The sequence below is a fragment of the Ascaphus truei genome, chromosome 6 (genome assembly GCF_040206685.1).
Source record: "Ascaphus truei isolate aAscTru1 chromosome 6, aAscTru1.hap1, whole genome shotgun sequence".
In the NCBI taxonomy this organism is placed as follows: Eukaryota; Metazoa; Chordata; class Amphibia; order Anura; family Ascaphidae; genus Ascaphus; species Ascaphus truei.
Window position 1 is genome coordinate 99025261 of NC_134488.1, and position 144179 is coordinate 99169439.

At 44.1% G+C, this 144179-nt stretch overlaps 3 protein-coding genes across 8 annotated transcripts in view; all 3 read left to right on the top strand.

Moving 5' to 3' along the window:
- Nucleotides 1-28387: 28387 nt before the first annotated feature.
- On the top strand, nt 28388-57983 carry LOC142497484 (sulfotransferase 2A1-like). Of its 2 annotated transcripts, XM_075605329.1 has the most exons (8): nt 28419-28528; nt 32375-32461; nt 33856-33998; nt 41699-41907; nt 46306-46432; nt 48824-48918; nt 55448-55622; nt 57635-57983. In XM_075605329.1, exons 2-8 carry the CDS (start codon nt 32391-32393, stop codon nt 57748-57750), a joined length of 936 nt encoding a protein of 311 aa, XP_075461444.1. In that variant the 5' UTR covers nt 28419-28528; nt 32375-32390; the 3' UTR covers nt 57751-57983. The 2 variants fall into 2 exon arrangements, with proteins under 2 accessions (XP_075461445.1, XP_075461444.1); XM_075605330.1 differs by lacking the exon at nt 32375-32461 and having other exon boundaries at nt 28388-28528.
- A 6155-nt stretch (nt 57984-64138) lies between these two features.
- LOC142497485 (sulfotransferase 2B1-like) lies at nt 64139-102689 on the top strand. 3 transcript variants are annotated; one of them, XM_075605332.1, is made up of 7 exons: nt 64139-64295; nt 80944-81086; nt 87246-87454; nt 95194-95320; nt 98437-98531; nt 101189-101369; nt 102496-102689. In XM_075605332.1, the coding sequence occupies exons 2-7, from the start codon at nt 80951-80953 to the stop codon at nt 102606-102608; spliced, it is 861 nt and encodes a 286-aa protein (XP_075461447.1). In that variant the 5' UTR covers nt 64139-64295; nt 80944-80950; the 3' UTR covers nt 102609-102689. The 3 variants fall into 3 exon arrangements, with proteins under 3 accessions (XP_075461447.1, XP_075461446.1, XP_075461448.1); XM_075605331.1 differs by lacking the exon at nt 64139-64295 and adding an exon at nt 79618-79730; XM_075605333.1 differs by lacking the exon at nt 64139-64295 and adding an exon at nt 79968-80100.
- Nucleotides 102690-121296: 18607 nt separating this feature from the next.
- Nucleotides 121297-144179, top strand: part of LOC142497487 (sulfotransferase 2B1-like) — a 23086-nt gene continuing 203 nt past the window's right edge. Inside the window, exons 1-6 of one of the 3 annotated variants that reach the window (XM_075605334.1) lie at nt 121349-121450; nt 122653-122795; nt 126263-126471; nt 136289-136415; nt 140668-140762; nt 142596-142776. In XM_075605334.1, coding sequence (XP_075461449.1) covers nt 122660-122795; nt 126263-126471; nt 136289-136415; nt 140668-140762; nt 142596-142776 — 748 coding nt within the window. In that variant the 5' untranslated portion in view covers nt 121349-121450; nt 122653-122659. Of the gene's footprint in view, nt 121451-121799; nt 121821-122652; nt 122796-126262; nt 126472-136288; nt 136416-140667; nt 140763-142595; nt 142777-144179 lie in introns of those variants that run through there. The other 2 variants (XM_075605335.1, XM_075605336.1) reach the window with 2 other exon arrangements.

Genomic DNA, 144179 nt, shown 5'->3' on the forward strand with positions numbered 1-144179 from the left:
CACACAAATAAATATACACACACACACACACACAAATAAATACACACACACACAAATAAATACACACACACACAAATAAATACACACACACACACACAAATAAATACACACACACACACACACAAATAAATACACACACACACAAATAAATACACACACACACACACACACACACACACAAATAAATACACACACACACACACACACACACAAATAAATACACACACACACAAATAAATATACACACACACACAAATAAATACACACAGACACACAGACACACAGACACACACACACACACACACACACACACACACACAAATAAATACACACAAATAAATACACACAAATAAATACACACACACACACACACATAAATACACACATAAATACACACACGCAAATAAATACACACACACGCAAATAAATACACACACACACACACACACACACACACACACACACACACACACACACACACACACACACACACACACACGTAAAAAACAAAGGTGTATATACATACCTAACAGTTGGTGTCTCTCTCAGACACTCTCACACACTCTCACTCTCTTTGACCTCACTCTCTCTCTCAGACCTCTCTCTCTCTCAGACCTCACTCTCAGACCTCTCTCTCTCTCTCTCAGACCTCACTCTCAGACCTCTCTCTCTCTCAGACCTCACTCTCTCTCAGACCTCACTCTCTCTCTCTCTCTCAGACCTCACTCTCTCTCTCTCTCTCAGACCTCACTCTCAGACCTCTCTCTCTCAGACCTCACTCTCTCTCAGACCTCACTCTCTCTCTCTCTCTCAGACCTCTCTCTCTCAGACCTCTCTCTCTCAGACCTCTCTCTCTCAGACCTCTCTCTCTCAGACCTCTCTCTCTCTCAGACCTCACTCTCTCTCTCAGACCTCACTCTCTCTCTCTCTCAGACCTCACTCTCTCTCTCTCTCTCTCAGACCTCACTCTCTCTCTCTCTCTCAGACCTCACTCTCTCTCTCTGACCTCACTCTCAGACCTCACTCTCTCTCTCTGACCTCACTCTCAGACCTCACTCTCTCTCTCTGACCTCACTCTCAGACCTCACTCTCTCTCTCTGACCTCACTCTCAGACCTCACTCTCTCTCTCTGACCTCACTCTCAGACCTCACTCTCTCTCTCTGACCTCACTCTCAGACCTCACTCTCTCTCTCACTCTCAGACCTCACTCTCTCTCAGACCTCACTCTCTCTCTCTCTCTCTCTCTCAGACCTCACTCTCTCTCTCTCTCTCAGACCTCACTCTCTCTCTCTCTCTCAGACCTCACTCTCTCTCTCTCTCTCTCTCAGACCTCACTCTCTCTCTCTCTCTCTCTCTCTCTCTCAGACCTCACTCTCTCTCTCTCAGACCTCACTCTCTCTCTCTCTGACCTCACTCTCTCTCTCTCTCTCTGACCTCACTCTCTCTCTCTCTCTCTGACCTCACTCTCTCTCTCTCTCTCTGACCTCACTCTCTCTCTCTCTCTCTGACCTCACTCTCTCTCTCTCTCTCTGACCTCACTCTCTCTCTCTCTCTCTCTGACCTCACTCTCTCTCTCTCTCTCTGACCTCACTCTCTCTCTCTCTCTGACCTCACTCTCTCTCTCTCTCTCTGACCTCACTCTCTCTCTCTCTCTCTGACCTCACTCTCTCTCTCTCTCTCTCTGACCTCACTCTCTCTCTCTCTGACCTCACTCTCTCTCTCTCTCTCTCTGACCTCACTCTCTCTCTCTCTCTCTCTCTCTGACCTCACTCTCTCTCTCTCTCTCTCTGACCTCACTCTCTCTCTCTCTCTCTCTGACCTCACTCTCTCTCTCTCTCTCTCTGACCTCACTCTCTCTCTCTCTCTCTCTCTCTCTGACCTCACTCTCTCTCTCTCTCTCTCTCTGACCTCACTCTCTCTTTCTCTCTCTCTGACCTCACTCTCTCTCTCTCTCTCTCTCTGACCTCACTCTCTCTCTCTCTCTCTCTCTGACCTCACTCTCTCTCTCTCTCTCTCTCTGACCTCACTCTCTCTCTCTCTCTCTCTGACCTCACTCTCTCTCTCTCTGACCTCACTCTCTCTCTCTCTCTCTCTCTGACCTCACTCTCTCTCTCCCTCAGACCACACTCCCTCAGACCACACTCCCTCAGACCACACTCCCTCAGACCACACTCCCTCAGACCACACTCCCTCAGACCACACTCCCTCAGACCACACTCCCTCAGACCACACTCCCTCAGACCACACTCCCTCAGACCACACTCCCTCAGACCACACTCCCTCAGACCACACTCCCTCAGACCACACTCCCTCAGACCACACTCCCTCAGACCACACACACACACACCCTCAGACCACACACACACACACACACAAATAAATATATACACACACACACACACACACACACAGATGCAGATGCACGCAGTGGAGAGCAGAGGCAGCGACGGATGTGAGTGACTGGGAGGGAGGAAAGGCATGCGATCCGTGCAGGCAGCTCCCTGCACACAGTCACTGGACAGGCAAATGTACACCTCTCTCTCCCTCCCCCCCACCTTCTCCATCACCCCCCCACCTTCTCCTATCACCCCCTACCTTCTCCTATCACCCCCTACCTTCTCCTATCACCCGGGGCAGAAAGGGACGGGACACCGCACCGCCACAGGAGCCAGAAGCAGGAAGGCAGACACACATACTCACCGTGTGCTCTGCACAAAGCGGAAGCCCCGCCCCCGGCTTCCTCTGACCTGCAGCCAATCCCCTGCGGCCCGGCCGGCATGAAGGAGGGATGGTGGGGAGGGATAATCGGAGTGATGGTGGGGAGGCTAATCGTGGCGCCCCTCTAGGCAAGCCACGGCGCACCAGGCACCAGGGTGCCGCGCGCACAGATTGGGAAACACTGAGCTACATTGTAAGTAGCCACTTTTCTTACGCTTTATTTATATGATAAAACATATTTCACCAAATTGGCATTTTTCTCTTTTCTAGATCATATTTCGTCCTGGATTCTTATAAGGATATTCTACGTATTTATCCTACAGTGTTAGACATTTAACCACCTGTTGTCTCTGATTTGCGCCTTTTTGTATTTTGTCTTTTTGTATATTATTGGTGTTGTGTACATCATTACATTACGGCAGCATTGGACAATTTATTGTTGATCTTTATTGTACTAATATTCTCTATATGTGCACACTAATAAAGGGGTGCGCAAACTGGGGGGCACGCGAGATTTTCTGGGGGTCGCGGGCTTTTGCAGAGGCCCATGCGCTCTTCCCCCAGGCATTTAAATAAATGCCGGGGGATCGCGTGAGGCCTCTGCAATGCTATACTTACCTTGATTCAGACGCTCCGTGACGCGTCGCCATGGCAACGCGGCATCAAATGACGTCATGTGACCCAGAGCGTCATTTGATGCAGCTCTAAGGTAGGGAGGGGAAGGGGCGCAGCTGGAAAAGTTTGCGCTCCCCTGCACTAATCACTGCCACCTATTACGCCGGTGCTGCCCGCAGACCAGACCCCGTCCCGTCCCCTGAGCTGAAGGGGGAAGTGGTAATACACGCACCCGCAGCAAAGGGAGCGTGTCCGGAGTGTGGTATGAAGCGTTGCCAGGCCAGGTGTAGTAAGGTAGACAATACTTGCTGGTACCGGTTGTAGAGATAGAGTGAATGATGCCTTGCCGAAGTCAGGGAGTGGAGAGTGGAGATAGGTCGTAGTCCAAGCCGTGTTCAAGGGGGGTTACCAGAGTGAGCGTTGTCCAAGGAGTGCCGAGATCGAGAGCCAGAGGGGGTAGTCGTACAAGCCGTGTCAGAACCTGTGGAAAACACTGAGAGAATCCAGAAGTACTTCCATACAGAGACTATGTCGAGCAAAGACTGAGAGCAGAGAGGAGCTAGATAAAGCAGGAAGGTCCAATTAGGACCGGAGGCGGGACAGGAAGAGCTACAGGGAGACACTGCAGATTGGTGCAGGCATAACAGGCCAGGTGAGTCTTGTTAGTATAAAATACAAAACGTTGCACACCGCTCACTTTTTATAATTTTATAATGCTTAGGACAAGTGTCTAAGATTGACACTAATGAGTGCTACCAATGTACAAAATCACAGAGTAGGACTAGTAGAAAGAGCCCGTGATATAGTCACGAGTGCCTTCAAAAGGGTACATTTTTGGTGCACATCACAATAACAATTTTTGTAGTTTTATATACAGTGAAAAATCAAGGTGAATCTAAATCTACAGTGATAATAAAATATTAAAATACACACGCGGTGCTGTCTGCTGTTGTCCACTAGTATGTGCCTATGGTAATGACTATTACAACATTGTGGGATATGTTATTTAGCAATTGTTAATGTTGTCCTCCTGCTATATGCAATAAAGTTGCTATTACCACACAATAAATCTGTTGTAGTCACTCTTACAATGATATGAAATTGCCAGTGAGTATATTGCAATGTGGATGTAATTGACGCTATCTAGGTCATAGAATCACAAGCAGAATAGTCCGCATACAGCATAATGAAGTGTGAAACTACACAAGACCACCATGGGAGTCCCTCAGCTAATCTACTAACATATGAACGCTGCTTGCTAACAGACAGCACAGCTCCAACATCGCTGTCAACTTGTACTGGGAGTCCCTGTAGCTAATGACAGAGCGTTAGCATACAGTAATAATCAACCAGTATAGTGCTATTTAACATGCAATGAATGTGCAGACAGTCTAATACCCAATGCTGTTAGTGCGTATATATTGTGCCAAACCACACCACAGAAATTGAACCAGCTGTCTCCCAGTCATATAGAAGACATATAAACACAGAGTGTGGAATCTGGTATCTAATGACCAATAAACAGCACTAATTGATTGGAGGAGGATGCATGGAATAACGTGGGGGTCCCTAAGCTGTTAGGCTAACATATAAATGCTGTTTGCTAGCAAACAACGCAGCTCCAACATCGCTGCCAACTTGTACTGGGAGTCCCTAAGTCTAGTGATAGACGATAGTAAGGTATTCAACTATATTGCCACCTCCTCGCACTAAAGAGCCGAATTAAATGTGTAGTACTTAGCTTTAATGATCAGGACTGCTTGGCTGCCTGCAGACATCTCCGGTCAGACCCACGATTACTCAACTGGCTTGGACGTGATCAGCTGCACCGCGTGTGAGTGACGTCACCACGTCACTGAGCCCACGCCCTACGCGTTTCTCTCCAGGCGGAGCTTCGTCAGGGGCAGGTGGATACCGGAACTACATCACTCACTAGTTTATATAGGCAATCCTATAATCATGACAGAGTGCAAGCAATTATTATTGATTGCATATAACGATTGTAATCTGTCTATAGCGTTAGCAATGTTGTGATTACCACGTGAGTGTTGTAGCTACCAGTATAGAAGATAAAACACTATATAAATTTAAATGTTTATCATAATAAAGGTTAGTCATGTTCAGAGAATCCAATTATCAACCCAGCACTTTTGCAAGGTAGCAGTATAATACTGCGACTGTGTCTATCCTGAACCATTACGTGGTTCACCATGGAGGAAAACGAAGCTGAATCCAGTCTATCAGCATTGTTGTTGCTAATGCAACAATATAGAGAGATACAAAAAAAATGTAAATGTCTTAAAATACATTCTGATGGGGTTTCACATTTACCCCCTTCATTTAGGTCATTCAATGTTACCCCTGACCTTAAATTCCAATCATGACAATAGTTGTTGTACTATAGTTTGTCACTCAGACACTCTACACTATCTTCTATTCCCCATCAGAATGTATTTTAAGACATTTACATTTTTTTTGTATCTCTCTATATTGTTGCATTAGCAACAACAATGCTGATAGACTGGATTCAGCTTCGTTTTCCTCCATGGTGAACCACGTAATGGTTCAGGATAGACACAGTCGCAGTATTATACTGCTACCTTGCAAAAGTGCTGGGTTGATAATTGGATTCTCTGAACATGACTAACCTTTATTATGATAAACATTAAAATTTATATCGTGTTTTATCTTCTATACTGGTAGCTACAACACTCACGTGGTAATCACAACATTGCTAACGCTATAGACAGATTACAATCGTTATATGCAATCAATAATAATTGCTTGCACTCTGTCATGATTATAGGATTGCCTATATAAACTAGTGAGTGATGTAGTTCCGGTATCCACCTGCCCTTGACGAAGCTCCGCCTGGAGAGAAACGCGTAGGGCGTGGGCTCAGTGACGTGGTGACGTCACTCACACGCGGTGCAGCTGATCACGTCCAAGCCGGTTGAGTAATCGTGGGTCTGACCGGAGATGTCTGCAGGCAGCCAAGCAGTCCTGATCATTAAAGCTAAGTACTACACATTTAATTCGGCTCTTTAGTGCGAGGAGGTGGCAATATAGTTGAATACCTTACTATCGTCTATCACTAGACTTAGGGACTCCCAGTACAAGTTGGCAGCAATGTTGGAGCTGCGTTGTTTGCTAGCAAACAGCATATATATGTTAGCCTAACAGCTTAGGGACCCCCACGTTATTCCATGCATCCTCCTCCAATCAATTAGTGCTGTGTATTGGTCATTAGATACCAGATTCCACACTCTGTGGTTATATGTCTTCTATATGACTGGGAGACAGCTGGTTCAATTTCTGTGGTGTGGTTTGGCACAATATATACGCACTAACAGCATTGGGTATTAGGTTAACACAGATACCCAGCAAGCTCAAACTCCCCCACCCACCACAAAGTGAATATATATATTTATGTCAACCAGAGAGCTACTGAGCGTGGCAATTGTATATAACAAGAGACAGGGGGTGCCCAATGCTGCATCCAATTGACAAAACATATAAAGTAAAATACTTCAATAATAATAATTGGTTATTTAGTTAACCCTTTGGCCAAAGGCGTCATAAGCCTGCATACCAACGTCAAGGTACAACCAAAATAATGCAGGTCCTACACTACACTGTGAAACCTTTCCTTTTACCTCTGTGAGAGGGGAAAAAACCATAATGGGTCTTGTTCCTGCAGCAAGTGAAATGACCCTCCAAGTTAAAAGGGTGAAGGAGGAGGAGTGAGCTCTGGGGGGAGGTGCCACAGCCTCCAAAGAGACATAGGTTAACACAGATACCCAGGAAGCTCAAACTCCCCCACCCACCACAAAGTGAATATATATGTAGCCAGGTCACCCTTTGCCCCCTGCGACCCCCTCGGGAGCCTCCGTGGGCACAAGCGATGCCGGGTACTGCCGGAGGCCAGCGGCAGACCCGACGGCCATCCCAAGGGTGGGGGCCGTTGCAGGGAGCGGTGCGCTGTCTCCGCGAGCAGGCCGGTTGCCGGGGACGCGATCGGGCCGTTGCTAAGGCCGCGGTCGCGTCTCTAAGGTCCCGGCGGCCGGCGAGGAGAGCGCCGCCATTAATTAGCCATTCGCACATGCGCAGTGATCGCGCATGCGCAGTTAGAGCCCCAGAGGCAGTGAAAGTCGCGCGAGGGCCAGAACAGAGTAGGGAAAGGTTGAGGAAGCTCCCTATAGCTCGCGCATGCGCAGGAAAGGCGCGCACGCGGCCCCAATGCCAGGATAGGCTCTATGGGACTACAACTCCCATGGAGCATAGCGAGGGAGGCACCAGGTGCCTCATAGGAGCCAATAGGGCTGCAGGACTGCCCTGGAGGAAAGGATACATTTCGCGGGCTTGCACCACGCTAGTCAGTCAGCGAAGGGACCCTGTGAGGGAAGGAGGTAGGGTACAGGAGAGAGGGACTCCCCTGTATTAGGCCAGCACCCCCTTTGGTCCAGGATAGCCCAGCTCCCCAGTAAGGTGAGTGTTGCCAGAGGCAGCCCTCAGGTTAGGGACCCTGCCACTTATATTAGTGGGAGCTGAGAGAAGGAAGTCTGCAGTTAGAGAGTTGGAGTCAGGGAGCTGTTAGGGAAGAAGGGTGTAGGGAGCGAGTGCAGCTTCTGCCCCATATAGGTACCTACACTCCAGGTAGACCCCAACTCCCCACTAGTTGGGTGGGTAACTGTTCAGAAGGTGATAGAGAGTTGGAGCTAGGGAGCTGTGAGGGAAGAAGGGTGCGGGGAGTGAGAGCAGCTCCTGCACCCCATAGGTACCCACACCCCAGGTAGGCCCCAACCCCCCGCTAGCGTAGTGGGTTAAGTACTGAGGGAGGCCCAAGATAGGGACGCTGCCCTTAGTGTTGTTAGAGTGCTGCATTGTCAGGGTCACAGCGAGCAGTGCTGTGAGGTCTGATAGGCAGGCACCTTGTTGCGCAGCACGTTGGCTGCAGCCTCCAGTGAGTTACAGCTTGCTGCGGTAGGCGCTGGGACTAGTCAGAGAGTAGTGGGTCTGGAGAAGGGCTATAGCTGTTCTAGTCACCTTGAGGTAGCGCTAGGGGTAGGATGCCTGAAGGGATAGCCTGTTAACGAGGTCAGGAATTCTGGAGAGGATCTGCACTAGGCTAGCCAACAGTAGGTAGACGCCCAAGTACTGCATGGAAGAGTACTCTAGTCCATTCCAGATCACTTACCGAAGGGACTTGGGTAGTTGGGGGAGTGGGACAGGTCATTACCCCCTGCAGGCCCTAGGAGTTCCCCAAGCCACTACAGGTTGCTGTACTACAGGGACAGGCCCTAGGTTAGGGTTCCTGTCACGTTAGTACCACTTATATAGATAGGGACACAGCGGCTGCTGCTGTTCCTGTGGAAGCGGTTGGACCCACGTTGGGGTCCACAGAGACGATTCCAGAGTGGGACCACCCTAGTGGTCCGCACGTGCAAGGAGTTCGGTTGGAGGATCAGACGGACTCATCACACGTCTGACCCTTTGAGAAGTTTGTTGCTGACCCGAGCACCGGAGTGCTCGGCAGGTATTATACCATCACATGTGCACCAACAGGCCTAGAGGTTCTTAGTGACTGCGCAGTCACCCATTGACTATCTCTGTAGGAGTACGGGACATTGGGTGGGGTTCTTGGGACACTGGGTGGGATCACCTAGTGTTTGGGAATCGTCCTGCGAGACGTCACTGTTAGTGTCTCACCGTGAGAGAGACACAGGTTATCATTATTATTCGTTAGTAAAGTCCTTAGTTATATAATCACTGACTGTGTGTGTGGTTTCTAATTGGGTTCCTATGTAGGGTCATTCTACATGTCCATAGAATCCTACATAGGTGGAGGCGCTGTAAACGAAGATCCGTTCCAGAGGATTCACCCCAGGCTCTCATTAGCGGAGGCTCAGACCTCCTGTGAGCCTGCAGGTATACGCACCACACCGGTAACACCGCATGTTCTACTCACCCACACTATATATGAGATTGGGTGGGGTGGAATACCCGTTACATTTCGGGAAGGTGGGGAACACCGCGAATTCGTATAAGAATCGACGAGGACAGGGCGCTGCTGAGATACACCTGGGGTGCCCTGTCCATTTTTTCCAAATTGTCCCGTCCCTATTTTTGTCACCATGTTTGTGAAGTCCGGAGACGAGGTCCTAGCCTGGGCTTTGAGGCAATATCTAGACCCTGGACAGATAGTGGCGGTAGGAGGCATTCCCGTAACTATACCCAAAATGAAGGTCCGGGAGTATATGTGTAAAATTCCTGAGTGGCCGTGGACATGTGTCTTAGATGAGGAACAAGATCCCACGTCCACATGGAAAACCATTCTTTTTGTAGTAACCCACATTGAGAATATATGCCTGGCAAAGGCACCGTCTGCACTGTTCATACCCGAGGGGGCCCCTCAGAAGGGTACCCCCTAGTCTACGCAGACCAAGCAGGATGGCGTTTCCCGCCAAATAAGGAGAGCGCACGTGCTGCTGACTGCCAACCTGCACAGCAAGATGTTGCAACAATCTGTCCGGGATTGGCGCGAAAATCAGAGCCCCTCCCCAGTGATGTGAGTGACTCAGAGCAGAGCCAGAACTACTCCCTTGTAGAAAGTGCCCTTCCTACAGATTCCACCAGGGGGAGCAAACACTGTAATCTGCAACCATACGTTGACGCCGTGCTAGACTGTTTGATTTCTGAAGAGGTGTATTCCGATGTTGCGGACCCTGCTGTGGGCCCGTGTGCCCTTCGATGGTCAGTCAGACCTACTGCAGAGGTACCATCGGTCCTAGGCTTGGGACCAGTACCTACAGACGACAAGGGTGAGTCGACTGCCCCAGGGGTGTTGGGGGTGAGCCTCCAGGTGACCGCGGAGCACGATGGCTCCTTAAGTCTGGTCGCCCGGGTGAAGGGCTCCCCTTTGCATCGCGTCCTGGCGGAGGTGTCCTCATTAGAAGATAGCTGTCCAGTGGTGCGAGTGGACCAGTGCCCACTGCCTATCGTGCCAGAAGAAGAGAAACCCATCGCAAGTCAGCCGAGTGGTAAGGAACCCCCTTGCCCCCCACAGGCTCCGATGGAGGTGGCCGTGAAGAAGGCCAGAGTTGCGGCTTCTGAGCGGAGTGTGAGCCCGTGTGCTCCGACACAAGTGGTCCCAGGACTGGGATCCAACGCTCCCGAAGTTCGAGTCAGTGAGTGGACTGTCCCAGAAGAGTTGGGGACAGGTCCCGATACCACCAAGGTGGGAACTGACAGCGTCCCCGAGGACCTGTTGGACACCGTGAATCACCGCAGTGGTAAGGTATCTACCCTTTACCCCCTGCCAGGTGAAACAGAGACTTTGCTGAAAGAGAAGCGGCACATCCGCCAAGTAGTGGACCGTGGGAAAGGTCTTGGCCGCCTGGCCTGCTGTTTCCAAGGCGTGGATGACCAGGTAAAGACCGGGTTGAAAGACACTGTGCTATTCCTTCCACCAGGGGGAGGAAGTAGTACTGAACCAGTGACTGTCACCCCAGAGTGTGCTCTTCAAGAGAATTTTCTGGGAGAGGCTCACGGACGCAAAAGTGAGGTACCCCCACCTGATCAGTTAGGGGCACCCCACAAATGGTCTCAGCTAGCCTCGGGAATTATGGGGTGTGATGTGACATGTGTTGGTGAGGTTAAAGCCGATCTGTTAAGTGTACGGGGTATGCCATGCCATTTGTCAGTGTGTGAAATTGTGCCCTGTTATGTCGTTCCCCAAGCGAGGGCGTTGGGTGTTTCACCAGGGGGAGAGTGTAGCCAGGTCACCCTTTGCCCCCTGCGACCCTCTCGGGAGCCTCCGTGGGCACAAGCGATGCCGGGTACTGCCGGAGGCCAGCGGCAGACCCGACGGCCATCCCAAGGGTGGGGGCCGTTGCAGGGAGCGGTGCGCTGTCTCCGCGAGCAGGCCGGTTGCCGGGGACGCGATCGGGCCGTTGCTAAGGCCGCGGTCGCGTCTCTAAGGTCCCGGCGGCCGGCGAGGAGAGCGCCGCCATTAATTAGCCATTCGCACATGCGCAGTGATCGCGCATGCGCAGTTAGAGCCCCAGAGGCAGTGAAAGTCGCGCGAGGGCCAGAACAGAGTAGGGAAAGGTTGAGGAAGCTCCCTATAGCTCGCGCATGCGCAGGAAAGGCGCGCACGCGGCCCCAATGCCAGGATAGGCTCTATGGGACTACAACTCCCATGGAGCATAGCGAGGGAGGCACCAGGTGCCTCATAGGAGCCAATAGGGCTGCAGGACTGCCCTGGAGGAAAGGATACATTTCGCGGGCTTGCACCACGCTAGTCAGTCAGCGAAGGGACCCTGTGAGGGAAGGAGGTAGGGTACAGGAGAGAGGGACTCCCCTGTATTAGGCCAGCACCCCCTTTGGTCCAGGATAGCCCAGCTCCCCAGTAAGGTGAGTGTTGCCAGAGGCAGCCCTCAGGTTAGGGACCCTGCCACTTATATTAGTGGGAGCTGAGAGAAGGAAGTCTGCAGTTAGAGAGTTGGAGTCAGGGAGCTGTTAGGGAAGAAGGGTGTAGGGAGCGAGTGCAGCTTCTGCCCCATATAGGTACCTACACTCCAGGTAGACCCCAACTCCCCACTAGTTGGGTGGGTAACTGTTCAGAAGGTGATAGAGAGTTGGAGCTAGGGAGCTGTGAGGGAAGAAGGGTGCGGGGAGTGAGAGCAGCTCCTGCACCCCATAGGTACCCACACCCCAGGTAGGCCCCAACCCCCCGCTAGCGTAGTGGGTTAAGTACTGAGGGAGGCCCAAGATAGGGACGCTGCCCTTAGTGTTGTTAGAGTGCTGCATTGTCAGGGTCACAGCGAGCAGTGCTGTGAGGTCTGATAGGCAGGCACCTTGTTGCGCAGCACGTTGGCTGCAGCCTCCAGTGAGTTACAGCTTGCTGCGGTAGGCGCTGGGACTAGTCAGAGAGTAGTGGGTCTGGAGAAGGGCTATAGCTGTTCTAGTCACCTTGAGGTAGCGCTAGGGTAGGATGCCTGAAGGGATAGCCTGTTAACGAGGTCAGGAATTCTGGAGAGGATCTGCACTAGGCTAGCCAACAGTAGGTAGACGCCCAAGTACTGCATGGAAGAGTACTCTAGTCCATTCCAGATCACTTACCGAAGGGACTTGGGTAGTTGGGGGAGTGGGACAGGTCATTACCCCCTGCAGGCCCTAGGAGTTCCCCAAGCCACTACAGGTTGCTGTACTACAGGGACAGGCCCTAGGTTAGGGTTCCTGTCACGTTAGTACCACTTATATAGATAGGGACACAGCGGCTGCTGCTGTTCCTGTGGAAGCGGTTGGACCCACGTTGGGGTCCACAGAGACGATTCCAGAGTGGGACCGCCCTAGTGGTCCGCACGTGCAAGGAGTTCGGTTGGAGGATCAGACGGACTCATCACACGTCTGACCCTTTGAGAAGTTTGTTGCTGACCCGAGCACCGGAGTGCTCGGCAGGTATTATACCATCACATGTGCACCAACAGGCCTAGAGGTTCTTAGTGACTGCGCAGTCACCCATTGACTATCTCTGTAGGAGTACGGGACATTGGGTGGGGTTCTTGGGACACTGGGTGGGATCACCTAGTGTTTGGGAATCGTCCTGCGAGACGTCACTGTTAGTGTCTCACCGTGAGAGAGACACAGGTTATCATTATTATTCGTTAGTAAAGTCCTTAGTTATATAATCACTGACTGTGTGTGTGGTTTCTAATTGGGTTCCTATGTAGGGTCATTCTACACGTCCATAGAATCCTACATAGGTGGAGGCGCTGTAAACGAAGATCCGTTCCAGAGGATTCACCCCAGGCTCTCATTAGCGGAGGCTCAGACCTCCTGTGAGCCTGCAGGTATACGCACCACACCGGTAACACCGCATGTTCTACTCACCCACACTATATATGAGATTGGGTGGGGTGGAATACCCGTTACATATATATTTATGTCAACCAGAGAGCTACTGAGCGTGGCAATTGTATATAACAAGAGACAGGGGGTGCCCAATGCTGCATCCAATTGACAAAACATATAAAGTAAAATACTTCAATAATAATAATTGGTTATTTAGTTAACCCTTTGGCCAAAGGCGTCATAAGCCTGCATACCAACGTCAAGGTACAACCAAAATAATGCAGGTCCTACACTACACTGTGAAACCTTTCCTTTTACCTCTGTGAGAGGGGAAAAAACCATAATGGGTCTTGTTCCTGCAGCAAGCATTGGGTATTAGACTGTGTGCACATTCATTGCATGTTAAATAGCACTATACTGGTTGATTATTATGCTAACGCTCTGTCATTAGCTACAGGGACTCCCAGTACAAGTTGACAGCGATGTTGGAGCTGTGCTGTTTGTTAGCAAGCAGCGTTCATATGTTAGTAGATTAGCTGAGGGACTCCCATGGTGGTCTTGTGTAGTTTCACACTTCATTATGCTGTATGCGGACTATTCTGCTTGTGATTCTATGACCTAGATAGCGTCAATTACATCCACATTGCAATATACTCACTGGCAATTTCATATCATTGTAAGAGTGACTACAACAGATTTATTGTGTGGTAATAGCTACTTTATTGCATATAGCAGGAGGACAACATTAACAATTGCTAAATAACATATCCCACAATGTTGTAATAGTCATTACCATAGGCACATACTAGTGGACAACAGCAGACAGCACCGCATGTGTATTTTAATATTTTATTATCACTGTAGATTTAGATTCACCTTGATTTTTCACTGTATATAAAACTACAAAAATTGTTATTGTGATGTGCACCAAAAATGTACCCTTTTGAAGGCACTCGTGACTATATCACGGGCTCTTTCTACTAGTCCTACTCTGAGTCTTGTTAGTAACCTGAGTATGCCCGTGCAGTGTGCGGCTTGTTAGTAACCTGAGTATGCCCGTGCAGTGTGCGGGGGCGGAGCCTGAGGTCCGGGGGACGGGAATAAGAGTGTGCAGACTGAGCGTGCTCCGTAACTCGTGTACGCGTGTGAACCGAGCCAGTGGGTGGTGCAGGTGTGCGTGCAGGAGGGCGTGGGCGCGCCCGGCGCTGAGCAGAGGAATCGCCGAGGGGAGTGATCCCGCGACGGCAGCAGGGGCGAGGAGCCGTGGAGGCCGATAAGGCAGGATTGTTTTGTGTGTCCAGGGGCTCCCTGCGGGGAGGGAGTGCTCTGTGTGGGGAGCGAGGAGAACGCCGATTCCTGACAGTACCCCCCTCTTCAGGAACGGCCTCAGGACGGTCCAAGAACGGTTTCTCTGGAAACTTTTTCCTGAAGGACTTAAGAAGGGCCGGGGCATGAATGTCCTTTGAAGGTACCCAGGATCTCTCTTCAGGGCCAAAGCCCTTCCACTGCACCAAGATATGGAGCTGATCCCTGGATAGGCGAGAATCCAAAAGAGATTGAACTTCGTATTTCTCGTTATTTTGTACAGTAATGGGATCCGGTTTACGAGTCTGATAAATGGTTTTAAGAGGGACACATGAAAGACATTGGGAATCTTCATACTGGGTGGTAGTTGGAGCCGGAATGCCACGGTATTGATTTGTTCACAAATAGGGAAGGGACCCAGGAACTTAGGTGCCAGTTTAGGAGATGGTGCCTTGAGGTGGATATTCCTAGAGGATAGCCATACCAAATCCCCTGGTTTGTAACTGGGCGCCGAACGACGACGACGATCGGCCTGTAGTTTCGATCTGCGGGAGGAGTTGAGAAGGGTAGACTGAATCCTGGACCATGCGGTTTGGAGGGAAGAAATGCGTTCATCTACGGCTGGTACTCCAGAAGGGATGTTGGGGATGGGAAGACAGGGAGGGTGGAACCCATAATTTATAAAGAGGGGTTACTCCCGGGTGGACTCGTTTTTTGCAGAATTGACGGCATACTCTGCCCAAGAGAGGAGTTGAGCCCAATCATCCTGGAAATCGGATATAAAACATCTCAGGTACTTCTCCAGGGATTGATTGATTCTCTCCATTTGTCCATTGGACTGAGGATGATAGGCGGAAGAGAAAGAAGAAGAGATGCCCAATCTCTTCTTGAAAGCTCTTCAAAATTTGGATATGAACTGAGAACCTCTGTCAGAAACAATGGACGAAGGGATCCCATGAATCTGGAAAATCTGCTCCGTAAAGATATCAGCAAGGGCGGAAGAGGTGGGTAATCCTTTAAGTGGAATGAAATGGGACATCTTCGAGAACCTGTCCACGACCACCAAGATAGTGTTCATTCCTCTGGACCTGGGTAACTCCACGATGAAGTCCATAGAAATGTGGGACCAGGGGCAGTCGGGAACTGGAAGGGGTAACAGAAAACCCTGAGGCTTTTGACGGAGAGTCTTGCTTTGAGCGCACGTGGTGCATGCGTGGGTAAACTCCAGAATATCTTGAGACATCCTTGGCCACCAGAAATTCCGACGAATGAGATCAGTAGTCTTCTTAAAACCTGAATGACCTGCAGATTTAGAGGAGTGACCCCAAGACAGGACCTCTGGAACAAATTTGGATGGTACAAAGAGTTTGTTGTCGGGAATGACCAAGTCCTTGGGAATGCGTCTCTGGGAGTGCAAAATCTTGTCTTCTTGAAAGAAGACGTGGCGAGAATCCTCTCATGTGGAAGGATAGTCTCCAAAGATTCCTCTGGCCTCTCTTCAGAAGAATGTATTCGGGAGAGTGCGTCTGCCTTTACGTTCTTGGTCCCGGGGAAAGGTGAAAATCGAATCGAGAAAAAAAAGAGCCCAACGAGCCTGTCGTGGACCAAGGCGTCGAGCGTTCTCTATGTAAAGAAGGTTCTTGTGGTCCGTGAGAATAGTAAACGGCTCTTTCGACCCCTCTAGCAGGTGTCTCCACTCTTGAAGAGCCATCTTCACGGCCAGAAGTTCCCTGTTACCCACGTCATATTTCCTCTCGGCAGTTGAGAATTTCTTGGAAAAATATGCACAGGGATGTAACTTATCTTGGGGTGTGGGTCTCTGAGAATGTTACGCCGATGCTCGCCACAAACCGGGACCGGACCGCGGGGCTGAGGTGGGGTTATATAATCACCGACCTGAGTCCACGCAGACTGATCCGGAGTGCGCAGTTCGTAGTCGTACATCGCAGGGTCAGGATTGGAGAAGGCAGCATCGTCGTTATGGAAGCAGGAGTTCGGCAACAGGTAGTCAGGATTTCCCCGCTTCAGCTTAGGAGCGTGAGCGCGGGGGTGGCTTCTGCGCGAGGAGCGGCCTCGGCCCATGACGCCGATCTCAGCAGGAGGAGACAGCAGGCTGGCCGAAGTTCACCGCAGGGCAGCGTCGGGTAGAACCAACGCTTCAGCGCAGAAGTCCAAGGCAGGTCACTGCAAGAGGATCGCAGCAAGCCGCAGGAAAGGAAGGGTAGCCACTGCTAGGAGGGAATGCAGCAGGTACCGGTGCTGGCAACACGCTTCAGCACAGACGTCCCGGGTAGGCCACTGCAGGAGAATAGCAGCAGGCCAGTGCTGGCATCAACGCTTCAGCACAGACGTCCAGGATAGACCACTACAGGAGAATAGCGGCAGGCCACAGGACAGGAAGGGTAGCTACTGCTAGGAGGGAATGCAGCAGTACCAGTGCTGGCATCAACGCTTCAGCACAGACGTCCAGGGTAGGCCACTGCAAGGAGATAGCAGCAGGCCAGTGCTGGCAACAACGCTTCAGCACAGACGTCCAGGACCAGGCCTCTGGATACTCAGGAACTTGGAAGGTAAGAACGCTAGGAGAGAGGCCTGGGGTGGTTTGTGGCAGAGTCAGTAACATAGAGATATGAATAGTTATGCTCGGCGCTGGTTCAGAGCCAACGCCTAGAATATAAAGGGCGGAGATCCAATCACAGGAGGAGGGTGTGTGAGAATTCCTCCAATGAAGTAGCACAGGGCAAAAGCTGCAATGAGAGGCAGCACCTGTGCCATAGATTGCCAGAGGAAGCCTGCAACTGCACAGGTCTGCAAGGCAAAAGTCAAAGCCAGTAGTGGATTCCTTACAGTACCCCCCCCTTCAGGTGAGACCTCCGGACGAACAAGATCCATCACAGATTTGGGGGACATGGAATTGTTCCTAAACCTCCTTAGGCGAGAGGTGGCGTTGAAAGCCCATAGTTTGTTGGGATTCCTTACAGTACCCCCACCACTGGGTGAGAAGCCTGGGTGAACAGGACCATTCATAGGTCTGGGAGACATTGAGTTGTTCCTGAAGTGTCTCCGGCGAGAATTAGGTCCACAATCCAGATGTACATTGGCGAGTGCCATGAAAGACAGCGGTGGTACTGCAGTTCTTGGTACATGGACAATGGGACCTGAGGGCTCCGGAATGGGAATATCGGAAGGACAGTAGCCAGGTGTCCGGTGCATAGTAATAGTCCAAGAGTACGGGACACAGGACACAGATTGTCGGACAAAAATGGCAGAGGGACCTTCAGAGAAGGCAATGTCTTTGGTGAAATCAGCACGGAGGAAGTTGCGAGAGTCTTTAGCTTCCAAGGAATTCCGGGTGGTGGTTAGCAAGGGAATGGGGCGGGAGGGTTCACTACACACTATTGCAGCTGTACTTTTGATACCAAGCAGGGTTGCTATCCCAAGCAATTTGCGAGAGTCTGTAGCAGTGTGTATGCAACTCTTGGTCATGTTACTGGCAGTTGAAGAAGCATCCGCTTCCTTTGGTTTGTGATCTTTAGAGAGAATGAAATCTGAATTTGTGGCTTTGGCGAAGGACATAATAAGCATGTCTATACCCATAGTGGAACCATAGAGAACAGGAACGGACGCTTCAGGTAAAGCGACGAGGTCCAGTAAGGGTGTCTTCGTCTTAGGGAGAGGCCAATTGCCATACAGAACGGGCACTTTGGGCACCGCACAGAGACCTGCGAGTAAGGAGTCTGTTTGAAAGGTGAGAAAACAGATTTTATCCAAAAAACAAGGCAGGCGGTTACGCGGTGCATCAACCTTAGGGAAAAAAGTCTTGGGGTTAAAGCTGGGTGCCTCCAACACAGAGAAAGAAGACAGAGAACTAGAGCTTGGCTTCGGAGTGGAGGTCCCAGGTACCCAGGTCTCACATGATACTGTGGGAGAAGCAATGCAAATTGTTACTGTTTTAAACATAGGGTCTTTAACATCGGTAGCTCCAGGCACCTTTTTGAGAGGTAACCCTAGTTTTGGGACAGGACAGTCAATAGCAAGTACCCCAAGTATTGTGGAAGACACAGAGAAAAATAAGTCCATTTTAAAGACGGGATCTTCTGAAAAAAGGGAACGTTCCAAATGCGATACCCCTGAGTTCGTGGTAGTAGACATACAGTCAGTAGTGGATACCCCGAATACTGTGGGCGAATCAGCGTAAAACAGTATTATTACAGGAATGGGCATCATTTTTAATCATCCCGGAGGCTGTGGCATGATCCGTGAGAGAAACTGGGGTAAACTCTCCAACAGACACAAGGGATATCTTGCTTGTTACAGAATTGGGTCCCTGAGAATCCCTAGTGAGGGCATCAGACTCCATGGGAGACTTAGTGACAGGGGTTTTGGAACTGATTAAAGGAATTGCAGGTATCACAGATTTAATAGGAGAAATACCTTGCAAAACAGAAATTTTAGTAAAGGTGATAGGCATCACAGATAGGATAGACAGAAGTAAGCTAGGCAAGGTTGCTTCTATAACAGAAGATTTGGCAGCGGCAAAGCTTAACTCAGCGGCTGCTGGAGAACTTTTAACTACAGTGAGAAGGGACTGCAGATTTACAAAGTCAGGGATAAAGGGAGTCTCAAACTTGAAAGCCTGATCCTTCAAAAAGAAGGGCCCTAACTTTAATGGTACTGAGGGAGCAACAGCAGATACGCTGATCTCAGTAGGGGTCACTTGGAAAGGAGCATAATATGTACTGTTCGCTTTAAACCCTAGGATTTGAGAAGAGGAGAACTCAGACAGTGCAAGTGGGGTAACCACGCCTGTGCTGGTCTCTGAAGTGGGTATTTGGGAAGGAGTGTCTGGGACATCAGAAACGACAACAGATTCCACGAAAAGGGGTCTATGCTCAGAAGCAGGGGTCTCAGCTCTCTGAGTGACAGACGGGGTGAGTGAAATACCTAGGAGTAGGGATTCTGCGAACAGGTTTAGAGAAACAAACGGCTCCAGAGTACTTTTTACTGGAGCCAGTATTATTGCCGAAAGTTCAGGGGGCATAACCCCGAGAATTTTAGCCGAGTCAGAGGACAAAAGGGGTTGATCCTCTGAGGCTAAGGAGGTATCCCTGACTGACGAACTAAAGGGATCTACCAAGGAAGATTCACAGGGCTGACCTGCAGGGGTTAACATAGGAAAAACCCCAAGGGTTAAATTACTCTGTACCTGAGAATCAGAGAAATAGAAGCTAGTCTCCGAGAGTGGGGTCATAAGGGGTTCTGCCTCTTGCCCTAGGGACCTATCATTAGACTGCGGAATACTAGGGTTAACAGTAGGAACCTCACAGAGCAGACTAGCAGGGGTTAATACAGAAAAAACCTCGGAAACAGAGCTTAGAATTTTTGGTTTAGGAAAAGAGGGCAAACAGGACTCATTCTCTGGTGCTAGGGAAGACACACTGACCTGGGGACTGCAGGGATTTACAGTGGGGAACGCATAAGCCTGACTAGCAGGGGTTAAGACCGAAATAACCTCAGGGACAGAACTTAGGGAGGTTAACTCAGGATTAGGGAGCGTGGCAGCTTCTTCCTTAGCGGGCAGCGACAGAGAAATGGTTTGACCATTCTTAGGAGAGAGAGGTAACCCCACAGGTTTAGTAACAGGACTGGTAGCACAGAGAATCTGCCAAGCAGCAGCATAGCTGGCAAGGAGGGGATCCTGTTCTATTATGTGAGTGTCTAGTGTTGAGGAAAATACATGGAGTGTATCTTGAGACTGAGCCAACATGAGGAGGGCGCTCTGTTCTACTAGATGAATGTCCAGTGATGAGGCCAGGGCATAGATTGCCTCTTGGGCGTCGGCCAGTTCCAAAGGGTACATGTTATCCCAGGTTAAAGGGGAATCAGGAGAGCGAATACAAGCGGCTAGAGACTGTTTTAAGTTCAGGATGCAGTAAGCCTTAATAAAGAGATCACAACGGCATTGTCTTTGCAAAGGGGTTAAACCTTCATACGTCCACAGTTCATCAACCAGGGGTAGTACTTCACACAAATACTGGCCTTCATAGTGGGACTGATACGCAGGACGGGACATAACTTCAGTTGGAAAATTGCCATCCCCCGCCACGGCGCGGTCCGGTTTTAACGGGCCGAGCATACTGTTACGCCGATGCTCGCCACAAACCGGGACCGGACCGCGGGGCTGAGGTGGGGTTATATAATCACCGACCTGAGTCCACGCAGACTGATCCGGAGTGCGCAGTTCGTAGTCGTACATCGCAGGGTCAGGATTGGAGAAGGCAGCATCGTCGTTATGGAAGCAGGAGTTCGGCAACAGGTAGTCAGGATTTCCCCGCTTCAGCTTAGGAGCGTGAGCGCGGGGGTGGCTTCTGCGCGAAGAGCGGCCTCGGCCCATGACGCCGATCTCAGCAGGAGGAGACAGCAGGCTGGCCGAAGTTCACCGCAGGGCAGCGTCGGGTAGAACCAACGCTTCAGCGCAGAAGTCCAAGGCAGGTCACTGCAAGAGGATCGCAGCAAGCCGCAGGAAAGGAAGGGTAGCCACTGCTAGGAGGGAATGCAGCAGGTACCGGTGCTGGCAACACGCTTCAGCACAGACGTCCCGGGTAGGCCACTGCAGGAGAATAGCAGCAGGCCAGTGCTGGCATCAACGCTTCAGCACAGACGTCCAGGATAGACCACTACAGGAGAATAGCGGCAGGCCACAGGACAGGAAGGGTAGCTACTGCTAGGAGGGAATGCAGCAGTACCAGTGCTGGCATCAACGCTTCAGCACAGACGTCCAGGGTAGGCCACTGCAAGGAGATAGCAGCAGGCCAGTGCTGGCAACAACGCTTCAGCACAGACGTCCAGGACCAGGCCTCTGGATACTCAGGAACTTGGAAGGTAAGAACGCTAGGAGAGAGGCCTGGGGTGGTTTGTGGCAGAGTCAGTAACATAGAGATATGAATAGTTATGCTCAGCGCTGGTTCAGAGCCAACGCCTAGAATATAAAGGGCGGAGATCCAATCACAGGAGGAGGGTGTGTGAGAATTCCTCCAATGAAGTAGCACAGGGCAAAAGCTGCAATGAGAGGCAGCACCTGTGCCATAGATTGCCAGAGGAAGCCTGCAACTGCACAGGTCTGCAAGGCAAAAGTCAAAGCCAGTAGTGGATTCCTTACAGAGAAAGAACGGCACCAGCGCCGCAATCAGAAGCGTCGACCTCCAGGACGAAGGTAAGTTTGACGTTGGGATGACGGAGAATAGGTGCGGATATAAAGGCTTCCTTGAGTGTCTCGAAGGCGGAGATGGCCTCGGATGACCAAGCAGAAGGATCAGCTCCTTTTTTGGTGAGCGCAGTGAGGGGTGCCACAATGGTGGAAAAACTCCGTATAAACTTACGATAGTAATTAGCGAACCCTAAAAAACGTTGTATGGCCTTGAGAGAGTTGGGTCTTGGCCATTCAGTGACTGCTTGAAGTTTACCGGAGTCCATCATAAACCCCTCATCGGAAATGATATACCCCAGGAACGGAGTAGAGGTCTGATGAAAGGTGCACTTCTCCAGTTTGGCGTACAAATGGTGTTCACGGAGACGGGAAAGGACGTAGGAGGTGTGGCGTATATGGTCCTGGAGATCTTTGGAAAAAATCAGGATATCATCCAAGTATACAATAACAAAAATATTGAGTACCTTACGAAAGACGTCGTTGATGAAATCCTGGAAGACAGCGGGAGCATTACATAAGCCAAAAGGCATTACCAGATATTCGTAGTGTCCACTACGCGTGTTGAAGGCCGTCTTCCATTCATCCCCCTTCCTGATGCGCACCAGGTTAAGCACCACGTAAAGTCAACTTGGAAAAAATCTTGGCCCCCTGTAATTTATCGAACAGTTCGGTAATAAGGGGAAGGGGGTAACGATTTTTAAAAGTGATGTGGTTTAAACCCCTGTAGTCGATGCAAGGCCTCAACGACCCGTCCTTTTTCTTGACGAAGAAAAACCCAGCCCCTGCTGGGGAATTGGAGTGACGAATAAAGCCTTTCTTGAGATTCTCCTGGATATATTCATCCATAGTGTGAGATTCTGGTAACGACAAGGGGTAGGTCTTGGACTTGGGTAGGGAGTAACCTGGAACTAGATCGATCGGACAATCGTAAGTCCTGTGTGGCGGCAAGAGGTCTGACTGTACCTTATTGAAAACGTCCCGGAATTGATGGTAAACGGAAGGTAGAATAACTTCGAGAACAGAGGTATTGGCCAGCAGTTGATGAGTCTCGTCTGACCTCGGCCTCCAGGAAATGGGAGCAGAGGAAGTCCAGTCAATGAGAGGATTGTTAAGCTGTAGCCAAGGAAGACCAAGGGTGATGGGTATCCCAGGAGTGTGAATGGCATCGAGAACTAAGATCTCCTTGTGCAGATGTGAGGACAGAAGCAAGGGAGCCGTCTCTAAGGAGATGTGGGCCGGGGTAAGAGGACGTCCATCGATACCGCCGAGTGCGATGGGAACCTTCTTTCTCACGAGTGGTATGCGGTTTAACCTGGCGAATTCAAGATCCACGAAGTTTCCTCCAGCTCCTGAGTCAATGAAAGCGGCGGTAGAAGTCTTGAACTTATCGCCTGAAAGGAAGACTGGAAATGTAAGTTTCTTAGGGAGTTCACTTTTAGAAAGTGGACGTGGAGACATTACACCCAGAGAGTGGAGACATTACACCCAGAGAGAGCCCCTCTGTACTCACTGGGTGTTCCCATTTCCCGGACGCAGTGGACACTCCCGAACCAGATGTTCCATGGATCCGCAGTAGAAACACAATCCCCAGGCGTGGCGGAACTGCTGTATCGGTGTGCGGATGCGTTGTACCCCCAATTGCATTGGCTCTGGCAACTCCAGTGCAGGACGAAGAGGTATGGTAGCACTTGGGGGAGCAGGAGTGTTGCTGGGAGTACTGGAGAACGGAACTTGAAAGTTATGGACGCGAGTGCGCTGACGCTCAGAGCGGCGTACCTGGATACATTGATCCACTCGGACAGCCAAATCAATGAGGACCTCCAATTGATCCGGCCTGGATTGGCGAGAGAGTTCATCCTTAATGGGATCTGCCAGGCCTTGCCAGAACATGGAGACGAGAGCCTCTTGTCCCCAGTTAGTCTCGGCTGCTAGAGTCCGGAATTCCACAGCATACTGCGTCACCATTCGCCGTCCCTGAGTGATCTGGAGGAGAGAAACAGATGCCATCTCCCGACGAGCGGGAGAATCGAATACTTGTTGAAACTCGGCTTTAAATGCCCGGTAATCTTGGGTAAGGTCAGAACGTCGCTCCCAAACCGGGGAAGCCCAAGCCAGGGCGCTGCCAGTGAGGAGGTTATAAATGTAGGCTACCTTCTTGCGATCAGTATTGTAGAGATGGGGGGCCATTTCAAACTGCACTTCACACTGGTTTAGGAAACCCCTACAATCTTGCGGTTCACCTGCATAAGGCTTGGGGGGAGGAATCCTTACATCTGAGCTGCTAACTGTGCTTGCGGAGTGGGGGCTTACATCTGGCGGGGTCGCGGTCGGTACCCTGTCTGAGAGTACTGCGACCTGACGTGTAAGTGCCTCAATTTGATCCGCCATGGCCTGGTTTTGCTGAAGCAGATTGGAGAGAAACTGTTGAAGTTCGGTCTGGTCTGCGTCTTGTGGGTTCGACATAATGTTACGCCGGTGCTGCCCGCAGACCAGACCCGTCCCCTGAGCTGAAGGGGGAAGTGGTAATACACGCACCCGCAGTAAAGAGAGCGTGTCCGGAGTGTGGTATGAAGCGTTGCCAGGCCAGGTGTAGTAAGGTAGACAATACTTGCTGGAACCGGTTGTAGAGATAGAGTGAATGATGCCTTGCCGAAGTCAGGGAGTGGAGAGTGGAGATAGGTCGTAGTCCAAGCCGTGTTCAAGGGGTTACCAGAGTGAGCGTTGTCCAAGGAGTGCCGAGATCGAGAGCCAGAGGGGGTAGTCGTACAAGCCGCGTCAGAACCTGGGAAAACACTGAGAGAATCCAGAAGTACTTCCATACAGAGACTATGTCGAGCAAAGACTGAGAGCAGAGAGGAGCTAGATAAAGCAGGAAGGTCCAATTAGGAACGGAGGTGGGACAGGAAGAGCTACAGGGAGACACTGCAGATTGGTGAAGGCATAACAGGCCAGGTGAGTCTTGTTAGTAACCTGAGTATGCCCGTGCAGTGTGCGGGGGCGGAGCCTGAGGTCCGGGGGACGGGAATAAGAGTGTGCAGACTGAGCGTGCTCCGTAACTCGTGTATGCGTGTGAACCGAGCCAGTGGATGGTGCAGGTGTGCGTGCAGGAGGGCGTGGGTGCGCCCGGCGCTGAGCAGAGGAATCGCCGAGGGGAGTGATCCCGCGACGGCGGCAGGGGCGAGGAGCCGTGGAGGCCGGTAAGGCAGGATTGTTTTGTGTGTCTAGGGGCTCCCTGCGGGGAGGGAGTGCTCTGTGTGGGGAGCGAGGAGAACGCCGATTCCTGACACCACCATAATTATCACCACAGTATAACCAGCGCTTTTACACTAATACCCATCCATTTAATTTCTCTTTCTGCTGTTTTCTAAAGTTCTTTAAGATGACTCATTCTGTACCTTTGAAAATGTTTATTTTTTTCCTTTTTGTCCCGGGCGTAAGTAATCCAAATAGGTTTCCCATTTCCTGAAGAATTTTGTTGCCCCCTTTTCTATATCTTAATATGTGTATTTTTTGTAAAAATACATTAACGTCAATAGTTATCTTTGTATGTCTGATATTTTCGATACAGTTTCTTTTAACCAATCTCTTAAAATACACTTCTTGCCTATGGTAGTAATTATAATGATCAATTTTGGAACTCCACTTTTTGTTTCTCACCTATGATTTCGAAGTTTCCCAATAATAATCCTTCGGGCTTCATTGCTAGATCAAGTTTGAAACCGTTTCATATAAATTATACCACACACACACACACACACACACACACACACACACACACACACACACACACACACACACACACACACACACACACACACACACACACACACACACACACACACACACACCAGCTCAACACAAACACACACACACACACACACACAGCAGCTCAACACAAACACACACACACACACACACACAGCAGCTCAACACAAACACACACACACCACAGCAGCTCTACACAAACACACACACACACACACACACACACCACAGCAGCTCTACAAACGCAAACACCACAGCAGCTCTACAAACGCAAACACCACAGCAGCTCTACACACACACAGCAGCTCTACACACACAGCAGCTCTACACACACACAAACACACAGCAGCTCTACATACACACACACACACACACACACACACAGCAGCAGCTCCACACACACACACACACACACACACACACACACACACACACACACACACACACACACACACACACACACACACACACACACACACACACACACACACACACACACACACGCTCAACACAAACACACACACACACACCACAGCAGCTCTACACAAACACACACACACACACACACCACAGCAGCTCTACAAACACAAACACCACAGCAGCTCTACAAACGCAAACACCACAGCAGCTCTACACACACACAGCAGCTCTACACACACACAAACACACAGCAGCTCTACACACACACACACACACACACACACACAGCAGCAGCTCCACACACACACACACACACACACACACGCACGCACACCAGCTACACACACACACACACACACACACACACACACACACACACACACACACACACACACACACACACACACACACACACACACACTACACACACAACACTTACACACAACACCCCTACACACAGCTTCACTACTTCACATCTCCCACTCACATAGACAATGAGACCTTCTAATTCCTTCACGATCTGCACCACTATTGCTCTGTTGTCCACCCAAAGCCCGATCATTAGGATGGCGAATTGGACGACTACCGAATCAGCACTTCCTCTGTGGGACCTCCCTCACATCACCTTTGGTGGCCCGAATCTGCTGCAATCTTTCCACTGAGAATTCTCTCCTCTACGAGGATCTCATGGAACAGATACAGGGTCAGGAGGTCATTCTCAGTTCCAAACACCTGGAAGACTCGTGACTTGTCACAGAAACGTCCCTTCTAGGCAAGGACCCTATAAGTATGAAGTCGATTCTCGATCCAAGCCACCCTCCTTTAAGTCAAACCGTCAGGGAGAACGTCCCCTGCGTACAAAGCTCCACTGACCTCCAGTGACGTCATTGCTACAGCTGTGGTTGAAAGGGACATTTTTCCAAGAAATGCCCAGAGAAAGATGAAAATAAAACTCCAATTAGGACGAACTATTCACAATCCATGAACTGCAAGTACAGACAGCAGAAAACCGCTTCCCCACCCTCCGAAACCCCTCCTGAGTCAGCTCCACCAATGGAACCCCACCATTGGACACTTACAGTCGGTAGGACCCACCGCCCTCATTGTGGACACCGCTCACAAGTGTACCGATGGTTCTACAATCAATACTCTCCAAAATCGTCCATTGCAATCGGCCGAGCAATAAGGAGGGGGCTCAGCCCATTGACGGATAAACCCATAGTTTATAGCTCATTATGATGAGCTACCCCAGTTGAAATACCGAAAACCGCATATTATGATGTGGAGGTACTGCCCAATCTCACGAGCACACCAAGCCCCGGAATACATAAGCCCCCACACCTAGAAAAGCCGATATACTGCCGCCATGGAGAAGCGGCCAGAATCCCCAGCCCTTACATCAATTACTGCTGGAGCGTACCTCACGTGTCTGCCCAGAGACCTCCATCAACTTCTCACAACCGAATTCCCCAGGATAACGCAAGACTGAATGGTACGATACTCTCAACTACACTACCTAACCCAGGTACAAAGATTCCTCCGGGAGGCAAGCCATTGCCTTCAATTCCGTTCTCGATTCAATTCACCATCACAATGTCAATATATATTAAACCATATACAAGATTCACCATCTAGAAATGCATTTCTGTGCCGACAAACGACAAAGAAGTTCACGAAAAACACTGCTCGGCACACACACAATAATGCCTTCCGGAGACGATGCATTGACTCTGAATGAACTTGGTTGCGACGCTCTGGAGAGAATGACAGTATTTTCCATTTGTGTTTAAAGTGCATAGTTTTTCTTATTGCATATCCCAGGTGTGGCAGTGTATAGATATTATTGCAGCCCCCCCCCCCCCCCCCCCCCCCCCCCCCCCCCCCCCCCCTTAGCGGTACCTTTGCGGAGGAGAAAGGTAAGTTGGCTAGAGTAGCCGTGTATATTAACCCTGATTGCATCACGTGCCCACCTGTGTTCCGTTTGTGATGGTGGTATATTGGGACAGATTTAGGGGATCTTTGTGAAGGTGAAGAGTGGGGCAGCTTGCAAGCTGTGTATTAATCCTTGTCCTTTAGGGGAGATATTGTCCATTTGAGGGACCTCTGCGTAGGTGAAAAGTGGGAGTACTTGCGAGTTTGAGTATTAACCATTGTCCCGTATGCAGGTCACGTGCTCACAGGGGTGTCGTACATGACACCCAGAATCTGTCTTTTAGGTCTTCTTTTTCTGAGCCACATTTTGGGCATATTCCCAGTTCCTTTTTACAGGTATATCTCCTTTTCCAGGGCGAAATATACTGTAGGCCCTATTTAACACTTTTATATGTGTTTCCTGCATTATCGCTCCGCTTAGGGCTTTTAAATTTGCTTCCTGATGTGTAAAGACCTTTCAAACGTGGATATCTCTGGGCAAACTTTCTTCCAACTTTGCAACAAGATTGGTTGGACAGAGGACATTGTGATCCAATAAAGATACTTTTTATGGGAGTCCCCTCTTGATTTTTTTTTTTTTCCTTTCCCTTCATTGGTAGTTCTCCGCAGTCTCTCTACTTTCTACTGTTGATTTTCACCTCCAGGGGATTTTACACACCTCTGGACGTCCACGGATCACCAGGACGGACAATCGGTACTCCGGAATACAAGTGAGTTAACCCCTTCTGTTAATATCTTGGATAATGTGATTAATCAAAATCTTTACTCAAATTTGGGTGATGTTTATAGTGCCACTTTTCTATATATGTGGTGATCTATTGCAGCCACTATTAGTCCCATGATCCTGCTACATATTTGTATTATATTTAACCCTTGAGAATGAGGTTCCAGAATTCAAGTTACTTATTCATATGGTTAAACTAAAGAACCTGGTGTTCGTGGCGCAAATGTATGTGAATAAGAATGGCGCAATATAATAGTGCAATAAACCCAGTGATTGTGTGTAAATAAACACTGATGTCACTTTACTGCAGCTCCATGCAAAAGAATCCTCTGAAGTAGTTGCTTCTTGAGAAACCTCACGTAGAGAAGGAAACACAGAAACATGCAATATGGTTCATTAACATGTTACTTTCTTTAACAAACAACACAGAGGGTAAAGGAACAACTCACAATTTCCCCGCTGGTCAAAAGCAGAGAGTGGCTTAGGGCGTACTCCAACCCAACTCCTGGCTCGGTTTCTTGTTGTGCACGTGTCTACGTGCAGGTCTCCTCCGGTCCGCGTCTCTCACTCGTGTACCAGGGTTGCCTTGCTTCCATCTCGCAACAACCGCACTGGTTCCTGCTCGAGTGGGTACAGTGGCCTCTGAAGCTCAAAATGCCCAACGTGTTTCGTCCGTGCATAGACTTTTTCTGGGTTAACTATTGTGTCTCCACAATCTCTTTTTATACCCTGCGTTATCACAGCCTACACGTTTTCAGCTGCTTCAACCTAGCAATTGGTCCAAAAGCTGTTTCTTATTGCTAGACTAAGCTGTCAGAATACTAATCTCAAACAGTCTCACAATTTACTAGTACAAAGAAATACATTGATAGTTATGACATAGCAAAATGTTGTTTACAGAGTTTTATACATTGGTATTTAAAATAAAATAAACATTTTAAAACTAAATGTAATACATCATTAAATACAATAAAACAATAAATTTAGAAAATAAGATAAAATACATGAATCTCTACATAAACTGTCTCTTTCTACTATTTTATAAGATTGTTTCAACTAAAAAGTAAAAGAGAAAACAGGTTAGCATATCTGAGGGATATAACAAATGCAAAAACAGGTTAGTATATCTGAGGGATATATTAAATCCAAAAAATGCATATAGATGACTCTGGATAGACCTAAAACCTTTCTTACATGTAGAAAAAATATATACTGTATATATCCATAAATATAAGGATATTCCTGCATGAATCACAAAAAACATGGGGATAATCAATATATAAACTACGAAAAAGTAGAAGCAAGGGCCAGGAAAACAGACTGTAAATTGTTAATATTGAACCATGAGCTAATAAAAATCTGTACAAATAAAACTTAAAATTACTTTAAAAATATTTTTACAAATATACCTTTAAAAATCTCTAAAAATATATTTAGGACAAACATTTTTAAAAAATCCTTTAAAAGCTTCAGACTGTAAGATAGCAGAGATATCTTTCAAATGTCATGTGAGGAAAGCATTTAGGTCAACGTGCACATTTAGTTCTAGGGGTCTCAAGGTTTTGAGTTTGTGGATCCATAGGCTTTCCCTTTGGGAAATAGTTTGTACTGTATCCCCCCCCCACCCCCAATGTCTTGGAATATGATCCACTCCAATAAACCCGAGACCTCCTGGATCAGATTCATGACAATTCTTAATGCAGTGTAACCCATATTCCCCCCCCCCCCAATCGCAGATAGGGTGCATATGAGGAGAATCTATAGGTATTACCGGTGTGGTGCTTTACCAGTTAGGCTCACAGGAGGCCTGAGCCTCCGCCAGTGAGAGCCTGGGGTGTATCCTCTGGAACAATAGTATATGGTACAGCGTCTCCACCTGCGATGGCTCCCAGCAGAGCGGGACTTGTTCCTTGCAGGACACATTCAAATGAACACATACACTAGATGTAAAATAGCAACGGTCTTTACTATAGGCAGAATATAACATAACACATACATCAGCAATACACAACAAGATACATGTGCCACTAGCTGGCAACTATAACCTTGCCCCTAACTGGGGTATAACCTTCTTAGCCCCTAACTGGGCTATACCCATACACTCCCCTTCCCAACCCCGTGTCCAGAGAGTCCAAGCCCACCCAAGTGTATGAACAGGCCTGTCACATGTGAGGAGCAAGGTAAAGTTGGTGCACGTGTGGAAGGCTTTAAATACCTGCCCAGGTGGGTGTCTTCGCAAAGGGTCTACCGGCGCCGCTTGGTCCAGCGCTGATCTGTACCTCCACGTGGGATGGGGTCCAGCCGGACGTCGCACCGTAAGGACAGTCTCTGGATCAGCAACACAGCATACAGGAACATGCAGCAAGCACTATCACTGATCCCTGCACTAAGGAACTGTACAGGATCTCTCTCTCTCCCTGCACTGAGGAACTGCACAGGGTCTCTCTCTCTCTCTCTCTCTCTCTCCCTGCACTAAAGAACTACAGCAGGCACTGTAACTCTGTCCTTGCCTATCACACAGCTGAAGACGCAGGGTCCTTACCTAAGGGCCTGTCCCTATGACCACCCACCCTCACTAGTGGGGAGTCAGGGCCTCAACTCTAGCCCGGGGTACTTCTGGCGTAGGGCAGAAGCTCGCAGCTCTCTGCCCCCCTTCCTTCCCCCTCTGTCTCCTAAGTCTCACTGACTCCTCACTGCGCACACAACAATGTATCTTTCCTCTCAGGGAAAGCTGTAGTCCCCCATGGCCCTCTTTCCTATTGGGGCCGGTTGCGCGATCTGTAATGGCCGCCGCTACTCTCTGCTGAGCCTGCGCAACTCTCTAATGGCCGCCGCATCGCCCTAACTGCGCATGCGCGACTGTGGGCCGTCCCTGCGCTACAGAGCGCCTCTGCAGCCACTTCTCCTTTACCAAAATGGCCGCCTCGTCGCTACTGCGCATGTGCGAACCTCCACGACACAACCACGATGGCGGCGCCCTGACTCCGATACCGCCGGGAGCCCCCGCAGCAGCGAGGGTAAGGTGGACCCTGCTACAGCAGTTAAACATTATTTCTTTAAACCTATTTTAATGTTCCTCACATGTTCTAAAATCCTAGTTTTCAGTTGTCTTGTTGTGCAGCCCACATATTGAAGGCCGAATGGACACTCTAGATTGATACACTCCAAATTCAGTGTTGCAGCTTATTAAACTTGAAATTGCAAAAACCTCACCTGTTTGTTTTGAAGTGAATTTTTTGCATTTGTTGATGTCACACTTAGGCTGCGCTTATAGTGCCGGCCAGGCTGCGGTCACTGGAAAAATCAAATTGAAGTGACTTCCAGCGATCGCGACCAATCCGTCGCTTCGTTGCGCTGTCGCATGGCTCCTACTATAAGCGCACGCGACGGCTTCAATACATTTATTTTGAAGCGACTGTAAGCACAGCCTTACAAGCCACACATTCTACACAAGTATAGAATCCTTTTGGATTGTTTTCTAACCATGTGCCCTTTCTAGATTGATCACTGAAATTTGAAGTGTTGGCTTTCTCCTTAAGGCACTTTGGGCCAATGTATCCTTCAAGTTGGGGGCTTTGATGAAAAAATTTGTGGTCTTTCCTGTAAAAAATCCTTTAAGGATTTGATCTTGTTTCAAAATAGGCCAATGTTTTTCGATAATTTTCCTAATGTTTTGTGATTCGCTATTATATTGAGTGATGAATGGTATAAAAATGTTGTATCCCTCTCATTAACAACTTTTTTGGGGCTGTAATAGATATTTTCTTTCCATTTTTGTGACCTCTTGTATTACAATATCTAATGTCTTGGAATCATATATTCTTTTTTTTAGGAATCTCTTAATCAAAATGGTTGACTGCTCCCTGATAAGTTTGATCAGAGGTGCAATTCCTCCTGATCCTCCTTATCTGTCCCTTAGGTATGTTATCCAACCACTTATTTACAGTAGATGACTGCTCTCTCCCCGCACAGGCTCGTTCTGGACTCCTGTGCTGAAGCATTGGTTTACCAGTGCTGCCTGGCGGTGTGCCCACTCCGGTCAGCCTTCTCCTTCCTGAGACCGGCGCCATGGGCCGTGGACGCCACTCGCGCAAACCCCGTTCCCGACCTGCAGCAATTTCGCTGAAGCAGGAAGGCCTGCTTGATCTCCTGTTGCCGATTCCCTGCTTGGACTATGTTTACCCTGATGTCTCCTATCCTGATCCTGGCTTGTCCACTGACTACGCTGCTCTCTCCAGTCCCGACCCTGCTATGTACGACTACAAACTGCGCAATCCGGATCAGCCTGCGCGGTCTAAGGTCGGTGCTTATACAACCCTACCTCAGCCACGCGGTCCGACCCTGGTTTGTGGCGAGCACAACCGTGACATTACATAAGTGAACACGGTATATATTATATACAAGACATTGCATGCACAGTTAGAGATAATATATATTATAGATAGTTGCAATAACACGTTACTCAACCTGCAGGTTAGTCTTTCCTTAATCCACAGGCTCTGACATGTTTTGGTCCTTTTTGTCTCTCCATTTGATGCTGCTTCTTCTCTCTCTGCAGTAAAGTGTTTCACCTCCTTGCTCCTGAAGGACCGCACACATGTCCTATTTGAGACAAGGTGGAGTCTTTGTGCATGCTCCCTAGAATCATGACAGCCATTCTTAGCAGTGTTGTACAAAAATTATTAATTTAAATGGTTAAAAGCTCACTCCATAGCATCTCCCACTCTCAGGGGAACTTGCTTGCTTGCAGTATGATTGTGACAACTCTAATACAGAGTGCTTTTCCTGGTAATGTACAGGTGAATAAAAGCTTCAATCAGACTTAGAACTTTGCAACTAATATTGACAGATTTATTATAAATCATTCTTCCTGGTATTGCACAGGTTATTAAGAATTTATATTAGTGTTAGGGACCCTTGAAACGTGGTCTGCCGTGCAGTTGGCTCAAGGGCTTACAACAATTTGTCCAAAATGTTAAACTAAAAGACCATTTTATTTAATAGATATTTATACATATATATTTAGGCACTGTACCGTGTATGAGTTTCACTGGATGTGCACTGAGCTCTGTCTGTGTTTTATGTTCTGTCTCTGGTTTTAATTAGCAGTGTTGTAGCATTTTTTTTTTACCCACCATAACTTTTTTTAATGTCATGTACATCAGAAAAATTGACATTTACTGCATGGCAATGGATGCTGAAGCCTTTAATGGGCCAACATCATACATATAATTGGACATAAGCTTATGAAACTTCACAAGTTTCTTCAACTGTGATATTTTTCCTGCTGACTTAATATTTTATACTTTTCAGCTGCACAATGTCAACAGACTACTTTCTGCACAAAGGCATTAACTTCTCTTCAGTAATGTACTCAGAAGAGAGACTAGACTACGTGGAGAATGAGTTTCAGGTGCGGGATGATGATGTCTTCAACATTACCTTTCCTAAATCAGGTATGGATCAGATAAAGGGTCGGTGACAATAATAACACCAAAGGGCTTCACAATGACAAGATTAAAAAAAATGTTTAAAGCTATAAAAACAAATAAAATAAACAACATATAAGTATAAACAAAATACATAATGTAAAGTAATTAAATGCCTTGGTAAGATAAGTCTCAAATTGCACGAGATCGATCCAAGGGATCAAAGTACTCCAATTGTTGCACCCTATATACAGTAAATAGATAGCTAGGACTGCAATAGCCCTTCAGATAGTGTCTGATTGGCGATCATAATAGATCAAAGTGGACCAGCTATTTCATAAAACCAAAAAATAACACGTTAATACATCCAAAATATACAATATACGCAATGAAATGAAGTATTACAATAGAAAATGTATAAAATTCCTCTAAGTGTCGTGGTGATATAAGCAAAGCCACTCAGCTGTTGTGTCCATGTATCCAAGAAATGTGTATAATATGCAAAATTATATGTGCATATAATAGGATGTCTAAAGAACAGCTAAATGAGATTGTAGAAAGACTCCAAGTATGATGCATATAGAGAGATTTTGGGTAGATAGTAGGTGGTATCCTGATATAATGGTGTGCAATGTATATGTCAAGATTGGTATTTGATACACTCCATTGCTCTAATGAGCATATGTATATAAATATTGCACCAATAAGGTCCAGTGAGCAGGCAGCAGAGGCTGGGGGCGGAACTCAGGCAGAGAACTGAGGCAGAGAGCTGCAGAACTCTGCCCACCTCTGCTCTCCATGACATCAGGGTGAGGAGTTACCATGTGCTGCTGTGGGAAGGTATTTTGTGTGTCAGTTTTTTTTTGGGAATTGTGGGAAAACTCAGCCCACGGGATCAGATCAACCCAGTCGCCCTGTAGTGGTTCAGATGCAAAACATCGCAGAATTGCTCCAGGGACTGGCCAGCCCCTTCTGTGAGTCCATTTGACTGGGGATGGTTGGAAGAAGGAAAATGAAGGGAGAGGCCCATTCTTCTTTCATAGAAGGCCTTCCAGAATCTTGAGAAAAATTGGGATCCGCGGTCTGAGACCATAACGGTCGGGACTCCATGTGGGTGAAATATCTCCTTAATAAAGATTTCAGAAAGTTCGGAGGTGTAGGTAGCTTCCTGAGGGGAACAAAATGGGCTTGACGTGTAAAGCGATCAACTACGACCAGTATGGTAGTCATACCCCTGGTGGGCGGCAATTCCATGACAAAATGCACAGATAAGTGGGTCCACGAATGGGAAAGAGTTCTGCCTTGATTTCTGGTTCCGTAAGGGGGTAACAAGGAGAGGGGAGTTAACGAGGAGAGCATGGGTAACGAAAGGGGGTAAGTGCGGCCTCGAGGGGGGATGGGCCTTTGGAGCAGATCGATGGTAGGGCAGGCGGCAGTGGTGCAAAGTCCTGGCAAAATGTCAGGGCAGGTGGAAGGCAGTGAGGTCGGGGTCACGGACCGGGGTCAGCAACCAGGTATCCAAACAGGTAACGGAAAGGGTGAAAGCAAAGACCGGCAGGAGCTGCAGAAACACAGAACTTTGCTCGGCGACTCCCACCAGGAAGTGCAGCCTTACATAGCAGGCTGCCAGTAACCAAAATGGCCAATTTGAGTAGAAAGGGCAAGCAGCCTGGAAAACACGAACTGACAGCAAAACCCGGCATGGATCGAGCAGAATCCTTACTATACTACACCATTAGATTTCTTGCACTGTTTCCTTTTCTTGTAATAATTTTTTAACATCTGGTTATTTTTTTTTATAGTAATATCTAATGTTGGTGTAATGGGTATTCCCTGTGAATACAGACGCTACTACTTGCTGTGTATACCTGTGTGGCTTTCAGGAGCCTAAGCCTCCGCTCGGGGAGCCTGGGGTACATACATATAACGTAATCTCGTGGTGCAACGCCTCCACCTGTGATGGCTCCCGCCAGAGGAGGAGTGGTTCCTCGCAGGACAAATATATATATATCACTCCACACACCGCATGTAAAATAACCAATGACTTTACTGTAGCAATACTTATTCATATATAACAGGTGTTCCTCTCTGGAGGAGACACTAACTACTGCATCTCGCAGGATGCTCCCACCTACACCGGGTGATCCCACCCCGTGTCCAATAACCCCACACAATATGTCCCGCACTCTTTAGGTGAGATGATATGTGTGACTGCGCAGCCACTGGTACCGTGTGAGTATAATGTAGGATCGTTGGTGCACTTGAAGAATGATACCTGCCCGGGGCTCCTACCCCGGGGTCCGCAGACTACGACCGGGATTCCGCCTGATCCGACGTCGTCCTCTTCACCGCGTTGGGTGAATTCCGGCGTGGATAATATCACCTTAGTCTCAGTGTCTTTGGTGGCGTTCTGAGCCCAGAACCCACCTCGCAGGGCTGCACGGCTTCAGCGCTGTGTCCCTGACTATCCAAATAGCTAAAGGGGCAGTGTCCCTATCTAGGGCCTGTCCCTATAGCACAACAAGCTACACAGTGGCTCAGGGCTGCCTGGGGCCTAGGGGGGCTGCTGGCCTAGTACAGGGAGTCACTGACTCCTGCACCCTACCTCCTTCCCCTTGCTGCTCCTGACGCCGACTAACGTGGGCTCAGTGAGCCAAATGTATCCAATCTCCCCTGCAGGGAGATCCTACAGCCCTATTGGCTACCTGGCGTCACCTGACTCTGTCCCTGTGCACCCTGGGGGACTGTATCTTCTTGGGAGCTATTCTTCCATTGGCACCTCGCCCCATCAAGGGTTCTTCAGAATTAACCCTTCTGTTTTAAGTGCACTTTAGCAGTGTACTTGTTGGATTCATTTACTTTTTTGTTTGACTGGTTTTTTCTTTGTTCTACTTGGTAACAAGTAGAATTGTTGTTTAACTGAATTGGCCGGCTTCGCCGGCCAATCAGTTTCAAACCAGATCAAAATAGGTCCATTGGCACCTCGCGCGCACTTCCTTTGCGCATGCGCGAACGTCCCGTCTGCTCAATGCGCCGAAATACCCACTGCGCATGCGTGCACAGTCCAACATGGCGGCGCCCTGCACTGGGAGCCGCCGGGAGCCCTCGCGACGCGACTGCGGCCATAGCAACCGGCCGCACGCGTCCCCGGCAACCCCCACACAAGCTCCTATCCGCCCCCACTCCTGCACCCGGCCAACGGGTCCGCCATGGGGCTCGGTGGCACCCGCGATCGCCGGCAAGGTGAGGGGGGCGCGACAGGCAGGGGGGACCTGGCTACATCGGTATACAGTATCTCGTTTTAGTGGTTAATTTTTCTTAGTCCACAGACATTAACCCCTTCACCAGAGGCCATTAACATATTGCGCTCTAGATACAAGTAATTATGCAGCAACAACTGTTAATCACTTTTATACAGCTTTATAACCATTATATTTAAAGAATACTCTCTTTTCCTGAATGGACAATAACACATTGAAAAAAAGGGGGCTTCATTGGTCCTGAGCATTTGCAATTGTCTTTTAACATGACTTAGCCATTAAAAAGTAACATCTCAACCTTAAATGTATTTTTATTTTTCTATGGGAAAAACAGCCTTTACTCTATCGGCTCACCCTCCACTAGAGATTCGCTAGATTTGGTACTAACTTTTCAAAAAATCCACAAAAAAATGTAATCTAATTTTTGACACCATGAGTTCTAATTATAAACAATAAGAACTCTCCCCTTTCCCATCAGTTGCATTCTTTTCCAGCACCCTCACCACACTGTACAGATAATCTGAAAAATCTGTTTAGAACAGCACACAAAAACATGCTGACTCCTCAAGTATTCTTGCAACAAAAAAAAAGTACAGCATGTGCCTCATTTAGGCTTTTGTATGTTTGCTACCGTTTTACTTCTCATCAGGGTGACAAATTGTGTACATACTGTAATAATGATTAAAAAGACCCCCCCCCCCTTTTTTTGTGCAATAATACTTAAGTCGTCAGCAAGTTTTTTTTTTTTTTGTGTCTAAGCAGATTCTTTCACCAAGAGTTCTACTGAAATGGTCCAATGGTCCAAATTGCTAACAATTGACCATTTGGAGTTTTTAAAGTGCCAAAATAACAGCCCCACAGCGTCAATTTTTTTTTTTACAAGTTCTATCGGATTTTGAAAATGATAGTAATCAAAAATGCAATGTAATATTGTATTGTATTTCCCAAATCCAAATCGAAATAGGTTATATTTGCCAACTTTGACTAAGCGTGCGAAAATGTCACACATCTTTACACCACGTACATAGAGCAAGTTACAGTAGTCTCTATTGCAGTGTTTCAAAACCCTCTCCTGAGGGAATCCCAGCTAAAGCAGTTTTTATAAATAACTGATGAATTACCAAGCACGTATATTCAATAAATGTGAGCGTGTGATAGGTTGGTTATAGCATGGTTGGGTAACCTGTGGCAGCATTTGCTACTGCATGGGACGGACCAATTGATTGGTCTTAGCATTGCAGTCCAAATTACTGATGGTCGGCTTTATTTTTTGTTAATTGGGTAGTTACTTGCATCTTTATTTATTATTCTTTTAAAAATGTATTCACAATATAGTGCCTGCTCAATCTCTAGTTCTTTCCACATGCTCACCTTTTTTTTTTTTTAAACTGCATTAAAAAAAAAATTATCTAAATAATATGGCTCTCATTTACGTACATTAGTAGAACTCAAACAAATTTCTTTGAGAAGATTTAAAAAAAATCTGATAATCTAGTCTGCTTGGAAAAGATCTCTGTGCTGCCTGGTGGAGAGGAGAAAGTGTGAACAAAAAGCAGGAGTTACCATGTGGACACGTTACTGCAGTCTTTGGGCCCTTTTAAATAATACTTAAAATCAAAAATAAATAGAAAAAAGTTTGGCAATATTTAAATGGCATCACTTTCAAAATAGGTAATATTGGGGGCGTTGGGGGGTGTTGCACCTTTTTAAATAGTTATACAGATAGGGGAGGGGGAAAGGGGACGGGAACCTCTGCTCAGCTAATGGTCATTCTAAATAAGTAGGTGAGTAATGGTGCTGTGCTGAGAAATATAGTAATAATACACAAAAGAAATAGAACTCAGCTAATAGTACTCTATGACTCTAAAGTGAATTGATAGTAGTAATAAGTAGTGATAAGAAATTTTAAAATAACTTTATTAATATATTCCTTAAAATAAAGGGGTGTACATAAATGAAAGTAAAATGACCGTGTATCCCAGTCAGTTGGGAGGAGGGGATATACCCCTTCCACTTTGGCAATAACCCTCCAGTATACTAGTGTAGCCCTTTTTCTGAACCCTCCCAAAGGAACTACCGGTCACTGTACGACACCTGCGGTTCTAGGAGAACTGAGCCTCCGCTAGCTGGGAGCCTGGGGTAACACTTATACATATACTTAGCGCAGCGCCTCCACTTACCGAGGATCCCCGTGATGTAAGATTCCCCTGGGCAAGAAACATACAACACCTTATGATTGTAACTGGTTTTTACTGTAATAATGCAACATAGCAATAACACATAACATGTACTTTTACTCTAACGGTATAACCTTAGTGGCTGCCCACTCATCAAGAGCAACGTCTCCGTCCCCTCACCGCGTGCCCCACACACCGTGTCCATGTATAGTATATTGTATAGGCTCAGTTCTTTAACCACTCGCTCAGTGTTCCTAAAGAGTTTAGCCTAAGGCGGGATCAGCGCCTGTTGACCGGTGTTGGTGCACTTGTTGTTATAGTACCTTCCGGTCACGGTGGTGACCGGTACCTCTTCGCAAAGGGTCAGATGAATTAGCGGTCTGCCTCCTGGGTCTCAATGTCCAGCCGTCTGGTCCCAGACGACTCGCCAGCAAGCCTGCTCTGCACGCTCGTCCCTTTGTTCCTAGCTGTCTACACAGTAAGGGTGATGGTCGCTACCACTATGGCCGTCCCTGCAGCACCGCAACCTTTGGTGACTTGAGGGAACACTTCTACGGGCCTACGGGGTAGCCTGTCCTATGCAGGTGGGTCACTGACTCCCTGCACCCACACTACCTCTCCCTTCACCTGCCGGATCCCCTCTCACTAACTCAGCCTAACACCTGCAGTAAACACACTACACTCACACAGTGCCTGCAGCAACCATACTGCACTCAACCGGTACCTGCAGCAACCCACTGCACTCACACCATACCTGCAGCAATCCACTGCACTCAACCAGGTACCTGCCTCAACCGTGCTGCACACATACACTGTGCCTACTTGTCAGCGCTCACATCACTGCCAGCTGTGACACTGACAAGACTGCACACTCACACCTAAGGGCAGGGTCCCTAACCCAGGGGCTGTCCCTCAGTACTTACCCACTACCCTGGTTGGGGCCTGCCTGGGATCTGGGGATGCCTTACCTGGTGTAGGAGCCACTTGCTCCCTACACCCTTCCTCCCCCTTCCTGCAACCAGCTCCAATTGCCAAACGTGGTCCCCGCAACATTGTAGCCTTCCTCCACAGGAGAAGCTGCAAAACCCTATTTGCTGGCTGGCTGCACGTGATGTGGGTGAAAGGGCAATCCCCAGAGGTTGCTGGGAATTGTAGTCCACTCAGGACCTCTTTAGCATTGGGACTGCGTGCGCTACCCTTACTGCGCCTGCGCGACCAATGCGCACGCTCGCGCAACCCCTAGCCGGGTACGCCGCAGAGACTCCGGGGACTCGGAGCGCTCCCTGCTCTGGCCCCCACCTTTGCGTTGTGCCGGCGGGTCCGTCGCTGCCTCCGGCGGCACCCGCGATCGCTCGGCACGCTACAGAGGGGGTCTCTGGAGGCAAAATAAGACCGGGGCTACACTAGTATGGAGGTATAAGTAACTGTCAATATATCACTCCATATATACTTTATAGGGTGATATAGTTTTGTGTGCAAGGTTTTTAGGCTACACGCTAATTAGCATTTATCTCGCTATACCCCGGTGATAGCAGGTTTCTGACTGGGATACACGGTCATTTTACTTTCATTGATGTACACCCCTTTATTTTAAGAAATATATTAATGAATATATTTTTACATTTCTTATCACTACTCTACTACTATCAATTCACTTTAGTCATAGAGTGCTATTAGCTGAGTTCTTTTTCTTTTGTGTATTATTACCTTTTAAATAGGACCTCCAATATCTCTACAATTTTTGATGAGCAGGTAATGGAGATATAAGTAACACAAGAAGTATTTATCTTTAATCATATGTATTTCATTAGAATATAATTTTTCATAGCACAATAACATTTAATGTCTACCATCATATACCTTTATTGCACACAGATAATACATAAAAATATATTGATGAATTGAAATGGTTAATTAATTATGTTTCAAGACTTCGGACCATATTTTTACACTTGAATGGGCCATTAGGTGTGTCTTGGCACTAGAAGGTTTCTTATGGCAAAATATTTGGCTTTTAATGACTAGTTTTGTAATTACGCAATACCATACATAGTAGAAAGACCACATGATCAACGATGACCGGCTTAGCCAGTCAAAGTAATTCCATAAAGTTGCTTAGTACAGTTTTCTACAATGGCAAAATATCTAGGTATGTGATGTATAAAGTAATCACTAGCTCTCCCGGTCCCTGTCAGCCAGGATGACATGATAAACCAATGTACAGTAGGTGATGTACAGGTTTCCTATTACACTTGGCAAATTAGTGACTTCCATTGAATTTTGTTTGCAGGAACCAACTGGATGATGGAGATCCTGAGTCTTATCTGCAGAAATGGTGACCCCACCTGGTGCCAGGAAGTCCCCATTTGGGAAAGAATTCCCTGGCTTGATATTAGTGGTAGATGGCAACTAATTGACAAAGAAGAAACCCCTCGGTTTCACTCCTCCCATTTACCCATCCAGTTGTTTCCAAAGTCTTTCTTTACTTCCAAAGCCAAGGTGAGAAGTCCGCTGCAATGTATATATCATATTCATTTGTTTTACTTAGGCATACATGAGGAAAAGGTCTGATGTTTACAAAGCTATGTGTACACTATAAAATCTATGAAGAATTCCCATTTGTTGGTCGCATAAATGATGTCCCAGTTTATGATGAATCTACACAAATGGACTTATTCTATAAAAGCTGAAGCAGCTGTTCTGGACGTTTTTGGACAATAATCCCTGTTAAAGTCAATGGGTATGTTCAGGCAAATTTTGTATGAACACCAGCTTTGGCATATTTAGAGTTACACGCGATCAGCTGTGTTTGGAGGAGATCCCGATCGGTAGTTTACAGGTCACGTGTCTAAAGCAGCGTCATGACGTGAAACACCCTACGCATTTCATCAGCGTCAGCTGACTTCATCAGGGGCTGCCCGGTGAGGTACGGCATAGAATATTTATAGAAACCACTAAACAGAATTCATTGGCCAGTAGATGATTCACAAGACAACAAGCAATTGAAAAAATTGAAATCCCACAGAGATGATTGCAATAAACAGAGATACAAATAAGATATAATGTGTTAAAAACAGCCTGTTGTTAAAACTCTAACACATAAATAGAAAATAATAAAAAATGCATAATATGAACACAAACGTACAATGAAAACACAGCAAATATTTGTAATAGGGCAAAAAGCTCCAAACTAAACAAATAGTTAAAGCAGATCTATAATGTACATGTAACGGGTATTCCCTCTAGTATGACCCACCCAATCTCATATTGGCCCCTGTGGTCTAACCAGTCCCCATTACATGGTCGTGTCTGGTGGTGCACCTGTAGGCAACAGGACTCCTGAGTCTCCCGCATGATGGTATTCGGGGATTGTCAATCCAGACAGGCAGCTGAGGTACTGTAGTGTGTGTGAGTCCTACCTATATCACGTGCAGCGCCTCCACCTCATCAGGATCTCTGCGTCCGCAGGGAGATGGGTCTGATGAGGAACTCCTTCTTGGTGGTGACTTCCACTGGAGAGTAACTTCACACTCACACAGTGTGGTTGTCTTTGAACAGGGCATCTTTATTGATGATGATGTGAACAGACTCCCCCTTGCAGCGGTTAACTCAGCCGCACATCTCGCTGTGCTGTCCCTTGAAAAGGTACGCCCTCCCAATGGAGTGGGATCCCCTCTCCCCGCAGGGAGATCACCCCTGTGCCAGGTCCCTGGACACAGTGTGGCCTTGTCAGGCTAGATGTAGAATGGGCCACTAGTTACTGCACTAGTGGGCCCTTCATTTCCCAAGTCTCAACACAGACTTATTCCTTTAACTCTCTCCACCGCTCTCCCTCCAACAACTAACTTTGGGCAGTGCTGTGCCTTATATACCTCAGGAAACAGACACATCTCTGATGTCACTAACTGTGGACTCAGAGCATGTAGCCACTCCCATCCATACATAGGGCACCTCACCAGGGTGTGAGGGCAAACCTCCATGATTACTGCTGGCATCCCTGTAACTTACCAGGTTTACTGCCAGCAGGAGAGATAACTGCAGACCATTTTACATGCCTGGCTACATACATATCTATAATTAACATATAAAACCTCAGTCTAAAATGTTAAAATGACAAATGTAAAACCTCTGACTAGATAAAAGGTTAAAAAGATACGCTAAATATAGAACAGTGTACTTGACATTGAGAGATACCTGATTCAACTGTGACGAAAATAGACAAGAACAAAAGAAGATAAGAAGAAAAAAAGAAAGGTGTAAGAGAGAGGGAGAAAGGGACAAGATAAGATAGAAAATGAAAGGGATCGATGAGGGAAGGGATATGAGGAGGAGGCGGAGGGGGGCTGGAGACAAAAGGAAAGGAATGTGACAAGGAAGGAGGAAAAGAGGAGGGAACGGAAAGTGGGAAGGAGAGGAGAAGAACAAGGGAAAAGACAGAAAAGGGAGGGTAGGAGAGAGAGAAAAAAGGGGAAAGAGGAAGAAGGGACAAAAGACAAGTGTAGAAGAGAAGGAACAGAAGAAGATATAAGAGTGAGACAGATGTGAGCCTACACTATAGTGCTGATATCTACATTTTCATTAAGACTAAATGGTACAAGACAGTTTAATTTAAAAATCTAGTAACTTTCTTTCCTGGAAAGAAGTTTAAAACGTTCACCAGCAAGAACGTTTTAAACTTGAGATTTCTTACACCAGGAGAAAGGTGGTAATAACCTTAGTTATAGTAATAAGCGAGGAAAGTGTGCATGTGTATATATGTGTAATATATACAGTCATGTGAAAAAGAAAGTGCACCCTCTTTGAATACCATGGTTTTACATATCAGGATATAACAATCATCTGTTCCTTAGCAGGTCTTAAAATTAGGTAAATACAACCTCAGATGAACAACAACACATGACATATTACACCGTGTCATGATTTATTTAACAAAAATAAAGCCAAAATGGAGAAGCCATGTGTGAAAAACTAAGTACACCTTCAATTAAATATTCAATAGTTTGTAGAACCACCTTTAGCAGCAATAACTTGAAGTAATGGTTTTCTGTATGACTTTATCATTCTCTCACATCGTTGTGGAGGAATTTTGGCCCACTCTTCTTTACAACGTTGCTTCAATTCATTGAGGTTTGCGGGCATTTGTTTATGCACAGCTCTCTTAAGGTCCCAACACAGCATTTCAATCAGGTTGAGGTCTGGACTTTGACTGGGTTATTGCAACACCTTGATTCTTTTCTTTTTCAGCCATTCTGTTGTAGATTTGCTGGTGTACTTGGGATCATTGTCCTGTTGCATGACCCAATTTCGGCCAAGCTTTAGCTGTCGGAGAGATGGCCTCACATTTGACTCTAGAATACTTTGGTATACAGAGGAGATCATGGTCGACTCAATGACTGCAAGGTTCCCAGGTCCTGTGGCTGCAAAACAAGCCCCAATCATCACCCCTCCACCACCGTGCTTGACAGTTGGTATGAGGTGTTTGTGCTGATATGATGTTTGGTTTTCGCCAAACGTGGCGCTGTGCATTATGGCCAAACATCTCCACTTTGGTCTCGTCTGTCCAAAGGACATTGTTCCAGAAGTCTTATGGTTTGTTCAGATGCAACTTTGCAAACCTAAGCCGTGCTGCCATGTTCTTTTTAGAGAGAAGAGGCTTTCTCCTGGAAACCCTTCCAAACAAACCATACTTGTTCAGTCTTTTTCTAATTGTACTGTCATTAACTTTAATATTTAACATGCTAACTGGGGCCTGTAGAGTCTGAGATGTAACTCTTGGGTTTTTTGTAATTTCTCTGAGCATTGCACGGTCTGACCTTGGGGTGAATTTGCTTGGATGTCCACTCCTGGGAAGATTGGCAATTGTCTTGAATGTTTTCCACTTTTGAATAATCTTTCTCACTGTAGAATGATGGACTTTAAATTGTTTGGAAATGGCCTTATAACCCTTCCCAGATTGATGTGTAGCAACAATTGCTTCTCTACGATCATTGCTGATGTCTTTCCTCCTTGGCACTGTGTTAACACACACCTGAATGCTCCAGACCAGCAAACTGCTAAAACTTAGGTATGAGCTTAGAAAGGTTGACACCAGAAGGAGTAGAATTTGTATGTGGGTGGCAAGGACGAGAGCATACAGAAATAAGGCAGTGACCTGGATTGGGAGAGATATCCCAAGCAACAGAGAGATATACCCTGAAGCAAGGAAGAGAAGCATGGATAGAAAGAGAATGTGTGAGGAGGATTTGTAGGGGTGCGTTTTAGTGCAGGGGGTATAGCTGTGTAGTGTCAGAGGGCGCAGGTAAGAAAGGAGTTCATGTGAACTGAGAAGTGGCGAAGGAAGTAGAGATGGAGATATATGAATAGAGTTAGAAACATAATGAGACTGGTAGAAAGATGCACGTATTTTGAAAAGAAGTGAAGTCAAAGAAAATAGAAACAGTAGTGGCGGCATGGCAGCAATAGTTTAGTGCTAGATGTACAGTCTGGGATAGATAATATCTTCCTTTCCAGCGTAGTTCCAAATCCAGGATTTAGAGTCAGTAGGTATTGCAATGTCTACTAGTTTCACTCCTGTTGAACTCCCTGTTCAACTCCACACTGCATGCTACTTAAAAAATGGCTTCTTTAAATTCTCTCTTTTCTCAATGCAGTGGAGGGGACGTGCTGATAGGATCTATACCTTCACGTGTTTGCAGGCTTGTTATGTTTTTGCCAAAAAATTGAACTAAATGACCCATACTTATTAATTATTCTCTGCTCTCTTTTATATTTCTTGTTTTGTGACAGTTATTCAATAAAGATTTTTTGTATCTGTACTTTGAATTGGTATACTAGAGTGCTTTTGTTTGGGGCTTTTTCTTTCTCTTATTCTATTTATACTTCTGTTTATGTATGTAGGTCATTTACACAGCTCGTGATCCAAAAGATGTTCTTGTGTCTCTGTACCATTTTGCCCATGAAACGTCTTTGATTAAGACGCCTAATAGCTTTGAAGAATTTGTTGAAGACTTCCTGCAAGGCACAGGTGTGTGAATATCCTGAATTTCATGAAACGGTGTTCTAGTTTATTATTACTATTGTATTTAGTATGTCATTACAGGTGGAATCTTGTCAGTTCTCTTTGAAAAGATTCCTACTTTCACTACTATCAATATACTGGGAACTGCTATATACACCACAGGTTGTAGTAGTTTTGCTACTTAATGATCTACTGCTTATAATATGAATTCTAAATATAAATAAATAAATAAAACTAGGATGTGCAATTATTTTATGGGCACTTTCTTTTCGTGTTTCGTTCTCAAAACGATTAGATTGAATTAGCTAAAATGGTTGCCTATTATTTCCTGTGGTAGAGGAATCGGGGCCCACTTTTTAATGTGGAAGTGAGGATTCTTACCTGAAATACTGTTTTATTATACTGTAGCTTGTGAAGGCCACCCATATTTCCAAAAGGACAAAGCCAAATAAAGAATCATTTATTCAGAGAGAAACACCATAACATACTTTGAATCTGGTGTATAGTACACACGGACAGGGCAGCCAACAGAATGTTGGGGGCCCAGGACGAACTTGAAGGATGGGGCCCCTGCAAATGTTACGACGTCTACTTTGTCCTGTCGTATCTCTTTGTTCCCCCCCCCAAGTGGCTTTTTCCTTTTCCCACTAGTGTCTTTCTCTATCCTTTTCCCACGAGTGTGTTTATCTCTCACACCCTTTGTCATTCCATATTTTCCCCTTCTGTGTCTCTGCCCTCCCTATCTCATGTATTTCTCTTCTTTCCCCCGTCTGTCTTTTTCCTCTCCTCCCCCCCAACATGTCTCTCTCTTCTGCTCTCCTCTGCCCCCCAGCATGTCTCTTTGTTCCTCCTTGCCCCTAGTGTCTTTATCTCTCCTTTTTCCCCCAAGTGTTTCTCTCTCACACCCTTTGTCATTCCATCTTTCTCCTTTTGTGTCTGCTCTCCCCTCCTCGTGTGTTTCTCCTCTTCTTTCCCCATGTGTCTTTCTTTCCTCTCCCCCCCCCCAGAATGTCTCTCTCCTGTCCCCCCAGCATATGTCTTCCCTTCCCCACACGCAGCATGTCTGTCTCTTCTCTCCCCCAGCATGTCTATTATTGTTTTTCCTTCTTTTTTTTAATTCTTTCCTACTACTAATGTGTTTCTCGATTTTCGTTTCACCCATATCTATTTCTTTCCTCCAATGTCTTTCTCTCCCCTCCTTGGAGCTCTTATTTTTCCCTTAATGTAATTTTCTGTAACCTTCAAGTTTCTCTTTCTCTCTCTTACTCTCCCCCTCCCCAGCATGTTTTTCTCTCTTCTCCCCTCAGCATCGTTCTCTCCTCTCCCCCCAAATCGCTCTTTCCTCTGCCCCTCCCAACATGTCTTTCTTTCTCCTTTCACCCCACATCATGTCTCTTCTCCCTCCCCCCATGTATTGTTCATCTCATTCTCTCTTCTCCCTTATTTCCCCCTCATGTCTTATTTCCTCCCTTTTCTCTTTTCTCACATGTGCCATTCTCTTTATTTAATCCCCCATGTATTTTCCCCGGTCATCCTCTCTAACAATCTGATGTTTCTTTTCCCAGCATCTTTTTCTCTTTTCCTACCCTTTTCTCACTCTTTCCACTTCATGTCTCTCTCTTTTCTCCCCCTTATGTCTCTCGCTCTCTTTTGTCCACATCATGTCTCGCTCTTTCTTTTCTCACCCTCATGTCTCTCTCTCTCTCCTCCCCCTCATCTCTTTTTTTTCCTCTCCCCCACGTCTCTCTGTCTCTCTTTTCTCCCCCTCATCGTTCGCTTTTCTCCCCCTCATGTTTCTTTTCCCCCCTCTTATTTATTTCTCTCTTGTTCTTTATTTTCTCATTGTGTTCTTCTCTCTCCCTTTCTGTCTTCTTCCCTTTCATGTCTGTTTTCACCCCCATGATTAAACCTTCCCTCCCTCTCACATTTCTCAGCCTGCAGCTCCAGACCAATAATGCTCTACTTGAGCCGCCTGATCTAGGCCCTGACCTCCTACAGAGGCTCTGCAGAGGGAGGGATTTCTACTTTGTGCTTCCTGCATTTCAGTTCCCCTGCAGAGAATTAATTTGCGGGCAGGAGTGTTGGCCTCCTAAACACAGGGCCTGGGACTGCAGTCCTGGCTGTCCCCCCCTGTCGGCGGCCCTGTACTCAGGGATAATAAGCCATAACGCATCTTTAGACACCTTAAGTGATTTATGGCTTAGCAAATTTGGCATAAAACAAAAATAATTGAAAATTGCTTCCGATAGACAAAAGGGAAGCATTAGCATACGCTTCATAAAGGAAGTGCTTAATAAAAGTATTACCTCTGATTGAATCTATGATTTTATGGCAAGCAAGAAAAGGGGCAGAGAATATGTGCTGATAATTACATATCAATTCTTATATTTCCCCCAGTACCCTTTGGCTCCTGGTTCGAACACGTCAGAGGCTGGATGTCGATGAAGGATAAGAGCAACTTTTTATTCATCACCTATGAGGAGCTGAAGCAGGTAATTTAGACAGTGTTGCAGTGCATCTTTGTCCAGGCATATGAATGTCACAATTCTCAAATGAAAGAACAATGTGAATAAAGCAGATTGAATTCACTACCAAATCGGACCAACACAGAGTTTGTCTACATTTTTATGTGCAAAATGTAGCATTATTTCATTGAGTAAATATGGCCATTCATGGGATGCCAGTTTTTCTCTCATACACTATTGCATTTTATTATCTGCTTTCATGTTTAATGGTGCTTTCAATACTACAATCAAATTCTTAAACTGTTACAATCGCTTAGGTATTTTTACTTCATTATCCATATACAGTATTGCAAAGTAAGCCTAAAGATGTAATCATGCCATCTCTATGACTTAATATACTTTTGACCCCATCCCAATGTCTACTTTTTCTCTATCAACCCTTAATGGTTTGTGAGTATTACTAAAACACAAACAGTAAACGAGTTGCTTTCTTTCAATATATTTCGGGAATCAACAAAAAATATATACAGAGTGCTATTTGTTACAAAAGTAATATAATCATGACAATAAAGAAATGTACTTTAAAAAAAATTATTTTAGCAGAACCCGGCCAATTTATTGGGTTGGGCTGCACTCGCCTCAGCCTAATTTCTTATTCAAGCTCCATTTGTGTATGCAAGTCTTTATTTATATAGCCCCTTTAATGTACATAGCGCTTCACAGCAGTAATACATGTGACAATCATATAAATTACAAATAACAGGTCATGGGAATAAGGGCTTCAGACTTAAAAGTAACATTTAGGAAAAGGAGTCCCTGCTCTGAAGAGCTTACAATCTAATTGGTAAGAGCAATATACAGATACAGTAGGAGGGTATACTGGTAAGTGTGTCTGCAAGGGGCCAGGCTTTATGTATTAGGTGTATAGTATTAGCCACAGAGCTACTCGTATGCTTCGTTAAGCAGGTGTGTTTTAAGGTGGGTCTTAAAGGTGGATAGAGAGGGTGCTAGTCAGGTATTGAGGTGAAGGGCAGTCCAGAGGTGTGGGGCAGTCAGTGAGAAAGGTTTAAGGTGGGAGCGGGCTTTAGATACAAAGGGGGTAGAGAGAAGACATCCTGAAGTGGAACGCAAGAGTCGGGATGGTGTATAGCGAGAAATTAGGGCTGAGATTTAAGAACGGGAACAAGAGTGTAAAGCTTTAAAAGTGAAGAGGAGAATTGAATATGTGATATGGGATTTGATTGAAAGCCAGGAGACGGATTTCAGCAGGAGAGGCACTGAGACAGATTTAGGAAAGAGTAGAGTGATTCTGGCAGCAGCGTTTAGGATAGGCTTTTTAAAGCACTAGGTGCCAGTCTGTCTCTCTCATTTTTTATTTTGGTAAACACTACTGTAGTTGGGACTTGTTGAATAAAAAAATCTTTTAAATCTTCATATTGTTCTAAAATATGCCCATGCCTCTTCATCATACATAATTTTATACGAATCCTTATTAAATTGAGTAATAAAGGGAATAAAGTTTTTTTTTTTTTTTTTTTAATCATTCTTTTGTTTCAGGATAGAGACCCTACCTAACATAGCACCCTGTCTTTTGCGTTAGAGACAATATCTGGTTCATAATCCCTTTCCAAGAAGCAATTTTTCAAAGTTGTTGCTTCTTTGTATTTGTCCATATTGGAACAGTTCCTCCTAATCCTACGTTGGATAGCCACCGCTTATGGTGTCAACTACTATTTAGAATAAAGTTGTTGCAATCGACTTCTTTAAAATAAGTCTTGGTATTGAATGTATTGTTCTCAATATATATCACAAAAATAAAGAATAATGCTGATCACTACACAATATGAATCCACAAAATAAAAACCAATATTTTCCCAGGGTGATATGGGAACAGGGTGCAAGCATCAAGTGATAGTCTTGATGCTAATTATACACAATTAGCAGTATTAAGCCTCAGCTGTGGGCACTCAACCAAAGATTCTGAACCACAGTTAAAAGTATATAAATATATATATATGTAACGGGTTTTTCCACCCCACTCAATCTCATATGTAGTGTGGGTGAGTAGAACATGTGGTGTTACCGGTGTGGTGCGTATACCTGCAGGCTCACAGGAGGTCTGAGCCTCCGCTAATGAGAGCCTGGGGTGAATCCTCTGGAACAGATCTTCGTTTACAGCGCCTCCACCTATGTAGGATTCTAGGGAAGTGTAGAATGACCCTACATAGGAACCCAATAAGAAACTACACACACAGTGATTATATATAACTAAGGGCTTTACTACGAACATAGAGGATATCATAATCCATTACATAACATCATAACCTGTGTCCCTCTCACGAGGAGACACTACCCGTGGTGACGTCTCGCAGGACGATTCCCCGACACCAGGTGATCCCACCCAGTGTCCCAAGAACCCCACCCAATGTCCCGTACTCCTACAGAGATAGTCACTGGGTGACTGCGCAGTCACTAAAACCTCTAGGCCTGTTGGTGCACATATAATATTGATACATTCCGAGCACTCCGATGCTCGGGCCTGCAACACTCTTCTCAAAGGGTCAGACGTCCGTCTGATCCTTTCCAGGTATTCTGCCGGTGGACCCCAACGAGGGTCCCACCGCTCCACGGGAACTGCAACCGATCACGGCAACACCAACCGCATGGGAACAGCAACCGCCGTTATCAGCTTTCTGCCTAACTACTTCTAGAGTGACAGCAACCCTAACCTAGGGCCTGTCCCTGAGGAACCGCAACCTGGGATGGCTTGGGGAAAACTCCTAGGGCCTGTGGAACATTAACCTGCCCCCCTTCCCCTAGCTACCCAGTCTCAACTGTAACTGCTAATCCTAACAGCCTAACGCACCTGCAGCCAACACTCAGCTCACACTGTCAGCCTGCAGGGATCCACACACACTTCACACACACTGCACGCACTGCGCCCAGCACATGCAGCGACACACACACAGACAGCTGCAATCACACACAGCCACCTGGATCCCGTAGCAATCCACTACTAGCACACTGTGCCTATTTGCCAGTGCCCACAGCCCTCTCCGCTGTGGCACTGCCAAACCTGCACCTTACACACACTAAGGGTGACCTCCCTATCTAGGGCCGTCCCTTATCAGTTACCCACTAACCTGGTGGGGAGTTGGGGCCTACCTGGAGGGTGAGGGTACCTATCAGGATGCAGGAGCTGCACTCACTCCCCGCATCCTTCCTTCCCCTTCAGCTCCTCTGCTCCAACTGACAAACGTGCTGCAGCCCAAACAATGTATCTCTTTCCTCCAGGCCTTCCTAAGCCCTATTGGCTCCCTGGTATCACATGGGGCGTGCAAAGGCTCTTGGGATATGTAGTTCCAGCTCAGAGCCTTCCCTGGTAGGCTAGGGGTTCGCGGGCTTTTCCTACCCTGCACTGCGCGTGCGCAAGCTCTCCCGGGCTTTCTCTCTTCTCCCCGAGCTGTCCCTACGCTCGCGCGAGCTATCCCTAGCTCTGGGGCTTTCCCTGCGCCTACGCGTCCCTGCGCATGCGCAACGCTGTCTTCAATGGCGGCGCCCTGCCTCACCGGCCGCCGGGACCTTAGAGACGCGATCGCGGCCTTAGCAACGGCCCGATCGCGTCCCCGGCAACCGGCCGCAGGCAGGAGAAGCCGCGCTGCTCCCTGCTCCAGCCCCCACCCTTGGAAGCAGCCGTCGAGTTGTTCAGTACCCGCGATCGAGCTGCACCAGGGGAGGGGGGTCTCCAGGAGCTGCTGGGGACCAGGGTTACACTTATATATATATATATATAATATATTCAAACCATGGAGTAAAATGTCCAGTCCACTGATAGAGGGTGCTGCTAGCTTCAAATGTAGGGAACAACCCAGCGTTCACCGAAAGTACTATAGTAGAGAAAAACAAGAACACAGCGCACACCTCATAGTGTAGTATTAAAATTTACTTGAACAGAAAAAGATAAAAATGCACTTACAAAAAATCAGTGCAATATAGGCACTAATATGAACACTCCAGTAGTTTGGTAATCAGGGTTCTTCTCAAGGATGTCTTCTTTCTACCCACTTTGTATCTAAAGCTCTCTCCCGCCTTAAACCTTTCTCATTTTCTGCCCCACACCTCTGGAATGCCCTTCCCCTCAATACCCGACTAGCCCCCACTCTATCCACCTTTAAGACCCACCTTAAGACACATCTGTTTAAAGAAGCATATGAGTAGCACTGGATAATCATGGACACATGACACATAAAGCTTGGCCCCCTGCAGATGCACTTACTAGTATTCCCTCCTACTGTCTCTGTACGTTCTCCCTACCTACCAATTAGATTGTAAGCTCCTCGGAGCAGGGACTCCTTCCTTAATGTTACTTTTATAGTATGTCTGAAGCACTTATTCCCATGATCTGTTATTTATATTATTTGTTATTTATATGACATGTATTACTACTGTGAAGCGCTATGTACATTTATGGCGCTATATAAATAAAGACATACAATACATACAATACAATATATACAAATCTAAAAAGGCTTTTTGTGTCTAATTAAAATTTGAAGCAAAACATAAATGAAGTTAATTATTAAGATTAACTAAAAAGTCTTCAAATAGGTTCTCCTCTCCCCTCTAGACCATGTAATAGGTTTCATACCATGACCAGATTAATTCAAGTTATCTTTTCAATTCTTTTAGCAGACGGTTGGTTACCTGCTTACATTTATAACGGCTGTCACTGCAAGTCCTTTATATCTGGGCTCGCTATTTACTACACTAATCCTACCATCAGTTTTGTGTAGTGCTGCCTGTATTTAGGTTGGCAATTTATACTGGCCAATGATTATATATATATATATATATATATATATATATATATATATATATATATATATATATATATAAAATCAAAAAATAAATAGACGATACCGTTCTGTGGCTAACGAAATGCTTTTATTTGTGCGAGCTTTCGAGATACACTCGAAAGCTCGCACAAATAAAAGCATTTCGTTAGCCACAGAACGGTATCATCTATTTATTTTTTGATTATTGAAGCTCGGCTAACACGGTACTGATACCTCTACATATATATATATATATATATATATATATATATATATATATATATTATATATATATATATATTATATATATCTCCTTCTATATACTTATATATCTATATATAATCTATATATCTATATATATCTATATATAGATATATATATATCTGTAGTTTCACCCTCCTGGTGACCTTATTTGATCACCCCTTTGGGTGTTATGTGACCCGTTCAATAATATTGTGGTACTTACATTCACTGGGTTGCATTTGCATGTCTGGTTGAGACGTTATCTCCATACTACCGTCCAATCAATGCTCTGTTTCTTATCCTGGTATTAATTCAACCAGTACTAGTAGAAGCATAGGTGGTAGGTACGCCTAAATGCTGTATATATTTTAATCACTGTTTCTATTTTGTACAGTGATATGTTTAATGTAACCCTTTGACTAATAAAGGCATTTTATTTTTCCCAGTTGGTGGTGTGCAACAAAGTGGATTTCTCTCTAGAGATTACCTTAGTATTTTCTATTTTGTTTCTGTCAATGCAATTCCTGTTTCAAATCTTCCAGCTTTTTTAGGTTTTTTTTGACACTTGAAGAAGAACTGTTAACATTGAGGATAACAGCTACTTTAGAGATCTGAATTCCCTAGTTTAACCATCTATGGTCGTATTGCTGTGCAGGATTTCTCTCCGACAATCACGTTAGACCATTATCCCATATTGGATCTGCTAAGAGTACTATCCTCAATAGCAGTATTGGGCAATTAAGACGGCTAACACTGAGGGTAATAGCTACTTCAGGGATATTAACCCTTCTAGGCAAGTACCTGTTTATTCAGTCAGTATAATCTTTTGAACTACAATTATAGTTAAATCAGTCAACACCTGACCCACTAGACATTGACTCCATGGAGTACATAGGCTATTTGGCTTCTAAGATTAGAAGCATACTAGCTGGAAGTCTTTACACCATTACCCATCTTTATTTTGCCCTCAGACCCTGTATTTTATAATCAATTTTGTTTTTCTGTTAATAAATGTATAACATTTTAACTCACCAACTTTGTTATGAATTGTCACTGATACATTTTATATTTCACGTGTATCATTTTATGGTCAACACTACGAGGTCCTGTTCATTCTTGAGGTTATTAATTAAGTTTTCTTTTTATAGCATATCCATAACCTACTAATGGAATATATTAACATTGATTTAGAGGTGTGCATCTATTTCAAAGAATTGTCTTATCTCTCTGTTTTATATACAAAGGAGCAACATTACCAACTCCTGTTAATAGAGAATCATTTCTGATATGTTTAGCCTTCCTAACATCGCTCCATCTTTTTTTCCACAGCAGGCTAACCAATTAACACTTTTATTAGCTTCAAGTAACCAGTGCGTCTTAACAGTGTTTTTTTCACCTGTGTTTTGTAGTTGCCCAAAAATATAGCAAAGATGTTGATGGTTACCTGTGTGGTGGTCATATTCCCTCCCTCATTTCAGGATCACAGAGGAACCGTGATGAAGATCTGTAAGTTCCTGGGAAAAGAGCTGAAAAATGAAGACATTGACTCTGTGGTGGAACACTCCAGCTTTAATATTATGAAAGAAAACAAGATGTCCAACCAGAGCCTAGCTCCAGACTACATTGTGAACAAGAACAGTTTCATGAGGAAAGGTAAAAAAAAAATACAAGGCTAGTTCTGGTTTCAAAGCTTATTAGGACTACACAAATGTGGATTTGCCAAAAACATGTCCACATACAGTTCATCATGACAAATGTTTCATGTTTATTTCATTACAGTGAAGAACCAGTGCTTCAAGGGTTAATTGTGTCCTTATAATGTATGTAACACATGTTCCCCCACCCTCTGGGAGATTGCATTGTTACACGGTGTGGTGTGGTGTGGTGCATTCCTGCTGGCTCACAGTTTATCTGAGTCTCCTGTGGTGTTGTGGAGGAGGTCAGAACAGGCTTCTGGGATAGTAACTGATTCGTACTCATGGTGACAGCGCCTCCATCTCTTGCAGGCCCCAGGGTTGTGGAGACAATCCCTGAAGGAGAACTCAAGGGTAGAGACAACTGACTAACTTTGGTAGTGCAGCCCCTTATGTACAAGAAAAGCAGGAACCAGGTCTGAGTCCCTGATTTGACACACAGGCTTATTTGCACCACCTCCCCTGTGATTTACTGAAGCTGCTGGGGGTGGGGAAAACCCATGATTAGTCCTGGCAGGTCTGCTCTTACCAGGGCTTACTGCCAGGAGAAGGGCAGACTGCTAGCCAGAAACCAGTCCTGGCTACATGTAATAAACACTCCACAATTGGACTCCATATAGGTTGTAGGCAATATCAGCATCCCATGACAAGGAAATGGGGAACTAGTGCTGCCAGTGGTCTAAGCACATTCATAAAAGTACAATGTATGTCCCCAAGCTGACTAATAAACCATAAATGAGGAATCAAGGCCAAGTATCCATTGGTCCTCTCAGTTCGCTCTAAGTCCATGCTGCGGGTCAGACGGCGCACAGAATCTGCCCACAAGGTTGAGCAAACAAAAATAGAAAAACACCTTGATAAAGGGTGCACGGCCCGAAACGCGTAGCTGCGTTGCCACTATCTAAGGGGTCATTTATAATCCTACAATAAATATTTATCCATTTTTCAAATAGGAGCCTCCTCCTATTATTTGTGGCTGTGCTCTACCTTTTATTATTTTTGTTTATTTCATTACAGGCACTTTCATATTGATTTGAGCAAAATGAATTTGCCTTTTGTGGCTCTGGTCAATGAAATTATTGTTGTGTTCTGTGGCTTTTTATGTGGAGTAAAATAATGTCATTCTTGGCTGGCTGTGATAATTCACATGAAAAAAAACCACACAAACTACAGATAGGCCATAAAAAAATGGTATGGTCACATGCTACTAAAACAGTAGCTTACTCACAATTTTAGTAGAGATGGACGAAATTTTTTTGCTGATTTGGATCCACCTGGATCGATCTGTTCCTTTGGGCCACGGATTTCCGCTGATCAGTCTCACAAGTCAATCCGCCATTTCAGATTTTTTTTATGAGAGAGACTTTAATTTTATAGTAATATTGCCAGCTGCGTATATAATATATCTATATATCTATATATATATATCATATATATAGATATATATATATCCCTTCAACATGCCTCCAAATAAGTTAGGGATAAATGCCTCAGCTAATAAAGGAGCACACCTAAGGTACCTGACTGGGAGATATGCTAATGGTTATGCAAAGTACATTTAAATGACTCCCATCCCACACGTCCTAAAAGATTTTCATACCAACTATATAGAGGGGATAATCCTTGGGCTGCGCTTATAGTGCAGGCGACGGAGCAACAGTGCTACCAGAAATATTTGATTTTTTTTCAGCGACGGTCTCCCCTTGCGGCCAATCGGGAGCTTCTCTGTGCCTCTGCCCTCCCCTTTTATGACGTCATCCAGCGACGTCGGCTAAACTTCAAAATACAACTCGTCGCGACGGGTGACGTCATCAGTCGCGTCGCCGGCTGTATAAGCGCAGCCTAAGACACCAATCTAATGACTGGAATGCTAGTATCTGTAGCCACGTCAATATCCCCGTGTGTTATCTATTGTTTACTATTGCGACTTATATGTTATCAATATAAATACATATTTCCTCGGCTTCGCAGGGATCAGTGGGGACTGGAGAACCATTTTTACAAAAGCCCAAGAAGAATATTTTAACAGAATTTACCAGGAGAAGATGAAAAATCTTGATGTAAAATGTCTCTGGGATGAGAGCTGATTCTGGATAGAAATGACAGCAATGTAAACTTGATGCATTATGTCAATTTAATGAAAGATATTTAAGATTTGTTTTGAATCTTCAAATTGTCGATGTTATCACTAATACCCTAGCTAATAGATGCGTACATTTGTTTTCTTTATATTGGGAATGAGACCATAATACAGTCAAGAATGTACAAATAACACTGATGTAAATCAGGAATTAATAAAATATATTACAGTTTTTACTCACTCACCAGTCTTTACTTTTAATCTACGTCGACTTTTAAAAAATACTTATGTTTATGTAGCCGTTTTGGGTGCCTTGCTGTTCAGTTAAGGATTTATCATGTTGCCATTTTATACAAGGGCAGACAACTTGTTTGTAGTAAATTCTTACATTTGTAGTGGCAGAATTAGACTTAGTGGAACAACACAGTAGAAATATTTGAATGCACAATCTTACATTTTGGAAGTGAGCTAGGTATAAAGAATTTCTAAAGTGGATATACACACACCATGCAAGAATCCCGACTCTTTGTTTCTGATATGCTTTGCAAATTTAGGACCAAATAACTTTGAATGTGATCATGTTTGTCTTGATCTGCAATGCTCCCTGTCCTGACACCTTTTCCGGGTCTCTCTTCCAAGCCTCCACCACTAGTTCTCACACTTTTGCCTTCTTATATTTAATGCTCAACATGGCTTGTGTATCCCTTGCCTCTCTTTTACGGCTTTTTGCTTTATTACTGGGTAAAACACACTTATGGGTATTTTATCTTTGCTGCTTAATGTACTGTGGATGGTTTTTGTTAATTTTTTTTTAAACCATTATAACTTGATTGTGTCTCTAATTTGCAACAACTACAAAATTTGCAATGACAAAGCTGAAAAGGTTGAAACAGCTGTCTTTTCCCCAGATTAATCAAGCTTAGTTATGGGTTAACTCACCTGAACAGGTGTTAACTCCCTTTCAAGTCAATTCAACAGAGCTTGATGAATCTGGATGTTTGAGTGGCTGCAACACACAGAACCCCAAGAAGCTAATTTTGGGAACCCCTGAGCCCCCACAAAAATATATATGTATATATGTATATAAGTGTCAAAAAGGAGTGCTACTTATGAGCGTGGCGGATGCATAAAACAAAGAACAAAAAAGCCCAATGCCATATCCAATATGACAAAAATACACAGTAAAATACTTATATATTCTCTTGAAAAAGGGTAATTTAGTTTGAATCCTTTGGCCAAAGCGTTGTAAGCCTGTGAGCCATATCAAGGCAGACCCTGCTCACAGGTTCTAACACTACCAGATAAAATAATAATACACCTATATTAGGATTAAAATGATCATTTACCTCTATTAGGAGGGAGAAGGACCAACATTGGATCCATATCCAGTAAAATGAAAGAGACCTGTTAAATAGGGCAGTGGGGAGGGGTGAGCTTGACACCTGGGAGGGAGAGGCCACTAACTTCCAACAGCTGAGACCAGCTGACAATAAGTTAAACACACAGAACCCCAAGAAGCTCAGTTTGGGAACCCCTGAGCCCCCACAAAAATATATATGTATATGTGTCAAAAAGGAGTGCTACTGAGCGTGGCGGATGCATAAGACAACAAAAAAGCCCAATGCCACTTCCAATATGACAAAAATACACAGTCAAATACTTATATATTCTCCTGAAAAAGGGTAATTTAGTTTAACTCTTTGGCCAACGCGTTGTAAGCCTGTGAGCCACGACAAGGCAGACCCAATTCACAGGTCCTAACCCTACCAGATAAAATACTAATATACCTCTATTAGGATTAAAATTTTCATTTATCTCTATTAGGAGGGAGAAAAACCAACATTGGTCTTTTTCATTCTACTGGATACAGATATACAACATAGTATTTTAGCTGGTAGTGTTAGGACCTGTGAACTGGGTCTTTCTCCCTGTTGGAGGTTAGTTGCTGCTCCTTCCCAGGGTTTTAACGCATCCAGGTCACGTTGCTCGTTTTTAATATTACGTGTGTGCTGCAGAATTCTGAACCTGACCTCCCTCGTGGTCATTCCAATATACAGTAGATCAGACCACATGGGCAGGTATGGTAATAAATAACACCTCTAGATTTGCAGTTCAGGAATGGAAATATTTTGAAACTACGTGTACCTGTAGAATTTGAGAAGGTGACGGTTTGCCTCATATTCAAGCTGAGCAATTACTGCACTTAAAAAAACCTGAGGGACATAGTGACTATGTACAAGTTTTTCTCGTAAATTGGGAGCTGGGGCAGATTGTCAGGCTAACCCTGTCACACAAAGCTTGCTGAAAATCTTTATCTGTCATTAGGACATTCCAATGTCTCTGAAGTATGTCCCTCAGGTCGGACCACTGTTGATTAAATGTGCTGAAAAATCTAACCTTTGTAAGGTTAGGTTTTTTTTTTTAAATTTTGGCTGCAGGAGTGCTTCCCTCCTACAGCCTAAACTATGCTTAAAACGTCTTTTGACACTAGTTTTGCTATAGCCTCTTTTAGAGAAACAATCTTTATTTATTTATTTATAAAATGTTTTACCAGGAAGAAATACATTGAGAGTTACCTTTCATTTTCAAGTATCTCCTGGGCATAGAGTTAAGACAAATAATACATGGTTACAAATACAGTTACATAAATGAACAGGGTATACATTATATACAAGACATTACATGCACAGTTAAAGAAAATATTATTTATTTATTTATAAAATATTTTACCAGGAAGTAATACATTGAGAGTTACCTCTCGTTTTCAAGTATGTCCTGGTATATATATATATTATAGGCTTATGAAACAGTTACAGACCAGATTAAAATGTGAGACAGCCTTAGTTTTGAAAGAACTTAAACTGGTGGTGGATGTGAGAGTCTCCGGTAGGTTGTTCCAGTTTTGGGGTGCACGGTAAGGGAAGGAGGAACGGCCGGATACTTTGTTGAGCCTTGGGACCATGAACAGTCTTTTGGAGTCTGATCTCAGATAATAAGTGCTGCTTGTGGTAGGGGTGAGGAGCTTGTTCAGATAGATGGGTAGCTTGCCCAGAAAGTATTTGAAGGCAAGACAGGAAAGGTGAACTTTGCGCCTAGACTCAAGTGATGACCAATCTCGTTCTTTGAGCATTTGGCAGTGATGTGTGTTGTGGTTGCATTGGAGAACAAAAAAGCATATTGAATTGTAGAGGGTGTCAAGTTTGCTAAGGTGGGTTTGGGGTTCTGAGCCATATACTACTGTATGTCTCCATCGTCGATAATTGGCATTAGCATCTGCTGTGCGATACACTTTCTGACCAGCAGACTTAGGAGGATTTGTTCCTGTAAAGTACACCTAGTTTGGCATAGGTCTTGGATGTTAGGGTATCAATGTGCATCCCGAATGTTAAGTTGGAGTCAAACCATATGCCCAGGTATTTAAACCTAGTGACAGGATTTAGGGTGGTGTTAGCATTGGTTCTGATCTGGAGCTCAGTCACTGGAAGCTTTAAAAATTTAGTCTTGGTCCCAAATACCATTGTTACAGTCTTGTCAGTGTTTAAAAACAGTTTGTTTTGGGAAATCCAGTTTTCGAGTCTCTAAAAGTCAGACTGAAGTATGTGTTGAAGGTCGGAGAGGCTATGGCTGTGTGCATATAGGATTGTGTCATCTGCATACATGTGTATTGAGGCTTCTTGACAAGCTATGGGAAGATCATTAATGAACACTGAGAAGAGTAGGGACCCCAGAACAGAGCCTTGCGGTACACCACAGGTGATATCCAGGGGGTTGGAGTTAGAGCCTTAGATAGACCCATGTTGGGATCTACCTGATAGGTAGGACTGAAACCAGTTTAAAGCATGCTTCCCTATTCAGAGCTCTGGAGTTTGTTAAGCAGGATAGCATGACCAACAGTATCAAAAGCCTTTGCAAAATCTAGGAGTTGTCCCCGTTCCATTCCACACTGGATTTCATAGCAAACTTTTAGCAGGGTAGTTACAGTGGAGTGTTTGGGGCGAAAGCCAGATTGGAATTGGCTAGGGAAATTTGTCTTGGTATAGTAATCGCTTAATTGGGAGTGGACACATTTTTCCATATGTATATGAAAAAACAGAAAAGACAACGATAAGTAAAAAAAAATATATATATAAGTAGGGAATCTGTAATGCAGCATCAGAGGAATACAAGTGTAAGTTTCACCAAAGCAGAGTACAGTGTCCCATCAGTGTAAGTGTCCATAGACCATTGCATATAGCTACTGTCCTTATCTGGAACACTCTGTGATGTTCTGCTCTGCCTGGTAGTAGCCCGTCAGGGGTGCTCGGTAGGATCCGCCTCTCTAGGGAACCACAATCGCCTGCAATCACAAGGCTCCCGGCACCGTGATCCTCTGATCTCTTCCGGGTACTCACACTCCCAGCTAACGTCACAGCATCCAATCTGGCCGTGTGCCAGAGAAAATAACGTAGGCTGCGGTCCCAGTAACTGCTTGTGCGCTCGGCGCGGTGTGCGCTGTGCGTGTAAGCACCGCCCCTCAATGGGGCTGGGCCCAATAGACACCGTCACGCTGAAGGTGCAGCCGCGCCGTGCTGCAAGGTTTTTATAACTCAATCAAATTGAGTTCAAACCTTGCGTGGCCACGCCCCCACCGGCGGTTCACCCAATGAGGTCGAACCAGCCGCGTTATGTAATGGCCACGCCCCTGCAAATCCCCGACCACGCCCCCTCCCGTCGCAAGCTTCCCTCTCTCCTGGAGACCGCAGATCGCGGTTAGCGCTGTGCACGCGCCGCCCCCCCCCCCCCCCCCCTCTGGGCGCGCGTGTCATAGAATGCACTGGGGACTCAGCCTTACAGTCCTTGCAACACTCTGAGTTGAATGGTAACAGCGCCACCTTGTGTTCCCAACTATTTTCGCTTACTTCGTAAGCTTCGTCAGAGGTTAGTGGCTGTGATTCATACTTATACTTTTATACCTCCAGCATGAATCAAGCAAATTAATCAATTAGTTGACTGTAACTTGAAATATATTTAAATTCTAAGTGCAATTAGATAATCAAGCTAATTTAATTAATATATATGTCTATACTAGAGAATAAAAATATATAAGATTGACAATGTAATCAACAATAAATTTATTAAATGTAATTAAAATGTAAAAAAATACCAAGAATTCAAACGTCAATTCTTAAAGGAACGGAACAATATCTACATGTTCATTCAAACCACTGGGAGCTTTTGTATGCAAGTTATAAATCCATTCCTGTTCTTTTTGCATTCATTTCTTATTATGGTCTCCCCCTGATGTTTAGGGGGATCTGCTCAAGACCAACGAATTTAAAACTTGTCAAATCACTATCATGATTTAATAAAAAATGCTTAAGAAGATTGTGTAGTTTTTTCTTTTGTTGTAAATATTTTTTCGCATTCTTTATAGGTATTCTTTCTGTTTGTAAATAAATAATTTTCAATGCTGACCATATCCCACCATGCTCGTGTTTCTGCTTTTAATAACTTTTAATAACTTTTCTAATTGATTAAAAGTCCAAGCCCTCTTAAAGAAATTCCTAAACAAGATAGCGGTATGGGTTGGTCGACCTTATGAGCAGAGTGTAATGACCTCTGTCTTTGGCAGCGTGGAGGTCGTCAGTTATTTTAGTGAGGGCTGTTTCAGTAGAGTGAGCAGTGCGGAAGCCAGATTGTAGAGGGTCTAGGACAGAATAGGTGTTGAGAAAGTGTAGCAATCGAGAGAATACAAGACGTTCAAGGAGTTTGGAGGCAAAAGGCAGGAGGGAGACAGGTCAATAGTTAGAAGGACAGGTAGGGTCAAGCTTGCTGTTTTTGAGTAATGGTATAACGGTTGAATGCTTGAAGGATGAAGGAAAGGTACCAGAGCAGAGGGAAGAGTTAAAGATCTGTGTGAGCATAGGGATTATAGAAGGAGCAAGAGGTTTTAGGAGATGGGAGGGAATGGGATCAAGAGGGCAAGTGGTAGAGGGAGAAGAGGAGATCAGCAGTGATACATCCTCCTCCGAGATAGCAGAAAAAGAGTCAAGAAAGGCAGGAGGAGAGTTGGGAAGCATTGTGGGATGGGAGGAGGCAACAGATGGGATGTTCTGCCGTATGGACTCCACCTTATATATTTTTATACTTTGGTATAGACGCATATTAATTAAATTAGCTTGATTATCTAATTGCACTTGGGATTTAAATATATTTCAAGTTACAGTCAACTAATTGATTAATTTGCTTGATTCATGCTGGAGGTATTAAAGTATAAGTATGAATCACAGCCACTAACCTCTGACGAAGCTTAAGGAGTAAGAGAAACTAGTTGGGAACACAAGGTGGTGCTGTTACCATTCTATTCAGGGTGTTGCAAGGACTGTAAGTTATTTTCTCTGGCACACGGCCAGATTGGATGCTGTGACATCAGCTGGGAGTGTGAGTACCCGGAAGAGATCAGAGGATCACGGCACCGGGAGCCTTGTGATTCCGGGCGATTGCGGTTCCCTAGAGAGGCGGATTCTACCGGGCACCCCCGACGGGCTACTACCAGGCAGAGCAGAACATCTGGTCTGTAACTGTTTCATACGCCCATAATATATATTTTCTTTAACTGTGCATGCATTATCTTGTATATAATGTATACCCTGCTCATTTAAGTAACTGTATTTGTAACCATGTATTTTTTGTCTTAAGTCTGTGCCCAGGACATACTTGAAAACGAGAGGTAACTCTCAATGTATTACTTCCTGGTAAAATATTTTATAAATAAATAAATAAACATCACAGAGTGTTCCAGATAAGGACAGTAGCTATATGCAATGTTCTATGGACACTTACACTGATGGGACACTGTACTCTGCTTTGGTGAAACTTACACTTGTATTCCTCTGATGCTGCATTACAGATTCCCTACTTGTAAGTAAGGATAGGGGCTTGGGTCCTATTATATATTTTTTTTTTCTTATCTAAGAGATCTGTGTCATTGTCTTTTCTGTTTTTTCATATACATATTTGGATGTTCCCTGGCAGAACTTGGGGGGCTGAGGAACCCAGCCCTCTGAAGACAGGACATTAGATCATCTTCTTTTCAGACTGATGGACATTTTAGTGATATTGCTTGGTTGTTGATGGTTAGAAGGCTGGAATATATTGTTGATAACCTTCCAGAAGTTAGCTGGGTTGGATGTATTCTGGTGGAGATTGTCAGAGTAATATTGTGCTTTTCCATGCCTTGTTTGCCTTGTGCACATGTTCCGCAGACATCTGTAGTGATTGAGATCCTTGGTAGTGCCAGTTACTTTGTAGCTTTTCCACAAGGCATACCTTAACTGGTGGAGTGCTATAAGGTCAGTTGTAACCCATGGAAGGTGGGCACCCCGTACCCTTATTCTGCGTAGTGGAGCATGGGTATCACAGAGTTTTAAGAACTCGGATTGGAACTAGTCGAGCGCAGAATCAGGGTCGGGAATTAAATCGATTCTGTTCCAAGGGCAGTTGGTAGGGTCAGCAAGAAACTGTTGTGGGTTAAAGTTTGTAAATGTTCTAGTGAGGAGAACTTTAGGGCTTGAATGAGGCAGTTTAATTTTCCTTACACAGTACACTATTGCATGGTCACTGAAAATATCAGGAAGGATGCCAGAGGAATGGATTCTGCTGGGATTTGAGGAGAGAATCCAGTCTAGCAAGGAATGGTTGTGAGATTTCAGGTTTGTCCATGTGGGTTGGGAAATGTGTTGCGTTAGGTTAAGTGACTTGAGCTGTATCAGGATTTTGTGGTTTTTAGGGCCAAGCCAATTGAAGTTGAAATCCCCAAGAACTAGCAGCTCACTCTTCTCATTCAGAGAGGAAATGGAGCCAAGAAACTGGGTGATATCAGTCAGGGATTGTAGAGGGGCTTTTTGAGCGTGGTAGATGCCAGCAAGTAAGATGGGCTTAGAAAAGGGGAGACAGATTCTGCCAACTAGGATTTCAAAAGAGGGTGGGCTTGGGGGCAATTTAACAGTGTAAATTGTAAGGTGTCTGCGATATAAAATAACACCCATCCTCCTCTCTTTGACCTATCTCTCCTAGAAATGGAGTACCGCTGAATGGCAATATGTGCATCAGTAGTTTTAGGGGTTAGCCATGTTTCTATGAGAACTATGGCTTTGGGTTTATGCATAAGGCACCATGCTCTTAGTTCGTCCAGTTTGGGCAGCAGGCTCCGGATATTTATATGGGCGACAGATAGCCCTTTTTGGAAATTACAGGTGGAATTCTCAGGGGTATGGGACTGAGCTGAAATGGGAGGGCCTGGGTTAGGTTCAATATTACCTGCTAAAGAAAGTAATAGTATGAGTAGAAATTTGTGTTGTAAATGAGTAGAAAGTTATAAATTTGTGATGTTTGCCATTTGAGTGTGCGGTGGTTGGTGTGCTGGTTTTTAGAGTTCTCCACCAACATTCAGAAAATAGTGCAAGGCTTTTGAGTAGTCCAGGGTATATGGTGATGTTGGGTGTGGGCCAGGAGGGAGGAGTTTGTAGTGAATAGCGGGAGTAACATTTCCATGAGGCCACGAGAAAGAACAAAGTTAAGATACATACCAGGTTCATTATGCCAGAGGTAGGTAGTGCTCCATGGAGTTGTTGAGAGCCAAGTGTGTGTGCAGACTAAACAGCAGGGGTGTGCCTTTCCCTTGTCAAATGTTTTGCTGAATTGCAATGCTAGGGTATTTTCCGGGTTTCAGTGGGCTGTGTGGGTGTGGGAGGTAGTTGTGTGCAGTCAGTTTTGGGAGAGGCTGCAGTAAAATAAGGTGTAAAGGGGGGTTAACTTGTGCAGGCTAGCAAGCATGAGATCATAGTGGGGTCAGAGTAGCTCACCGTTTGTTGCTATGTGTAGAAGAGTTTGCAGTAGTTCCAGTCCCCAGTCACCTCTAGTCAAACTATTGTCTAACTATATATTCTCACTTAAAAGGCTCACTTTAATGCCTTACTAAAAAATGTCACATGCAGGTCTATAAGTGTAAATGTATCTGAGCAATTCTGCTTCAATCTTAAGAACTCGCTGACCGGGATACCCTGTACCTGATGACCAGGGTGAAAACTTTCAGCATGCAATACTGCATTGGTTGCTGTTGTCTTAAGATAAATGTCTGTATAAAGACAACCTGCTGAATCCACACTAATTCGCAGGTCCACGAATTCAACATGAGGAGGACTGCTGTCAAAGGTAAGTTTAATATTATAGTTGTTGTGGTTGAGGACACAGATTGTAAGGGATCCTGCCCCTGCTCACCCAGAGTTCTCGCCTGAAGGAGGGGATACTGTAAGGGATCCGCTCCTGGGTTTGGTTGGAACTCATTCTTACATTGCTTTAGAGCTTCCAGACAAATCCCTCCCTGAACCTGCAATCGGAATCACCTGCTCTTGGGGTTACTATGCAGCCTGCCTGTTGCTGCCTCCTATGCAGCTCTGGTCCCATTGGCTGCCGGTGCTATTTAGCTTGCAGTCCATCCCCCCCAGGAAGTTGCTGAACATAACACTTTCTCCAAGTAACTGTGCTTGTCACAAGCAGCTCTGTTTGGCCTGACTTGGCCTCCTAGTGCCTTGTCCTTTCTCCTAGTTCCTGGAAGACTTCGCCATTGCCACGCTGAAGCGGCTACACTGTTCCTCAGTGTTTTCTGTGGCATGTCTGCACTCCTGCTTTTCTCATGGCCTTCCTTCCTCCCTGTTCCTATTCCCCATTCCTGTACCTACTGCGATCCAGCACCTACGCTGGAGCGCCTTTGCTGAAGTTTTTCCTGTTGCGGAATTTTTGCCTGTGACCTCGACCTTCGCTCTTGTGCCACCTGCTTTGACCCCGGCTTGCCTATGGACTACTCTGCCTTCTCTATTCCTGACCAGGCTACGCACGACTACAGACTACGCAACTCAAATCCGGCTTCGTGGTCTAAGGTCAGTGTTTTCACATCCCCACCTCAGCCCCACGGTCCGGTCCAGGTTTGTGGTGAGCATAAGCATTACACAGATGAATTCAGCGAACTCTGCCATGGAGCCCTGCCAGATAATAAGAATATCATCCATGTACCTCAACTACAACAAAACCTTGTCTGTCATATCACGGTTGCCCTCCATAAAGACTATCTCTCGTTCCCACCACTCCAGGAAGAGGTTGGCATAGGAGAGTGCGCTTGGCACCCCCATTGCAGTGCCTCTCTTCTGTAAAATAAACTTGTCTTTGAAAACAAAACAAATGTGAGTATGAAATTTAACAAGTCCATGAGTAAATTGTTTAAACCAAAATAAATATTTTGCATTGATAAAAAATATTTTCTATCTTTGAGACCATCACAATGGTTAATGCTTGTGAACTGGAACACGACATCACAGGTCGCGAGGATGGTATTTTCATCCACCATGATGTGCCATCTAGACAGCACATCCATTGTGTCTCTTAAATGTGACGGTAATGTATTAACTGAGAGGCACAAAAAAGAATCAATGAAATGACAGATCGGTTCACACAACCCCCCCATGCCAGATACTATAGGTCTTCCTAGGGGATGGGAAGGGTTCTTATAAACTTTGGGTGGTGGGGACAACCAGACATTTAGATGTAAGAAACTCGTAATTACGTTGTGTATGTACACCATCATTGACTGCTGACCGTAAAATGAAATCCAAATCTTGCTTGAATCTTACAGGGTCACAAGACAGCTCTAAATAGCAAAGGGGACCGCAGAGCTGTTTATAAGCTTCCCTTTCAAACATTTCTTTAGGCCCTACAATAACGTTACCTCCCTTGTCAGGGGGGGTTTATCACGACACTGGAGATATTATGGAGATCTTTAATTGCAGTCCACTCCGATTTGCTGAGATTTCTGTGACCCGGGTAGCATGGTAATTTTTTTATTTTCTTGTTTACGAGATTTGCCAAAATTTAAACTTGTGAGCAACTCCGAAGAGGTGGGCAGAATATAGATTTAGGTCGTATTCGTGACACAATGTCAATCTCGGGATTATTAATTTTTTCATATTCCTCCAAAAGAGAGACTAAATCCTGGAGATTTTGCTGGTCTCCCAAAGCCCACTGTGTGGAAAACAAGTGATCTTCCTCCAGATCCATTGGTTTAGAATAGTGTTTTAATAAAAGCAGCTTGTGGCAAAACAGGTGCAAATCTTTGATAACCTCAAATCTGTCAATTTGATTAGTTGGGGGGAAAAGACAAGCCGCATTTTAGAATATTGATTTGATCATTGGTGAAGACTATATTTGATAAATTGATGATCATCAGATCATCATTCACCACCGGCTGTATGTTTTCTTTTGAGGTTTGTAACCGAACGTATCTCAATCCCTCAGTTCTCTTTGTTCCCGTCCTCAATTTTTTTTTGCTCGGGCACCCCTCTCTAAAAAAGAAGATTGTGTAGCAGCACCTCTCAAAGACCTAGAGTTACGATATGTCTCTGCATGAGAGGAATCAGGGTCATAAGTCGTCGCCCCTGATGAGGCAATGGAGGAAATGTCGTTGCCTTGTTTCTGCAACTTACTCCTTACACCTTTTTTCCCCTATGCCATTTGTAGACTAATTCGTTGTTATTGTCTCCTAGCTCTATAGTAAATTTCGTTTTTTTTTAAAGCAACAATAACCTCTTTATATTTGTCTAAATTAGTCTCAATCTTGCTAATTAATGATTGATCGACATTATCAAGTTCTTTTTGTATAATATCAATTTTTGCAGTAACTTCTTCAAAGACTGTTTCATCATGTAGTATTAGGATATTAATGAGTACAAATGATCAAGTATTAAGTGTTGTCTCCCACCATTCCTTTAACTTAATATCGGAGAAATCAAATCAGGGGAAGGTTTGTAGTCTCAAACCCCTTGGAATCAGTTTGTGCTGTAAATAGCGATCTAATGCGGTTTTATTTCACCATGCATACATTTGTGACAAAAATGTAAATGTTTTAAGAGCTTCAGTACCCTTCGGTATTAATACCACAACAACTAGACAAAAAGAAGCAAAGTTCCATTGATCAGTGCTTCAAAGTCTTGAATACAAAGAAGCAGTCTTTTAACTGATAAATTGTGCCAGGTTGCTTGAAGAAAAGGACTATCAAAGCATCATGGAGTCTATTTTATAATAAAGAAATTATGGTCAGAAAAAGGGGAAGGTGTAAACATAATGTCCAATGGTTGATAATGCAGACAGGGACTGTTAAAAAAACAGCATTCCGGTTCTCTTCCTAAGTGGACCACCACACTAGAGCTTCTTTTGCAGAATCCAGTAATGTTCCTCCCACTGTGTGAAAACCATAATATGGTAAGGAAGTAAATGTACTCACAATATGATGTCGTTCATTCCACGTGCGTGCCTCAAGCTGTTAGGTAAATGCAGAAAATCCAGTAGAAAGAAACAAAACGGTGCACAGCAGCAAAAATGGAAGGGCTACAATACTGTAACTAAATTAAGCCAATTTAATGAGTCAAGTGACTACATGGCATGAGTGAGGTAAGTAACTCTAATGCATTTTGCACATATTACAGTGCTTCGTCAAAGAGTATGAAACTCTATTGAAGATGGAGGTTTATGTAGCTTTCTCCCCCAACCGGAAGTGACGTGACATGGATGGTATGGTATGGATGGTATCAACAAGACTGGAGTTGACAGACATAAGTCCATCAGCTGTCCACAGTAACACCCTCCGGATGGAGGATCAAGTATACCATTAATCACACTATTTAAAAACAAGGATAAATGCATGATGTAGATTAAATACACAATAATCTATATCGAAAAGCATTAAAAACCACAATAGAACTTACAATGAAACAAAAAGTTATATAGAGCTCAATCAATTGATATATACAGCTGAATCCTGTTATAACGTTGTGCTTGGGGTCCACATTTGCGACCGCGTTATAACTGGGTTCGTGGAAAAAAATGGCTTCCAATGAACTGGGGTTCTGCATCCGTGGGAGAGCTGGGATAACGCTCCCAGCTCTCCCAGACCCGGCGGCACCCCCACGCAGGACTTACCAGGCATCTGCAGCTGGCAGCTCTCTCCTCTCCCTGCTTCCGGCTGACAGATCAGCGCGAGAGCCAGCTCCCATAAAAGTAAGGGCGGGTTGGTGTGTGTGTGTGTTTCAGCAGAATATTTAGCTTATTGTGATCACATTGATGCCATGCTCAGGCCATATCACAAGGTGACATTAGTGAGCGATAGAAATAGAGATACCTTTGGGTACAAGGGAAGTTTTTTCCCCTACTACTGTATGGCTGTTCATGTAAAAAGACAGCATTTAACAAAAATACAATTACATATTTATTTACTGGTTGATGAGGCAGCTTTTCCAGTGCCTGAGTTGCACTCAACCTCAAACCATTCCAGTCCATAGAAAATGCGTAAGTGCAACTGCTCATAGAAAAAAAAGACACCCTCTCACCCGAAAACTAATCCCCAGAAACTGTCATATATAATTAGGGTGAACACATACTGTGCTACCAAATACTTTAACTTAATTAACAGTCAGACTTCTACTTTCCAAATATAGAGCATAAATGCAATGGCTCATACATTTCATTTGCCATGAAATTAAAAGGTCTTGTTACTGCTGATGCTACATTGTTGGCTGCGCTTTTATGTCTATTGGTAACTGCAAAATCGTCCAGTGTTTCTTCATATACAGCAGGGCCCCGCTTCTCTGCGCTTCGCTTTTCGGCGATCCGCCGATACGGCGGCACCGAGAAGGGGGCCCCCATCTTTGATTCCCAGTCGTGCATGCGCAGAACGGGCGGTTGCTGCTTGTACAGAATTGAAAATCGCCGGATCCGCTTTCCGGCGATTTTCACTATACGGTGGGCCCGTGGAACGGTACCCGCTGTATACCCAGGGCCCTGCTGTATGTCACTTTTACCTGGTGGACGTGGACTTCTGTCTGTTTTCAGATTTGGATTGCTGGAAGTTGTCTGCAGCAGAGGTCGTCTTGTAATTCTTTCTCAATTTTGCACCAAATTTATAATATATACTGTATATATATATATATATATATATATATATATATATATATATATAAGCAATACGATACCGTTTGGAAACGAAATCAGCAGACAGCACTCCAGAATTGAACAAGTGTATTGTTTATTGTGTTTATTTTTTCAATACACTTGTTTGTTCAATTCTGGAATTCTATTGTTTATTCTTCATTATAGGATCTGCACCCACACCAGTGACTTTTATTACAGAGTGCTTTTTGTTCTTTTTCTATACATATGTAGCCCTTTTTCTGAACCCTCCCAAAGGAACTACTGGTCACTGTACAACACCTGCGGCTCCAGGAGATCTGAGCCTCCGCTAGCTGGGAGCCTGGGGTAACACTTATACACTTACTTAGCGCAGTGCCTCCACTTACCCAGATCCCCGTGATGTGAGATTCCCCTGGGCAAGAAATACAACAACCCACATATATGATGCAACCAGTTTTACTATATGATAATGCACAGAACCTTATCACTCTATATTATAGCAATATAACCTTAACGTGTAACCTTAGTGGCCCGGCCACTCTCATCAGGAGCAACGCCTCCGTCCCCTCACTGCGTGCCCCACACACCGTGTCCATATATATTAAAGTGATGGTATAGGCTCAGTTCTTTAACCACTCGCTCAGTGTTCCTAAAGAGTTTAGCCTAAGGCGGGATCAGCGCCTGTTGACCGGTGTTGGTGCACTTGATGTTATAGTACCTTCCGGTCACGGCGGTGACCGGTACCTCTTCGCAAAGGGTCAGATGAATCAGCGGTCTGCCTCCTGGGTCTTAATGTCCAGCCGTCTGGTCCCAGACGACTCGCCAGAAAACCTGCTCCGCACGCTTGTCTCTTTGTCCCTAGCTGTCTACACAGTAAGGGTGATGCTCTCTCTCACTATAGGCCGTCCCTGCAGCACAGCAACCTATGGTGACTTCAGGGAACACTCCTAGGGGCCTACAGGGTAGCCTGTCCTATGCAGGTGGGTCACTGACCCCCTGCACCCACACTACCTCTCCCTTCACCTCCCGGATCCCCTCTGACTAACTCAACCTAAACCTGCAGCAAACACACTGCACTCACGCAGTACCTGCAGCAACCGCACTGCACTCAACTGGTACCTGAAGCAACCCACTGCACTCACTCGGTACCTGCAGCAACCCACTGCACTCAATCGGTACCTGCACACACACAGTGCCTACTTGTCAGCGCTCACAGCACTGACAGCTGTGACACTGATAAGACTGCACACTCACACCTAAGGGCAGGGTCCCTAACTTAGGGGCTGTCCCTCAGTACCTACCCACTACCCTGGTGGGGATTGGGGCCTGCCTGGGATCTGGGGGAACTACCTTACCTGGTGTAGGAGCCACTTGCTCCCTACACCCTTCCTTCCCCTTCCTGCTCCCAGCTCCAACTGCCAAACGTGGTCCCCGCAACATTGTAGCCTTCCTCCACAGGAGAAGCTGCAAAACCCTATTTGCTGGCTGGCTGCACGTGATGTGGGTGAAAGGGCAATCCCCAGAGGCTGCTGGGAATTGTAGTCCACTCAGGACCTCTTTAGCATTGGGACCGCGTGCGCTACCCTTACTGCGCCTGCGCGACCAATGCGCACGCTCGCGCAACCTGTCATGGCAGCCTCCGCTAGCCAGGTACGCCGCAAAGACTCCGGGGTCTCAGAGCGCTCCCTGCTCTGGCCCCCACCTTTGCGTTGTGCCAGCGGGTCCGTCTCTGCCTCTGGCGGCAACCGCGATCGCTCGGCACGCTACAGAGGTGGTCTCTGGAGGCAAAATAAGACCGGGGCTACATATACATATATATATATATATATATATATATATATATATATATATATATATATATATATATATACAGTGTTCAACAAACCTATACATCTGCACGCCCCAGGCGCGTGGATTTAACACCGTGGCGAGCTCCTATTGGCCCAAGCAGCACATGTGTTTTTTTTTTCATTTTTCCCTGCTCGCGCTGCTGTTTAATTTACCCCGCTCGCCGGAGGCGGGTTCATGTTGCTGCAGGAGCTTACCCCGCCTCTGGCTCCCTGAGCAGTGCCCTCCCTCCTCCCCCACCTCCTGAGCATGTTTCTCCTCCCCGTAGCAGCCAGAGAGTGCCTCCGCAGGCCACCGCATATCCCCAATGGCCCCCGCATACCTCCCAATGCCCCCCGCTTACCCCCAATGGCCCCCACATACCCTCAATTGCGGCCGCAGGCCCTCGCAGGCCCCCGCGTACCCCCATTGGCTGCCGTATGCCCCCGCAGGCCCCCTCAAACCTCCGATGTCTCTTGCAAGCTCCCGATGTTGCCCGCAGCCCCCGATGACTCCAACATACCTCCGATGGTGAGTGGGACTACCGGCGCCGTTTCTGGTAGTGTGTGTGTCTGTCAGTGTGTGTGTGTGTGAGTGTGTGAGAGAGAGCGTGTGTGTGTGTCTGTCTGTGTGTGTGTGTCTGTCAGAGTATGTGTATGTGTCTGTCAGAGTATGTGTATGTTTCGGTCAGAGTGTGTGTATGTGTCTGTCAGAGTGTGTGTGTGTCTGTCAGAGTGTGTGTGTGTGTGTGTCAGAGTGTGTGTGTGTGTCTGTCAGTGTGTGTATGTGTCTGTCAGAGTGTGTGTATGTGTCTGTCAGTGTGTGTGTGTGTGTGTCAGTGTGTCTATCAGTGTGTGTCAGTGTGAGAGTGTGAGAGTGTGAGTGTGAGTGTGTGTGTGTAGGATGACTGACTTGGTCTCTGTCTCTCTCTCTCTCTCTCTCTCACACCCTCTCTGTGTGTGTGTTGCTCTCTCTCTCTGTGTGTGTCGCTCTCTTTCTCTGTGTGTGTCGCTCTCTCTCTGTGTGTGTGTCGCTCTCTCTCTGTGTGTGTGTCGCTCTCTCTCTCTGTGTCGCTCTCTCTCTGTGTGTCACTCTCTCTCTCTCTGTGTGTCGCTCTCTGTGTGTGTGTGTGTGTCGCACTCTCTGTGTCGCTCTCTCTCTGTGTGGCACTCACTCTCTCTCTCACCCACTCTCTGTCTCTCTCTCTCACACTGTCTCACACTCTGGTCCTGGATATCTTACTTACCCTATACATCTTAACTGCCCTATACCAACATCGAAATAACCTATACTGCTTACTTCCAGATCTGACTCAAGCCTCACACAGGAGACATCGGAATCCCCCCTAACCCAGAAGACAGGTAAGAAACACCTCACCTCCAACATATAACATTGCGGGAATGAGGTACCTGGACTGCGGATCAGGTAAGATCACACATACACACACACACACACACACATACACACACACACACACACGTAACAAGGACTAATTGTTGTATAATGTAATACAATAAATAAACTTATGTCAAAAACGAATGTTGTTCTTAATAGGAATTTATTCAATTTATTTTATTTGTTTTTTTTTTAAGCGGGGCGGGACTAGGGCGGGGTTGGGGGCGGGACTAGGTGGCGAGATGATTTTTTGTTCGGCGAGTAGATTTTTGGGTGATTTGTCGACCACTGTGTGTGTGTGTATATATATATATATATATATATATATATATAAGAGGAAAAAAGCTGCGCCTTAAAGGAACATATAACTATGTATGTCTATGTAGATATATCTGATGTATAACCTAAATAGTCTAAGCAATATTGTAAAGGTATACAGACCTATAACCATAAGATGGGCCAAAAACAAACATACAACAACAATACATGAAAAAGCAAATAAAAGGATAAACCAGTCCTCAGATAGTTCCGATGATAAAAATGGATACTGGTATGTAGGGTCTCCGGCAGCTCTCAAAGTGGACCTACCACGTCCACAGGATATCTAAAAAGGAAAGAAGAGGAGAGAGCGCACGCCCATAGCGTATAAAAGTATATTTAATGAAGGGGAGGGGGGAGGGAGGGGTAAAAAACGCACTTACAAGAAGTACAATAAAATCAAGCATATGTGATAATAATCACCACCATCCGGTCTAACTGCAAGCTCTTGGGGCAGTCCCAGGCTCCGTTGGTGAAGGAGAAGCGTCTCAGCAAATTTCCAGGACTGATGTGAGTCATCCGGTCAAATTGAAAAAGTTAGCCGAGACATGATTGATTGTAACACAAGCAACGTAGTTTATTTGTTGCAATGCCCTTGCAATAAACAATATATTGGGAGGACAACAAGGAAACTCAAAATACGCATTGCAGAACATGTAAGAAACATTGAGAAAGGCCTACTACAGCATAGTGTATCCAAGCATTTTAAAGAGTTTCATGGCCAAGATCCAAGAGGCCTGAAATTTGTGGGCATTGAGAAAGTTAGACCTAGTTGGAGAGGAGGGAATCCGATAATAAAAATATCCAGACAGGAGACTTATTGGATTTATGCCCTCAAAACATTATCCCCACTTGGTCTTAACATCGATATAGATCTGGGTTCTTTTTTAAGAGACTAATTTCTATCCATGATTTGTATGGTCCACAAATAGTTATATACATCATCTGCGTAAATATAAGAATGAGGAATGCGATGAGTATTGCAGGATCTCTTTATGAGTATATCATCATGTGAGTTAAGAATGTACGCTATATGATTTGGCTATCTCCATAACATTTTTTCTGCACTAGCGTATGAGAGAACAGGTAGTTTGCATCTAACTGTCTATATTTGATTAACCATTTTCTATTTTTTCTTTCTGTACAATTGTAATAAAATGTCCCTTACTATTATTGGGTATGTATATCATAAGAAACATGCAGTGCCACTAGGAAGTGTTAATCTAAACACATATAATTGTTAAAATATATATGTAGCAACAAATTCTCTGGTCTACATCCAATCCGCTGTACGTCGAACCAACATAACGTGTAATAAGGATTTGTATGGATGTAATATGTTCCACTGGTGGGAATATGAGATGTAATTCCCAACAATAATAATAAGGGGTTAATATCATGGATGAGATTCCACTACACATCACCATAATTGGTCTAGTGTCAGTGGGGTTTATAGCTCCACGTCTGTAAAGGGTTAATAGTGGCATATACCCCACATTTTAAATATTAGTATATAATCTACCCCCAAACCACTAACCGGCTATGTAACATGTAGCCGTGACAAAACTCTGCAACAAGAAGGTTAGAATTAGTATATTCCCCCACATCACAATAAAACTAGTGATTAGTCATCAAATCCTTTATGGAATGGTGTCTAAGCAACTATTAGATAGAGGTATAAATGTTTAGAACCCATATAATGTGTCTGTATATTAAGCATAATTATACAATGTAATATGTATTATTTGTCTATTTTGTTTAGGTTGATCAATATATCAATTATGTATTAAATTAGAGGGTGACTACATATTTGAATTTGCTCTTGCTTATACTTGGTTATTCATCATTGAATCATCAAGGGCTACACAGTATGGTAGTAGTATAAATGGTACCTAATAGTAATCAATTGTTTAGCTATGCATTATATATATTAAAACCATAGAGCCAATGTATTATGGGAAAAAAAAAAAAATTCTTTAATTAATTAATTTTTTTTAAATTAACCAATTGCATAATGGAGGAGGGTATATAACCCTAGATGAGGGACAGAGAGCAGAATCAGCCCCTGACGAAGCCTAACGGAGAAACGCGTAGGGCGTGGTTTACAGACAGTGAACACAGTGTATTCAGCAGGAGTAACAGCAGACAGCAGCCAAGTGGTGCCTGGTGGCCGTTTGTCCCATTATTTGCCTGCAGGAAGATTAGCAGCGCAGAGGATTGAGGCCCCGCTCCCACAGCCCACCGGACGAACTCTCGCGAGAGGGAGTGACGTCATCGCGTCGTCACGTGGCACGGAGCGTCCCCAGGAGACGTGGGTGACCGGAGGAAGATTGAGAACTCTTCGTGGGAAAACAGAAAGAACTCTCTATTTGTGAAACCGGACAGCACCTACCTCTAAGTACCGTGAGTACTATATGCACAGCAGGTGCAGTGAAAGAGACATATGTAGGTTGATAACCACAGAAAGAGGCAGCTCACACAAGGAGACTGTGTGAAACAGTAGAGACACTTAGTGTGTGTGCTATTTATAACCTGGACTCATTTCCCTATTGGTTACAAATCTACAGATTAAGGACTGTTGAAGAAATCTGCATAGTGTTACTACCCTTTTCATATGAGTGTGAGATGCTCAGAATTCTCAAAAGTTTTATGATATCTCACAGAGTGTGAGTCTTTTACTTATAGTCTTTTTATTAATAATTTTAATAAACTGTGTTACGCTATTTGTGTTCTATCTCTCTTCCTGCATGGGTATCTTTGCTCGAGATTGCAATTGCTGTGGATAACCAGCTGTTCCAGATTCATCATTTAATTGTTCCAGATCCCAGAGTGGATACAAGGCTTGATAATATCCTATACGCTGTAAGTGCATATCATACCTTCTGGCGGTTTATTTGTTAGAACATACTACCCTATGTTTGTTTTTTCTTGTCTCCATTTGCGCCTAGGTCATTCTCTTTGGATATATATATATATATATATATATATATATATATATATATATATATATAAAACCAATAATTAGCGCTGAATAGACCAATAATATTGATATCAAAAAACGGTCTGTACACTAGACAATGATATATGACGGTAACATTTTGGATACGACGAGTCTGCTCTCTCCTGCACTGACCCTGGATTTTTTTCTATGATGATTCTGCTCTCTCCAATCCTGACCCCGGCTACGTACCCCAACGATCCACTACTCTCCACTCCTAGACCCGGCAAGTACCACGTTTACGCTGTCCTCTATAACCCTGACCCGGCTTGCAAGACTATCCTACACTCTAGATGCGCCCTCCCGGTTGTGGTCGCCATTCAATACCTATCCCTACCTCAGCCCCGTGGTCGCACCTCGTTTGTAGTGAGCTACGCGTTACAGGTTACGTGTCCCTAAGCCGGCTGAACCTCGGTAAGTAGAACTTGCAGAGGTCTCGCGCGGTCCCCGGCATTTAATGTAAATGCCTTGGTGAAAAGTGCAGGACATCTGCAACCACCCGCTCCCCCCCAAAAAAATCTCAGGGGGGGTGCGCCCCCCAGTTTGTGCACCGCTGCTATGTACCACGATTCCCATAGATTGTATCAAATCTTTTTTCTTCTACATCTTTAAAATTGTCCACCACCAGGAGTAATAGTTTCAGTAACTCCCATACAGTAAGTCTTCGTTTTACGACGCTTCGTTTTACGACGAATGGCTTATCCAACTCTGTCCAATGCATCCCTAAGGGCGGTTTTACGATGCCAAAATGGCTTATCCAACGCTCTTACGACGCTTTGCAAAGTTGCAACATTATGTCAATCGAAAGGCTGCAGTCAGGGAAATGTTAGTGTTATGCCGCGATTATACTCGTGGCGCGCATGCGTGTGTCACTGGCTGACACCGGAAGAAATGAATGAATGCCAATGAAGGTGCACATGGTGCGCATAACCAACCCACCGCGTGATTCTCTGAAAGACAAATAAATTTGTCTTTGCAGCGCGATGGCCGGGTCACGTGCAGGGTTCAGCCAATGAGAGCGAACCGCTCATGGACACGCCTCCACCACACCTCCCTGTCACCTCACACTCTCCTGAAGCAGAGTTCACATTCGTGCAAGCGACAGCCGTGCGTCATGTGCACGCGCTCTGTCATGCGCGCACAGTGAGTATAATCTCTGCGAACCTCTTGCAATTCTGAACTGCAGCATTTTGCTTTGACATACACGTTATAGACCCATCTGCAATTTTTCCTCTTTCTTTGCTTGGGGGTGGCAACCATGGAGAATGGAGATTGGTATGGAAATGTTAACAGCTCCATATCTGTTACACAAGAGGGCATGCATTTAAAAACAAGTTGGTTCATTCGACCCCACCCCTTGATACAGGAACTCACAGAAGTTTACAGTTGTCAGTGCAGCAGGTTCAACATTCCAGCAAATACCACTCATGCCAAAGGAATCAAACGCTTGACCAAAGGTACATTTGTTTTTCTTCTTTTTCGCACTAAAGGGATTTGAAGTACGGGACGTTTTAAGATCACTATTGAGTGAAACTAAAGTTGGACAGAAATCCACATGCACTAATTAAAGTGAAATAATAGTACTATAGATAGAGTACTGAATACCACACATTTTTATCTATAACCCTATAATGACATATACATTTCCACATATTTTTTTAATTACAGCAGTTTAAAAAAGGGCCTCGTCCCTATGTACCTATGGAATACACACAGCATAAACCTTTTAAAAATGGGATTGAAAAAAGTATCTTATTCAACAAGCTTTTGCTGCCTTGATATCAGGGACAGTCCTTTTGGTCAGTGAGGATGAAAACACAGTGTACAGTAAGTGTAAAAAGAAGCATCAGCAGGTATTTTTATTAATGAGATTGTTCATTTATAGTCCCGCCCAATAGTTATTTACATGGTGGATACTTGCCAATATAGTAGTATATGTAGAAAAGAGGTGGAATTTTAAGCCACTGGTTATATAACTTGAAACATACAAAATATTGCCCTATTATGTGGGATATGTTTTTATGGATATCACAATATAATATGGGGCACAATCACAACATTACTGTGTGTTTCAGTACGTTAGAAGTCTATTTTTGAGATTAGTACAGTAGATGTTGTCAATATGCATGATCTTTCTGATAAGGTCAGACTCCTTTCATTAATAGTTAAGGACGAACCTTGAAATATTACAGAACAGTTTATCTAGAAGTTGAGAATGATCTTCAGTGCTCTTTCATTCAACCTACTTTTCTATTAATAACATAAAAAAACATATTGGGAAACAAACATTGTATTTCAGACCGTATGCTTTCATGACATTGTTGCCACATTGGATTGACACGTTGTCTAAATTTAGCATAGGTTGAACTTGATGGACGTACGTCTTTTTTCAACCTCATCTACTATGTAACTATGTAACTATGTACAGGCACTATGTTTAGCTTCATGATGTAGTACAAAGTGCAAAAAAATAAGTAAAGGTAATATTATAAGAAAGTATGTAAAAGGTCATCCTGTGTACACTGGTAAGATTAAGTCAGCTGAATTGGAAGATATCAGAAGCAGCATTTCTGATTATTAAGAAAGTCAATACACTTTTGCATAAATTAGATATTCATTTAATAGAAAAAGAAGCTTGAAAAATCTAAATTCTTTTTTTTCTTCTTTTAGATAGAAAATGTCAATTGAGTACTTCCTTTATAAAGGGGTCAATTTTGCTCCTGGCATACACTTTGAGGAGAACCTCAATTTTGCAGAGAATGAATTCCAGGTGTTGGATGATGATGTTTTCAATGTTACCTACCCGAAATCAGGTAATTCATAAACATTCTGCCTGTCGTTTAACATACCTACGAGATGCTAAAAGAGTCAATCCAAGCGGCACTTAAATAAAAAAAAAATATATACAGTAGAGGCAACGTTTATTCTAACATTTGCCGTAAACTAGCCGGGTTACATTCTGGGTATGTGCTGGGTATGTGCTGGGTATGTTCTGGGCTAGTTTGAGGCACGTTTAAGGCATTTCTGCATTGACTAACGACCCATAGGATTAACACAGCAGGGATCCCTGGCATTCCAATTCAGTTTGAATGGGACTGCCAGGGACCCCCTGAGTTAATCTGATAGGCCATTAATCAATGCAGAAATGCTGGGGCTAGTTTAAGGAAAGTTTAAGGCATGTATTCAGAATGTACCTGGGTGTTTCCTGTTTTTTGGGGGGAATTGCCACTGGTTTTTGTTCGAATAAGAGTTGCCTCTACTGTATATATATATATATATATAGCCTTTGATTGCCTTTATTGAAAACCAATTGCCTATGATAACAATAGAATAATTCTACCGTGGTCAATCAGTAACGATCCTGCTTCCAGTGTTTACTTAATGGCTGCCTTTCAGTTTCAATCAATCCTTCAGTCAGTGTAACACATGCAGCTACAATGTATTCTTTTTGTATCAATCTTTTTATTGGTAACGTTCACATACAGATATACATACAGTAATGTCATGAGCCCATGACATTATAACGCAGTGCAACCAAATGGTGAACAATAAAATGTTTCCGTTTTCCTTAGAGAGAGAGAGGGGGGGAGGAGGGGAAGAGGATGGAAGACATACAGACGGGGGGGGGGGGGGGGAATCCGGTTTCTGTTCCCGACCGTTTGGGCATAGTGGGGATACCTTATCTCCCTATCCAGGGGTCCCATGTGTTCCAAAACTGTGGCATTTTTTTTGGAGCATGGCTGTGAGCTTCTCCGTGGACATGACCTCATTGATCCTTCTAGTTACTGTGTTTCTCGAAGGGGCTTTGATCTTTTTCCATGCTGCCGCGATCGAACATCTGGCCGCTGTGAGCATGGCCGTAATCAGCCTGGATAATGGCGGGGCAGGTCTTCTATGGGTTTGCTCAGCACAAAGGTCAGGGGATCTAGGGGAAGGTGAGCCCGAGGTCACGCAGATAAGTGTCTGGATCATAGTCCAGTATCTCTGAATCTCTGGACATGACCACCAAATGTGGGCCATGTCCCCCTTTTGACCACATCCCCTCCAGCACAGGTCTGGAGTGCCAGGGTAGACCTGGCTCAGCCTAGCCGGGGTCAGGTACCACTGGAATATAATTTTGTAGATATTTTCTTGTATTGTTATGCAAATTGATGTTTTAGCAGCTTGCTCCCAGACGTCCTCCTGGTCTATTGGAAGGCCGAGTTCCTGGGACCATTTTTGCATGTAACCGTGGGCCAGTGGGTCCAATGATGACTCCATCCCCTTATATATCTCAGAGATTAGACCCCTCTGGTAGGTGTTTGTAATGCATAGGGACTCAAACCTTGTCAGTGGGGGGAATTTGGAGTTTTTGGACAATGAGAGGAGGAAGTGCCTGATTTGCAGGTTCTTAAATAGGTGCATGTCTTGGGTTTGGGGTTTGTCTTTTAGTTCCTGAAAGGATAGGATCTCTCCCTTCTGCAGCAGATCGGCAACCATCCTAATACTAAGAACTTGGAACTGGTCAAATTGTCTTTGAGAGCACCCTGGTGGGAAATTGGGGTTCCCAAAGATGGGGGTGAGCTGTGAAGGGGAGGCTAGCAGAACATACTTCCCTTTGCTTTTAAGCCAGGCATCCCACGTGCTTCCCATAGCCCAGAGGTCAAACCTCTGTGGTCCTCCACCCCCTCCTCCTGGGGACCATAACGCCACTTGAAGAGATTAGGGGCGTGCATAGTGTGTCTCAATTGCGAGCCAACAGGCTGAGGCTGGGTTGCAATTCCAAACTACAGCCTGCTTCAGTTGTGCCGCGAAATAGTACCTGACCATATCGGGGACCCCCACCCCCCCCGCTCTTGAGGAAATCATCACTGATCTTGGGACCCTAGGTCTCTTGTCATTCCATATGAATTGGAGCAGAAGGGATTGGATATTCTTCAGAGCCGCCTGCGGCACCACTATGGGGAGGTTTTGGAAGTTATACAGTAATCTTGGAGAACATTCATTTTAACAGAGACTATTCTCCCAAACCAGGAAATTTTGTGTTTTTTCCAAGCTTCCAAGTCTTTTTTAATCTGATCAAATAATGGGGGGTAGTTATACTGGTAGAGGGAAGTATAGGAGTTTGATATTTTAACCCCAAGATATTTGATACAGGTGGAACTCCACTTGTATTTATAATTGGATTGTATGAGTTTCCACGTCTGGTCTGGGAGGGATATATTTAGGGCTTCTGACTTATCCATGTTAACTTTATAGTCAGAGACTGAACCAAATTGGGTCATTAACCTCTGAAGATTAGGGAGGGAGAAATTAGGGTCTGCGAGGGTCCGGATCACATCATCGGCAAATAGGGAGATTTTATATTCCTTTTCAGCAATTTGGATCCCCTTGATACTTTTTTCTTCTCTAATTTTGGCAGCCAGTGGTTCAATTGTTAATGGAGATAGCGGGCAACCTTGCCTGGTCCCGTTCCTGATTGTTATTGGGTCTGAGAAGCCACCTGAAAGTTTAACATACGCTGTTGGATTTTGGTAGAGGGCTCTGACCCCCTCCAGAAAAGGGCCACAGAAGCAAAACCTCAGCATTGTTTGGTCAAGGAAAGACCACTTGATTCTGTTGAACGCTTTTTCTGCGTCGAGGCTCAGAATCATTGCTTTGGACCCAGTGAGATGCATGTGGTCAATTATATCCACAATTTTGCGGGTGTTGTCGGAGGCCTGTCTTCCAGACACAAAACCTACAGTACTTGATCTACATGGATGAGTCTAGGGAGATACAATGTATTCTTATATTACTAAGGTAACATTATCTATTGTTACAGTTTCCAGCTCAAACTGCTGGGAATATTTGCAGCAAAAAATCACAAAACCGGAAAGTATTATAAAGTATCTTGCACTGCTGGAAAAGTGTGTTAAAACCTGCTATAGAAATCAAAGGGAGCTCAGTATATTAAAACTCATTAAGAATGGAGTTGAGTTGAATAATAATAAAAATATACATTAAATAATCTAATATTACAGAACTATTGAAAAAAAAAAAAACACGTAGGATATTGCTTGGATTGCATATTTAAGCAATAATACACAAGCATTGCTCTACCATGACTACATATCAGAAGTGCATGTATGTATGTATGTATGTATGTATGTATGTATGTGTCTTTATTTATATAGCGCCATTAATGTACATAGCGCTTCACAGCAGTAATACACGTGATAATCATATAAAGAAAAAATAACACATAATGGGAAGAAGTGCTTCAGACATAAAAGTAACATCTAGGAAAAGGAGTCCCTGATCTGAAGAGCTTACAATCTAATTGGTAAGAAGGAAGAACGTACAGAGACAGTAGGAGGGCAAGGCTGGTAAGTGCATCAGCAGGGGGCCAAGCTTTATGTATCAGGTGTATAGTGTTAGTCACAAAGCTACTCATATGCTTCGTTAAGCAGGTGTGTTTTAAGGTGGGTCTTAAAGGTGGATAGAGAGGGTGCTAGTTATGTATTGAGGGGAAGGGCTTTCCAGAGGTGTGGGGCAGTCAGTGAGAAAGGTTTAAGGCGGGAGAGGGCTTTAAATACAAAAGGGAAAGAGTCTGAGAGAAGACATCCTTGAGCAGAACGCAAAGTCGGGATGGTGCATAGTGAGAAATTAGGGCTGAGATGTAAGTAGGAGCAGAATAGTGTAAAGCTTTAAAAGAGATGAGGAAAATTGAGTGTATGATACAGGATTTGATAGGAAGCCAGGAGAGGGATTTCAGCAGGGAGACAGAGACAGATTTTGGAAATTGTAGTGTGATTCTGGCAGCAGCGTTTAGGATAGATTTTAGAGGAGACAGGTGAGAGGCAGGAAGGCCAAACAGGAGGAGGTTACAGTAACCGAGACGGGAGAGAATGAGGGCCTGTGTAAGAGTTTTAGCAGTCAAGCAACAGAGGAAAGGGCGTATCTTTGTAATATTGCAGAGGAAAAATCTACAAGTGGATGAAGAAGGTTAGAAAGCAATGAAAATATCTTTCTGCTAGATATCTATGGAAATAAATAATTTTCAGATCCGTTTTTAATGTATTACCATAATCAGACTTTTGTTTTCTTATAACTAAAATCTAAAATTCTGCTTTGTATGGCAGTGCATTGTGGGTAGAAGTGAAACTGTATGTGAGTAAAGGAATGTTTCTTTTCTTTCTATAAACTTTGCTTCACCTTATAAAGTGCAAAAACTGCTGTTTCTTTGTTCTGGCTAAAAGTCCCCTTTAGGCCCCTAGCCTCCTCCTTATCTGTTAACTCTCTCTTGTAGAGTTGGCGCAGCTGTATAACTTGGGAGAGAGGGAGGAGGGAGTTGAGTGTGCCATGCATCATATTTTTTCTTTTTCTTCTTTGTCTGCTAAAATATAGCAAAATGAATAACCGGTAACTATGTCAAAGCAAGATAAGAAGAAATATGCCCAATGTTGTAAAGCAGCGGTGCGCAAACTGGGGGGGGGGGGGTGTCTATGTTGGTTGTGTTTGAGTGTGCTGTGTGTGTTGTGTCTGTCTGTGTGTATGTGTGTGTTGTGTCTGTGTTGGTTGTGATTGAGTGTGTGTTTTGTCTGTGTTGGTTGTGATTGTGCGTGTTGTGATTGTGTGTTGTGTCTGTGTTGGTTGTGATCTGTGTGTTCTCGGTGTGTGTTGTGATTGAGTATGTGTGCTGGGTCTGTGTTGTGATTGTGTGTGTATGTGTGTGTAGGTGTTGTGAGTTGAATGCAGCGGTGTGCAAACTGGGGTGTGCCCCCTTGAGGGGGCGCAAGATTATTTAGGGGTGGCGTGTGGCGAAACCAGGTGCGGGCGGCCAGACACTGTGTGTGGGAGGGCGAAAAATCTGTGTAGCCTACCAAGAAGATGTGCGTGGGCGGCCGAACAGGATAGTGCAGGTGGTGGCCATGTGATGGTGTGTGCACACACTGGGGCTTCGGAGGTACGGGGGAGGAACACACCCTAGCACTGTTATGTCAAACACCCCTCCTTCCGGTGTCTGCCCTGCAATAGCGCTGTGGTTCTGCTCTCCTCCGCTGGCAACCTGCTTATCTGGGATCCTCTGCAAGTGAAAAGGTAGGCTGCCACTATATCAATCCTACTATGAATGTACAGAAATAATTTTAAAAAAAAGTGACAACACAACATTGAAAATTTAAAAAAATAAATATATAATACATAATACTGTAGGTAGGAGTTTGGATGACAGCATGCAAAAGAGCAGGGAGAATAAGAAGGCAAATCGGAGAAGGAAAAAAAAAGGGAGGGGAAGGGGGAGAGAGGTAAGGGAGGTAGCAAAAAGGTGGATTAATGCCCCCCAAAAGGATTGCCTTTGTGCACGTATGCTCTCTTAAGCTTGGCGCTTGAAGAGACAAACAAAATTGACTTTGAAGCACGCTCAGCAGCAGTCAATACACACACACACAGCCACACACAGACACATACACAAATAGCCCGATCCACGTCCTCCCCACTCGTGCTTGAAAAATTATGCAGGACACCCTGTGCTCATGCTTGGAGAGTTGGTGATGTCACCGCTCTCAGGGGCAGCGTGGACGCAGCCTAATTTTGCAAGAGCGAGCTGTTGAAATATGTAAGTATTTACACATATTTGTACAGTATTTACATTGTATACCTTTTAATAAAGTTTTTTTCATGTGATTTTTATTACATCAGGCAGGGGGGGCCGAAAAATTTCATGGATGAAAAGGGGGGCTCAGCATAAAAAGTTTGCTCACCCCTCACCCAATGTAAAACTGACACTCAGAAATGATGCATGCACGCCTCCTTGCTCAGAGTATAAAATATGACTGCTTAAGGCTAAAATCTCTGTGCATTTATGTTAGATCAGACAGAGGTGTTTGATTGTATGTAAATGTTACCCTTGCTTGTAGCTGCAGCAATAATAAAAGTTCTTAACAGATTGCTTTACATAAAAATTAGCACGGACTCTGTTTCTTCCACATATCATTCCCTCTCTCTTGCAGGTACAAATTGGATGCTAGAGATTTTGAATCTCATCAAATGTCAAGGAGACCCCACTTGGTGCAACAGTGTACCAAACTGGGAGAGATCTCCATGGTATGAAACAAGAGATGGACAATCCCAAATCAAGGATGTGCTTTCCCCAAGGGTCCTTTGTTCCCACCTACCATTCCACATTTTTTCTAAGTCTTTCTTCACCTCCAAAGCTAAGGTAGGTAAACTGTTGGGAGAAAAAAGTAATTGTGACAACAATAAATGCTGTATCGTTATTTGTATGTTTGAAAAAGAGTTTTGATAACAGTTTATTTCATTACATTTAATTGGATTTTCTCTTAACCACCACACTATATGTAGGGCTATGTATGTGTACCCCACCTGTGACATGGGGGATGAGGTGTGGCAAAGCCTTTTACCTTTGATCTTTTACCTTTTGTGATGCTTGATCTTACAAAAATGTTCTGAGTTGGTCTTCCTATGGATGGTGAACTAGGGAAGAAGTTCCCATGTTAACAATGTCTCCACCTAAAAAGGGTTGGTATCTCCTCAGCTGTCTAGGAATAATAACACACACAAACAGAATACTGTACTTATGGATCAATATGTAGTTCAATTATGGAGTCAACAGCCACAAAGGGAGTATATGGTGAAAACATTTATTTGCAGGAACAGAAAGGGAACTGTAACTCAACAATGGGTACATCAGGCGCTGCTAGAGAATCAGTGTGCAGAATACTTGTGTTTGCAGTGGGGGTCAGAGAATAAGCAGAGGATGCATCAGATTCTGATTAGTAATCAGATGGAAGGGCGCTAGGCTTCACAGCGGGAGCATAGGAATCAGCAATGGGTAGATCAGGCGCTGCAGGGAAATCCAAGAGAGGTGCGTTTGTCATTACAGTGGGGACATGGGAATCAGTAATGAGTACATCAGGCTCTTCACAGGAATCAGTGAGGAAATTATCATCCTTACCCCATGTGGCAGGACGGCCTTGCGGCAGGGTCAGTAAGACGCTAGACGCTGTGTAAAGTTTTAACTGTAGTTGTTTATTAACCACAAACAAATAAACATAATGGGTACTGTCCCATTAAATCATAATTAAACATAGGAAATTAACACCTATTCCCTTTAGGGAAAGCTAACTACACCACAGCTTTTGCCCTACCTAACTGCATGGCCAGCTAGCTGGTTCCCAAGCCAAAACATGTCCTGGCATATGGAACAAAGTAACACAGTCTCTGCACAGAACAATAAAGGGTTTTTGCTTATCTGTCAGTCCTTGTATTTATCCAGTTGTGATTCACAGCTGGACCCTTCAGGCCTGCTTCTTTCTGTCGTAGGGTCCAATACAGCCAGACTCTCCCCGGCTGGGAGAACTTTCACTTCCCCTCTCTCTGTGGAATAAAGCAGTCTCTCTGTATAGCAGCTTCCTTTTTCTTTTAAAACACTTGTTTCACTGAGGAGCCCAGCCCCTGATTAATCAGATTTCAGCTGCTGCTCTGTCTCTGAGGAGATTAAGGCTAAGGCCCCGGTCACGACGCTGTAACGCGCGCCCGCGCTTTTGGCGGCGCGTTCAGCCGATTCCCCGGTCTGCAGCTCACTGCATGAGCAGAGACCGGGGGGGGGGGGCGTGGCGGAGGAGTGACGGGGGCGCGGCCATGACGTCACCTGGCAGGTTTGCCCTCATTGGCTGAACCGCCGGGGGCGTGCCTAATCGCTCGACGCGAGTCCTGCTCTCAATTCTATTGAGAGCAGGAGTAGCACTCGCGCGAGCGCTGCGGCCCCACCTTGCAGCGGGCCTGACGCCATTGCGGGGAGGGCTCTCGTGCGCAGCGTCCGCCACAGCGGATGCTGTAGTAGGCAGCGGGGGCAAGGCCTAACGCTCTGTGGACTGGCTGCAGTGTCTCTCAATTCACTGTTCCAGCCTACCGAGTCAGTGACTCTGTCACACCCAGCAGAGGACTTCTCGCTCAACCTCATCTTCCATTGGTTTGACAGCAAATTTTCCCAGGCATCGTGTTATTATCTTTTCATTGTTACTGGCGTGAGCATCTGCATCTGACTCAGCAGCATTGATCTCCAGCAGCTCAACATTGGAGGCGCTCTTATCAGCTCTGACTGTATCCCGTGGCATCTCTCTTTTTCGGTTTATTATTTTATTCAGACGAAAACACAGCTGAATTACCAGTGATGCCTTTCTCATCATATTATAGCGGTTACAACTCTGTTTCATTCTAGTCGCAGACTGAATCTTGATGGCGGTGGCTTTCATAATAACGAATCTTGTTTGGATCACGTGGGCACTGTAGAATGACTGGATCTGAATTACTGTACACTGTTCAGTCGTCACTTGGTTCTTCTTTCCAGCATCTTGTGGAAAGCAGACTGTAGCACTGAGACAGCATTGCAAATGTGCCTATAGGAACGCCCAGCTTGTTTCGTTATGACGCAGGATCTGTATCCGGATGGAATCATACAAGCATCTTTCTTCATATTTCTGTAGCGTCTTTCTTGCTGAAACTTTCTAACATTTGACTGGAGTACAATCACACATTGCTTCAAATGTTCATACTTCTTTCTTTGTTGTTGCATTCTACAACTCGACTGAAGAATGTAGGCTACTTTATTCCAGCGACAAAGCTGTCAAATTTTTAATCCCCTGTAGCCATGGCTTGACCAGACTGCCTCTCTGCTTCCTGTCACGTAAGTCCTTTGTAGCTACAGGCTGTGGCAGGCTACCCTAGGACTTTGACCTCCCCCTCATGCTGACCCTCGGAGTGACAGAAGAGGTGGTGCCCCAAGGGTCTGTGTATAACCAATCATGGTGCAGACCTTGTGCCCTCCCCTTCTAGAGCATCAGAGAGGAAGTGCTAAATTATAAGTAGTTCAGCTCCCACCCTCCTGGGGTGAGGAAGCAAGAAGCTCAGCTCCTCATGGCTGAGAGTGAGACATGCAGTCAGTCCCTCATGGGCTGACTGAGCAAGAGATATTATAGGCCTCAAGTCTACCAGAGAGCCAAGGCACCATCCAGAGGTCTGGGGACCCAGATCAATCCTCATGCATACACTGTACTGCTAGCAGTGGCTGGTACAATAAATCATCCCTTTTTATATAGCCCTGCCTGAGCTATCAGTCTATTGGGTAGGGGTATGGATGGAATGTGCCCTAGTGGGGGACTGACTCTGGAAATCCTGGAGCCCACTAGATCTACAAAAGCCTGTCCTGTTCCCCACACCATCATGGACCACTCAGCTCTCCTGGACCCTCACAGGTATGACCGCACCACAAACAGCTGTAACCAGTAGTACATCTTCCAGGGGGGGGGGGGGGAGAACTGTGTTACACCTCTATAGATAGTGTATCATAGTCTCTGGCCACTACCTATTCCTCTGGGCCCTAACAGTATAAGTCCTGCTAGGGTCAGGCACTGGAGGGGTTGATTCCTCATGTCGGACCTGTTTGCTTTTGCAGCTTTGGATGCAGTAAGTGTATCCAAGGGCGGGCCTAGCAACAACCAGAGAGTGTCAGCCTGGGGGAGGATACTGGCTGAGTCACATGTTTAGATGTGATGCCTGTCAGTATCAGACCAGCCCTGTTATGGGGCAAGGTTACAATCCCATCCCCTGGGATACTGGCACCCTCCCAGAAGTCAGTCTGTCTTCCCTTCCTCTGAGGAGTGGAAGTGTGTGATATCCTTAGCACCATCAGGGATAAGGAGCTGGAGGGGGCCTGCAAGACCTTATCCCTAAAGGAGGGCTGTACAGTCTGTCTGACCTGTTGCGTACATATAAAGCGCAGGTGAACCATCTCCGTGTGTGGCTAACTGTCCAGACAATAAGAAGTTGTCAGCATGGATCATATGAGACCATATGAGAACGAAGCACTCTTAAAGCCTGTCCTGATTCTCCCCACACCATCGTGAAGCAACTCAGAGCCTCCTAGATTACTAACAGGTATGCACAGCACCATGGAACATGCAGGTGGCGACCCAATCTTACATAGGGTGGGGTAAAGATGCTACAATAGCTTGAATGATGACAGCTGCGGAGCATTTGCACAGATAACTCTCTCTCCATCCTTCCTTCGATAAGGGCTCTGTAGTATCTCTGAAGTGTTGGGATGCTTCTATTCTTTCTTTCAGAGTCTGCTCTGATTTTAGAAAGTTCCAACTGAAAATATAGGGTGTTGCCTCTTTCCTTTTCCATGGTGCCCTCTGCTTTTTCCAGTGCTAATTGCATCCTTGGTTTTGCTTTCACCAAACATACACCTTAGCAATTGCTGCAGACAGACATTTCTGTGCCTCAGCCTTAGCTTTTTTCCTCTTTATCCAATCGTCCCCAGAGGCAATCAGTCTAATTCTATGCAGATTGAAATGTCTGCACTAAGGCATTCTTAGGGCTGTTATATAGTGCTGGGCACGCGCTACACGTGCATGCGCGCAGAATTTTAGTTGGCTGACGTTAGTCAGCCTTTCTATAATGGCGCCGCGCGCATGCACGGCAGGGGGCGGGAAGCCGACAGACAGCGGCGAAGATGGGGAAATTCATCTTTTCGCACCGCTACCGGCGCTGAATGTATGTATATGTGTGTGTGTGTATATACAGTATGTATGCATGTGTATGTATGTGTGTGTGTGTATGTATTTGTGTGTCTACACAAATGTAATAAATAAAGGTGTCATCTTTCTTTTGAGCAACCTTTTCCGTTGCCACCACTCCTGGGACGATTCTGCTAGCCACTCTAGGCTGCGGCATATCTCGGTTCCCTTGTAACACGTGTTTTCCTGAAATTGCAGGGTGATCTTTAATTACTTCAACTTCCACAGTAACCTGATAACCATCTTTCTTCTTCTTTTTCTTCCTCTTTACCTTGGGAAGTTCTGATACATCAGTGGTACCATGCTCACACTTACTGCTCAAAACTTCTGTATGTTTCCTGTACCCATCGCGTGTAGAATCAGAAATGGGTATCTCGGGCTGTTCACAGGAGTCAGTGAGAGACAATCTTGTCTTTAAGCTGCAGCAGAAATAGGGAAACCAAACACCCCAGGAAAACCAGTGAAAAGTGAATGTGTCTTTAAAGTAGGAACTTTGAAATTAGCAATAGAGATATTTAAAAAAACACCAGGGAAATGAGAAAAAGCAGAACCTGTTTTTTGAACGGGGGCCTTAGAATCAGTAATGGATATATCACATATTGGGGGGAATCACATAACAGAAAACAATAGGAACAGTGCTGATCTGTGAAATCGAGTCTTTAGAACTACTGGAGCAGTGGTTGCACCAGACACTGCAGAAGAGTCAGAGAAAGATAGCCTTGTTTTTTTTTAAATTTAGTTTTTTGAAGCAGAAGGGATTTAAGCAAGCACTGTAGAGGAGTCAGGGAAAAATATGCTTGTCTCTGAAGTGGGAGATTGAACATCCGCAGTGGTTATAGAGGTACTGCAGAGGAATCAGGGAAAAGCAAGTTTGTCTCTGACAAGGGAGTCTTATAACCAGCAGGGGTTAAATCAGGCTCTGAAGAGGAGCACCTGCCCCGAAGAGCTTACAATCGAATTGGTAAGTAGGAAGAACGTACAGAGACAGTAGGAAGGTGTTCTCATAAGTGCATCTCCAAGGGGCCAAGGTTTATGTATGAGGTGTAAAGTATCAGCCACGGAGCTACTCATGTGCTTCGTTAAGGAGATGTGTTTTAAGATGGGTCTTAAAGGTGGATAGAGAGGTGCTAGTTGGATATTGAGGGGAAGAGCATTCCAGAGGTGTGGGGCAGTCAGTGAGAGAGGTCGGATAGGGCTTTAGACACAAAAGGGTAGATTGAAGACATCCTTGAGTAGAAAGCAAGAGTTGGGATGGTGTATAGCGAGAGATTAATGCTGAGCTATAAGGAGGGGCAGAAGAGTGTAACGCTTTAAAAGTAAGTAGGAGAATTGAGTGTGTGATACGGGATTTGACTGGAAGCAGAAGAGGGATTTCAGCAGATCTAGGAAAGAGTAGAGTGATTCTGGCTGCAGCATTTAGGGTAGATTGTATGGGAGACAGATGAGAGACAGGAAGGCCGGATAGCAGAGAGTAGTCGAGATGGGAGAGAATGATGGCCTGTGTCAGAGTTTTAGCAGTCGAGCAGCAGAGGAAAGGGCATATTTTTGTAATATTGTGGGGGGGAAATGACAGGTTTTAGCTACCTTTTTGAATGCAAGAGGAGTTGATTGTGACCCCCAGGCAGCGTGCTTGTGCTTCTGGGTTTATGATAGTTCTTCCAACAGTAATATAGTAGGGCCAGGTTTGGGGGAGATATGAGGAGCTAATTTTTGACATGTTAAGATTAAGTCGGTGGAGGGCCATCCAGGATGATATAGCGGGGATACATTCAGAAACTTTGGTCTGTACAGCAGTTGCAAGGTCAGAGGTTGAAAAGTAAATTTGTGTCATCAGAATAGAGGGGATATTTGAACCCAAGAGATTTGATTAGGTCACCTAGACAGAGTGTGTAAAGAGAAAGGTGAAGAGGTTCCAGGACAGAATCCTGGGGTACCCCCACAAAGAGATTGATAAAAGAGGAAGAGGTGTAAGCAAAAGAGACACTGAAAGTAGGATGGGAGAGGTAAGAGGAGATCCAGGATATAGCTTTGTTACAAATACCAACAGCATGGAGAATGTGAAGGAGAAGAGGGTCGTCCACATTATCAAATGCTGCAGAGAGGTCAAATAATATGAGCAGAGTGTAATGACCCCTGTCTTTGGCAGCATGGAGGTCATTAGTTATTTTAGTGAGGGCTGTTTCAGTTGAGTGAGCAGTGCGGATGCCAGATTGTTTTATCTGTGGCCCAATGGTCACTTATTGACCATAGTCCTCTTAATTTGATTAATGAATTACATCTATACTTGGCCTGCTGTATGGATCTCAGCACCAAGTGCATTTATGTTTTTTTTTATTTTATATCTTATCAATAGGATATATTTTAGAATTTCGTTTACATGGCTTTTTCTTTACTTTCTCCTTTTCTGTTAGATTTGACCTGATTTTCTTCCTTTTTTTTCCATTACACTCACACACCATTTATGTTAATTACTGTGATATACTAGTTTGAGGTTTCCTTCACTAAGCAGGGTTTGTTTAATTGGTAGCACCTATTTACACATTTATTAACATTGTTTATTAATTAGAGGGAAATTGCAAGAATTAACATTATTCTAGATTCTAAATCCCAATTTTATAGGGGTAGTAGAATGATGTTAGAAATAAACGATACCTTCTACGCATTATTTGGTTATAACGTTTAAGGATAGCAAAAAGCTACGATATATAGGAATGAATTGACCTCCAGTACACAGAAAGTGAAACAGTGTTTGATGCCAAAATATACAAGGCAGTAATACCGTATCCTTAAAATATTTTATAACAAAAATAATAGAACATTTATTGCAAAGCTTCATGGAATCAAGTTCAATTACATTATATAAACAATAATAACCAATAGTCATAACCGATTGAGTGTGAGTCCTCTGATTACTATACTCCATAATAGTGACAAGTGTATAAAAGAAAAGTTAAATTTTATTAAATTTTGAGTGCAGACACATATGGGTATTTTTGTATTCCTTTGGTAGACACCTAAGAGGTAAAATAATTATTTGGAACAGTAAACAAAAAAAATTGTCCTTTTGATGTATTTAATTATAATAATATATGCATCATGAAACCTCTCCTATAACTACACTACTTATGACCACATACACATGAACAAGGAGTTTGTGGTGAAAAGTTGGGGCAAATGTGTTTCATACATTGTTGAAATGTGGACATTTTGCATATCCTTCTAAGGGTAGCAGTCACCAAAGTGCCATTTAGAAACAGTGGTACTGTCTATTGCAAAAGACTTGGTAGGTGTTTGATTACCATTACCCAAACTAGAATGATCCACATATAGCTGCAAATATTTTGTGATAATCTTTCAGATCATTTACACAATGAGGAACCCGAAGGATGTCTTTGTGTCTCTGTTTTATTTTGCCAAGATACTCTCCCTCTACAACAATACTGAAAACTTCCAGCTGTTCTTAGAAAACTTTTTGCAAGGAGACGGTGAGTCAGTGAGATGAAGAGAACCACACAACAGAATTCTGATATACACACATTATGGTTGCTAAGATGCTCAAAGAGATGCCCCCACTCCAACGAACAACCCTCCCCCAGTCAACAACTAGGCCTGGGAAACCTGTAAGCGGTCTGGTGCTAAAGTTCAGGTGAAGGAAGTAACCTATCATAAAAAGCTTATATTCTACTCAGGGCCACCAACAGGGTGGGTCTGCCGGGGTTGGCATCCCGGGCCCGGTGTGTCAGTTGGGCCCAACCTCTGGCCATGCCCATCTGCTGGTCCTCTTGCCCCGGCTCTCCCTTAGCAGCAGCCTGCATGACTCTATCCCTCTTTCACATGCTGATGGGCCTCTCTGACGTTGGCGCACCGGAACGCTCTGTCGTCAGCGCTCTCTGCTTCCGGCATGTAACGGCATGAGAGGGAGGCCTGTCGGAAGCTCAGCGTGGGACAGAGGGATAGAGACATGCAGGCTGATGCTGAGAGGAGAGTCAGGGTATGGCCGCAAGATCACCGGATGCCGGGCCTGGCAAGAGGTCGAGCCCAACTTGCAGTGCCGGCTGCCGGACCCATCATCCACTGGACCCGGCCTGATCATCCACAAGGTAATTTTTTTTATATGCATTGTGGGGGTCTTTTTAATATGTATTGGGATGGGAATCTTTTTTTATATGTATTGGGGGTGGGCTTTTAAAAAATATGTATTTGGGAGGTGGAGGTCTTATACTTGTATTGGGGGGTGTTTTTATTTTAATATGTATTGGGAGGTGGGGTCTTTTTAATATGTATTGGGGAAGTGGGGGTCTTTATAATATGCATGGGAGGGTGGGTGTCTTTAAATTGCATTGGAGGGTGGGGGTTTAATATTTTTATTTTATTATATATATATATTATATTTAACAGAATTCACAAACATTTGTATGAATTTAGCATAGGGACCTGTTATTGAGGCTTTCCTTGATGTTGGTTAGCAGGCTTGTCATTATTTGATCAATACATGCAACCAAAAGTCTCGTTTGTCTTACAGACTTAGGTTTCACTATATATATTTATTTCCCCATTTATTGTTAGCCCAATGGGAGAATCGCAGGGATTCACTTTCTGTTTTTTCCCATATGTATGGCCTATTTTTTCGCCAGCAACATGCTCCCTACACGGAGAAGCACGGTGAATATATATATTTAGAAAACCAGGCACTCGCATATGCGTAAATAAAGGTGGTGATAGGGTGAAGACCGTCCAGGTGTCAGCAAGGCAGCACATCTGATATAAGAAAACAGGCCAGGCATTCCAAGATTCAAAGGTGAGGAATGCATTTCACCTTTGGATCTTGGAGTGCTTGTTGTGTGCGTTTGTGTGTGTGAAAGGGGATGGTGAAAAGTGTGCTGAGTAGATTGGTAACTTAATAATCATGTGAACTCAGGCTAATACAAATAATGATATAGTGCAGTGTAATGCTGGCTCTAGTTAAGAACTATCCATGTTTAACTCCTGCAGCTGCTTCTCCTCGTAAGCTGATTGCGGTCTCACCCTGGATATTCATTAAAAAAAAGTGTGTGTGCCGAGCCCGTGCAATTTAAGTGAAACTTCCTTGTGTTTTGTAACTTTTTTGTCGCAGAAATTGGATTTGTGATGGTGATCTTTTTAATTCAAAATGAAGACAGAATTTCAGTGACAAAACGCAAATAAGTTTGAGTTAGAACGCACATGCGAGGCACACACCCCTGTTTTACCTATTTGTACTTCTATATGTATAGTAACTGAATTCCTTGTGTGTGTGTGTGTTGGTAGCTACTGCGCAGGCATCTCTGTGTGTGTGTGTATACGTGTGTGTCCCTGTGTCTGCGTGTGCAAATATGTGCGTGCTGCGCCTGTGGTGCGTGCGGTGCGGGTGTCTACTGTGCAGGTGCGCCCAGGACACGGTGCCTACTGCGCAGGCATGCCAAGCCGTCGGCAATGGCTCCTGCGCGCCGAGTGTGGGAGACCTCCACATGTGCGCAAGTTGCCGTAATGGCCTCTTCTGCCAGCAGTGACGTCATTTCCGGGACTGCAACAAGGCGATTTACTCCGTGTAAAAATTTTCATTTGGTAGGTGCCAGCATAGAAGTTTCACTTTAAAAACAAAAAAGAAAAAAAAGCGCAGGCGAACGCTAAGTGTTATTCTGTGCAATTACAACATTTCATATCGGCATTCGCAATAGTTTTTACACTCACATGTCGTCAGCATAAAAAGAGCATATAGCGCACAAAATTTCTTAGGCCTCGTCCAGGGTAAAAGTGAGCGCACTGGCGCTCAAGCACCGTGACGTCAGGCGCTCATGTTGCTCAGGAGATTCCTGGCCAGCTTGTTGCGTGCATGGGGGAAGTGACCATGATGTCACTCGACCGGTTCACCCTAACCAGCTGAACTGCGCACGTGACCAGGGCAAGCGTGACAAATACAAAAAAATTGTCTCTGCAAGCATTGCGCCTCTCCACGCTCACGTGCATGCGTGCGCAGTATGGACAGGGTGGATTGAGTTTCATTGTTTTGATTAAGAACAAGCTCTCACCCTGAGCGAGGCCTTAGAAATAGAGCTCCGTGTGTTGCTCACGCTCCAGCATCTGGCTCTGCTGGCAACAAGAGCTCCGCAGCGCGGTGCTTTCCAACGCCTGACGTCACAGCAACAGAAGCCTCCGAGGAACAACGAGGTTACATCAAATGTACTCCCAAAAATTGTTTTATCTTGTCTGCTATTATTATATTATTATGTTTAAGCTAGTATATTATTTTTGAACTTTTAGTGGATGATTCAATATGCTCTGAAGCGGCTGATTACGCGGTTATCGGATGAAAACTCCCACTGCCGTCAATGGGCTTTTTCGGTTGCTATTGGTGTGATCAGCTGCATTACAGCATAATGAATAGGAGCCCTCTTTCCGTTTTTTGCATAGAAGTGCCCTATGTCTTTTTCTTGCAACCTTGGAGAATTGGTGCCGGCGCTTGGTTGATATTCATGGAAACCTATATCTTCTTCTTTTTTTTAATTTGCAATACTTTTGTTCCTTGTGGAATAATATATTTGCATTGTGACTTTTTTTCATTTCTTCCTGGGGTTTTTTTCAGTTCTGTATGGCACTTGGTTTGACCATGTCAAAGGGTGGATGCAAATGAAGGACAATAGGAATGTTTTCTTCATCACATATGAGGAACTCCAGCAGGTAAACGCAGGGAAATGCTTAATAAGAAATGTTTATGGTTCTTAATAAATATTTTACAGTCTGGTTATTGCAGAGGTTATATTAGTGTTTTCGTTCAAACATTTATTGTGTCACATTTACTAAGAAGTGCCATTCCATAAGACACCTTACACCCCATAAACTTGAACGAGCCATAAGGGGCCATATTTACTAAGAAAAGCTGAAATATGTCTTATGAACTAGCACAGCTTAGTAACTATCAGTCATTCTATGTGATTTGTATAACACATAGAATCAATTGTACTAACTTTGGGATAGATATTATAAGCAGGATCACATGGAGCATGCCTTTTGATATAGATGGACACTGGTAACAGTAAGGATCTTACTACATATAACAGTAAGTTTTACCTCTTCTCTTTAGTATGTTTCCCAGGTAGACTTATACTCACAAATGTTTGCCTGGCAAACAGCTACAGTACAGCTTCCTGTTGCCTCACCTTCTCATTGCTATGCTTCAATATACATAGATTACCAAAGTGTGAAAGTCTGGTGCATCTAGGGCCACAATCACCTTTTTAAGCCTCCTCAAAAACAAATTTGGTTTGTATTTTATTGACCGCTATTTATGCCAGATCTGACGGACAGAAAATAGTTACACCTCTGTAAGGCTGGGGATGCACAACCTGGATATACTCCATAATGTACAGGGAAATCATAGACAATTAAAACAGTTCTTCCCTTCAAAAATCTGGAGCTTCTGTTAGGGAGCATTTCAGCTCATTATTCTGACCTTTAAACTACAGTAATTGTTTAATGATTGCACCTTTTGGTGAATGGGTAACCTTCTGAGAAGAAGGAGGATTTTTCAGTTGTACCGAGGTTGCCCAAGGACTTGATCACCATGAAACATGTATGTTACTGTTAAAATATGAATATATTTTATTTTACTCCCATCGGGGAAAATGCCAAAATTCTGCGTGATACAACCAACTTGTTTAGATCATTAATGCAAATATTTCCATAGATATGAAGATGCATAAAAAGTTGATTTGCGGGCATTCTTGGAGCCAGTATGATATAGCGATTTCTGTCTGTATAACATTTAGTAATTGTAGTGTACATTGTCATATTTTCTGCCTCACACTCAAGCTTTGCATTTCGTTTCTATTGACTTAGCGGTTAGAAGTTTATTTACTGAATATTTGTAGATGTTGATTATTTATCATTGTCCTCACTGTTCAATAGCCTTATTGAATATAATATGTGCACATAAAAGAAGTGATTTTTTTTAACAATATGAAATGTTAAAATAATTAAGTAATAATCCCCTCTGAACTTTGTATTACTGGCCAATAATGCCCGAGGCGAAGCCGAGGGACTTTAACCCAGCCAGGGCATTATTGGCCAGTAATGCCCTGTTCTGAGGGGATTATTACTATTATAGGCTAAACGTAGGCTTATTTTTTATTTTATTTTATTAATTTAATTTTTCATAAAAAAGATACATTTTTGTAGTCATTGATTTTTATTAGTGCATATGCCTGTGTAGGAAAAAGAAGTAAAGAAGAAGATGAGAGGGCTGAGGGGTGGGATAGAGAGAGGTTTAGGGGAGGGAGGAGAGAGGTGTAGGGGGGAGAGAGGTGAAGGAGGGGGGAAAGAGAGAGGCGAAGGAGGGGGGAAGAGAGAAGTGGTGGGGGGGAGAGAGAGGTGAGGGGGGGAAGAGGGAGGTGAGAGGGCAAAGAGGGAGGTGAGGGGGTTGAAGAGGGAGGTGAGGGTGGAAGAGAGAGGTGAGTGGGGAGAGAGAGGTGAGGGGGGAGAGAGAGGTGAGGGGGGGAGAGAGGTGAGGGGGGATAGAGAGGTGTTGGGGAGAGAGAGGTAAGGGGGGGAGTGAGAGAGAGGTGAGGGGGAGAGAAAAGAGAAGTGAAGGGAGAAAAGAGAGAGGTGAGGGGAGAAAAGAGAGGGGTGAGGGGGAGAAAAGAGAGGGGTGAGGGGGAGAATCGGGGGGAATGGATGGGGAGAGGTGGGTGGAGGGGAGATGTGGGAGAGAAGAGGGGGGACTGTGATATTAACTACAACTAAATAAAAAGAAATACAAATTACCTTACAGTAGCACAGGCAATAGATGTGGTGAGAAATATTACTTTGTTGCAAGCAACAAAGTTACCATTTGGGACAAGGCAGCTTCTGACAGCACCAGCAGCTATGAGAGAGAGGGGGAGAGGCTGCTTGTGCTTCTGTGTTCTGTGTGCTCAGTGAGGAGAGGAGCTGAGGTGCTGCAGTTCAGTTTTAAACTTGCCGGGTTTTTTCTCAGCGCGAGCCCCTACATCTCTGCTTAGAGGTGAGTTGGCAAGTTGCCAAAAATTCCAGGCATTACTGAATGAATAATGCCCGGAATTCTGACCAATCAGAGAACAGGGATTTTAGTAATGCCCGGAATTTTACTGCTTTAGCCTATAATATTTTTTATTGCATTAAATATTTTAGCGATCGTGTCATGGTAAATGAGCAAGTTTACATTACTAATGGTACCATAGCAATACAAATATGTTTGCAGTTTGTTGATAGTACTGTATAAAAAGCAAATTCTCACACATTTTGTAATATGCAGGTACTATCTACGTTGTGCTATGTAAATGTATAATGGATATGTGCTCTACTTGCTTGGTGTTCTGCAGGACCTGCGAGGTAGTGTGGTGAAAATCTGCGAATTCCTGGGAAAGGAATTAGATGATGCAGCAATTGACTTGGTTGTGAAACATTCCTCATTTCAATCCATGAAGGAAAACAAGATGTCCAACTACAGTCTCCTCCCACAAGAAATGTTAAACCATAAAAAAGGTTCATGGTTTCGCAAAGGTAATTAATATACTTATTATACATTATCTTTATGTTTAATTTGCTGCCCAGTAATTCATTCAGATACGATAGTTGTAAGAAATTGGCAGAAAATGTAGTGTAATTATATGACTATATCTATTTGGAAGTCTCTTGTTGGTGTTGCACTATAATTCGCATCATTCCTAAAGCTAAAGCATTTCTGGGTAGAATGTCCTGTTAGTGTTCCAAGGGAGATAAACAATTGTTTCCCTTGAACTGATTTAATAGCAAATATCATGTGTGCATGTGCAAATAATGAAGCAAGATTGGGTCAACAAGTTTATTTTAGTTAACTTTGACCTTTTTTCTTTCCCACCCAAATAAATAGAGGTTAAATGCCCTTGGTAGAGTGAGTGGCATTACAGGTTGAGTGGGGCATATACTGTATAGTATTTTTGTTTACGGCCAGTAAACAGCCTTCAGTGATGTAGTATTGATAGACGTAGAGAACAACAATTGGGATCAGTTAATATTACTGAAGAGTGGGAGCTTGTAAAACAGGACTGAAAGCAGCATTACTGTACTTGCAGCCCGTTTTTGTTTTTAGTATTGCATGTACAGCATTTGATAATCTTAAATAAAAACTAATGACCTAAGATGCCGATCTATCTGTTCTGTTATCGATCAGTGGATATCCTCCTCTCTGGGTTCACGTAATGGCCGACACTGAATCAGTCCTTCAGTCAGTGGTATGCCTCAAATACAATGTAACCTTATATTACTAAGGTAACATTGTCTATTGTTACAAATTGCAGCTCAAATAGTCTCCTGCTGAGAACACTGCACACCTTCCTATTTGTGATGATATGTTGCCAAATATTTTGTATTGCTCAGGAGGTGTCCTAAATCCTTTTATAGCAACCAAAGGATGCTTAGTTAAAACGCATTCAAAACAGCATTGACTTTTTTTAATGCCGTAAGTATTATCTAGTATTACAGAACTGATTTATTTAAAAAAAGACACTTGTAGGATATTGAATGTTTTGCTTCTTGAAATACCTCCTCCCCTTAGCTGCAAATAGTTTTTTTTTTCCTGTTCCTTTCAATTGTATATTTTATATCATATGGTCTCCAGACTGTCGCATCATTTCCATGTTTCTTGCAGGAATCTCTGGAGACTGGAAGAACCATTTCACTGTAGCCCAGAGTGAGTATTTTGACAGAGTTTATCAAGAGAAGATGAAAGATCTGAATATGAAATTTTTCTGGGAAAAATGACACCAACCGCCCGTCCAATGATTTTTGGAGCTTGTCAGCTAAATAAAATATGTACAGTATACTGAATACTGTTTGCAATAATCATTTGATTATTTCAGTGTCAATATTATATTAATTCTCTTCCATTTTATACAATTTGAAGAAATCATGTTTTGCTGTCAGCACAATGCAAAGGAAAGTTCCCTCTAAAAGATGACACTGCTCATTTGCATGTCATGTCCCAGAATCCCTGGCTGCAGTGGAAGTACTATATGATAAGACATAATGGGGAAAAGCAGGGTTGAAGACCTGTCTGAGACGTGAATGTGCTCACAAGTGATATTTTACCCACCATAACTTATATGTGTGGTTGTAACCTATTGCTATTGCTCATTGCAAAGCCAGTATTACCAGTCTCGCACTGAAGAGAACCGAAAGGTCTAAACAGTTTTCCGTGTGTAGGTTTTACTGGCTATGAACTTCTTTAACCCAGGCTGTGCTGAAAAGCTGTGTAATATATGGCAGGTGTAAGCTTATAGGGGTCCAGGTTAAAATGGACATGAAATAAAGGTGATTCTGGGTGCTCATTTGCATGTAATTTCCCAGAATCCCTGGCTGCAGTGGAAGCACTGTATGCTAAGAGATAATGGGAAAAGGCAGGCTTGCAGACCTGTCTGAGACGTGTGAATGTGCTCACAAGTGGTATTTTTATTTTCTAAACAGACAAAATAAAGATGAAATGCATGAGCTGAATTCATTTGGAGCAGGAGACTTGATGCATGAAATACAATATGGGTGCCTACCTTAGTGTGTGTGTGGATATGGGTAGTGGTTGAAGCAGAGTCGGTGCAGCTCAGGTTTTTTATGCCTGTATAAGAAGTTGAGTGCTCGCTTCTGAGGTCCATGGCTGAATCTGATCCTGTTGCTGCCTTTTCTTATGAATGTTCCTTTTAAATTGAAATTTAATTAAAGTTTGATTTGGGATTAAACATGGAATATTATGGGGCTAAAGTGGAGCTTTTCAACTTTCTCCTTAAGGAATCCCAGGCAGGCTACATTTTGGGAATAAGTAACCAATCAACCAAACCTTAACATAATAAGATATGTGCATACATATGTGCTGTGTAATTCACTAGATCTTCATAAAACCAGGACTGGATAGATTCTCTTAGTAGAAGATTAAAAACAACACTGAGATGAAGCAGTTATAAATAATTTCACTAATATATATATATATATAGATATATATATATATATATATTATATATACACACACACACACACACACACACACACACACACACACACACACACACACACACACACACACACACACACACACACACACACACACACACACACACACACACACACACACACACACACACACACACGGAGAGCGCAATCTCCATAGCACAGATCAATATAAAACGAGTTTATTACAGGAATATTAAATTGGCCACTCACAATGGTAGCTAGGACAAGGGCGTGTAGGACTAAGAGGAGAGCCCAGGAGGGTGAGAGTGGCGGAGAACCAAGCCTGGAACGGGACCTCCACATCAATCATATCCATTTCCGTGTATCACTTACAACTTTTTTTTTAATTGAATCATATTGTCAACCGTTAGAAATGAATAATTTCTGATGATTTTTACACAACTATTGAGTTACCCACTAAAGCTATGAATTGATATTTGTGAACTTGGCAATTACAATAGATTTCAATAAAGACTAAAACATCCCACCTTGCTTCCTACAAACTTGAGGATACAAACGGTGCTGCCACTATTGCCGTGTGAGTCAAGAGTTATGGGATAGAAGCATTTGGTAACCATTCCAGTTTCAACTGCTTTCTCACATAAACAGCTTTGGTGACCCCAACCTAATGGACATTTTGTGCCTTCAACCTTCTGTGCTATCAGTGGACCTTCTCCTTTCTAACCTGTCTCCTTCCTTCTTTCCCTCCCTCTTCTCTCTTCATATTTCACCCTCTTTTCCTTAACTCTTGTATCCTCTCTCTCCTATCTCCCTTCCACATTTTCAATCACTTTTCCTCAATTGTTACCTCCAATCTTTCTCTCCTCATATCCCCTTATCATCCCTTTCTCCAAGTCTTTCAGCATTCTGCCTTTTACCTATCTCCCACCTCCTCTACTCCTTCCCTTCCTTAATAAATGAAGAGGGCTATAAGTGAATTAAATGTCTAATGTACATACAAAGCAAAGGAAATTGAGCCAAGAAGAGATAGCAGGAAATACCATGCAAAACAGATTAGGAAACTCCAAAAAGTCCAAAAAGTGGATCCACTGATTCTGGCCTAGGCATGATATTGTTTACTATGGGATATGTAATTGTATAGGTAGAAAAATGGATTGGCAAAAGACTGCAACGTCCAAGAAGCACCCTCAGCTCACCAGATGTGGAAAATTAAAATGCGTTTATTGAACTACAGAAAAATGAAAAAGGACAAACCAAATACAAAACACAAAAAACACACAACCTCCTACGCGTTTCAGGCTCTAAGAGCCCTTTCTCAAGGGGGCCCTTAGAGAAAGGGCTTGAGAAAGGGCTCTTAGAGCCTGAAACGCGTAGGAGGTTGTATGTTTTTTGTATTTTGTTTGTCCTTTTTCATTTTTATTATGTAGTTCAATAAACGCATTTTAATTTTCCACATCTGGTGAGCTGAGGGTGCTTCTTGGACGTTGCAGTCTGTTGCCAATCCATTTTTCTACCTGCATTGCTTTTTGATTGGTATGACGCACTGAGAGAAGGAGGGAGTCTGGGAGTCTGTGTGTGCTATTGCATCTTCCGCGGACTCAGCGGAGAGAAGGGAGCCTGCACCGTACGGACCGGAAGTGATCACATGCACTACCGGCACTTGGGAGCTCCACAGAGTTTGTGAGAAGAGACGCAGCTGAATTGGAGACGAATGACGCCGACGCTGCTTGCTGGACTAAGGCATTGAAAACGGAGCGCTACAAGAGGGATTCACAGAGGTATTTACATTTTTGTCTCTGATTCACATGCATCCCAGGTAGCGGTGTCCATTGGAGCTCCGATATTGCCTCATGCCGTCCTTGGTCACCTCTTCAAGCAACATTTATTGACACCCACATTTTAATTCTCCCTCACAGTTTTCCTCAGTTGTCCACATTACTATTAACTCTATTTTTTATATTTTTTTTTTGTGTCTCTCTGTTTTGAGCTTTTAGTAGCCCTGTCACAGACTATGTAAATGTATAGTTGAGCAGGAAACATCTCTATGGAATCTACATAATAAAGCGGAGACTAAACTAAAAGTAATTACTTCAAAGTGCAGGTCTCCTCTAAGACAAAGATACAAAATAGAGCTCGACTCCTAAGTTCATAATGAAGTTCTCCATTTAATGTGACAGCCAAGAACAGTGGAAAAACAACATTTCAGGTCCCATATGGACCTTTTGTCAGGTACATAGTAACACACAAAGCACATTTAAATAGTGAATTTTGGCACCAAATCCTCCCACTACAGGGAATGCCAATGAATTGTAAAACACCAGCATATATACCAGGCCTGCACAACATGCGGCAAGCCTCCACTCATTGTGCGGCCCGCGGCAGCTTTCCCCGTCCTCCTCCCTCCTGAGCTTGCTCTCCCCCCCTACAAGCTCGCTTGCCCCCTCCTCTCCCACCCGTGATCCGCTCTCCCCCCCTCCTCTCCTGGCCGCGAGCCGCTTCCCCCCCCCCCTCTTGGCCGCTTCCCCCCCTCCCCCTCTTGGCCGCGAGCCACTTCCCCCACCCCTCTCCTCTCCCGGCCAGGAGGCGCTCACCCCCTCCTCTCCCGCCTGGGAGCCGCTCTCCGGCCCGCGAGCCCGCTCCCCCCCTCCTCCTCCTCGAACCTGCTCTCAGGACTGCACGAGTGTGCGAGTCCTGCCTGCTCTGCCGCCGTAAGGTGCCGTTGGGGGGGGAGGTGAGGCAGAATATAGATTTAGATCGTATTCGTGACACAATGTCAATCTCGGGATTATTAATTTTTTCATGTTCCTCCAAAAGAGAGACTAAATCCTGGAGATTTTGCTGGTCTCCCAAATCCCACTGTGTGGAAAACAAGTGAACTTCCTCCAGATCCAATGGTTTAGAATAGTGTTTTAATTAAAGCAGCTTGTGGCAAAACAGGTGCAAATCTTTGATAACCTCAAATCTGTCAATTTGATTAGTTGGGGGGAAAAGACAAGCCACATTATAGAATATTGATTTGATCATTGGTGAAGACTATATTTGATAAATTTATGATCATCAGATCATCATTCACCACCGGCTGTATGTTTTCTTTTGAGGTTTGTAACCGAACGTATCCCAATCCCTCAGTTCTCTTTGCTCCCCTCCTCAATTTTTTTTGGTCGGGCACCCCTCTCTAAAAAAGAAGATTGTGTTGCAGCACCTTTCAAAGACCTAGAGTTACGATATGTCTCTGCATGAGAGTAATCGGGGTCAGAAGTCATCGCCCCTGATGAGGCAATGGAGGGAATGTCGTTGCCTTGTTTCTGCAACTTACTCCTTACACCTTTTTTCCCCTATGCCATTTGTAGACTAATTTGTTGTTATTGTCTCCTAGGTCTATAGCAAATTACGTGTATTTTTAAAGCAACAATAAATTAGTCTCAATCTTGCAAATTAATGATTGATCGACATTATCAAGTTCTTTTTGAATAATATCAATTTTTGCAGTACTTCTTCAAAGACTGTTTCATCATGTAGTATTAGGATATTAATGAGTACAAATGATCAAGTATTAAGTGTTGTCTCCCACCATTCCTTTAACTTAATATCGGAGAAATCAAATGAGGGGAAGGTTTGTAGTCTCAAACCCCTTGGAATCAGTTTGTGCTGTAAATAGCGATCTAAAGCGGTTTTATTTCACCATGCATACATTTGTGACAAAAATGTAAATGTTTTAAGAGCTTCAGTACCCTTCGGTATTAATACCACAACAACTAGACAAAAAGAAGCAAAGTTCCATTGATCAGTGCTTCCAAGTCTTGAATACAAAGTGTAGAGGGAGAGGATGTTGGCCCGGTATTTAAGGGGTTGCACCCCATATGGCCACCCCCTGACCTCACCAGGGAGGCAAGGGGTTAACTGAACTGCGGTCCGGGAATGTGGCTTATACCTTGTCATGTCAGGAAAATGTGTATTCCCCTGTTCCCATGTTTCATTATAATCCTGTATTTTAATGTTTTAAAGTGCATTTCTGTATCTCCAGTTCTGGAGGTCGCAGAGAGTTGATATTTGGCCAATGTGTGGAGTCACTGTAGGCATTAAAAACTAACAAATTTCGACCCATTGAGCCCACCAGAATGGAACTTATTAATATGTGTAGATATTAAAGTGTATATGTATGGTATTTTGGATCTGCTCTGACAATGCAAACGCCATCTGCTATGCTAATAGGTCATGAAGGGCAGCCGGCTGATTGAGCCTAAGCACTGTGATCAAAAGTTAACTGCCTGATCGTTTACACTAAGTACTAATCAACCGACCAAGTACTAATTAGCAGACTCTGCCACTCTAATTGTTACCTGAGGGTGGAGAATCATCAAACTGGAGTGGTTTGTAAGTGTTATGTCTACACCTACAAACATTGCAGATACTTCATTTGGTAATTGGTTGTCGCCCCTGATTTAATTATGGGGCAACCCATAGAGTCCCAGTACACATGGGCTAATTAGCTGGGGGGCATGGGTTAATCTGTGTCTCCACGTTAGAGATTGGATACAGATAATTGTTCACCAATAGTCTGTATTCAATGTTAAGAATAGGGTTACACAGGTCAACCCTAATGTTATTAGTTCTTCTTCTAATACCATCTTGAATGTCACCGGATTGCTGGAGAATTGTTAGCTGATACATCTCCATCCCCCAACCCTAAGTAAGTGTTACCTTCTTGTCTGTTAATTGTACTATATTGCTGTGTTCACCTTTTTTAAGGAATAAATATATTTTATTATATCTAAGCCTCGTTCAGTTAACCCAGATATTTGGTGTTCATTATATCTTGTCATAAGCTACCGTGACACAAAGAAGCAGTCTTTTAACTGATAAACTGTGCCAGGTTGCTTGAAGAAAGGGACTATCAAGGCATCATGGAGTCTATTTTATAATAAAGAAATTATGGTCAGAAAAAGCGGAAGGTGTAAACATAATGTCCAATGGTTGATAATGCAGACAGGGACTGTTAAAAAAACAGCATTCCGGTTCTCTTCCTAAGTGGACCACCACCCTAGAGTTTCTTTTGCAGAATCCAGTAATGTTCCTCCCACTGTGTGAAAACCATAATATGGTAAGGAAATAAATGTACTCACAATATGATGTCGTTCATTCCACGTGCGTGCCTCAAGCTGTTAGGTAAATGCAGAAAATCCAATAGAAAGAAACAAAACGGTGCACAGCAGCAAAAATGGAAGGGCTTCAATACTGTAACTAAATTAAACCAATTTAATGAGTCAAGTGACTACATGGCATGAGTGAGGTAAGTAACTCTAATGCATTTTGCACATTTTACAGTGCTTCGACAAAGAGTATGTAACTCTATTGAAGATGGAGGTTTATGTAGCTTTCTCCCCCATGGTATGGTATGGATGATATCAACAAGACTGGAGTTGACAGACATAAGTCCATCAGCTGTCCACAGTGATACCCTCCGGATGGAGGATTAAGTATACCATTAATCACACTATTTAAAAACAAGGATAAATGCATGATGTAGATTAAATACACAATAATCTATATCGAAAAGCATTAAAAACCACAATAGAACTTACAATGAAACAAAAAGTTATATAGAGCTCAATCAATTGATATATACAGCTGAACCCCGTTATAACATGGTGCTTGGGATCCACATTTGCGACCGCGTTATAACTGGGATCGTGGAAAAAATGGCTGCCGCGAACAGGGGTTCTGCGTCCGTCGGAGGGGGAGAGCTGGGATAACGCTCACAGCTCTCCCAGACCCGGCGGCACCGTCACGCAGGACTTACCAGGCATCTGCAGCTGGCAGCTCTCTCCTCTCCCTGCTTCCGGCCGACAGATCAGCACGAGAGCCAGCTCCCATAAAGGTAAGGGCGGGTTGGTGTGTGTGTGTTTCAGCAGAATATTTAGCTTATTGTGATCACATTGATGCCATGCTCAGGCCATATCACAAGGTGACATTAGTGAGTGATAGAAATAGAGATACCTTTGGGTACAATGGAAGTTTTTTCCCCTACTACTGTGCATGTAAAAAGACAGCATTTAACAAAAATACAATTACATATTTATTTACTGGTTGATGAGGCAGCTTTTCCAGTGCCTGAGTTGCCCTCAACCTCAAACCATTCCAGTCCATTGAAAATGAGTAAGTGCAACTGCTCATAGAAAAAAAAGACACCCTCTCACCCGAAAACTAATCCCCAGAAACTGTCATATATAATTAGGGTGAACACATACTGTGCTACCAAATACTTTAACTTAATTAACAGTCAGACTTCTACTTTCCAAATGTAGTGCATAAATGCAATGGCTCATACATTTCATTTGCCATGAAATTAAAAGGTCTTGTTACCGCTGATGCTACATTGTTGGCTACGCTTTTACGTCTATTAGTAACTGCAAAATCATCCAGTGTTTCTTCATATATGTCACTTTTACCTGGGGGACGTGGACTTCTGTCTGTTTTCAGATTTGGATTGCTGGAAGTTGTCTGCAGCAGAGGTCATTTTCCTAGCACCAGTGTCTTGTAATTCTTTCTCATTTTTGCACCAAATTTATAATATATACTGTGTGTATATATATATACACACACACACACATATATATATATATATATATATATATATATATATATATATATATATATATATATATATATATATATATATATATATATATATATAGCCTGTGTTAAAAATGGTATACAGTTCTCTCTCATGCTGGCAGTAAGCCTGGTAAGTATATAGGATTGCCAGCATCAATCATGAAGGTTTGCCCTCACACCCTGGTGAGGTGTCATATGTACATGAGGGGAGTGGTAACAGACCTGGTGTCCATTGTTAGTGACACAGGAGGTGGAGCCATTTCCTTGGTATATAAGACACAGCACTGCCCAAAGTTAGTGTTCAACTTGTGTGTCAACTTGTCTTGGTTAAGTTGAAGGTCAAGTGTGATTCTACAGCAAACAGTCTAACCTGCAGCAGTAAGGCTGGCAGGGCCTACACTGTGTCCAGGGACCTGGCACAGGTGGTGATCTCCCCGAGGGGACAGGTGATCCAACTCCATTGGGAGGGCAGATCTTCTGAACGGAGAGCACAGAAGAAGATGAGCGGCTAAGCTGTTTGCTGCAAGGGGCAGTCTGCCTATACCATCATCAATAAAGATGCCCTTGTTCACAAGAACCCCAATGTGTGAGTGTGAAGTTACTCCACAGCGGAAGGCACCACCAAGAAGGAGTTCCTCATCAGAACCATCTCCTTGCGGACGCAGAGATCCTGATGAGGTGGAGGCGCTGCACTGTATGTAGGTAGGACTCACGCACACTACCTCAGCTGCCTGTCTGGGTTGACATTCCCCACACAACATCATGCGGGAGACTCAGGAGTCCTGTTGCCCACAGGTGCACTACCAGACACAACCATGTAATGGGGACTGGTTAGACCACAGGGGCAAACGTGAGATTGGGGGGGTCAGCCAGGTTACATATATATATACACTGGCGACACACTTTATTCGAGCTCGGCTAGTCCCACGAATTCGGGTATACCCGGGTGTATTGAGGTTTGTGACTGTTTTCTGCCCGAGTGCATTGGGTTATTTTCCAGGCAGGGATTGAAGCATTTTATTCCCGCTGGCTGCAATACTGCACAGTATATATATATATACTGCATTACAATTCATGAATTTATGCCATCTGGTAGACACGCGAAGCATTGCAGCCTATTAAATCCTAATCATTATCATTTAACAGATCAGCCGCCCGTCAGCCAGGCATGAACCCAGGCTGGGAAGGCAAACGCAACGGGGCTTGTCAGAGGTGAGGAGCGGCGCATTCCAGGTATCTGCCAGGTACATACTGGGTATTTGCTCGAATAAAGTGTGTCGGTGCAGTATATATATATATGTAACGGGTTTTCGGATATATATATATATATATATATATATATATATATATATATATATAGTTATACGTTACCGTTCCAAGGATTGGTTAACAAGAGACAGCACTCAAAGTTGAAAAACAAAGTGTATTAGTGAAAGCAAAAATACATCCAGAGACCCAACGTTTCGGTCCTACAGAATGGGACCTTCCTCAGGGGGATATCCCCCTGAGGAAGGTCCCATTCTGTAGGACCGAAACGTTGGGTTTCTGGATGTATTTTTGCTTTCACTAATACACTTTGATTTTCAACTTTGAGTGCTGTCTCTTGATTACCAATCCTTGGAACGGTAACGTATAACTACATTCTCTATATGGGACGTGCACCTGTGGCTTACCAGCACCTATTGGAGTGCCAACTGCCTTATCTGACTATATATATATATATATATATATATATGTGTGTATGTAGATATGTAGCCCTGGTAAGAAATAGGGCTATAGTTCTTTCCTCCTCCTGGTATAAGCCCTGTTAAGGGCAGACTGCCAGGAGTTACTATGGGTTGCCCCCACTTCAAGCACTTGCCCTGAGTGGTGGAGGTAGGTCACCTGATCCTGTGTCAAGTCAAGAGACACAGGGGCGGTGCCTGCTGATATCATAAAGAGCAGTGCACTTCCTATTTAGTCTGTTCAAGGTCTGTTGCAGAGGACTCTGTGACTGAGTGTGTTAGTTAGTGTATTGGGGAGTTACTGTTGGAGAAGGAGAGGAGCAGCCTCTGAGTAGAGCTGCTAGGATTATAGTTAGTGAGGTGGACCAATGCCTCTCATCCTGCTTAGGGGGTGAGCGAAGATTTAGCCCCACCCTGGGTGCCCTTGATCCAGGGTGGTGGCAGGGGAAGAGACCATCCTGAAGGAGAGCGATCAGAGTGGAGTGGACACCCTGTACCTGTCTGCTGTTACTGCAGCTGTTGTTGCTGCTATTACTGCTGCTGTGAATAAAGCCTTGCTGCTTTTAAGGAAAGACAACCGTGTGAGACTGGAATATCTCATCCCTGTGTGGGAACTCTCTATTAGGATTCCACCCCACATTCCTGGGGTTACTAGAGATGGAGGCGCTGCACCACTGAATGAATACGAAGGCATCCACCCCAGAAACCTGTTCCTGCTATCCCCCATACCATCGCGGGAGACTCAGGCCCTCCTTTTGCCAGCAGGTATGCACCACATACATTCTTAAAGAGCGGTGGGATCCTCCGGCGCGTGATTCCACTTGTGACTCCGGGACACATGTAACATAAATGGAGAAAGGGACCACAATCAGGACTATTTAGAGTACAGTAACAAATATGTAGGTTTATATTAGGAACACACTTACATAGGGATAATGGATCTTCCGTAGTGATAGGGAGGACCTCTGGGTAATACCTCAAAATTAGGAAAGAGAAGGGAACATAGTATAACACTGTTTTATTAACAAACGATATTAAAAAGAGATTGGGAACTCACAAACGGCCAACAGATAATGGCATAGAGAGGAGGTGTCTCCAGATTCCACAGATCGTCTTCCAGAGTCTTTAACTGTCAATATGGATTCTGCTCCAGTCGGTTTGGTGTTGTTGCAGGAGGGTTGGTAAACAGCAGCGGTGTGTCTTCCGGTACTCGTGCACAGAACGGATTTCCTCTTGCTTTGCACTCTCCTTATCTCAGCTCTCGATTTCCGCGCATGCGCATGCGCTCAGGTCGCAGTGCTGGCCAAACTGGATTGAGCTCTTACTCTTCTGTACGGTGGCCTGTGTTGTCCAAAGTTCGTCAGACGCGTTTCGCAAATTAGCTTCCTCAGTGACGTTGATCCATACGGGGTAACAGCACTATTTGTATCCTGAAAACTTTAATCTGTCCAATCATATCTTACTTCATTACTACTCTCCTTCTATACATCATTAATAGCAGCCTTATTTCAATCAAAGTTCTACACTAATAAACATATTGAATATACATACATGACAAAAATATCAATTCTATCTTAACTTGTATACTTCATATTAAAAACATAATTTACATACTTTATTTAAAATTCATATATATTCACAGTATCTTTCCATATTATGCTAATATTAAACGAATGTTCCCAAAAAAGAGAAATCAACTAAAAATGTTTTAGAGGGGGATGATTCCTGCTTTAGATGAATGCAGTAACTTTCTTCTCTATAAATTTAACCCTTTGGGTGCCAGGGTTTGGAGAGTGAAAATCCAAAAGGATTCTCTTTTGGATATTTTCTGAATGAAGTCCCCCCCCTCCAATCTGCTTTAACCTGTTCTATGCCCCAAAATTTTAGGCAAGCTGGATTCTTATTATGTGTATTCTTTAGTGATTTGACACACTATGGGTCTCCAGGCCATTAATAATGTTCCTAATATGTTCTCCTATCCGTGTTTTTAATTTACGTATTGTTCTCCCCACATATTGTAAATTACATCCACATTGTAAGACATAAACTATCCCTTTACTATTACATGTGATGTTTGATTTAATGGGGTAATTAGTTGATGAGATAGAACAGTTAAAAGAGATAATTTTTGTGCCTTATTGTGCATTATTCCTGCAGGCTCTACAGTTTAAACATTTCGTGAAGCCTTTGGAGAGTTTATCCAACCAACATTGGTTCTGTTTTGGGGGGAGATAACTAGGCACCAATTTTTGTTTCAAATTTGGTGCTTTGGAGAAAATCACATCAGGTTTCTCACCTATTATTTCTTTTAACCAATGGTCTTGTTTCAGAATGTGCCAATGCTTTCTTAAAATACCCTTAATTTGGTTTGCTTGTGTGCTAAATGTAGTTATAAAAGGAATACAGTTTTTCCCAATCTGGTTCTCTGTTTCCTTTTTTCTATATGTTAGCATATCTGCTCTATTTAGCTCACCTACTTTATCAATTGCGGTTTCTATCGTATTTATTTTATATTCTTTCTCTAAAAATCTCTCCTTCATAGGCACAATCTGTCTCTCATAGTCTTCTTTTTTTGTGCAATTACATTTTAAACGTCTAAATTCTCCATATGGGACATTTTCCAGCCAATTCTTTTTATGGCAACTGTCTGGTTTAATAAAATTGTTACAATTAACTGATTTAAAATGTGTTCTTGTGTTGATGTGTTGAATATAAAGAATGAAAGAATCCCTTTGATGTGGCACTAGAGAGGTTCACCCTAATTAAAACTTGATTTTATTATACCTGATTAAAATAAATTGTTTGGAATAACCACATACAAAAACAGACATACAATGATATTAAAAGACGGAGAGGTGTGATAGGGTGTTTAATGGAGGTATGGTTATATATAAATACCTCTCTAATTAATACTTAATAAACCCTATAGTAAGGGTGATCGCTATACTCAATAGGTATAGGTATATATCAGACGCCTAAACCACAGCAATGGAAGGAGGTAAAGGCAGATGGATATGATTAACAGTTGAATGTAAGGCTGAGTATATTGCTGGCTGAGTTGAAGCAGCCACTACTCACTGCACATGGTGTAACCAAATACACTGTTGTAAGCTCTATTGTGACAGGTCTATTGTGAGGCCAGTCACATTCACTGCAGATATATAATATAAATCAACCCTAGGGTCTGAGTGCTCTTGCTGCCCATGAACGCAGTCTACGAAGCACTCAGACAGTATATAACCCACACCTCACCGATGAGCCGACATCACGTGACGGTGACATCAGACGTACCCTACGTACGTTTCACCGTAACTGGCTTCATCGGGGGCCCCGAACATGTTGTTTGGCAACCAGATTTTCTGCTAGCCACTTGTGACATCACATCCCTCTATACTTGCATAGACCATGTGCAGGGCTGTGATGCCACAATGTACTGCCTGAATAAACACGCAAGTATGGTTTCAACACAATTAGAATTCATAATAGACGGGATTAAATTTATTTTATATCATAATGTTTTTTGGTTTGGGGGAGACTATTATCTTCAAACAAGGGGAACCGCGATGGGCACCAGGTTTGCCCCCAGTTATGCAAATCTCTTCCTTGGGTGGTGGGAAGACCAAGTTATTTGGGCCAACAAGGTCTGGAGAACAAGCCTGGTGCTCTATCGTCGGTACATCAACGATATTGTCATCATATGGAAAGGGGATTTTACATCATTACAAGAATTTTTTAACACGATCAATCAGAATAATTTTAACCTAAATTTCACCCATAATATTAGCCCATTAAAAGTAGAATTTTTAGATTTGGAGATTTTTATAGAATCAGGTCACATCAACACAGGAACACATTTTAAATCAGTTAATTGTAACAATTTTATTAAAGCAGACAGTTGCCATAAAAAGAATTGGCTGGAAAATGTCCCATATGGAGAATTTAGACGTTTAAAACGTAATTGCACAAAAAAGAAGACTATGAGAGACAGATTGTGCCTATGAAGGAGAGATTTTTAGAGAAAGAATATAAAATAAATACGATAGAAACATCAATTGATAAAATAGGTGAGCTAAATAGAGCAGATATGCTAACATATAGAAAAAAGGAAACAGAGAACCAGATTGGGAAAAACTTTATTCCTTTTATAACTACATTTAGCACACAAGCAAACCAAATTAAGGGTATTTTAAGAAAGCATTGGCACATTCTGAAACAAGACCATTGGTTAAAAGAAATAATAGGTGAGAAACCTGATGTGATTTTCTCCAAAGCACCAAATTTGAAACAAAAATTGGTGCCTAGTTATCTCCCCCCAAAACAGAACCAATGTTGGTTGGATAAACTCTCCAAAGGCTTCACGAAATGTTTAAACTGTAGAGCCTGTAGAAATAATGCACAATTAGGCTCAAAAATTATCTCTTTGAACTGTTCTATCTCATCAACTAATTACATCATTAAATCAAACATCACATGTAATAGTAAAGGGATAGTTTATGTCTTACAATGTGGATGTAATTTACAATATGTGGGGAGAACAATACGTAAATTAAAAACACGGCGAGGAGAACATATTAGAAACATTATTAATAGCCTGGAGACCCATAGTGTGTCAAATCACTACAAGAATACACATAATAAGAATCCAGCTTGCCTAAAATTTTGGGGCATAGAACAGGTTAAAGCAGATTGGAGGGGGGGGGACTTTATTCAGAAAATATCCAAAAGAGAATCCTTTTGGATTTTCACTCTCCAAACCCTGGCACCCAAAGGGTTAAATTTAGAGATAGAAGTTACTGCATTCATCTAAAGCAGGAATCATCCCCCTCTAAAACATTTTTAGTTGATTTCTCTTTTTTGGGAACATTCGTTTAGTATTAGCATAATATGGAAAGATACTGTGAATATATATGAATTTTAAATAAAGTATGTAAATTATGTTTTTAATATGAAGTATACAAGTTAAGATAGAATTGATATTTTTGTCATGTATGTATATTCAATATGTTTATTAGTGTAGAACATTGATTGAAATAACGAAGCTTACTGCGAAACGCGTTGTTCCCTGCCGGAGCTCATTGAGAGAGGGACCCAGCCGACCGCAGGACATCCGGTATAGATCCTCTCTTCCGGTTCCACTGCCGGACGCGCCAGTGAGAGCAATAACGGAGGAGGAGATCTTGCGGGATCAAACCACGCAGCCGATGCTGGGCAAAAGAAGTTACAATTCAGTGTGATTTGCTTTTTGTTTATTCACCTTGCTATATATATATTGTTTTATAACATTTATGCTTTTACAACGTGTATGCTTGTTTATGCTCATGTCTCAAACTGTTACCAAATAAAGACCTGTTATATTGCTAACCCTGGTTTGCACACATTTTCTTGGTCTTTTGGGCAACGGGGAGAGGAGACACTCACACACTACCTATTGGGGGATATTTTGCTGAGACGACTCCACACCACCTATACAGGCTGACATCACCCTCTGAGGGCAAGAACTCACATTAGGCCGTGTGAGTTTTATGTTTATTGGGACTCCATCATAGGAGTCTGCATTTACCCACTACAGTCTGCGTTGAGGGCGAAGTCTCACACAAGCCCGTGTGAGTCACTGAAACTATATGTTTATGTTTCATTGATTGTTTATTTAGTGGAATTCCACCATCACCCCTTCCTCCATCCACACCCACCCCCCCCACCCCCTCATCCCCCACATATGTGGCACTAATACTGTGTTTTATTCCATTTTTATTCAACTTCATCCTGTTCCATCAACATCGTGAGGTCCATGAGTTTTGCGCTGACCGTCTTCACACTCCCATTGATTGAAATAAGGCTGCTATTAATGATGTATAGAAGGAGAGTAGTAATGAAGTAAGATATGATTGGACAGATTAACGTTTTCAGGATACAAATAGTGCTGTTACCCCGTATGGATCAACGTCACTGAGGAAGCTAATTTGCGAAACGCGTCTGACGAACTTTGGACAACACAGGCCACCGTACAGAAGAGTAAGAGCTCAATCCCAGTTTAGCCAGCACTGCGACCAGAGCGCATGCGCATGCGTGGAAGGCGAGAGCTGAGATAAGGAGAGTGCAAAGCGAGAGGAAATCCGGTCTGTGCACGAATACCGGAAGACACACCGCTGCTGTTTAGCAACCCTCCTGCAACAACACCAAACCGACTGGAGCAGAATCCATATTGACAGTTAAAGGCTCTGGAAGACGGTCTGTGGAATCTGGAGACACCTCCTCTCTATGCCATTATCTGTTGGCCGTTTGTGAGTTCCCAATCTCTTTTTAATATCGTTTGTTAATAAAACAGTGTTTTCTATGTTCCCTTCTCTTTCCTAATTTTGAGATATTACCCAGAGGTCCTCCCTATCACTACGGAAGTTCCATTATCCCTATGTAAGTGTGTTCCTAATATAAACCTACATATTTGTTACTGTACTCTAACTAGTAATGATTGTGGTCACTTTCTCCATTTATATTACATGTGTCCCGGAGTCACAAGTGGAATCACGCCCCGGAGGATCCCCCCGCTCTTTAAAACTGTTACATATAGAGGTTGGTGAATCACCTGTAAGAAACTCTGGCAGCAGGTTAACACTTTGTGTGGGACTGAAGTTTATAATCTACTTTAACACGTTTGGCGCAACTATTTTCTTTTCATGCACCACATACAGTCATGTAGCCAGACCCTAGTACAGAGTAGGGGGGCCGATCTGCGATTGGCCCGGGGTCAATGGGTTACATATATATATATATATATAATTAATACGATACCGTTTGGAAACGAAATCAGCAGGCAGCACTCCAGAGTTGAACAAACAAGTGTATTATTTATTGTGTTTATTTTTTCAATACATTTGTTTGTTCAATTCTGGAGTGCTGCCTGCTGATTTAGTTTCCAAATGGTATCGTATTACATAGTTATATAGTTACATAATAGATGAGGTTGAAAAAACACACAGGTCCATCAAGTTCAACCTATTGCTTATTCTTCATTATAGGATCTGCACCCACACCACTGACTTTTATGACGGAGTGCTTTTTGTTCTTTTTATATATATATATATATATATAAAGAATTACCTAAGCGCAAAAAAACAGGGAGAGAAAGAGGAAAAAGAGAAAAAGAACCATCATAGGGTAGTATGTCAATTAATCAGAATCGCGATATAGGTGAGATATGCACTTACAGCAAGCTTGGTTAATACTGTATACGCCTTTTATCCACTCTGGGATCAGGAACTCAGTTTGAAGATTTCTTATATCTCTGCCAGGGACTCTCTGAACTTCCAAGCAGCTGTCTTCACAGTGCTTCGCAGTGCTTCGCAGTGGCCGCGGTGTGCCTGGGTGTATAGATTCCGTCTTATAGACGGATCCCATACAGGGATAAGGTAGGAAAAAGGAACAGCAAAGCATAAAATCTTTTTTTTAAAACAATGGTAAAACAACCTAAATAAGTAATTAACTCACACTTTGTGAGTTGTATAAAAGCAGTTGAGAGCTTTGTATACGAGTCTCTCACACTCTGTGATGAATTGGCTCCAGCTCCGAGTTCAGCAAACTCACGCAGTCACTTCCGCGTCATGTGACCTCCGGTCTCGCGAGATCTTCTCTCTGCTGCTGGAAGCCAGCTCTCCGGCTCCGTGATGAAGATCAGCTTGTCTCTCTCTGCTATTGATCTGCCCTACTCGTTTCTCCAATGTGGCTTCGTCAGGGGCTACTATCCTATACCTGTCCCCACCTATATAACACAATAATTAGCGCTGAATAGACCAATAATATTGATATCAAAAAACGGTCTCTACACTAGACAATGATATATGACGGTAAAATTTTGAATACGACGGCTCTGCTCTATCCTGCACTGACCTTGGATTTTTCTCTATGATGATTCTGCTCTCTCCAATCCTGACCCTGGCTACGTACCCCAACGATCCACTACTCTCCACTCCTAGACCCGACAAGTACCACGTTTACGCTGTCCTCTATAACCCTGACCCGGCTTGCAAGACTATCCTACACTCTAGACGCGCCCTCCCAGTTGTGGTCGGCGTTCTATACCAATCCCTACCTCAGCCCAGCGGTCGCGCCTCGTTTGTGGTGAGCTACGCGTTACGGGCTACGCGTCCAGAAGCCGGCTGAACCTCGGTAAGTAGAGCTTCCAGAGGCCTAGCGCGGTCCCCGGCATTTAATTTAAATGCCTGGGGGAAAAGCGCGGGACATCTGCAACCACCCGCGCCCCGCCAAACAAATCTCAGGGGGGTGCGCCCCCCAGTTTGTGCACCGCTGCTATGTACCACGATTCCCATAGATTGTATCAAATCTTTTTTCTTCTACATTTTTGAAATTGTCCACCACCAGGAGTAATAGTTTAAGTAACTCCCATACAGTAAGTCTTCATTTTTCGACGCTTCGTTTTATAACGAATGGCTTATCCAACGTTGTCCAATGCATCCCTAAGGGCGGTTTTACGATGTCAAAATGGCTTATCCAACGCTCTTACGACGCTTTGCAAAATTGCAACATTATGTCAATCGGAAGGCTGCAGTCAGGGAAATGTTAGTGTTATGCTCCGATTATACTTGTGGCGCGCATGTGTGTGACACTGGCTGATTCCGCGTGATTCTCTGAAAGACAAATAAATTTGTCTTTGCAGCGCGATGGCCGGGTCACGTGCAGGGTTCAGCCAATGAGAGCGAACCGCTCATGGACACGCCTCCGCCACACCTCCCTGTCACCTGACACCCTCCTGAAGCAGAGTTCACATTCGTGCAAGCGACAGCCGTGCGCCATGTGCACGCACTCTGTCGGGCACGCACAGTGAGTATAATCTCTTCCTACCTCTTGCAATTCTGAACTGCAGCATTTTGCTTTGACTTAGATTGTAAGCTCTTCGGGGCAGGGATTTCCTTTCCCATTGTGATTTTTGCTGCACTTATTGTATTTTTAAAATTCCCTGTACTGTATTCTTTGTGAAGCGCGGAGTACACTTTTGGCGCTATATAAATAAAGACATACAATACATATCTTGTCCAAACACTTTATAGACCCGTCTGCAATTTGTCCTCTTTCTTTGCTTGGGGGTGGCAACCTTGGAGAATGGAGATTGGTATGGAAATGTTAACTACTCCATATCTGTTACACAAGAGGGCATGCATTTAAAAACAAGTTGGTTCATTAGACCCCACCCCTTGATACAGCAACTCACAGAAGTGTACAGTTGTCAGTGCAGCAGGTTCAACATTCCAGCAAATACCACTCATGCCAAAGGAATCAAACGCTTGACCAAAGGTACATTTGTTTTTCTCCTTTTTCGCACTAAAGGGATTTAAAGTAAGGGACTTTTTAAGATCACTATTGAGTGAAACTAAAGTTGGACAGAAATGCACGTGCACTAATTAAAGTGAAATAATAGTACTATAGATAGAGTACTGAATACCACACATTTTTATCTATAAACCTATAATGACATATACATTTCCACATCTTTTTTTAATTATAACAGTTTAAGAAAGGGCCTCGTCCCTATGTACCTATGGAATACACATAGCATAAACCTTTTAAAAATGGAATTGAAAAAAGTATCTTATTCAACAAGCGTTTGCTGCCTTGATATCAGGGACAGTCCTTTTGGTCGGGGAGGATGAAAACACAGTGTACAGTAAGTGTAAAAAGAGGCATAAGCAGGTATTTTTATTAATGAGATTGTTCATTTATAGTCCCGCCAAATAGTTATTTATATGGTGGATACTTGCCAATATAAAGTAGAAAAAAGGTGGAATTTTAAGCCACTGGTTAAATAACTTGAAACATACATAATATTGCCCTATTATGTGGGAAATGTTTTTATGGATATCACAATATAATATGGGGCACAATCACAACATTACTGTGTGTTTCAGTACGTTAGAAGTCTATTTTTGAAATTAGTACAGTAGATGTTGTCAATATGCATGATCTTTCTGATAAGGTCTGACTCCTTACATTAATAGTTAAGGACTAACCTTGAAATATTACAGAACAGTTTATCTAGAAGTTGAGAATGACGTTAAGTGCTCTTTCAATCAACCTACTTTTGTATTAATAAAATAAAAAAACATATTGAGAAACAAACATTGTACTTCAGACCGTATGCTTTCATGACATTGTTGCCACATTGGATAGATACGTTGCCACTTTGTCTAAATTTAGCATAGGTTGAACTTGATGGACGTACGTCTTTTTTCAACCTCATCCACTATGTAACTATGTACAGGCACTATATTTAGCTTCATGATGAAGTACATAGTGCAAAAAAATAAGTAAAGGTAATATGATAAGAAAGTATGTAAAAGATCACCCTGTGTACACTGGCAAGATTAAGTCAGCTGAATTGGAAGATATCAGAAGCAGCATTTCTGATTATTAATAGTCAATACACTTTTGCATAAATTAGATATTCATTTAATAGAAAAAGAAGCTTGAAAAATATAATTCTTTTTATTTCCTCTTAGATAGAAAATGTCGATTGAGTACTTCCTTTATAAAGGGGTCAATTTTGCTCCTGGCGTATACTCTGAGGAGAACCTCAATTTTGCAGAGAATCAATTCCAGGTGTTGGATGATGATGTTTACAATGTTACCTACCCAAAATCAGGTAATTCATAAACATTCTGCCTGTCGTTTAACATACTTATGGGATGCTAGAAGAGCCAATCCAAGCGGCACTTAAATAAATATAAATATATATAGCCTTTGATTGCATTTATTGAAAACCAATTACCTATGATAACAATAGAATATTCTACCGTGATCAATCAGTAACGATCCTGCTTCCAGGGTTCACTTAATGGCCGCCTTTCAGTTTCAATCAATCCTTCAGTCAGTGTAAGTCATGCAGCTATAATGTATTTTTATATTACTATGGTAACATTATCTATTGTTAGTTTCCAGCTCAAACTTCTGGGAATATTGGCAGCAAAAAATCACAAAACCGGAAAGTATTATTAAGTATCTTGCACTGCTGGAAAAGTGTGTTAAAACCTGATATAGAAATCAAAGGGAGCTCAGTATATTAAAACTCATTAAGAATGGAGTTGAGTTAAATAATAATAAAAACATACATTAAGTATTATCTAATATTACAGAGCTCATTTAAAAAAAAAAAACACACACATGTAGGATATTGCTTGGATTGCGTATTTAAGCAATAATACACAAGCATTACTCTACCATGACTACATATCAGAAGTGTATGTATGTATGTATGTATGTATGTGTGTCTTTATTTATATAGCGCCATTAATGTACATAGCGCTTCACAGCAGTAATACACGTGACAATCATATAAATAAAAAATAACACATAATGGGAAGATGTGCTCCAGACATAAAAGTAACATCTAGGAAAAGGAGTCCCTGCTCTGAAGAGCTTACAATCTAATTGGTAAGAAGGAAGAACTTACAGAGACAGTAGGAGGGCAAGGCTGGTAAGTGTGTCTGCAGGGGGCCAAGCTTTATGTATCAGGTGTATAGTGTTAGTCACAGAGCTACTCATATGCTTCGTTAAGCAGGTGTGTTTTAAGGTGGGTCTTAAAGGTGGATAGAGAGGGTGCTTGTTGGGTATTGAGGGGAAGGGCTTTCCAGAGGTGTGGGGCAGTCAGTGAGAAAGGTTTAAGGCAGGAGAGGGCTTTAAATACAAAAGGGAAAGAGTCTGAGAGAAGACATCCTTGAACAGAACGCAAAGTCGGGATGGTGCATAGTGAGAAATTAGGGCTGAGATGTAAGTAGGAGCAGAATAGTGTAAAGCTTTAAAAGAGAGGAGGAGAATTGAGTGTATGATATGGGATTTGATAGGAAGCCAGGAGTGGGATTTCAGCAGGGGAGACGCTGAGACAGATTTTGGAAATAGTAGTGTGATTCTGGAAGCAGCTTTTAGGATAGATTTTAGGGGAGACAGGTGAGAGGCAGGAAAGCCAAACAGGAGGAGGTTACAGTAATTGAGACGGGAGAGAATGAGGGCCTGTGTCAGAGTTTTAGCAATCAAGCAACAGAGGAAAGGGCGTATCTTTGTTATATTGCAGAGGAAAAAACTACAAGAGGATGAAGAAGGTTAGAAAGCAATGAAAATATCTTTCTGCTAGATATCTATGGAAATAAATAATTTTCAGATCCGTTTTTAATGTATTACCATAATCAGACTTTTGTTTTCCAAAAAAATCAAAAATTCTGCTTTGTATGGCAGTGCATTGTGGGTAGAAGTGAAACTGTATGTGAGTAAAGGAATGTTTCTTTTCTTTCTATAAACTTTGCTTCACCTTATAAAGTGCTCAAACTGCTGTTTCTTTGTTCTGGCTAAAAGTTCCCTTTAGGCCCCTCGCCTCCTCCTTATCTGTTCTATCTCTTGTAGAGTTGGCGCAGCTGTATAACTTGGGAGAGAGGGAGGAGGGAGTTGAGTGTGCCATGCATCATATTTTTTCTTTTTCCTGCTTAGTCTGCTAAAATATAGCAAAATGAATAACCGGTAACTATGTCAAAGCAAGATAAGAAGAAAGATGCCCAATGTTGTAATGCAGTGGTGCGCAAACTGGGGGATGTCTATGTTGGTTGTGATTGTGTCTGTGTGTTGTGTTTCAGTGTGTTGTGTCTGTCTGTGTTTATGTGTGTATTGTGTCTGTTGGTTGTGATTGAGTGTGTATTGTGTCTGTGTTGGTTGTGATTGTGTGTGTTGTGATTGTGGGTGTTGTGTCTACGTTGGTTGTGATGTGTGTGTTCTCTGTGTGTGTTGTGATTGAGTATGTGTGCTGGGTCTGTGTTGTGATTGTGTGTGTGTGTAGGTGTTGTGATTGAATGTAGCAGTGTGCAAACTGGGGCTGTGCCCCCTTGAGGGGGCGCAAGATTATTTAGGGGGGGCGCAGGCGGCGTGTGGCGAAACCAGGTGCGTGCGAGCCGCCAGACGCTGTGTGCGGGAGGGCGAAAAAGCTGTGTGCGGGCGGCCGAACAGGATAGTGCAGGTGGTGGCCACGTGATGGTGTGTGTGTGCACACACGGGGGGTTCGGAGGTACGGGGGAGGAGCACACCCCAGCACTGTGATGTTAAACACCCCTCCTTCCGGTGTCTGCCCTGCAATAGCGCTGTGGTTCTGCTCTCCTCCGCTGGCAACCTGCTTCGCTGGGATCCTCTGCAAGTGAAAGGGTAGGTGCCACTATATCAATCCTACAATGAATGTACAGAAATAATTAAAAAAAAATTGAAAACAACATTGAAAATGGAAAAAAATAAATATATAATACATAATACTGTAGGTAGGAGTTTGGATGACACGGGGGACAGCAAGCAACACAGCAGGGAGAATAAGAAGGCAAATGGGAGAAGGGAAAAAGGGAGGGGAAGGAGAAAAAAAAAGGGGGCAGGGGGAGAGAGGTAGCAAAGAGGTGGATGAATGCCCCCCCCCCCAAAGTATTGCCTTTGTGCACGTACGCTCTCCCAAGCTTGGTGCTTGGGGAGACAAACAAAATTGACTTTGAAGCACGCTCAGCAGCAGTCAATGCACACACGCACACACACAGCCGCACACACACAAAAATAGCCCCGATCCACGTCCCCCCCACTCGTGCTTGCAAAATTATGCAGGACAACCTGTGCTCGTGCTTGGAGAGTTGGTGATGTCACCGCTCTCTGCAGCAGCGTGAACGCAGCCTAATTTTGCAAGCACGAGCTGTTGAAATATGTAAGTATTTAGACATATTTGTATTTACATTGTATACCTTTTAATAAAAGTTTTTTTTTTCATGTGATTTTTATTACATCAGGCAGGGGGGGGCCCGAGAAATTTCATGGATGAAAAGGGGGGCTCAGCATAAAAAGTTTGCTCACCCCTCACCCAATGTATAACTGACATTGAGAAATGATGCATGCACGCCTCCTTGCTTAGGGTATAAAATATGACTGCTAAGGGCTAAAATCTCTGGGCATTTATGTTAGATCAGACAGAGATCTTTGATTGTATGTAAATGTCACCCTTGCTTGTAGCTGCAGCAATAATAAAAGTTCTTAACAGATTGCTTTACATAAAAATTAGTGCGGACTCTGTTTCTTCTACATATCATTCCCCCTCTCCTGCAGGTACAAATTGGATGCTAGAGATTTTGAATCTCATCAAATATCAAGGAGACCCCACTTGGTGCAACAGTGTACCAAACTGGGAGAGATCTCCATGGTATGAAACAAGAGATGGACAATCCCGAATCAAGGATATACTTTCCCCAAGGGTCCTTTGTTCCCACCTACCATTCCACATTTTTGCTAAGTCTTTTTTCACCTCCAAAGCTAAGGTAGGTAAACTGTTGGGAGAAAAAAGTAATTGTGACAACAATAAATGCTGTATCGTTATTTGCAGTGGTTGACAAATCCCCAAAAAATCTACTCGCCACACAAAAAAATCTACTCGCCACCTAGTACCAAACGTGTGCTGCTTGGGCCAATATTTACTCGCCCGGGGGTTAAATCCACTCGCCCGGGGCGAGCAAATGTATAGGTTTGTCGAACACTGGTTATTTGTATGTTTGAAAAAGAGTTTTGATAACAGTTTATTGAATTAAATTTCATTGAATTTTCTCTTAACCACCACACTATATGTAGGGCTATGTATGTGTACCCCACCTGTGACATGGGGGATGAGGTGTGGCAAAGCCTTTTACCTTTGATCTTTTACCTTTTGTGATGTGTGATCTTACAAAAATGTTCTGAGTTGGTCTTCCCATGGATGGTGAACTAGGGAAGAAGTTCCCATGTTAACAATGTCTCCACCTAAAAAGGGTTGGTATCTCCTGAGCTGTCTAGGAATAATAACACACACAAACAGAATAATGTACTTATGGATCAATAGTTCAATTATGGAGTCAACAACCACAAAAGGAGTATATGGTGAAAACATTTATTTGCAGGAACAGAAAGGGAACTGTAACTCAACAATGGGTACATCAGGCGCTGCAAGAGAATCAGTGTGCAGAATACTTGTGTTTGCAGTGGGGGTCAGAGAATAAGCAGAGGATGCATCAGATTCTGATGAGTAATCAGATGGAAGGGCGCTAGTCTTCACAGCGGGAGCATAGGAATCAGCAATGGGTAGAACAGGCGCTGCAGGGAAATCCAAGAGAGGTGCGTTTGTCTTTACAGCGGGGACATGGGAATCAATAATGAGTACATCAGGCTCTTCACAGGAATCAGTGAGGAAATTATCATCCTTACCCCATGTGGCAGGACGGCCTTGCGGCAGGGTCAGTAAGACGCTAGACGCTGTGTAAAGCTTTAACTGTAGTTGTTTATTAACCACAAACAAATAAACATAATGGGTACTGTCCCATTAAATCATAATTAAACATAGGAAATGAACACCTATTCCCTTTAGGGAAAGCTAACTACACCACAGCTTTTGCCCATACTAACTGCATGGCCAGCTAGCTGGTTCCCAAGCCAAAACATGCCCTGGCATATGGAACAAAGTAACACAGTCTCTGCACAGAACAATAAAGTGTTTTTGCTTATCTGTCAGTCCTTGTATTTATCCTGTTGTGATTCCCAGCTGGACCCTTCAGGCCAGCTTCTTTCTGTCCTAGGGTCCAATACAGCCAGACTCTCCCCGGCTGGGAGAACTTTCACTTCCCCTCTCTCTGTGGAGTAAAGCAGTCTCTCTGTATAGCAGCTTCCTGTGTCTTTTAAAACACTTGTTTCACTGAGGAGCCCAGCCCCCGATTAATCAGTTTTCAGCTGCTGCTCTGTCTCTGAGGAGATTAACGCTCTGTGAACTGGCTGCAGCGTCTCTCAATTCACTGTTCCAGCCTACCGAGTCAGTGACTCTGTCACACCCAGCAGAGGACTTCTCGCTCAAACTCATCTTCCATTGGTTTGATAGCAAATTTTCCCAGGCATTGTGCTATTATCTCTTCATTGTTACTGGTGTGAGCATCTGCATCTGACTCAGCAGCATTGATCTCCAGCAGCTCAACATTGGAGGCGCTCTTATCAGCTCTGACTGTATCCCGTGGCATCTCTCTTTTTCGGCTTATTAATTTATTCAGACGAAAACACAGCTGAATTACCAGTGATGCCTTTCTCATCATGCGATAGCGGTTATAACTCTGTTTCATTCTAGTCGCAGACTGAATCTTGATGGCGGTGGCTTTCATAACAAGGAATCTTTTTCGGATCACGTGGGCACTGTAGAATGACTGGATCTGAATTACACTGTTCAGTCGTAACTTGGTTCTTCTTTCCAGCATCTTGTGGAAAGCAGACTGTAGCACTGAGACAGCATTGCAAATGTACCTATAGGAACGCCCAGCTTGTTTGGTTATGACGCAGGATCTGTATCCGGATGGAATCACACAAGCAGCTTTCTTCATATTTCTGTAGCGTCTTTCCTGCTGAAACTTTCTAACATTTGACTGGAGTACAATCACACATTGCTTCAAATGTTCATACTTCTTTCTTTGTTGTTGCATTCTACAAATTGACTGAAGAATGCAGGCTGCTTTATTCCAGTGACAAAGCTGTCAAACGTTTAACCCCTTGTAGCCATGGCTGGTTCAGACTGCCTCTCTGCTTCCTGTCACGAAAGTCCTTTGTAGCTACAGGCTGTGGCAGGCTACCCTAGGGCTTTGACCTCCCCCCTCATGCTGACCCTCGGAGTGACAGAAGAGGTGGTGCCCCAAGCGTCTGTGTACAGTATAACCAATCATGGTGCAGACCTTGTGCCCGCCCCCTCTAGAGCATCAGAGAGGAAGTGCTAAATTATAAGTAGTTCAGCTCCCACCCGCTCCTGGGGTGAGGAAGCAAGAAGCTCATCTCCTCACGGCTGAGAGTGACATGCAGTAAGACCCTCATGGGCTGACTGAGCAAGAGAGATTATAGGCCTCAAGTCTACCAGAGAGCTGGCACCATCCAGAGGTCTGGGGACCCAGATCCATCCTCATGCATACGCTGTACTGCTAGCAGTGGCTGGTACAATAAATCATTCCTTTTTATATACCCCTGGCTGAGCAATCAGTCTATTGGGTAAGGGTATGGATGGAATCTGCCCTAGTGGGGGACTGACTCTGGAAATCCTGGAGCCCACTAGACCTGGAGGGGGGGGGGGGGGGAACTGTGTTACACCTCTATAGATAGTGTAGCATAGCCTCTGGCCACTACCTATTCCTCTGGGCCCTAACAGTATAAGTACTGCTAGGGTCAGGCACTGGAGGGGGTAATTCCTCATGTAGGCCCTGTTTGCTATTGCAGCCTTGGATGCAGTAAGTGTATCCAAGGGCGGGCCTAGCAACAACCAGAGAGTGTCAGCCTGGGGGAGGATACTGGCTGGGTCACATGTTTAGATGTGATGCCTGTCAGTATCATACCAGCCCTGTTATGGGGCAGGGTTACAAGCCCTTCCCCTGGGATACTGGCACTCTCCCAGAAGTCAGTCTGTCTTCCCTTCCTCTGAGGAGTGGAAGTGTGTGATATCCTTAGCACCATCAGGGATAAGGAACTGGGTGGGGCCTGCAAGACCTTATCCCTAAAGGAGGGATGTACAGTCTGACTTCTGCTGCGTACAAATAAAGGTCAGTTGAACCATCTCCCTGTGTGTCTAACTGTCCGGATAATAAGAAGTTGGCAGCATGGATCATCCTGGGATCCCAGGATCCTTGCTGGTTGTAGGCGCTGCATATCAGAACGAAGCACCCTGAAAGCCTGTCCTGATTCTCCCCACACCATCGTGGAGCAACTCAGAGCCTCCTAGATTACTAACAGGTATGCACAGCACCATGGAACATGCAGGTGGCGACCCAATCTTACATAGGGTGGGGTAAAGATGCTACAATAGCTTGAATGATGACAGCTGCGGAGCGTTTGCACAGATAACTCTCTCTCCATTCTTCCTTCGATAAGGGCTCTGTAGTATCTCTGAAGTGTTGGGATGCTTCTATTCTTTCTTTCAGAGTCTGCTCTGATTTTAGAAAGTTCCAACTGAAAATATAGGGCGTTGCCTCCTTCCTTTTCCAAGGTGCCCTCTGCTTTTTCCAGTGCTAATTGCATCCTTGGTTTTTCTTTCACCAAACATACACACTTAGCAATTGCTGCAGAAAGACATTTCTGTACCTCAGCCTTAGCTTTTTTCCTCTTTATCCAATCGTCCCCAGAGGCAATCAGTCTAATTCCATGCAGATTGAAGTGTCTGCACTAAGGCATTCTTAGGGCTGGGACCCGCTGCGCCCGTTGGCGCGGGCGGCGGCGTGAGCTCAACTTACCATTCCGGTTTGAACTCACGATAGGGTCCCAGTCCCTCCTCACTTGTAACTTGCGACATACTGTGACGCGGCAGCCAGCAGGAGACACGAGAGAATGGTGTTCTCTTGTGGCAACGCGTCACATGGTACGCGAAGGGGCCAATCATAGACTGGCTCCCTTCAACGAATGGCAAGTGCTGTGAGCCCTGCTTTGTTTTGGTCCCCGCCCCCCCCTCCGTCATGGCCGGGCCCCCTCACGTCATGGCCGCGCCCCCTCACGTCATGGCCGTGCCCCCCCCGACCCGTTTGGCCACGCCCCCCCGCTCCGAAAAAAGTATCCTGTAGACCGCAGATCGCGGTACAGCGAGTTGCACGCGCCGCCGGCATGCAAGCCAGCCGTGCGGACGCGTGCAACGGGACCTTAGCCTTAGCTAGGTTCAAGACGTCATCTTTCTTTTGAACAACCTTTTCTGTTTCCACCACTCCTGGGACGATTCTGCTAGCCACTCGGCTGCAGCATATCTCGGTTACTTTGTAACATTCTGTTTGTTTTCCTGAAATTGCAGGGTGGTCTTTAATTACTTCAACTTCCACAGTAACCTGAGAACCATCTTTCTTCTTCTTTTTCTTCCTCTTTACCTTGGGAAGTTCTGAAACATCAGTGGTACCATGCTCACACTTACTGCTCAAAACTTCTGTATGTTTCCTGTACCCATCGCGTGTAGAATCAGAAATGGGTATCTCGGGCTGTTCACAGGAGTCAGTGAGATAATCTTGTCTTTAAGCTGAAGCAGAAATAGGGAAACAAAACACCCCAGGAAAACCAGTGAAAAGTGAATGTGTCTTTAAAGTAGGAACTTTGAAATTAGCAATAGAGATATAAAAAAAAACACCAGGGAAATGAGAAAAAGCAGAACTTGCTTTTTGAACGGGGGCCTTAGAATCAGTAATGGATATATCACATATTGGGGGGAATCACATAAAAGAAAACAATAGGAACAGTGCTGATCTGTAAAATTGAGTCTTGAGAGCTAACAGTGGTTGCACCAGACACTGCAGAGGAGTCAGAGAAAGATAGCCTTGTTTTTTTAAATGGAGTTTTTTGAAGCAGCAGGGATTTAATCAAGCACTGTAGAGAAGTCAGGGAAGATATGCTTGTCTCTGAAGTGGGAGCTTGAACATCCGCAGTGGTTATACGATTTATAGCAGAGGAATTGGCGAAAAGCAAGTTTGTCTCTGACAAAGGAGTCTTATAACCAGCAGGGGTTAAATCAGGCTCTGAAGAGGAGTCAGGGAAAAATATGCTTGTCTCTGAAGTGGGAGTCTGAAAACCAGTTGTTATTATTATAACAGGCACAGCAAAGGAAACAGGAAAAGGTGAACATCTTTACAGCAGGAGTGTTAATATCAACAATAGGGTGATCACTTATTGAAGGGGAAACTATAGACGTAAAGAAGATTCACGATAATCAGCAATCAGGATCTCACATAGTGTAGGGAAAACAGTGGGGAAAATGTTCTTTGATTCCAGGAAGATAATCTTTGCTTGGATTACCCAAGAGGGGGAAAGAGATTGCTCAGGGAGAGGCAGACAGACAGCTGGCTGGAGGTGTGTGACTGACTGATGAGTATGTACAGTAACTCCTGCAGCAAAGTCTCACCCTTATCAACCCTAAAAAGTGGACAACCCCCAGTTGTTTTGCAGGGATGTGACTACATGTATTACGTGGGTTGTCTGTTGAGCCTGAGTTAAAGTAGGGTTCACATTAAAACATTTTTAGACTCCAGAAAATAGTCTCACCTTGGGTTACCTCAGAAAAGGATCAGGGTCTCTCAGGAAGAGTCAAGCAGCTGCTGAATGGGAGGTTGCGGTAAAATTCAGCAAGTGCAAGCCCTGCATCTGAGCCTCAGTACTATCAAGCAGTGCCTCTGCCTATGGTTCTGTAGTTCAACTCAAGAAACTTTAAAGCGGATACTTGCTGTGCGAGGTCTGTCTGTTCCAACGAGATCCATAGATGGCCTTTGTTCTCTGTCAGGGGACTCCAGGCAGAAATGTATCGTAGCCTGAACACGGGCAGAGGTGGACAATAGGGAGTCCACAGGCAGAGGAACAGAACTGGACAAGCCGAAATACTGGCATGGACATTTAATAAACGAACTAGGACTAAACAGACTACGAGAATAGAGACAGGGACTAATGCAGAGTCTCAGAACATAAAACAAAGGCAGGGGGAATCAGAAGACAGGAAATCCCGGTATGGCAGGATTAGTTCTGATAATTGTGCATGAGAAGAGAATTGGTGATACTGAGGGTTGGGGTAGCATACAGAGGCTATCCTACTACCATCTCATCAGCAACAGTGACTCCTTTTACAATTTAGCATCTTGATTGCTACTTATTTCTATAGGGACATTTTACACTGACATTTAATTTTTTCTTCTTTTGGGATATGTATGTATATCTTATTTATATAGTGCCATTAATATTCATAGCGCTTCACAGCAGTACTACACGTGACAATCATATAAATAACAAATAATACAAATAACACATAATGGGAAGAAGTGCTTCAGACATAAGAGGCATTAGGAAAAGGAGCCCATGCACCGAAGAGCTTACAATCGAATTGGTAAGTAGGAAGAACGTACAGAGACAGTAGGAAGGTGTTCTCATAAGTGCGTCTGCAAGGGGCCAAGGTTTATGTATGAGGTGTAAAGTATCAGCCACGGAGCTACTCATGTGCATCGTTAAGGAGGTGTGTTTTAAGATGGGTCTTAAAGGTGGTTAGAGAGGGTGCTAGTTGGATATTGAGGGGAAGGGCATTCCAGAGGTGTGGGGCAGTCAGTGAGAAAGGTTTAAGGCGGGAGAGGGCTTTAGACACAAAAGGGTAGATTGACGACATCCTTGAGTAGAAGGCAAGAGTTGGGATGGTGTATAGCGAGAGATTAATGCTGAGATATATGGAGGGGCAGAAGTGTGTAAAGCTTTAAAAGTAAGGAGGAGAATTGAGTGTGTGATACAGGATTTGATAGGAAGCCAGGAGAGGGATTTCAGCAGATCTAGGAAAGAGTAGAGTGATTCTGGCAGCAGCATTTAGGGTAGATTGTATGGGAGACAGATGAAAGACAGGAAGGCCAGATAGCAGGAGAGTAGTCGAGACGGGAGAGCATGATGGCCTGTGTCAGAGTTTTAGCAGTCGTGCAGCAGAGGAAAGGGCGTATTTTTGTAATTTTGTGTGTGTGTGGGGGGGGGGGGGGGGGGGGAATTACAGGTTTTAGCTACCTTTTTGAATGCAAGAGGAGTTGATTGTGACCCCTAGGTAGCGTGCTTGTGATACTGGGTGTATGTATGATAGTTCTTCCAACAGTAATATAGTAGGGCCAGGTTTGGGGGAGATATGAGGAGCTAATTTTTGACATGTTAAGATTAAGTCGGCGGAGGGCCATCCAGGATGATATAGCGGGGATACATTCAGAAACTTTGGTCTGTACAGCAGTTGCAAGGTCAGGGGTTGAAAAGTAAATTTGTGCATCATCAGCATAGAGGTTATATTTGAACCCAAGAGATGTGATTAGGTCACCTAGAGAGAGTGTGTAAAGAGAAAGGTGAAGAGGTTCCAAGACAGAATCCTGGGTTACCACCACAAAGAGATTGATAGAAGAGGAAGAGGTGTTAGCAAAAGAGACACTGAAAGTATGATGGGAGAGGTAAGAGGAGATCCAGGATATAGCTTTGTTACATATACCAAGAGCATGGAGAATGTGAAGGAGAAGAGGGTGGTCCACAGTATCAAATGCTGCAGAGAGGTCGAATAATATGAGCAGAGTGTAATGACACCTGTCTTTGGCAGCATGGAGGTCATTAGTTATTTTAGTGAGGGCTGTTTCAGTTGAGTGAGCAGTGCGGAAGCCAGATTGTAGGGGGTCTAGAAGATAATAGGTGTTGAGAAAATGGAGAAAGTGAGCGAATACAAGACGTTCAAGGAGTTTGGAGGCAAAATGCCGGAGGGAGACAAGTCGATAGTTAGAAAGGGGTCAAGCTTACTGTTTTTGTGTAATGGTATAACTGTTGGATGTTTGAAGGAGGAGGGGAAGGTACCAGGGTAGAGGGAGGAGTTAGAAATGTTTGTGAGCATAGGGATTGTAGTAGGAGCAAGAGGTTTTATGAGATGGGAGGGAATGAGGTCAAGAGGGCAGGTGGTAGAGGGAGAAGAGGAGATCAGCAATGATACATCCTCCTCTGTGAGAGTGGAAAAAGAGTAGAGAAAGGTAGGAGGAGAGATAAGAAGAGGTGTAGGATGGGAGGATGACGTATGGATTCCACCTTTTCCTTTAAATAGTCAGCAAAATCCTGAGGTGAGATGGAGTAAGAAAAACAGGGAGCTGAGGGTGGTCTGAGTAAGGAGTCAATGACAGAGAAGAGTCAGCATGGGTTAGACTTGTGCGTGTCTATTAGTGAAGAAAAGTCAGTTTGTTTAGCCTAGGAGAGGGTAGAGTTGAAACAGGATAGCATATATTTGAAGTGAAGGAAGTCTGCGAGAGTGTTAGATTTCCTCCAGATGCATTCACTGGAATGAGTGCAGGAAAGCAGCATGCATGTGTGGAAATATAGCCAGGGTATTGGGTTAGAAGGGCGAGGACGGCAGAGAGGATATATTTGTATCAGTGGTTGTTTGGTTTATTTGTTTTTAAACTTGTTTTATCTGTGGCCCAATGGTCACTTATTGACCGTAGTCCTCTTAATTTGATTGGTTTAATGAATTACATCTATACTTGGTCTGCTATATGGACCTCAACACCAAGTGCATTTATGTTTTGTTTTTGTTTTTTATATCTTATCAATAGGATATATTTTAGAATTTCGTTTACATGGCTTTTTCTTTACTTTCTCCTTTTCTCCTTTCTCCTTTCTCCTTTTCAATTACCTGATTTTCTTCCTTTTTTTTGTTTCATTACACACATACAGTACACAATTTATGTTAACTACTGTGATACACTAGTTTGAGGTTTCCTTCACTAAGCAGGGTTTGTTTAATTGGTAGCACCTATTTACACACTTATTAACATTGTTTATTCATTATAACAGAGGGACATTAGAAGAATTAACATTATTCTAGATTATAAATCCCAATTTTATAGGGGTAGATGAATGATGTTAGAAATAAACTGTACCTTCTAAGCATTATTTGGTTATAACGTTTAAGGATAGCATAAAGCTACAGTATATAGGAATGAATTGACCTCCGGTACACAGAAAGTGAAACAATGTTTGATGCCAAAATATACAAGGCAGTAATACTGTATCCTCAAAATATTTTATTTTGTAACAAAAATAATAGAACATTTATTGCAAAGCTACATGTAATCCAGTTCAATTACATTATATAAACAATAATAACCAATAGTCATAAGAGATTGAGTGTGAGTCCTCTGATTACTATACTCCATAATATTGACAATTTTTAAAGTGTATAAAATAAAAGTTACATTTTATTACATTTTGAGTGCAGACACATATGGGTATTTTTGTATTCCTTTGGTAGACACCTAAGAGGTAAAATAAATATTTGGAAAAGTAAACAAAAAAAATGTCCTTTTGATATATTTAATTATAATATATGCATCATGAAACCTCTCCTATAACTACACTACTTATAACCACATACACATAAAGAAGGAGTTTGTGGTGAAAAGTTGGGGCAAATGTGTTTCATACATTGTTGAAATATGGACATTTTGCATATCCTAAGGGTAGCAGTCACCAAAGTGCCATTTAGAAACAGTGGTACAGTCTATTGCAAAAGACTTGATAAGTGTTTGATTACCATTACCCAAACTAGAATGATCCACATTTCGCTGCAAATATTTTGTGATAATCTTTCAGATCATTTACACAATGAGGAACCCGAAGGATGTCTTTGTGTCTCTGTTTTATTTTGCCAAGATACTCCCCCTCTACAAGAATTCTGAAAACTTCCAGCTTTTCTTAGAAAACTTTTTGCAAGGAGACGGTGAGTCAGTGAGATGAAGAGAACCACACAACAGAATTCTGATATACACACATTATGGTTGCTAAGATGCTCAAAGAGATGCCCCTACTCCAACAAACAACCCTCACCCAGTCAACAACTAGGCCTGGGAAACCTGTAAGCGGTCTGGTGCTAAAGTTCAGGTGAATGAAATAACCTGACATCCTAAAAATCTTATTGTCTACCCAGGGCCGCCAACAGGCTGAGGTTGGCGTCCTGGGACCGGTGAGTTGGGGGAGGGGGAGGGCGCCCGGCCGGCCGTCACTGCAAGTTGGGCCCAACCTCTGGCCATGCCCTTCTGCTGGTCCTCTCGCGGCTGGGCCCCGGCTCTCCCTTACCAGCAGCCTGCATGACTGTATCCGTCTGTCCCACACTAACGGGCCTCGCTGTCATCAGCTTGCCGGAAGAGCTCTGACATCAGCGCTCTCTGCTTCCGGCATGCAATGGCATGAGAGGGAGGCCTGTCAGAAGCTCAGCGTGGGACAGGGGGATAGAGACATGAAGGCTGCTGCTGAGAAGAGTTGGGGTCCAGCCGTGAGATCACCGGCTGCCGGGCCTGGCCAGAGGTCTAGCCCAACTTGCAGTGCCGGCTGCTGGACCCATCATCCACTGGACCCGGCCTGATCATCTACAAGGTAAGTCTTTTTTATATATGTATTGTGGGGGTCTTTTGCAAAGAGGGCAAGATGTTAGGTAATATTCCACATTTAATAGTACACTTGTTACATAAAAACTTACAATTAAATACAGCTGCACGAACGATAAGGACCCCACATACGTCTGACGCTACCACTACGAGTACCACGTAGACCTCTCTCCTTGACACCCCTTCGATCACCGCCGGATAACAAACCGGAAGTGAACCCGTGAGTGATTGTAAGGTCAGGTGGGCTATCTCACGAGAGTATACAGCTTTGAGGCCTCGTGGGCTTCTTTGCTGCTGACAGGGTATCAACAACCCCCAGGTCTGCACCCCTCCGTCCTCAGGCATGGGATCCACACCAACCCAATCTGTCTTGTGGAAACCCGGTCAGGCCCACAATTTCCCCCCTCTCACCACAGCAGCGCACACTGCCTCCGATCACCCGACCTGCGACTGACAGTCCGCATGGTCCGACCTCTGGTGCACCAAAGTATAGTTCTGTCGTACTGCGTCGTGTGTCGCCAGGTGGGCCAGCGCATGCGCGCGGTGCTGGGCAAGCTTGGCTCCGGTTAGGTCAGCTCCCCCGACTGCCCGCTCACCCTCAGCAGCTTCCTTCCAGTGCCATGTCTGCTCCGAGGCTAGCTCCTCATCTCCTTGATGCCACGTGACATCATGACGTCACATAGCGTCCCGTTGGAATGGCAACGCGGCATAATTTGACGCCACGTGGCCATTTTCAATGCAGAGGAGAGTACTTTGAAGGGGGAAAATGCCGGTAGACACAGAACCACGCCATCATAGCACCCTGCCAAAACACCTAGCCAGCGGGTAAAATGCACTCGCCCCTGGCGTGCAGGCGAGTGCATTTGTTGAGCCCTATATACACACACATGTGTGTGTGTGAATATGTATGTAACACAGGATGATAAAATCAAACCGCGCTCTTGCTTCCTAAAAGGATCTTGAATTAGATCAACTCTTCCCTCTTGATGCTGGTGTGATGTGAAGGCACCCCTCCTCCACCAGTACCGTCGTGGGAAGGCTCCAAACGTCAGATGTCAATGAAAAAATAAACACAGAAGCGCACCAAGGGTCAAGATTTATGTAAACCAATTAAATAAAATGACAAGTAAAAACTTACATATAGGAATATATAAGTCCAGTAGATCACTACTTAGGTATCAGTTCAGATGGGTTCCTAGGCGCAGGGGGTAGGTGCTGAGGCTCACAGATCTGTCCCGCGCGCTGGGGCTGGCTTGCTCGGCACCACGCTGTTGTTACTTCCGGGTTGCGGCTTCTCGCAGGACCCGTGTTTAGTAGCCCACCACAATCGCCGGTTGTAGAGGGAGAAAGGGGGTGGCCGGTATTAAAGGGGTTGCACCACATATGGCCATCCCCTGACCTCACCAGAGAGACAAGGGGTTAACTGGACTGCGGTACAGGGATGGGGTTTGCACCTTGTTATACCTTTAAAATTTATGTTCCCCTGTTCCCATGTTTCACCTTTAATGTTGTTTCCCAAGGCAGGGATAAAATCCTGCAGAGATTCCTTTGCAGACGCCATCTGCTAGGCTAATAGGTAATGAAGGGCAGCCGGCTGAGTAGCGTAAGCATGGTGATCAAAAAGTTAACTGCCCTGATTGTTTACCCAATGTCTAGAGATTAAGTATTAATCAACAAACTCTGCCAGTCTAATTGTTACCTGAGGGCGGAGAATCATCAAACTGGAGTGGTTTGTATTGTTATGTCTACACCTACAAACAATGCAGATTCTTCATTTAGTAAACGGATCGTTGCCTCTGATTTAATTATGGGGCTACCCATAGAGTCCCAGTACACATGAGCTAATTAGCTGGAGGGCATGGGTTAGTCTGTGTCTCCACGTTAGGGATTGGATACAGATAATTAAGAAAAGGGTTGCACAGGTATATAAACTGTGCCAACCCTACAGTTTTGAGTTGTGCTTCTGATTCCACCTGGAATGTCACTGGATTGATGGAGAATTGCTAGCTGATACTTCTCCATTCCCCAACCCTAAGTAAGTGTTACCTTCTTGTCTGTTAATTGTACTATATTGCTGTGTTCACCTTATTTAAGGAATAAATTATATTTTATTATATCTAAGCCTCGTTCAGTTCAACCCAGAAATTTGGTGTTCATTATATCTTGTCATAAGCTACCGTGACACCGGTCCTCCAGCATAAATCTCACTCGAGCGAAGAGAAAAAGTCTCTAACTGCTTGTGGGAGAGCTGGAGCTTGTTCTGCCAAGTGTCTGAATACCAATAGCACTGTGTGAACTCCGCAATTCCTGTGTGTCTCTCTGTGTGCGTGTGCATACACATGCGTGCTGCGCCTGTGGTGCGTGCATGCGGCGTGGGTGGCTACTGCGCATGTGCGCCCAGGACACGGTGCCTACTGCGCAGACGCGCCAAGCCATCGGCAACGGCTCCTGCGCGCCGAGCGTGGGAGGCCTCCACATGCACGCCAGTTGCCATAATGGCCTCTTCTGCTAACAGTAACGTCTTTTCCGAGACTGCACTTCCGTCTCCAACAAGGCGATTTACTCCATGTAACAATTTTCATTTGGTAGGTGCCAGCATAGAAGTTTCACTTCAAAACAAAAAAGACAAAAAGTGCAGGAGAACGCTAATAGTGTTATTCTGTACAATACAACATTTCATATCAGCATTCGCAATAGTTTTTACACTCACATGTCATCAGCATAAAAAGAGCATATAGCGCACAAAATTTCTTAGGCCTCGTCCAGTGTGAAAGCGAGCGCACTGGTGCTCATGCGCTAGGGCATCAGGTGCCCATGTTGCTCATGAGATTCCTGGCCAGCTTGTTGTGTGCGTAGGGGGCGTGCTGGGGACGTGACCATGATGTCATGTGAGCGGTTTGCCCTAACCAGCTGAACAGCGCATGTGACCAGGACAAGCGTGACAAAAACAAAAAAAAATTGTCTCTGGAAGCATTGCACCTCTCCACGCTCACGTGCACGCATGCGCAGTATGGACGGGGGGATTGAGTTTCATTGTTTTGATTTAGAATGAGCTCTCACCCTAAGCGAGGCCTTAGAAATAGAGCTCCGTGTGTTGCTCACACTCCAGCATCTGGCTCTGCCGGCAACAAGAGCTCCGCAGCGCGGTGCTTTCCAACGCCTGACGTCACAGCAACAGAAGCCTCCGAGGAACAACGAGGTTACATCAAATGTACTCCCAAAAATTGTTTTATCTTGTCTGCTATTATTATATTATTATGTTTAAGCTAGTATATTATTTTTGAACTTTTAGGGGATGATTCAATATGCTCTGAAGTGGCTGATTACGCGGTTATCGGATGAAAACTCCCTCTGCCGTCAATGGGCTTTTTCGGTTGCTATTACAGCATAATGAATAGGACCCTCTTTCCGTTTTTTGCATAGAAGTGCCCTATGTCTTTTTCTTACAACCTTGGAGAATTGGTGCCGGCGCTTGGTTGATATTCATGGAAACCTATATCTTCTTCTTTTTTTGCAATGCTTTTGTTACTTGTGGAATTATATATTTGCATTGTGACATTTTTTCATTTCTTCCTGGGTTTTTTTCAGTTCTGTATGGCTCTTGGTTTGACCATGTCAAAGGGTGGATGCAAATGAAGGACAATAGGAATGTTTTCTTCATCACATATGAGGAACTCCAGCAGGTAAACGCAGGGAAATGCTTAACAAGAAATGTTTATGGTTCTTAATAAATAGTTTACAGTCTGGTTATTGCAGAGGTTGTACTAGTGTTTTCGTTCAAACATTTATTGTGTCACATTTACTAAGAAGTGCCATTCCATAAGACACCTTACATCCCATTAACTTGAACGAGCCATAAGGGCCATATTTACTAAGACAAGCTGAAATATGTCTTATGAACTAGCACAGCTTAGAAACTATCAGTCATTCTATGTGATTTGTATAACACATTGAATCAATTGTACCAACTTTGGGATAGATATTATAAGCAGGATCAAATGGAGCATGCCTTTTGAGATAGATGGACACTGGTAACAGTAAGGATCTTACTACATATAACAGTAAGTTTAACTCTTCTCTTCAGTATGTTTCCCAGGTAGACTTATACTCACATGTGGTTGCCTGGCAAACAGCTATAGCTACTTGTTGCCTCACCTTCTCATTGCTATGCTTCAATATACATAGATTACCAAAGAGTGAAAGTCTGGTGCATCTAGGGCCACAACACCTTTTAAGCCTCCTCAAAAACAAATGTGGTTTGTATTTTATTGACTCCGCTATTATGATGGACAGAAAATCGTTACACCTCTATAAGGCTGCGTCCATAGACACAGCAGCCGTGCTGAGGAGTGCGGAGGCACGCGGAGGCTGAGGGAAAGCGGGTGCTTTCTCTGGCCTTCGTTCACATGCCGTCCGGGGGCGTGTCTTTGGGCGGGCCAGATACGTCACGGAGCTGGTTCGCCCTCATTGGGTTAACCGCTCACGTGACCGCCCGATCGCGCGAAAAATCAATTTGGACTGATTTCCCACGTATCACGCGCCCCTCCCGCTTCCGTGCCCACTTGCCCACACGCTGTGTAGACGTGATCACTGCCTTAGGCAGTCTGATCGTGTGGATGCTTTAGCGCGGTCTGGCCTTCTATGGACGCAGCCTAAGGCTGGGGATGCACAACCTGGGTATACTCCATAATGTACAGGGAAATCTTAGACAATTAAAACCTTTCTTCCCTCTAAAAATATGTAGCTTCTGTTAGGGAGCATCTTCAGCTGATTATTCTGACCTTTAAACTACAGTAATTGATTAATGATTGCACCTTTTGGTGAATGGGTACCTTCTGAGAAGGAGGATTTTTCAGTTGTACCGAGGTTGCCTAAGGACTTGATCACCATGAAACATGTATGTTTTTGTTAAATATGAATATATTTTATTTTACTCCCATCGGGGAAAATGCCAAAATTCTGCGTGATACAACCAACTTGTTTAGATCATTAATGCAAATATTTCCATAGATATGAAGATGCATAAAAAGTTGACTTGCGGATATTCTTGGAGCCAGTATGATATAGCGATTTCTGTCTGTATAACATTTAGTTAATTGTAGTGTACATTGTCATATTTTCTGCCTCACTCAAGCTTTGCATTTCGTTTCTATTGACTTAGTGGTTAGAAGTTTATTTACTGAATATTTATAGATGTTGATTATTTATCATGTTCCTCACTGTCCAGTAGCCTTATTGAATATAATATGTGCACATAAAAGAAGTGGGTTTTTTTAACAATATGAAATCTTAAAATAATATTTTTTTATTGCTTTAAATATTTTAGTGATCGTGTCATGGTAAATGAGTAGGTTTACATTACTAATGGTACCGTAGCAATACAAACATTTTTGCACTTTTTTGATAGTACACTATAAAAGCAAATTCTCATACATTTTGTAATATGCAGTTAATATCTAGATTGTGCTATGTAAGTGTATGATGGATACGTGCTCTACTTGCTTGGTGTTCTGCAGGACCTGCGAGGTAGTGTGGTGAAAATCTGTGAATTCCTGGGAAAGGAATTAGATGATGCAGCAATTGACTTGGTTGTGAAACATTCCTCATTTCAATCCATGAAGGAAAACAAGATGTCCAACTACACTCTCCTCCCACAACACGTGTTAGACCATAAAAAAGGTTCATGGTTGCGCAAAGGTAATTAATACAATTATTGTATATAATCTTTATGTTTAATTTGCAGCCCAGTAATTCATTCAGATAGTATAATTGTAAGAAATTATAAAAAAAAAATGTGGGGTCATTATATGACTATATCTATTTGGAAGTCTCTTGTTGGTGTTGCACTATAATCCGCATCATACCTAAAGCTAAAGCATTTCTAGGTAGAATGTCCTCTTGGGTTCCAAGTTAGATAAACAATTGGTTCCCTTGAACTGATTTAATTACAAATATCATGTGTGCATGTGCAAATAATGAAGCAAGATTGGGTCAACAAGTTTATTTAAGTTAACTTTGACCTTTTTTCTTTTCCTTCCAATTATATAGAGGTTAAACGCCCTTGGTAGAGTGAGTGGTATTACAGGTTGAGGGGGTTATTACAGGCATACCCCGCATTAACGTACGCAATGGGACCGAAGCATGTATGTAAAGTGAAAATGTACTTAAAGTGAAGCAATACCTTTTCCCCACTTATCGATGCATGTACTGTTCTGCAATCGTCATATACGTGCATAACTGATGTAAATAACACATGTGTAATAGGCTCTATAGTCTCCCCGCTTGCACACAGCTTCGGTACAGGGAGGGAGCCGGTATTGCTGTTCAGGACGTGCTGACAGGCGCATGCATGAGCTGCCGTTTGCCTATTGAGCAATATGTACTTACTCGCGAGTGTCCTTAAACCGGGGTATGCCTGTATATTATTTTTGTTAACGGCCAGCAAACAGCCTTCAGTGATGTAGTATTGGTAGACGTAGAGAACAACAATTGGGATCAGTTAATATTACTCAAGCATGGGAGCTTGAAAAACAGGACTGAAAGCAGCATTTCTGTACAGGAATTGCAGCTCTTTTTGTTTTTAGTACTGAATGTACAGCATTTCATAATCTTGAATAAAAACGAATGACCTAAGATGCCGATCGATCTGTTCTGGTATTGATCAGCGGATATCCTCCTCTTTGGGTTCACGTAATGGCCGACACTGAATCAGTTCTTCAGTCAGTGGAATGTCTCAAATACAATGTAACCTTATATTACTAAGGTAACATTGTCTATTGTTACAACTTGCAGCTAAAATAGTCTCCTGCTGGGAACACTGCAACACTTTCCTGTTTGTGATGATATGTTGCCAAATATTTTGTATTGCTCGGGAGGTGTGCTAAATCCTTTTATAGCAACCACAGGATTCTAAGTTAAAACTCATTAAAAACAGCATTGAGTTTTTAATGCGGTATGTATTATCTAGTATTACAGAACTGATTTATTTTAAAAAAAAGACACTTGTAGGATATTTAATGTTTTGCTTCTTGAAATACCTCGGTTTTTTTTTCCTGTTTCTTTCAATTGTATATTTTATATCATATGGTCTCCAGACTGTC

Excerpts from the sequence above, each read along its gene's own strand:
- LOC142497484 (XM_075605329.1), top strand. The coding sequence starts at position 32,391 with ATGGTTGACTGCTCCCTGATAAGTTTGATCAGAGGTGCAATTCCTCCT. Across the intron at positions 46,433-48,823 it reads AGACTTCCTGCAAGGCACAG|TACCCTTTGGCTCCTGGTTC; the intron begins GTGTGTGAATAT and ends TATTTCCCCCAG. Across the intron at positions 55,623-57,634 it reads GAACAGTTTCATGAGGAAAG|GGATCAGTGGGGACTGGAGA; the intron begins GTAAAAAAAAAA and ends TCGGCTTCGCAG.
- LOC142497485 (XM_075605332.1), top strand. The coding sequence starts at position 80,951 with ATGTCAATTGAGTACTTCCTTTATAAAGGGGTCAATTTTGCTCCTGGC. Across the intron at positions 98,532-101,188 it reads CATATGAGGAACTCCAGCAG|GACCTGCGAGGTAGTGTGGT; the intron begins GTAAACGCAGGG and ends GGTGTTCTGCAG. Across the intron at positions 101,370-102,495 it reads AGGTTCATGGTTTCGCAAAG|GAATCTCTGGAGACTGGAAG; the intron begins GTAATTAATATA and ends TGTTTCTTGCAG.